This window comes from Medicago sativa, chromosome 3, assembly GCF_051527215.1.
Source record: "Medicago sativa cultivar Bolivia chromosome 3, Bolivia_mono, whole genome shotgun sequence".
NCBI lineage: Eukaryota > Viridiplantae > Streptophyta > Magnoliopsida > Fabales > Fabaceae > Medicago > Medicago sativa.
Window position 1 is genome coordinate 98950175 of NC_140751.1, and position 114028 is coordinate 99064202.

Genomic DNA, 114028 nt, shown 5'->3' on the forward strand with positions numbered 1-114028 from the left:
GAACCCACATCAGAAGCTCAAGATGAAGCTGCTTCTGATGAAGCACAAGATGGCTCAGATCAAACAGATCCTCCCAGAAACACATTCAAGCACAAGTCTTCACGTCCTGAGGAGCTAATCATTGGAAACAAAGATAGTCCAAGAAGAACAAGATCATACTTCAGACAAGGAGAGTCTATGATTGGACTGATATCAATGATTGAACCTACAACATTTGATGAAGCACTTTCAGATGATGGATGGATCTTAGCTATGCAAGAAGAGTTAAATCAATTTCAAAGAAATGATGTGTGGGATCTGGTACCCAAACCTCAGCACAAGAACATTATTGGAACAAAATGGGTATTCAGAAACAAGTTGAATGAGCAAGGAGAAGTAACAAGAAACAAAGCAAGACTTGTTGCACAAGATTACAGTCAACAAGAAGGCATTGATTATAGTGAAACATTTGCTCCAGTTGCAAGATTGGAAGCAATCAGGTTACTTCTGTCCTATGCAGTTAATCATGGCATAATATTATATCAAATGGATGTCAAGAGTGCATTTCTTAATGGTGTCATAGAAGAAGAGGTGTATGTCAAACAACCTCCTGGGTTTGAGGATCTTAAGTATCCTGATCATGTTTTTAAACTGAAGAAATCACTATATGGCTTGAAACAAGCTCCTAGAGCTTGGTATGATAGACTAAGTAATTTCTTAATCAAAAATGATTTTAAAAGAGAATAGGTTGACACAACACTCTTTAGAAGGACCCTTGGGAAAGATATTCTTGTTGTGCAAATATATGTTGATGATATAATATTTGGTTCTATTAATGCATCTCTTTGGAAGAATTTTCTAAGTTAATGCAGGATGAATTTGAAATGAGCATGATGGGAGAGCTGAAGTTCTTCCTGGGCATTCAAATCAATCAATGTAAAGATGGAGTCTATGTTCATCAATCAAAATACACAAAGGAGCTTCTGAAGAAGTTCAAGCTTGAAGATTGTAAAGTGATGAACACTCCAATGCATCCTACGTGCACCTTAAGCAAAGAAGATGAATGAGCTAAAGTAGATCAGAAGCTGTACAGAGGTATGATTGGTTCTTTGTTATACCTCACTGCATCTAGGCCAGATATTTTATTCAGTGTATGCTTGTGTGCAAGATTCCAATCAGATCCTAGAGAATCTCATTTGACTGCAGTCAAGAGAATCTTCAGGTATTTGAAAGGAACAACTAATCTTGGACTCCTTTATAGGAAATCCTTAGATTATAAGCTAATTGGATTCTGTGATGCTGACTATGCTGGTGATAGGATTGAAAGAAAGTCAACTAGTGGCAATTGTCAATTTCTGGGTGATAATCTTATATCCTGGGCTAGCGAAAGACAAACAACTATTGCTATGTCTATAGCAGAAGCAGAATACATTTCAGCTGCAAGTTGTTGTAGTTGAAAGACTATCAGATTATTGCTAACAGTATTCCCATTTATTGTGATAATACTGCTGCTATTTGTTTGTCTAAAAATCCAATTTTGCATTCAAGAGCTAAGCATATTGAAATCAAACACCATTTTATCAGAGACCATGTTCAAAAAGGAATTTTAGATATACAATTCATTGATACTGAAAATCAATGGGCTGATATATTTACTAAGCCTTTAACTGTTGAAAGATTTGATTTTATAAAGAAAAATTTGAACATGCACTTTGTGTCTGATTAAAAGCTTGCCTGCTCCTGAATAGGATTTTAGGTTTTGAAGTCAGTTCAGAAGCCATGGTCCATCAGAAGCTCTTTATTGAGGTTCTGAGGAAAATGTGCTTCTGATGACGACGTTAGCATCTGAAGTCCAGAAGCTGGATTTTATGCTTCTGAATAGTAGAGTTAGTGGAAATGCTGGAAGTTACTTTTTGTAGTAACACTGGACCACTAACTTGGCAGTTACTCTGAGAACTTCTGACGTGGCTTATCTGTATTGGTGTGTAACTTAAAAGGGCAATGATGATTTAAAAGCTTTGAAAGTACTTTCACGCGCCCCCAATGTCATTAATGTTATGTTTGTTTGTCTCTTTTGAATTGCAATCGTTTTTACTCTTAACACTTTGTCAATTCACACACTACTCACTTCACAACAAACACTCTTCTTTCAAGCCTATTCTTGCGAAGTAAGCGCAATTCTCAACCCTAGAACCCAAAATCATCATCATCATCATCAAATGGCATCATCAAGCTCGAACCAACAAGACGTTCCAGAATATACTTCAAGCATGCAGCAACAACAACAAAGTGCTTCAGAACCAGGGTTTGTCATCAAACTAAAACCATGACCATACCGATGGAATCTCTAAAGGTTCAAATAAAGAGCCCAGTGGACTTCACCTCTCTTGAGAGATACAAAATGAACATGAAAGCCTATGTCAAACCTCAAAAGCTATATGGTTACTTTCGTATGTTGAATGGACCAACATATGTGAATCTGGTAAAAGACTTCTGGTTGAGGGCTGAAGTGTATGATTGGGAAGCTGCTAAGTTGGAAGAAGAACGGACTGTAAAGAGAGATCCTAGTCTGAAAGGGAAGACTAGAGAAGAGATGGGTTTGGTACCTTTTGAAGACATGGAGATAAGATCAGTTGTGATGGGTATTCCAGTTACCATCACTGAAAAAGCAATTTCAAAAGCATGCAGAGTGTCTGCTAAAGGCAAATTTCGGTAGGAGGTCAAGGATGATATCCTGTTGGAAAGCTATGTGAGATTGTTTTGCAAAGGAAACCCAAAGGCTAATACTACTGAAATGGAGGATTGTCACAGGTTGCTCCTGAAGTTTTGCGCTAATTGCTTCTTTCAAAGAGGAGGAGGGGCTGATCAACCTAATCAAGATCATAAACTGGCTCTGTACTTCATGGCCACTTTTGATAGGATAAACATTCCTAGATACCTCATGCATCATCTGTGCTGGGCTATCAAGGAAGGAATTAGCAAAGGAAGGAAGCAAGTACCTTGTGCAAGGCTTCTGTCTGATATTTTTCTTCAAGGAGGTTTGTTGGAGGTCCTGAGGAAAATCAAGCCTGCATCTGACAGCTGCTTCAAGGTCACAACTTCTATAAGATCCTAAACAGCAAGTCCTTGTATGCTATGAGGATCATTGACCTACCTCATGCCAACGAGAATTGGATTGAAAAGACCACAGCTGAATCAGAACCTGTTAAGAACTTTCCTTCCATTCTTCGAGAGAACAATCCTGTAATCTTGGCTGGTCTGGTAGTTGCTCACTCCAGAGAATCAGGAGCCATCACTCTAGTGGAAGCTATTCCTGATGCTCCTGATGGAACCAATAGAAAAAGGGGCAGAACCAGTACCAAGTCTGAAGCTGCTGATGCAAAGGCCAAGAAGAAGAAAGTTGCAGCTGCCTCTATTCCCAAGAAAAGGAGAGGAAAAGGAGAAAATGTAATCACCAAGGAACATTTGGAACGAGTCCTTAATGAGATAGTAGAAGAAGAGCATGAGCCCAAGAAGAAGAAGGCTCATCTTCAGATTGAAAGTTCTATGTTTGAGGTGACTCCTGCAATGAAGAGAATGGCTGATGAGCGAGCTGAGAATATGAGAGCAGTAAATCAGGACTTAAAAGCTCAGTACGAGCTGGAAAGAGATGAAAAGCTCAAGGCTCTGGGCTTAGAAAGCTGTGATGAGTACTACAAGAGGAAAATTGCTGAAGTCAGGGAAATTTCTGGTAAAGCTGCTGAAAGTGATTCAGAGGAAGGTATGATGATTTTTGTGGAGAATGCTCCAGAAGCAGAGGCGTCAGAAGCAGTTCAGGTAACTCAGATTCCAGTAACCTCTATCCCTGTCTCACCCTCTTCATCACAACCACTTGTTCCTGAATCAACTCAAGACAATTCTGTCTTAGATAATCTGGTTAGTCACTGTTCAGGTGAACTACCAGAGTTTAACCTTAACTCAGAGAAAGCCTCTGAAAAAGCTTCTTAAGCAGTTGCTTCTGAGAAAGTTGTTTCAGAAAGCCCCCAACAACAAACTCCTGAACCACAAAAGACTTCATCACCCCAACAACAATCACCCAACACTCATATTGACCCACAAATTAACCCACAACCAGAGCAAACATTACCCCAACCTACAGATGTCATCAAACCAACAACACCAAACAACACTACAGTCACTTCCATGGATGTTGACACTGAAGTCAATCCTCAAGCTACAACTCCGACTGTTAACCCTGACCAACCATCCTCATCTACCCAACCTGATCAACATTTCACCATTCCAGAGTCTGATCCTATTCAAGACCTATCCCTTAGTGCTTCTGACCAACCTTCAGACCTAGAAATTCTTGAACAACCACCCCAAGACATCCTGGAATCTGACTACATTAAATCTGAGCTACTCAAGATCAACTCAGAGATGCAAGATTTGGTTCATCTCAGAACAATGATTGACTTGCCAATTGCTTATGAGGAACAATGGTCATATTTGAAGAAGAAAGCTTCTGATCTGATAGAAGCTGTGAGCAGAAAGTGCATTAAGATTAAAGCTGCTACTGTTAGAATATTTTTGGAGAATCTGACATCAGCTGAGCAAGCTAAAACTCCAATGTTGCTTCTGGCAAATATGCCCTTCTACTCAGAATCTGAATACATTTCAAGGGAAGAAAAGATCTTCAAGAAGCTGAAACAGAAGCTGGCAAGGCAACAGGAGGAATCCAAGGCAAGAGAAGATGCTCTTCTTCAGAGGCAACTGGCTCTTGAAGAATTGGTGAAGAAGCAAGCTAAACAGATGGAGAAAATGATGGCTATGATTCAACAACAACAACCCAAACCTTAAAGAGTTTTGATGATAACAAGGTATTAAAAATTGTAAATTGGACTAGCTAATATTTGTTCAAGTGTACATGACCATAGTTAAAAATTTACATCATATAAAGGTTCTGAAGGACAAAAGGAGAGCTAAAGAATAAAGAAAAGGAAGCTTTAAAGCGTCTGAAGAAAAGTTCTCCTGAAGACAAAGTGCTCCTGAAGAATGATGACGTCATCAGATGCTGAAAGTCATCAGAAGCAGAAGTTCATCAGAAGCGGATAGTTCAGAAGCGACTTCATCAGAAGCTGAAGCTCATCAGAAGCTGATCATCACCACAAGCTGAAGATTCAAGGATCAATACTTCAAAAGCTGTCTATTGGATTCGAAAACACTGCAGAAGACTAGTGGAACTTTGCAACGGTCATTTTGGTGAAGATTTGAAGGCTTTGGAAGCTTATCTTCAAAAACGTTGACATTGTATTATGTACGAACTGTACAACCACCTTCTCCACTATTTTGTTTTATGTCCACGCTACAAGACAAGAAAACAGCTCCAGAATACAGCTTCGCCTGCAAATATGTTCCTTCACAATGGGAATGGATTTCAAATTGGTTCTTCATAGGACAACAACCAAATCAGGCAAAAGATCATTGATGAAAGATCAAACTTCAACAACGACTCTTTTGATGTGCTGGCAATTTCACAACGTCTCTTTCACACCTCTATATAAAGGAGTGAAGACTTAGAGATTGGCATACGACTCTACTACAATTTACAAGCGCCAAACCTCTGCTGAAATTGTTCTGCTTTCAAAGTCACTTAGAATTTCTGTTTCTCAAGTTCTTATCTTAGACATTTTCTTCTTAAGTCTTAGAGTCTGTATCTGATTTGTTTTGTGAGCACCTCTGATTTTATATCAAGGGTTCAATCTCAAACAATTTTCAGTGTAATTTTGTTTGTTTAGAAGTCTCTTGCAGTTGTGCTTGAGCATAGAAGTATCTTGATTGTGTCCTTGTGCATAGGAAGACTCTTGCAAAGTGTGCTTGAGCAAAGGAAGTCTCTTGCTGTGTGCTTGAGCAATTGTAATCAGATATTACATTCTAGGGAAATCTCCTTGGTTTGTTTAGAAGTCTCTTGCAGTTGTGCTTGAGCATAGAAGTATCTTGATTGTGTCCTTGTGCATAGGAAGACTCTTGCAAAGTGTGCTTGAGCAAAGGAAGTCTCTTGCTGTGTGCTTGAGCAATTGTAATCAGATATTACATTCTAGGGAAATCTCCTTGGAAGTGCAAGGGGGACTGGACTACTTCAGAAGCTGTCTCACTTAGCTTCTGACCAGTGTGTTCAGTTTAGGAGGCTTCTGACCAGTGTGTTCAGTTTAGGAGAATTGAAGAATTTTTCAAAACACAATTCAACCCCCCTTCTTGTGTTTTTCTCACCTTCAGTTTATGGGTCCTCTTACTTATAAGGTGTTAAACCTTTACTTTTCTATCCGATGTGGGACATATAACTCACACTTGCACACAACACTCCCCCTCAAGTATGAGTCCATCAATTCATCATGCCACCCCCTCAAGCGGAAGCTCTTACTTGCTTGTATCATCGTTGCTGCTTTCTCCGCAACGGACTGACACGCTTGTACCACCGTTGCTGCTTTCTGCGCAACGGATCGGCTGCCTCGGTCATACTCTTTGTTGAACCGGGGCTCTGATACCACTGTTGGGTCACTGAGGGGATCCAGGGGGACCATCCACATCGAGGCTAGAGCAACCACACAAGTGAGAGAGACGCCACACTCTTACTCAAAACCTTGTTGCAATGAGTTTATGGGTCCTCTTACTTATAAGGGGTTCAACCTTTACTTTTCTATCTGATGTGGGATATATAACTCACACTTGCACACAACATGAGTCCATCACTTTATCGTGCTCCCCGCTCTGCGTTTACTTGCTTGTATCACCGTTGCTTCTTTCTCCGCAACGGATCAGAGCCCCGGTTTGACAAAGGGTACGACCAAGGCATCCGGTCCGTTGCGCAGACTCGATGTGGACGGTCCCCCAAGCTCCCCTCATGACCCATGGCGCAACGGATCAGAGCCCCGGTTTGACAAAGGGTACGACCAAGGCATCCGGTCCGTTGCGCAGACTCGATGTGGACGGTCCCCCAAGCTCCCCTCATGACCCATGGTATCAGAGCCCCGGTTCGACACGAAAGGATTGTTGGGTCATGAGGGGAGCTTGGGGGGCCGTCCACATCGAGGCTAGAACAACAACACAAGTGAGAGATACACCACACTCTTACTCAAAACCTTAAGGCAATGGGTGTATGGGTCCTCTTACTTATAAAGTGTTCAACTTTTACTTTTCTATCCGATGTGGGACATATAACTCACACTTACACACATGAGAGAGGAACATGTTCATCTCCTCTTGTTGGGGTTTAGTTTATTTACCACTCGTAAATATAATAAAAAATAAAACTAATACAAAACTTCCACATTCAACAAACTTCTATAAAACAAACAGTGAAAAAGTAATATTAAGAAGTGACGGTAAAAGTAATTCAAAATTTCAATGGTTATGGACAACTTTATTTTAATGACTCGTGATTTTGCATTCAATTTTTTTTTTTTTTTTAAAAAAAACTTTCATTAAGAGTATTAAAAAGTAGACTTCGAAGTTAAGACTAGTTTTATAATCTATATTATTAACAGATATTTCAAAAAAAAAAATTGAGAAGATATTTCAAATATATATTGTTTTTTTTTGTTACATTATTTCAAATATATATTGTTGTTTGCTAGAAGAAAAAAACATAAAAATAAATAGATTTTTTTAGGGAATAAAAATAAATAGATTGTTAATTGTAGGATGCAACGGATCAATTTGGTTTGTTTTTCTTTTTTGTTGATAAAAACCCAAACAAGTTTAAAATTGTTTGGTTTGGTTGTATTTTGTAATATTTTCTCATCAAATTTGAACAACCAAAATCCATGAATAATATGTTGGTTTGGTTCTTTTTTTGACGAATATATTGGTTTGGTTAGATTCAATCAAATTGAAATTTTAAAAAAAAAGATGAAACTTATTTTATAAAACTAAAAGAAATCAATTTTTTTTTAAAATAATATAGATTTGTATACGGTATCAATTAAGACATAAATTTCTATGAAAAATTTAATATATAATAATTAGAAAAATACAGAAGTACAACATAGCTTCAAAATAGTGCTACAATATAGTGTAAAATAAATAATTGATTCACGTTAGTTTTGATTAGAAAGAAAAAATAATAATTAGTTTTGATTAGATTTATCGAATTTAGTAGCTAAGTTTAAGTTCTTGCGCCTATAGTTAATTGTTGATTTTTTTTTTAGTATCGGGATTTGAGCCTCAGACCTTGCATATATTATGCATTTTCTCTGCTAACTGAGTTAAACTTACGGTGACCGTTGATTTTTATTTAACAAACTCTATTATGTTCAATCACAGTATACTTTCATAAAATAAAATAAAAATATACATACTCCATATTAGTTTTTCCGTGATTCTTGATTATTTATTTTTTTTAAAAAAAATGAGATGCTTGCTGAGATTAATCAATCATTTAAAGATTTGAAAGTATAAGGCCCCCATAAAAAACAAACGGTGTCTCGTAGTGGAAAAGGTTTCCACCAATCCAAGATTCCCACAAAGCAAAGCATACATATATAGCTCAAAGGATGTCACGGAATTACAATTTTCAGCCGTTCGATCTAAATCAACGGACGAAATCATTTAATTGCATGAAATTGTTTGTTTGATTTAGATCGTCCAATCTCAAATTGATGGGTGGGATCGATTAGTACATTAAACTCTCTCAACTTGGGACTTTAGGAAATCCTAGTTCGCTGCCCAAGACCTTCCTATATATAAGTGCATCATTCATACTCATTCTACTCACTAAGAAAATTCTACTTCTATTTTCCTCTTAACATATTTAGGCTCTTGTTTCTCCAATCAGTCTTAACTTCATTTCCATGGCTTTCACAGCCTCACCATCTATAATACGAAACCCCATTTCAAAGCAAAATATGGTTATTTGTTACATGCTTGATAACACTTGTAGGAACAAGTTTTCATTTCGAAACAAGGGCATCTATAAAGGCAAACAAAATCCTCAAGATCACTTGACCGTTACAAATGTTGTGAGTCCATCGCGTGTGATTGCTCCACCTCCACCACCGGAGAAAAGTTTAGAGACCACCGGCGACCATCAACACCATGTTGCATGGACTAGTATCTCTCAAGAGAAATGGGAAGGAGAACTGCTTGTTCAAGGACATATTCCACTCTGGCTGGTGAGTGGGTTATTTTTTTCTTTCTTTCCCTAACACTCATAGTTTTTATCAAATAATGCCAATTTTATATTTTTATTGCCGAAAAAATACATTATTAATTTCAACATGAAAACTATACGTTAAAAAGAAAAAGAACATCGTTTAGTTTGTTGTGAAATCTAACATTTCTTAAAAGAAAGAGGACAGTAATAATTGAACTCTAAACCACTACTCCATTTAAAGATTTATAGTATCATATAACGAATAAATTATTGTAAAAGTTTAGATTTTATACATTTCCTTTCAAAAAATAAATAAATAAATAAATAAAGATACATGGATAATTTTATATTATATCTATCGCTGTAGCTTGTAACCTCTACTTGAAGTGAATGTTACCACCATTATAGTCGAGTTCTACTTGATTTTTTTATCGAACCAACAAAATTTAAAACATACTAAGCGGAAAGGAACAGAAATATTCTTGTTACAAGAACTACATAGCTTCCATATATTATTAAAAATATAAAAAAGCTGCTGATCCTACACGTAATATTGGTTTGTCCAGTAACGTGTCAGCAAATGGGTACCCACCAGGTATATTACGGGAATCAAGAATTTAATTACAATTAAGTTAAATAATCAATTATACTTTTAAGGGATCTACGGGGATCCATTGATTCGTACATGATATTTACTTTTTCCACCCTACTGCTTTTTCGCGCGCCCTGTAATATTTTCAAAAATACCCCTAGTCTGGATTATATAATCTGGACCATATTGTTAGTGATTTCGGGAAAATTAAATTCGGACCAGATGTTGTGCGCTTTTTTGGGTCTTTCTTTGATGTCATGGGTCTCTGTTGACCGTTATATGAACCCCACACAAGCTGAAATGCTATTGCAGGGTTCATATGAACGGTCAACAATGACCATGACACCACTAAAAAACTAAAAACATTTGAAGAAAATTGAAGAAAAGATGTGAAGTGAAGAATAGAGGTATTTATTGAAGATGGAAACCTATTTATAGCCTTAAACAAGTCCTAGGTCATTAATACAGTCAATGAAAATGTGTTAGTGGTTGTAACCGTCCAAACCCACATTAATGACTCTCTTTCAAAAGAATCCAATGCTGAATATTTCCGGATTTTACATTCCGGAATGTCCTTAGCCCTACAGGAAGTGCCAACTTTTCCCTCGTTCACCATTATCGCATTAATCCGGAAAGTATAGTTCGGAAACCAAAGGTGTATTCCGGATTGTATATTCCGGAATGCATCAGTGTCATGGCCAGTGGTCTGCACCACACGTTTTTGTCAGTGGTCAAGTCAAAAAAACGTGTTTTACCACGTTTTTTGACTGAATTTATTGCCTCCCAACCATTTTTGACCCACCCCTCCCTATAAATAGCCTTCCAAACCCCACCATTTCTCACACCATCCTCTCCCACCCTCTCCTCCTCTTCTTCCTTCTACAACCATGATTTTCCATCGTTGGCCTTTCATAGATAAGGGTCTCGTTGAAAACTTTTAGGGTTTGTATGAACGGTCAATGAGGATGGAACCGCGCTGCAACGAAGGACGGTTCATCTGAGGGTCATGTGGGTCGGTGTGGTTCTTAGCTTCGCCTGTCTGGGCGTAAGTCTGAGCACCCCCCACCTCCCTCAGGGCATTTGTTTCTTCTTCCTGCCCTCCTCTTCCCTCCTCCTTCGGTTTTCCTCCAATAGCAAACTACTGCTATGTCCTATCACATACCAGTGGTTAGGCTCTTAGGAGATTAGAATTAGGCTCTTAGGAGATTAGAAATAGATTTAGGATCTTATGTAATAAGTTTAAAATGAGCTTGAAAATTATTGTAATGTATTGTTCATATATTAATAAAATGAGTTGTTTTTATGTTTGTGTCTTTTTATTTCTGTTTTTTATTTTATTCGCATTTTATTTTACGAATTGTAGAGCTTAAAATTGCAAAAGTTCTGCTAAAATACTGTTCCGGATTTTAAAATCCGGAATCATCTGAAAAATACTAATAATTCATTCCGGAATACGAAATCCGGACCAGGGGTAAAATTGGAAAAAAAATAGGGCGCGCGAGGAAATGCATAGGGTGGAAAAAGTAATACTCTTGGTACATTATACACAAATGCCATCATGTCGTTAGCTATAAACGGTACAGCAAGAAAAATCAATTATATATGAATAAAAATACCCACTAGTTTTTTTGAATTTGGTAATACAAGAAAAATCAATTATATATGAATAAAATACCCACTAGTTTTTTTGAATTTGGTAATACATATATATGAGATAATTTATAGTAAGAACTTACATGGTACACATATGCATAAATAACTAATAACTTCCTTTTCTTGAGGAGAAATAATTATTATTAACTTGTGACATAAAAAGGTTATTATTGGAAAAATTGATAAATGCAAACCTAAGGAAGAGTTGATAATTTTACATGCAGAAAGGAACGTACATAAGGAATGGCCCAGGTATGTGGAACATAGGGGACTACAACTTCAGGCATCTCTTTGACGGGTACGCCACCTTGGTCGGCCTTCACTTCGAGGACGGGCGGTTAGTAGCCGGCCATCGGCAAGTTGAATCTCAGGCTTATCAAGCAGCAAAGAAAAATTTGAAGATATGTTATCGTGAGTTTTCTGAAGTCCCTAAGGCTGAAAATTTCTTAGCCTACGTAGGGGAGCTAGCAAGCCTTTTCTCTGGTTCCTCACTTACCGACAATGCCAACACAGGCGTGGTGAAGCTCGGCGATGGGAGGGTGGTTTGTCTGACGGAGACACAAAAAGGGTCCATAGTGATAGACCCCGACACATTGGAGACAATTGGAAAATTTGAGTACAGTGATTCTTTGGGAGGTCTTATTCACTCTGCACATCCCATTGTCACGGATAGCGAGTTTTTAACGTTAATCCCCGACCTTATAAAACCAGGGTACTTCGTGGCGAGGATGGAAACTGGCTCTAATGAGAGGAAGGTTATTGGACGGGTCGATTGTAGGGGCGGTACATCACCCGGTTGGGTCCATTCCTTTCCCGTTACTGAACACTATGTTATTGTGCCTGAAATGCCATTGAGGTATTGTGCTCAGAATTTGCTCAGGGCTGAACCAACTCCATTGTACAAATTTCAGTGGCATCCTGAGTCCAAAGCTTTTATGCATGTTATGTGCAAGACTAGTGGAAAGATTGTAAGTGCATATACTTAAATCTCTAACATAATATGATGTGTTGTATTTGTGTTTCACTGATTAATTTTGTTTTTAATTTTGGTATGTGATTTTGAAGGTGGCAAGTGTGGAAGTGCCTTTGTTCGTTACTTTCCATTTCATAAATGCATATGAAGAGGAAGATGAAGATGGGAGGGTGACTGCTGTTATTGCGGATTGCTGTGAGCACAATTCAAACACTGACATTCTTGACAAGCTTAGATTACAGAACCTTCGCTCATTTAATGGCAAAGATGTTCTACCAGATGCTAGGTAGGTATTTTGACATCTTAATTATTTTACATTGGCCCTTCCTGTAAGGTCATAATTGAATACGTATATTAAATGAAATTAATCTAAAATCATTGTTTATTGAAATAATAGGGTTGGTCGGTTTAGAATACCACTGGATGGAAGTCCATATGGAACATTAGAAGCAGCATTAGACCCAAATGAACATGGGAAAGGCATGGACATGTGCAGCATAAACCCTAATTATCTAGGGTTGAAGTACAGATATGCCTATGCTTGTGGAGCACAGCGCCCTTGTAACTTCCCCAACACCCTTACCAAGGTCTTTGTATGTCAATTCTTATCATTTCTGTCGAATATAACCCACCAACATACATTTAGTTGAACGTGCTTTAACATGTATATGTAGATCGATCTACAATCAGAAAGGGCTAAGAACTGGTATGAAGAAGGTGTTGTACCCTCCGAACCATTTTTTGTGCCTCGACCAGGAGCAACAGAGGAAGATGATGGTTAGAACTCGTCAGTAATTAATTCATGTTTGTGCAAAATTAGCCCCTCCTTGTTCTAACTTTTTTTTACCCTCATATGACAGGTGTGGTAATCTCCATCATCAGTGAGAAAAATGGAGAAGGATATGCTTTGGTTTTAGATGGTTCCACTTTTGAAGAGATTGCCAGAGCTAAGTTCCCTTATGGACTTCCATATGGATTGCATGGATGCTGGGTTCCAAAACAGTAAAAGTGTGACTAAAGACTGTTGTCATTATCGTATTGGAAAATCTGCTCAGAGAAAACAATGCAGCTACTTTTTTGAAGAAAATGCAGCTACTTTGCAAGCATCATATCTGTACAGTATATATTCTACATCTATAAGTGCAAGCTGATAGCAATCCATAACGGAATATGATAAATTAGCATTTATACGAATTTCATATTCGTCGCAGCATATTAAAATTATTCATGTAAAATACACAGATATACATGTAAAATTAGCGATTATATGGATTCCCTAGTGGTTGTTCGCATATACTGAAACGCATAGAAAGTCATATGTATTGACTTGCATATATGAATATTAATCATGAAAGAGTTGTCTTGACTAGCAATATCATACGTAATCTACTTATTAAAGGCCAATTACATAAGATAATATAGACAGAAATCAAAGGAGACAGTTGCTAAGAAATCTCTCCGGAATCAACAAACCCAGCCAGAAGGAAACAATTTTAACTTGTTTTGTTACTATTGGATTTTTTTTTTCTTCCAATTTTATTTTTATTGAAGCGTTCAATTCCTAGTATCATTAAGACAACATATGATTTCCTCTAAAAAAAAAAAAGACAACAAATGACTTAAATAACCTCGATTATGAATCAAAAATTCAAACTGAAATTCCCTTCCCAGGAAACATGCTTCTGGCTACCCTGGCAAAGGAAAAAAAAAACAGATTAGACACTAAACGAGCCGGATCTGCATATCTGGTAAATAACTGTTTGATGGAGGAATCCCTGATAATATTTTGAACTGACTTTGCATCTTGCAAATGGACCAGATAAATAATGTGATATGGATTCCAAGTATCAGAATAAACTAGATTTGTCAGCTGACCAGCTTCTTAAAGATATCAAAATGACTATTTCTGGTCTGTATAAACAGCATCAACATCATCGAGCTCAAGTAATTTGCTCATAAGTTCCTTGTTCAAGTCCATAGCCTCGTCATCTACCTGAAAAAACACCAGCAAATGACTCAAGTTTTATACCGATAAACCCTTTTTTAAATAAAAAATTACTTTCCAAAGTAGAATGCAGACAATAAATTAAATACCATGATAATCATCATTAATTACATAAGACATGCTAAACCAATTGATGAGATGAAAGGTCTCGTCCTTTCAAGTATGAAGTGGGTTTATTTTTTATTTTATTTTTGTCACAAGAAGAAAGGAAAACAAAGCGGTGGACTACAATTAATCATATAGTCAGGCCAATAACATCAGCAAGGACAATATGAGATAAATGTGAGTTGATGGACAAGATCCCATATCTTCAAACACGACACTGAGGAATAACACCACTTAGCTAGGTATTCTGCACTTTCAATTCCTTCCCTCGAAGTATGTTCATGAGAAATAGACCAAGGTCTTGAAAGGAATAATGAAGTGGGTTTGAGGCCAAACAATAGTATAGAACTGAAACTACTTCCCTTAATTTTTTTGAAGGAAAAACTACTTCCCTTAATTGTTTAGGTCCACTAACCATGTAGTTTATACATTTGTAAAAAATTCAAAGGCAGAGTCAATTATATGGACTGATGGCGTTATAAATAAGTGGTCCTTCTCAGGGCATCCAAACAGTTTACTATTTCCAATTAAAATCAGATTTCCGCAGAACATGAAACTTCGGTAACCTTTTGACCAATAATTTCAAATTCAATGTGATTCACCATTTCTCCATTTTGACCGACGGAGATAAGACAAACGGAAAGGACTTACTGAAAAATCGTACATTCTCAGTTGGATGTTGGGACTGAAAAAATGGGAGGTGGGCTGATTGTGGGGAAAAATTCCTCCCCACTTCTTGCTTCCCTCTCAAAATTTTCTCTCCCTCTATCCCTAGAAATTGAAAATGTAGACCCAGGATTAGAATAATGGGTAGTTTATGCATGTAAACGTAATAAAGCAATGTTGGAACGTTAATTATACTCTCATTCACTATCCACTAAGCAAATTAATCCTTGAGTCACGATGAAATCATGGGTGCTGTACTGTGTTGTTGTTGCCACCGCCTCACTATTCACTGAGAAAATTTTGCCTCTCCACCAATTCGAAACAGTGCTACGAAGTCGAGTCAGACGAAAATAAACATAGCAGTGGCATTTTGCCGTCTTTGCGTGGTGGTTGTAGTGTTAGTAACCACGGTGACGGATAGCCGCAATTTATAGACGGAAGATTGTTGCAAGGACGGATATCAACGGCGGAGACACGGTGCTTGACAGCGGCGACGAAACAAACATGTTGCAAAAAGGCTATATGTGGTGGCTGTCTGGCAGCTACTATCCAAAAACTGCCGTGCAAAGAGGCTGTTATCGGAAAATGAATCTTTATTAGCAATCCCATAATGGGGTTATTATATTTTAAACATTTTTTTTTTATTTATAAAATGTAACATTAATAATGAGTTTGCAGTTAAGTACTTGTTTGCATGTTATGTGCGAAAAAAACCTTTGCACCATTTAGCACTGCTCTATAAATAAAGATGCGAAGGAAAAGAAGGGCATTCAGGGATTGGGATAAAGGATAGGTAGGGAGAGACCAAGCTCTCAAATTCTTGGAGGGGGGAGAACCAAGACTCTCGGATTTCTTGGGATTATATTGTAATATTACTATTAATCTATACATTTTTGATATCAGTATCTATCAATCTTATGATGAAATTGCATATTGCCACATCACAGATTAAACTTACACTGTCACCATTGTTTGCTTGCCAACTTTCATAGGGTCTATAACACCAACAGGAGAAGCAAGAAAAGAAAAATGAAACTCCAATAAATGAAATAGTACATGCAATAGCCAAAACAAACCTCAATTGTAGTATTTGGAAGAAGCTCAGAACCATTATCAGGCTCAAACTCTATGCCCTCCTCTCGCAACTTCGATAGTATAGACGAATAGTTCTCTGAAGAACCAACAATTTTATAATACCTGGCAAAAAGTACTAAAATCAATTATTAGGTTTAGGTCTATTTCTAAAAATTTGAATCTCCATGTTATGATGGAGTAATCAAATAGAAAAGCAAATAACTTATTTTAGCCGTTATTACAGCTATCAAAGTTACCCAGTAAGCAGAAAATCAATTGACCGCACTACAGATGATGCAGAGGTCGTGAGAAATGTTTGCCCTGTCTATAGAGCATATCTGGGTGGTAGATTAATTTGAAGCTAATGTAAGATCTGATGCACTTATACCATGCACTAACTCCTCAAAGAAAGTAAAATTCATAAATCTGAATGTCAAATTGTAGTACTATTTTAGCTATATCTAGTGTTGTTTTGGTAACCAAATCCTAGAAAATTTGAAAAACAAAGTATGTATTCAAATTGTTGACACTTTCAGTTAATTTACAAACATTATTTAAATATGACAGACAAGAATTTCCTCTAAAGGCCAAACCAGCCCTCGTTATAGCTATAAGATGAAGTGAAATGCCTGCAGATGGCAGTTGGGAATTGACCACAGTCCACATCTACTAGAAAAGTTTTCACTTTAATGCAGCTAAACAAATTTTGCCTCTATCCACGAAGTTCATTACTCAAGACTCAGATCAAGAATGTATTCTAAAGTTGGGTTGGCATTGGGGCACTTAGTTGTAGATAATGTGTTCCATTGATGTTGATTGATTGTCGACTACACATATGAAACAAATCTAAGATTGTACTACAGACTTCTCAAAGTCAGCAACATTATGCAAAGTGGTGCTCTCATTGAGACTGAGAAATGTTTTCTTCCATAAAGAGAAAAAACTGAGGTAATTGGGGGAGGGTAACTTTTCATGTTAATTAAGTTTTGACGAGTCAAAAGCATAAATAAATTCATCATAGCTGGTTAAAGTTTTCCTCCACCAAGAATTCTTACCCCATAGACAGACAAGAGAGACAGGAATTGTGGGTGGGGGAGCTTCATTAGAGATATGATGACGAGGTCGTAAAATTTAATCTTATGAAAACCAGAAATTTGATTATTACTGAGAAACACAATGATAACAAAAATGAGAGCATTACCTTTCTGACCTATCCTCTTCAGTATCATCTTCATAAGTTGGAGGATCAATTACATCCTCCGCGCCAGCGTCTAAAGCAATGCCAAGCAGATGATCTTTGTCAGCATTAGTGACTTTAATACTTACTACCCGAGCACGTCTAAACTTAAATAACACAGACCCAGAATCTGCCATCTTTCCTCCATAGTCCTTTATCACTTCTCTAATCTTTGCCACAGAACGAGTTATCTTATCAGTTGATACCTCAACTACCATACTAACTCCTCCATAGCCATAAACCTGAGGGTAAAGGCAGAATGTTATGAGCTAAACTAATTAATATTCCAGAATCAATATTTCAAAAGATAGGATACTGCAGAACCCAAGGCAATGCCCAAACAAAAAACCGACCCCTTCTGGGGTGGCTGGGCCAGTCCCATACCCTATCTTGCAACCTAGTACATTTACCAAACAAAGCTAATTGACCTGCACCCAAACTTGTTTACATTATTTCTGTTTAAAAATTATACTTAAGAACAAAACAAATAATAACAGCAAACAAAGATAACTGTTGAACATCTCAAACTGTCAAACATAATTTGTGTTTGGATAACTGGCATGAACCAATTGCTAGGGAATTGTATTTTTGAAATAATGAATACTGAAATTATTAATCTTAGAATAATAACTATTATGCTAAGGAAGGTTTGAAGGTAAAAAATTACATTTTAGTTGCTAAGTAAAAAAGAAAATAAAAGACAAAGCAGATTTCTTCTATTATCTTTTTAAATTTAAAAAGTGAACATGGAATTGTAACCCAGTCATCCATTGGAGAAAAGCAACAGTGTTACTTCTAAACAAACAGATATCTGAGATGTTCAAGGCACCAGAATTTATTATGGCAAAGGCAACGAAACATCATGTGCAATCTCCATTTGTCAGTGACAGATTTGATTTCTTTTTTATAGGACTTCAACTAAAAAACATGACATTGTCACCTCGCAAGAGACGAAAACAAACTGCTGTTGTTTATAATTAGTGGACTCTAAGGTCTGTTTGATTATCTCCGGTGTCAATTTCAGTGGGCTAGTTTGGCTTCTTCAAAAAAAAAAAAAAAAAAAAAATTAGTGGACTCCTCTTAATTTTGTGTAACTACTACATGAGAAAATTTATGTTTTCCGATCTTAAAACACGACGACAGTATCATTTCTTAAGAAAACAGAGATAATCCAAATGTGTAAACAATTATGTTATACTAACCTCATAAATTTTCTCAATGTAATCCTCTTGCCCCTTCTCGGTTGCTTTCTTGATGTTGCGCTCAACGATATCTTTTGGCACATCAAGCTCCTTTACTTTTTCTAGTACAGCAGCCAAGGCTGAATTTGATGTTACATTAGGACCGCCTTTCTTTACTCTGTCGTTTTTAGCAGCATGAAAGTTGTGCATAAGATGGTTACTCGATCCAAAAAGGGAAACAAGACACTAACAAAATCCTAAAGCCGGAACCAATATGAATTACAGAATAGACCAGATTTAAATTAGGGAAAATAAGCGCATCAATCCAGCCACAAACACGGGGAAGAGGAATCTAAATAAAATAAAATAAAATAAAAGGATGACCGAATAATCTATTTCATTTAATGCGAATAAGTGTGATTACTATGCATTGACATCATAAAAACATGTTACACAAACATTCAGCCATATATCATTGGCTTATAAAAAAAATCATATATAATTATATCATTGCGGTGTCGTGTTGTAACTTGCAACATTATCTCCTAAAATATATGCACATATATGTAATTTTTTTTACACTGTTGATACATTAATAATAACACTCTAAAATTAAAGATTACTAGGGATTGGAATTGTGCTTTGATGAATAACATGGGAATGGAATCAATAATAAAAAATAAAAAAAACAGTGATATAACGAATGCAACATAAACTTGGAGAAGGACTTACGCAGACACGACTTCCTTTCCAATCCTTGAGTATAGTTTCATCTTCTTTGCATTGTTGGCTTCCTGCAGTTGTGGCAAATAAGAAAACTTGGAAGAAGACTTCAAGAAATGTCTTCATCTTCATAGAAGTAGGAACCATAAAAATGAAAAAATCAAAATGCAAATCAACTTAAGGCTGTTAGAAATGACTTATTTGAGCTTATCTAATAGCATAAGCATTTTTGAATTGTGAGACTGATTAGGAGACCTTAAGTAAACAACTTATGAAATGTCTATCAATTGTTTTCAGCTTATTTTGGTTTAAGCTTTCCAAGATAACTTAAATGAAAACAATTTGACTTTATTTAATATTTTGTTATAGAAATAGCTTATACATTAGCAATTATATGATAAATGCTTATATTATAAACGTTTAATTAAACTGTTTATCCAAACAAGTCAAACAAGGTCTAATATGGGTCAAGATCATCTTCATTTCTCAATAAATAGAGAGCTTTGTTTTTAAAAGAGATGGACACAGAGGATATTGGTGGGTCTCATGTGTCCCACCAACCTTCTCTATGTGTCTCTATCTTTATAAATGGAGTCATCCTCATCCCAACCCCTTAATATCATCGTCAATCGGTGGTGCACGTTTAGGAGTGCGAACACATGAACATATTGTCAGGTGCACCTAATTGTTGAATTGAACTCTACCGTTCAAATATATCTATATATAATTGTCTGTACACGTGGTGGAGTGTGTGATGTAAGAACAGAGGATTTTGATCAAACAGGTGATATGCATTATAGAAAAAACAGGAAAAGGAAGATAGTGAGGGAGGTATGGTACCTTTCGACCGGCGATTTTGCAGGAACGTCTTCCCATACAAAGAGGAGTGGAAGTCCATATGGTTCTTCTTCTAACTTGAACTCGACAGTTGTTGTTGTTATGGTAATTGGTAAAGCTTATTACATTTGCATCCAGCAGCGACGGTGAAATAATATGCATATTCCCTGAGAAGAGATAGGATCAATCTGATTCATTCATTCATTCATTCTGGAAAATCATAATCGTGTAATTATAAATAACTGCGAAAATGAAAATGCAAAGATGAGAGAGGGAGAGTAGTAGCACAGCACTCACTGTGAAGGAGGAAGAGTGAGGAGGAACTGAGGTGCGTGGAGAAAACGCCGCGAGTTGAGAACGCGTGAAGGTTAAGCGCCACTCGCAACATCCTGTAATTGTCACCGGTAATGGCATACGGGGGAGAAGCTGCTCAACTCAACAACGATATGCTCCTCTACTGGATATCACGTAATTTTTAAAGGATTGAATATATTTTTCTTATCTTCTACTCAAAATTCTTGTTGATCTTTTAATTTTATCTATCTTTATTTTTTTTTTTTTGCATGCCGGATTTGAATCCAAACCTTACATATTTTATACATTGTACAAATGCTAAGATCATGAGGACGTTTTTTATCTTTTAAATCAATTTAATCTTTTTTAATAGAATGAAATTTTAGTCCTTATTTTTTAAACTTAAAACTAAAAAAAGTTTAAATATCTACGTTAAACTAACAACTTAAAAGACATACTTGACAATTAAAAAACTTAAAGAATCAATTTAAAACTTAAAATATTTAAAAGACTAACTCGTTATTTTTCTCAAACTTAAACGACAAAAGACGTATTATGCCTAAAAAAATATAGCATATACGAGTCGAATCGAAAAGAGAATCACGGTTAAATACTGTTTATAACTTGATACGACTTTAATTGAACAAAGTTTAAGCCAAATGTATATTTAAATTCAATATATGATACCGTTAACATATGTTAAGAACAATCTTTCAACAACAAAAAAAAACATATGTTAACAACATTTTTATAACAACATTCAAAATGTGAGGAGGTGCAAACATTTTGATAATTATTGGTGAATATTTACTAGTAAGTTTAGTGGGTTCATGGACAACCGGTCATGTCAATGTGGCTCTGCCATTGATTCACACCTTGAATTGAATTATCTACATCTCCTTTAAATTTTTACAACCTTGTCTTACCATTATATTTTTTAAAAATGAAAAACGTAGTCACACCATCTAAAATAAATAATAAATGCACGTCCAATGATTGTTTTTGTTATTGTTAATTTGTTATGCAAAATAGATTATAAAAATCTGATTTACTATGATCTATGGGAATCAAAGAGTGATACTATCGCAAAAGCTCCGCAAATCTTCAGAAAAATCATCGTATATTACTTTTAGAAGAGCTCTTTATTTATATATTTTCTTCATTACAAATGAGTCGTTTCTTCGTTACAAATCGGTTATCCTTTATTTTTACCAACAAAGTCATAATGTATATAAATAAATATTCTGTTCATAATCATATTTTTTTGTGGTGACTGAGATTTGAATTCTGAAACTTATATATATTATGTAGTGTCTCTACCAACAGAGTTAAACTCACGAGAAGTCGAGAACCGTTCATAATCATATCATAGACCACCGAGAAATACCAAAGACTAAGGGTGTTTGAAATAGTTTTTGTTATCAGTTTTTGAAATATACAAGTCCTCTTTTCACAATGGTTATCCTTTTACATGTTTTAGTCCCCAAAACTAAAAAATTCAAAACAGTTTTCAAAACTGTAATTTTAAAAAACTGTAATTTTAAAAATAGTTTAGCAAACAAGTTTTTAATTTTCAAGTTTTTTAAAAACTAAAAAAGAGTTTTTGGAAAGTGTTTCAAACATGCTCTAATTATTATTAATTGTAAAATGGTGGAATGGCAGCTGGTGGTTGGCAATTGGCATGATTGAAGGAAACAATGATGCAGTGGTTAAAAATACCAACGTAATTGTGTGCTAGTTATGTGATAATTGTATATTTATCTACTTCTGTTAACTATTGCCCACCAAACGAAACAGCACATCTTTGTCTTTCAGTGCAACTTCCAACTTTGACATTTTATTAGTTTTCACACATTTGATCAAAAACATGTGATGCTTTGCTGTCTGTATTTGTAACAGTATATTACGCGTCTTCTTCTACTTCTCTTCTTTTTTATAATGCTCACATCTTTGAGTTATCTGTAACTTGTTTTCTTGTTTAATTCCAAAGCACAAACAACAAAATTATGTTTTATATCCTTTTGCTGCTTACATTAATCATTTTAGCGTTCTCGTTTCTTTTACATATTTTATTCATTTTTCACCCAAACGAATGGCATGGAAAGAGGCAATATTTTATCCCTTAAAATATCTTATTTGAAGAATATCTCCATCCTTAAACCCACATGATTTTTGTCATTACTATAATAAGTAAATCAAAATATTCAATGTACTACTTAAGCCATGAAGTTTTTCCACTTAATAGACTAATCTTTTAGGTTAAACTCTTTATATAAGCTTAAGTTCTAACAATTGATGTTTTTATTGAGAATTAAATTACGGAAATGACTACATATATGTTGAATAAGGTATTTAGTTGAATGAAGCCGCCAACAGAAACCAAGTGTAACAACTTTGAGTAGTTGAACTTAACGTGCATGTTGTTGATGAACTCAGACGCCGTAGGAAGGATGTGAGTGTATAAAGTATGAATATGAGGATCATTGATGGAGAACGCATCTTTAACTTTCTGGTGGAAGTCGTGGATGTGTATGTAGGGAGCTAACGACCCTAAGAGCCCAGGGGAGCTCCAATGGCAAGACCAAAAAGAAGATCTTCTCAATCTTGCACGTCGAGAGAATCCGTCTTTGAGGGCATCTTTAGCATGAATGATGAAAGATCAGGTGGGTGAATCGTTGAAGTGAGTAGTAGTATGTAATATATCTGGACAACCGACATACATACATTTTATTAGATTTCAATTTTTATATTTTATAGAGATAAGTAACTTATTTTCCTATCATATATTGTTGATTTCTAACCAAACTCGTATTCAACGCAACTATTTTAACTTGAGATGCAAGAAAAGTTTCACAACTAATTTATCATATATAACTATTTTGGTCAAGTAGCCACTAGGCTATAAATTAATTTTTTTAAGGTGAATAAGTGAGGTGTCCATGGTTTGAACCCTGACCACTTAATATATAATGCAATGTACATACCAACTGAGTTAAGCTCGTATGGACAATTTATCATATTGTATGTTTTTTTTATGAACGGGTCAAATTATATAGTCTTATTGAACACTAAATTAAGACAAGATATAATACAATTATCATATCCTGTCTTCTATCCTGACCACCAAATAAGTCATTATGTAAATATATCTTCTTTTCGAACTTTAGTTTCTATGTTATGAATATCAAACTCACTCCAAGATTGTGTTTAGAAAAACATAAAGTCATGTTCAAAATGTGCGGGCCAAACTCTCAAACTACTAGCTTCTCAAAAACCACATTAAAAGTGTTTAGCGACACGATATTAGCTTCTTGTCGCCAACCCAAACACGCAATAAGAACACACGAGTCACATAATGTAAGTTCTTTCTCACCTCTCAATCTAGATTGAATTGGTGACCACTAGACTCAAATCCCTTACTATTTGAACAAATTCATTGTTGATATATATACACTACAATACTATATATAAAGAAAATATGTCATTTTAGGCTAATTTTTTCTTCAACCAGTCATACCCTTAAGCAAATTTGAATATAAAAGTGTTATTATTTTTGGGGAGGAATGTTATTTGTTGGCGTCATTATAAAAAATTACATAATATTTGTAATATATTTTGAAAAAATGATATATTTGTAATAATATAGTTTGTTATGATATAAAAGCGTAAAATATCTATTATCTATGTCTATAATTTTAATCAAAATTAAAATAATTTGAATAAAAATTTCATAAAATAAAAATGAATGTTCGTAATTTATACGTATACGCAGTAAGAAGATTGGTACACAGAATGTTATTGTTCGACTAAATGCTAGTTTATAATTTGAAAGAAATATTTTTTCAGGGAAGGAAATAATTTTATTATTATTATTATTTTTTTGGTAGAAGAAATAATTTTATTATTAGATACCGAAATTTGGAAATGAATTAAAAATCTGAGTTATTTTGTAATGCGACCGGATAGATTTGAAATTTGAATGTATGTTTAAGTCAAAGATGGATCAATAATTAACAATTAATAATCAAAATTCACAGGCAGATTGAAAGAAATATAGTATTTAGGATATTTTAATAATGAAGAAAAAAGAAAGTTGAAAAAGTAAAAGAGGGATAATAAAGAAAGGAGAATAAGCAGTGTCTCTATCTGTATTGTATCTGTATCCGATCGATGTTATGGTAGCAGCAACTATAGCTAGCTACTAGTCCATCCATCCAACTCTTCTTGACTCTTTCTTCTTCTTTTCTTCAATGGCTGCTCAACTCTTTAGAGACCTTTCCTTAGGCCATTCCAAGAGAAGAGATTCAACAACACCATCACCACCTTCGTTAAAGATAATGCCACCACCGCCTACCGCCGACGATCTTCCCTCCCCACTCGGTCAACTTTCCACCAATCTCTCCGATGAATACCTCACCTTAACTGCCTACGAGATCTTCGTCGCCGCATGTCGAACCTCTTCTGGTAAGCCTCTCAGTTCATCAATTGCTAACTCCTCTTCCAACAACAATAATAGTCATTCTGACTCACCGAGTCAGAACTCGCCGCTTGGTATTCAGAGATCGTTAACTTCTACGGCTGCTAGTAAGGTTAAGAAGGCTTTTGGTTTGAAATCTCCTGGTTCTGGTTCTAAGAAGAGTCCTGGTTCTGGTTCTGCTTCCGGTTCCGGTCAGGGGAAATTGAAACGACCGTTAACGGTTGGGGAGCTTATGAGGAATCAGATGAGGGTTTCTGAAGCCATGGATTCGCGTGTGAGACGTGCGTTGCTCAGAATTTCTGCTGGACAGGTCGCTTAAAAATCACTTTTTTTTTCTTATTCCAATGCATGTACAGTGTGGTGTTTGATCCAGATTTTGTTGATGATTTTTCGTTTTTATTTGGTTTTAGTTTGAAAATTCAACATTCAATTATTGGATTCAGATGACTGCTTTTGGATTCTTTCAATTTTGTGAGCTGAATAGTGTATACCACTTTAATCCAATGCTAGTGTTTGTTGAAATGTAATTGACTAGATTCATTCCATAAGGTGTTCGTTAATTTGTGTGTAAGTAACTTAAAGTAAGTGTATGTTTGGTTCCACTTTTTGAGTAGCCAAAATTAATTAGAGCTTTTGATTCTAGAATTGATTTTTCCATTCAAATTTGTTGTTTAACTCGCTTTTACATGAATGTATCCAAGCATGAATTACTTTACATTCAACTCACCTTTAGCCTTAATCAATTCACTCAAAATCAATTTTTGTCACCGTAAAGCCAAACACACGCTTAATTATTCCTTGTCTGTGTAAATGTTTATTAGTAGATGCTGACTGACTACACTAGATTCGCATTGGAATTGAAAAGGGAAAGAAATCGTTCAAGTTTTTACTTTTTAGTTGAACATGGCTATGCTTTTTGTTAACTTGTGAACTTCATTGCAGGTTGGAAGAAGGATTGAGTCTGTGGTTGTTCCACTTGAGCTAATGCAGCAACTCAAGGCTTCGGATTTTACTGATCAACAAGAATACAGTGAATGGCAGAAGAGGACTCTCAAGGTTCTGGAGGCTGGTCTAATTTTGCATCCTTACATACCTTTGGATAAGTCCAACTCTGCTGCGCAGCGGCTGCGGCAGATTATTCATGCTGCTTTGGATAGGCCCATCGAAACCGGGAAGAATAACGAGTCCATGCAGGTTCTTCGTAGTTCTGTCATGTCTCTTGCAAATAGGTCGTATGATGGATCTCTCACTGATTCATGTCACTGGGCAGATGGGATTCCTCTGAATCTCCGGATTTATGAAATGCTTCTACAATCTTGCTTTGATGTTAATGATGAATCGTCAATTATTGAAGATTTTGATGAGCTAATGGAACAAATCAAGAAGACCTGGGGAATACTTGGATTGAACCAGACGTATCATAATCTCTGTTTTACTTGGGTTTTATTTCATCGATTTGTTGCCACTGGCCAGATGGATTTGGAGCTTCTGTCTGATGCTGATGGCCAGCTAGCTGAAGTTGCAAAAGACGCAAAGACAACCAAAGATTCCGAGTATTCCAAAATTTTGAGTTCTACATTGACTTCGATATTGGGATGGGCAGAGAAAAGGCTTCTTGCATACCATGAAACTTTTGATCGTGGAAACGTTGAAACTATGGAGGGCATTGTCTCTTTAGGGGTAGCAGCGGCTAAGATATTGCTTGAGGATATATCTAATGAATATCGTCGGAGGAGAAGAAATGAAGTCAATGTTGCCCGAGAAAGAATTGAAACGTACATCAGGTCATCTCTACGTACTGCTTTTGCCCAGGCAAGTTTATATAGTCTGTCATTGCTTTAATTATTCTTTAGTAAAAGGTGACAAACTCGAGGTTTATCATCTCCTGCGATGGTAATAGTGCTTAATGTGAGAGAATTGGAATTTGCTTTTAACTTTGGCCTTTAAACATCTCTTGGCATTCTGATTAGCTGTTCGCAATATGATGCATGCATAGATTTTACTTATAAAGGCTGTGTGAAATTATTTTGCTTTACAAACTAGAATTTTGGGTGACTAAGCAAGTGGGAAAACTAGCATTCCATATTTACATGCCAATTAAATTTTTTGGTTTACAAGGCAAACAAGCTTTATCAGGTTGTTGAGTTGTGCAAGTAACGGGTAGTTTGATCATGAACAAACCTAGGTGCATCCGTGCAATAGCATGTTATTTATGGGTAATATATTGTGATCTCAATTACATTTATGACTAGCTTTTGTGTTGAATTCTTCATCTATTTGTCTCTCTAGATATCTTCTATAAGTTGCATGTGTTGAAATATGCTTGTTTTGCTGCTGCATAGATAATGGAGAAAGCAGACTCAAGCAGGAGGGCATCAAGAAACCAGCCAAATGCTCTCCCCCTCCTTGCCATTCTTGCAAAGGATGTAGGCAGCCTGGCAGTTAATGAAAAGCTAGTGTTCAGTCCAATACTCAAGAGATGGCATCCTTTGGCAGCAGGTCTTGCTGTGGCTACCCTCCATGCATGCTATGGAAACGAGTTGAAGCAATTCATTTCAGGTATCACAGAATTGACCCCTGATGCTGTTCAAGTTTTAAGAGCTGCAGACCAGTTGGAGAAAGACCTTGTGCAGATAGCTGTTGAGGATTCAGTGGACAGTGACGATGGTGGCAAAGCAATAATTCGCGAGATGCCTCCTTACGAAGCAGAAGGTGCAATTGCGAATCTCGTGAAAATATGGACCAAGACTAGAATAGACAGACTGAAAGACTGGGTTGATAGAAATCTGCAGCAAGAGGTGTGCATTCATCATCTTCTCTTCTGTTGCCCATTGATGATATTCATTGTGACTTTGTTACTTGAAAAAAATGTTAGGGATATATATTATAATAGAACCAAACTCAAGAGAACATAAGACTACAAACAGACATTAAGTCATTGCAAACTGTGGGTTAGTGAGTTGTGTGTTGTCTTTACATCTCAATATTCTTTTAGTTGATTAGGGATAATATGTTTATGGCTGTGCAAGTGATTAATTTCTGTGTATTCTGGTCATTCACGTCAATTGATTGCCTTTATGTGGAACTAACATAGTTTACTGTGATATCCTAGCTTTGGAGTCCACAAGCAAATCAGGAAGGATACGCTCCATCTTCTGTTGAAGTTCTGCGAATCATAAATGAAACCCTGGATGCATTCTTTCAGCTTCCAATACCAATGCATCCTGCATTGCTTCCTGAAGTGATGCATGGCGTAGATAGATGCCTTCAATATTACGTGGCCAAAGCTAAATCTGGCTGTGGTAAATGATGTTGAAATTGAATAGTTTAGCTCTTATATATGGTATCTTTAATAACTGTATATGTGGTGTCTTTAGTAACTACTGTTTTTTATTCCAATATTCAGGATCTCGAAATACATTTATTCCAACAATGCCGGCACTGACGAGATGCACTATTGGCTCAAAATTTCAAGGCTTTGGGAAGAAAAAAGATAAATCTCCAAATTCTCAGAAGAGAAACTCGCAGGTTGCAACAAATGGGGATAGCTCTTTTGGGATACCACAACTCTGTGTTCGCATAAATACTTTGCAGTGGATCCTGGGTGAATTTGATGTTCTGGAAAAAAGAATAATTACTCTTTTACGGAACTCAGAATCTGCCAGAGAAGAAGATTTTTCAAACGGATTAGCTAGTAAGTTTGAACTATCTCCAGCCGCGTGTCTTGAAGGAATTCAGCAGCTATGTGAGGCTGCAGCATATAGAATTGTCTTCCATGATCTAAGCCATGTTTTATGGGATAGTTTGTATGTTGGAGATCCCTCATCTTCCAGGATTGATCCGTTTCTTCAGGAACTTGAGCGAAACTTAATGTTCATTTCAGACAATGTTCATGAAAAAATTCGCACACGCATTATTACTGAAATAATGAGAGCTTCCTTTGATGGATTCTTGTTTGTATTGCTTGCTGGAGGCCCCTCTCGGGCTTTTTCCCGGAAGGATTCACAAATCATAGAGGATGATTTCAAAGTTCTAAAGGAGCTGTTTTGGGCAAATGGGGACGGCTTGCCTTCTGAAATAATAGACAGGTTTGCAACTACCCTGAGGTCTATCCTTCCCCTTTTCAGGACCGACACAGAGAGCCTCATTGAGCAGTTTAGACGGATAACAGTTGAGACATATAAATCTTCTGCCAGGTCTAGAATTCCATTACCTCCAACTTCCGGACAGTGGGGTCCATCTGATCCAAATACATTATTACGTGTTTTATGCTATAGAAATGATGAAGCAGCTTCAAAGTTTCTTAAAAAGACATATGATCTCCCTAAGAAACTTTAACAACATTGAGAACCAGTTATTGGAATGGCAAGCTGGGAGATGCATTCTGCTCAAATGTCTGGTTCTTCCTGTATTTAGTACGACCTTGCCCAGCAGGTAATTTATCTGCATTGTCGATCAAGCTTTACTACTGGACATGGCTGTTTTTCACTACACTGAGAACATTGGCCAAGGGCTTGGTGCTACTGGCATTTTCTTTCGAGTCCGAAGTGAGGCAAGAATAAATGTTGGGCATGAGTATAACACAAGCCTATTTGAAAAAAGGTGGTTAACTATTATTTTCGATTCATTAATTTTTGGAAGATTAGAGATGTCTCTGTGGCTTATTCTATGTTTAGCTTCTCTTTTTCATCCTTTTACCTTTTGAGATTTTTTTATTTTATTTTTATATATAGTATATGAAAATGATATCTATGTTATCATTATTCTTTTGATGAATTCCTCTGGATTGTGTTGTCCCTTATTTATCACTAGTATGAACTGCAGTTATACAGGCATTGTATAGCCTATTTGTTGATTGAAAAAGTATATATATATCCTTATTTGTTTATTAGTATACATGCAAAACCCGGGATTTTAACATTTGTGTATATGCCAATTCAGTACTCTTGTCATGATAGTGTTATATTATTATTATGTTATACACATATACATATCTTTAGTCTTAAGTGAAGTGTTTGGACATTTAATAATGAAGTTTCTCGTTGCGAATGATGAGAGTGACGTTTGGGTGGGGAGTGGTGAGATGTGCCATGTGTGTACAGCTTGGACCACCTTTGGCTGCTTGGTTTGATGGAAAGCGCCAAGCCAACCACTAATTATCTAGCCTGGCCATAGCAAGCAACTTCTCTTTTACGCCATTGATTGATTAATCATAGTTTAATAGGAAATGTGATTTGCAAATGTAAAACTTACACTTTAGTTACCTTCGTGTTTTGCCGACTGTGGTGTTGTCTCCTTGAATGAAGGGGAAAAAGATATATTTTTCCTTTTTTCAACATATGGAAATCTTAGCCTAGATTTCGCTATTGACTCTATGGTATGTACTAGCTATTTCTGGAGGCAACATAATTTAACTTCTTGAAGATTTTTTACCGTGTTTAAAAACGTCCTTTGATCTAGCGAAATTAAATGGTTGTAGTATATAAAAAGGGAAGAGAATGAAAATCTTGAATTATTATTGCAGTTTAATATATATTTTGATGACATATAAGAACGTAATGCAATTAGAACAATCATTATATTTAGCTAACCCTCCTGCCCCTCGGGGAAAAGAGCATGATTATTGAGTTTGAGGTGAGGTAAGTAATATTTCTCTGAACTTAGGTAAGTAATTTTTATTTTTTGACAAAATCCAAACTATTAGACCTTTGTGTAGATTATTATTAAATCACTACCAAAAAAAGATTATTATACTCCCTCCGTTTCAAAATGAGTGTCGTTTTAGGTGTTTACACACATATTAAGAAATGCAATGATTAAGAGAAAGAGAATGGTTATTTTACCAAATTATCCTTATTAACTATTGGTTAGTTTTAAAAGTAATACTTTGGAAGTAGTGTGCAGAGTATTAATTGGAGGGTACAATTGAAAAGAAAAAGTTATTATTGCATTGGAAACTGAAAGCGACGCTCATTTTGAAACAAATTTTTTTTGCTAAAGCGACACTCATTTTGAAACGGAGGGAGTATTAAATAACGATGAGCTTAATCAATTGCATAACAGCCATCATGGTTTATAATAATATTGCAATGTTGTAACCACCTGAAAGCCTAATAATATCATCATGGTTTATAATAATAATATAGGAAATGTTAACTTGAGCCGAAAGGGCAAAAAAGTTTAAAAATTAAACATAGAAACTTTTTCTTGGAAATTGTACATTCATTGTATTAAAAGTTTAAAATTTTATATTTTCAATGCAAAAATTATCTTTTAATTCTATTTTTAGTTTTTAACTTGTGCTCTTAGGGCACAAGTTAACATGACCCTAATAATATTACTCCCTCCATTTCAAAATGAATTTTGTTTTAGCTAAAAAAAATTGTTTCAAAATGAATGTCACTTTCAATTTCCAATGCACTATTAATTATTTTTTTCCCAATAGTACCCCTTAATTATTACTATGCACACTACTTCCAAAGTACCACATTTTACTTTAATTTGTAATGATGGGAAATGCACCAATAGTTAACAAGACTATTTTAGTAAAAGTGTCATGTCTATAGACAACATTATTGCATTTCTTAATACGTGTGTAACAACCTTAAACGACACTCATTTTGAAACGGATGGAGTACATTTTTTTTTCAAAAAAATAATAATATTGCAATGTTGCAAAAGAAGAAAAAAGTCCCTATCTTTATTTATAATAATACTGGTCTCCAGGGATGGATCCAGGATTACGCTTTTTATGTAACTCTAACAATTTGTTAATTAATTGAAATAAAATAAGGTGCCAACCTCTTTTAACATTTTATTCTTCCTATTTCTGTGAAAAAATGTCCATCCTTCACTTGTTCGGATAGACATCCTTCATAAATTTATGAAGAAAAAAAATCTGGTATGGCTATATCCTCACCATGCTTTATAGTGGATCTGTCAATGGGCTCTTAATTCTAACCTATTATGGACGTAAAGTGTTATAATAACTGAAAAAAAAAATAATGTTAGAAAATAATCAAATATATATTTTTTAAGGATAAAAGGTCAATACATTTCCTCCAAAATCCACCAGAAAATATAAAGTGTAGATAAAAAAATAATTGGCATTAACGGTAAATGTTGTCGCCCTTGCTAAAGAGTGAGCAACACCTTTCGCTGATAACACAAATGAAAAACAAATCCTTGTTTAGATTAATTCTGAACTCCTGATTAATCAAATACAAAAACAAATTCTGCGATAATTTAGAAATATGACTACTAATCCTACTGGAGTCTGTCATAGTTAACTTCTAAAGATATTATAAATATTTTCTTAAATCATCCAAGAAGAACTTACCCTTTTTTATCTTTGAAAATGACAGTAATGAATGAAGCAAAAGAATATCTCATAATCCAACGAGTCATAAGAGTGTAATACATAGTACTCAGAAAGATTGGTCAAGTGAAGGGACAGATGAGCAGACCATCTAAGCAAAATGGAACGATCAAATAACTTCACTGCTTTGTATGTGAAATCTTATACTCATAAGATGTGTTTTGTTTCTATCATACTAAATTATTTATTTACCAAGATTGGAGACACTCCTTTATAATTTCTTTGATCTTTCTCTTCATTAATTTATCTTTCACACCAGTTAGCATGTCACGGTAAAACATTTCCATCCTAACTAGCTTCCTATCATCTGCTGCCTCTAACATGTTCTCCCATTCTTTTGCAATATCCATTGAACCCGAATTCTGCATTGAAACAGGGATATCTTGCTCATTAAAAGGTTTTCCAAAAATTGAACCATGAAGTATACTAGCATATTTCTCCATTATAGATAGCTTTGTTTGAAGCAGCTTCAGCTCATTCAACGCCGTGGATAATTTCTCATCTGTTTCTGCTATTATTTCGGGGTTTTTTTCTCTGACCTTATCTTGCTCATCAGAGCTATTTAATTCCTCTTCTTTGAGACCCTCAATTGTTGGAGGCCACAGAACAATGGTGGGAGTGTAACTATCCATTTCTTTTCCATTCCCAAGGACTCCACTCCTTCCCCTACCCCAAGACCACACCTTATGTCCCTCCTGAGCAACAACAACAGTATGTGCCGCCCCACACACAACTTTAACGGGACCCGGAAAAATGGGTTGATGAAAATTGCATGAGATGAGAAGAGGAGAGAGGGCGTCACCACCAGAATTTGTTTCAGCACGATTAGCATCAGGACATAAGCCAAGACCCTTCTCCATTCCCCATGACCACACGTCCCCAGTTGAGGACACAACACTTGTATGAAACAAGCCACAGTCAACAGAAATAAGATATATGCATTGTGGCAATTCTTTAATAGGAGTGGGAAATAAAGTGCTTTGCGTTGTTCCGTGTCCAAGTTGGCCATTCTCACCAAGGCCAAAGGTCCAGCACATGCTTTCTAATGTGCCATCAGGTTTCTTTTTGTGAGCAAGCAGAGCAGTGTGAAAGGCACCACATGCTACCTCATAAATTGTCCAAGGAGACTCCTCGTCAAGTATTTTTACAACTTCTGGACGCAGCCTGCTCTGCCTATCCCCCAAACCTAATTGGCCATGGCTGTTATAACCCCAAGAGTAGCATAGTAGATTTTCATCCTCGTGTGAGTCTATAGCACTAACCAGAGCTACGACATGCTCGTTTCCACATGAAACCTTGACAACAGTTCGACCGTGAAAATCCCAGACTGGTGTTGGTGTGAAACTGCTTACAAGAGATATCCCACCTTCTTTGCTTTCTTGTGGGATGTTTCCCCACATCCATAGGGTCCCGCAATTATCAATAGCCAGAGACATCATTCCTCCTGCTTTGACAGCACACATCTGAGAATATTGAACAGATGAAAATACCTTAACAACGCAGTCACCTTGGCATATAAGTTTTAAAACAAAACAAGTGCGAGTCATGTTATACCTTTATTGATGCTTTGTCTTCTGCTTCAGATGGGTCTGTTGAAGAATTGGGCGGTTGCAACTCATGAAACCTGCTAAGTAAGCAAGGAACTAGGGAATCATGCGAGTCCTCCTCTCCACTAAGACCAAGTTGACCATCCATAAAGTAGTCAAGGACACAGATACTAGTATATATAATATACATTCAACAAATTGATAGAAGTGAAAACAATCAGTAGTTGAACTCAATCAAAAGACTCCAAGCATATTAAGGATACATATATTGTAACCCCAGCACCAAACAGATCCATCTTCTGTAAAAACACAAATAGAATTAGATGGGGTTACCAAATAAATGAACCAACATATTGATCATAATGAGGTTAATAAATATGGTTATCAAGAATTACACAACTTCGGCTTGAGTTACCATCAAGGGAAAATGACATTCAAATCCCTCTCTCTGGTTATCAAAGTCTTGTTACGAGACTAAAACGAATCATTAGTAAAAATCTGAACATACGTCTCCATTCACTTCATTGCACTTGTGCTGTAATTGAGAAATTGTAGAAAATTTGTTTAATAGTTGCATAACAATATTATCCCCTTTATCTTATTTTCATAGAATTGACTTAACCACCATTCCTGCTCCAAAAGTATCCTTAGAAGCATTTCAGGGCCTGTTTGTCTGGGATTTTTTAACCAAAATTTTTTATTTTTTTATTTTTGTAGTTTCAGATTTTAAAAAATAATCCATTTTGTTAAAAAAAAATACATTTATAGCCTCAAAATGAAAAGCTGTTCCAAGTAGCTTTTCTAAAAACAAGAAACTCTAGATCCTTTTAACCCAAAATCTCTTAAAAAACAGAAATAGGTTTTAACCAAACAGAAATAGCTTCTGATTTTTTTTAAAATCTCTAAAAAAAATCTCTAGATCCTTTTAACCCAAAATCTATTTTTTTTTAAAGTTGAAACAAACAGACCCTCAGTTAGTTGTTAAAATATAACCAATAATAATAAGCTGGGGTCTGCCAATACTTGATAAAAAAGGTTATAGGTTATGTTAATATTAAGGGAAATGGTAACGAGTGCCCTTAGGCACTCTTTAAGAGTTTAAAATAGTAAGATTTTATGGAAATGTGTGCATTCAATGCATTGAAAATTGAAATGTTTGACTTTTTAAATAAATAACATGCGAGTAATTTCTTTTTTTGGAATCCTTAAAGAGTGCCCTAAGGGAACTCGTTAGCAAGACCCTAATATTAAAGCATATGGGCTCTATCATAGGTCAAATGTCACATTGACTCATGAGATTTAAGCAATAACAGAGAACGTGTTTCTAGTATTCCTTGTCTGTTGAGAAGCATGATAGAGCCCAACAAAGTTTGATTATTCGAAATTTATAGAATGAGAAAAGTTGATTATAATCAGTGTAGGAGTAGAACATACTTTATATAGTGATCATAACTAAACTAACATCTTAAATTACATGCAACTAATACTAGAAAACTTGTAACTACCTTTAACACAATTAAACAACGTTATTAAATATCGGCCATAGCGGCGCCATAGCGCTATAGGCCTATAGCATATCAGAATTTGATCAAATAGCTATTGTTCTAGTTAGTACAAAATGTTGTCAAGCAATGGTAATAGTTGCATATCGTAATTTGAAAAAACTACTATATTCCGCAATCTGCGCTTGACAGCGCTAATATAACAAATTTCCAACTATATCTAATAAATTGGATGGAATTAGCTGTATCGTTTATGCAACAAGAATGAAAATAAAAATTACAGCTGGATGAGGTCATGCAAGCAGTTGTAAATTGAAAGAGAAAATTAGGAAGGTATGAAGTGTTACTGAACCTGCAAGAGCAAGACTATGATAAGAACCAGCAGCAATACCCACTATTTTAACACTGTGTTTAGTTCCATTAGGATTTCCAAAGTTGAGTTTTTTTGGGAAAAGTTCATCTTGTTGAGAACCATTCCCAAGCCGTCCAAACATTCCTCTACCCCAACAGTATACACTGCCATCTCCTACACAAAATTGAACCCTCAATCAATGATAAGATTCATAACAGAGATATTTACTCTGCAAATATGCAGTGTGAGGATTCAAGTAAGAAGAAAAAGGTAAATAAAATTGGGTTACCAGTAAGAAGAAGAGTGTGTGATTCACCAGCGGCGATGTCAACGATCTTGTGTGATAGCTTGTCGGGGTTCGGATAACTTCCGGCGTCTTCCATTGCCTCCCGCGAGAACACAACTCTTTTTGCCTACCAATCTCCTGAAATCAAATACTCTCTCCGTCCCTTGAAAATTGCTGTTCGCACATTAGAGAAGGCTGGGACACACATGTAAAATACGTTTTTGCCCCCTCGGCAGTTAACCGCCGAGGAATTAAAAATTCGGCTGCAGTTAACTGCCGAGGAATTCCTCGGTAGTTAACTGCCGAAGTTTTCTGAACTTAAACAAAATGAAACAGAATCAGTTCCAGTTTCGAAAATTGCTTTCAAACACATCCAAAACCACCCCAAGTGCCCATCCAATTTCGATTTTTGAGCAAAATCAAGTGCATCATCTCCATTTAATCACAAGTAAGTATCTTGACTCATTTTTAATCATAATGTTAGTTTGTGTAGTTTTTTTTTAAATAAAATTGGTAGTTTGCATGTGGTTAGGGTTGATGTTGGAATTGATATTTAGATGATTGCATGTACTTTATAATTGAATGTAGGTGTTGTGAATGTTGTTTGAATGAGTTTTAAGTACAATGTGGTTTTGAATGATGTCAAATTAACACAATTTGAGTTTGTTTGAAACTTTGCACACAAAGTGTTTGAAAAAAATGCCCAAATGAGAATTGTATTGATTTTTTAGTTAGTTATGTACTTAGAGATAAATGTAGTTGATGGAAATGATGTTTAGATTATGTTTAAGTCGAATGTGGTTTTAGAATGTGATAAGGTCAACTTTCAGTTATGTATGTATGTAATTAATTGTATTATATTTTCAATTTCAGTTATGTATGTAATTTGATTTGACTAGCTTTATGGTTTGGCATCGAAACAATGTGTTTACAATGTGTAAAAACACATGTAACAGGTTCTGCCTTCAACAGGTTCTGCAAATACTGGCTTCAGGATTACTCGGCAGTTAACTGCCGAGGAAAAGATGAAACCGGCGGTAGTTAACTGCCGAGGTTTTCCTTGGTTCTACACTGCCGAGGTTTTCCTCGGTACTAAACTACCGAAGTTTGTTTTTTAATTTTTTTTTTTTGATTTATTTTGTTTACTTAGAATTTTGTTAGAAAATTATTAGAAATTCTTTAAAAATTATTTTATGTTATTTAAAATATTGCGATAGAGTGAATTCGAATAAATATTGCGATAGCGTGAATTCGAATAAATATTACAATAAATATTGCGATACAGGTTTCGTTACATTACATAAATGGGGCATTCCAACTACAACAACTGTCTTACCTCTGAAATGGGGTAAATTCAAACTTGCCAAACGGCGAGGACTCAAGCATTTCGCTCGCTATTCATGCTTTCCTTTGAAAAGAATAAATTTTTGTCAGGCTTGATTTAGATGAAGGTATTCAAGTGCCACCGAAATGAGGTCCATTCCTTGACACCTAATACCTTCATCTAAACCATCCTAACAAGAATTTAATCTTTTCAAAGGAAAAACATGAATAGCGAGCGAAATGCTTGAGTCCTCGTTGTTTGGCAAGTTTGAATTACCCCATTTCAGAGGTGAGACAAATGTTGTAGCTTGAATGCACCTTACCCTAACTAATGACGATCTTCTGGTGGAATCAAGCTGTTGATGATATCTTCAGTTGATCTCAGCAACGTCACCCGCATATCGATCCACTGGAACTTGGTGTGCTCCCAAAACATGCTCGTCACGTTTTCGTCGTTCTTTAACTCCACCCAAGTGAATGATACGCTCCCCTCGTCGAGCTTTGGACGTTTATACAAAATATTTTGCACCCTCCTTGTGTCTCTGGGGTTGACTCCTTGGTAGAATTCATTCAGTTGATCCTTGAGACCTCTTAACGCTACATCAAGGCACCGAACCTTCAACCTATGAGTTTCTCCGCCGTTGAATGTTGCATGAACGTCGATCCATCCGGCCATTGTTTCAAATCTACACACATAGAAATTTAAAAGAATCAATGAAAAACTCATTCAAACATTGCAAATTATACATAGACTCTAAAAATCATAAATTAAAAAAAAAATTAACGTAAAATATAGCAAAATTATTCAAATTATATTTACTCTTAAAATAAATCATATAGTCTTACTAAAATAAAATAAAAAATATAAAACACCAAATTAAAAAATAACCCTAAAATTTTTAAAATATAACATAATCATCATGCAAACATTTTAACAAAATTAATCAACTAACATCTAATCTAAAAATGATTTATAACATGTAAATCTAATTAAAAACTAAAATAAAAAATTAATTTAAAACACCAAATTAAAATATAACCAATAAACTTTAAACTATAACATAAACATCATACAAACATTTTACTCTAAAAATGAATTATACTATGTAAATCTACTCAAAAACTAAAATAAAATAAATATACTCAAAAACTAAAAAATAAAAACATTTATAACAACTATAATTTAAGTTAATAGCATTATAATTACTTACTTGTGATTTTGTTGAATAAATTTGGTTGGATTTGGTTGGGTTTTTTAGAGAGATTTGTGAGAGAGATTTGAGAAAAAAAATTTGAAGATGTGATGAATAATGGAGATGAGAGAGCTTCTGCCAGACTTGTAGCAGAAAACTTCGGCAGTTAACTACCGAGGAATTCCTCGGCAGTTAACTGCAGCCGGATTTTTAATTCCTCGGCAGTTAACTGCCGAGGGGGCAAAAACGTATTTTACATGTGTGTCCCAGCCTTCTCTAATGTGTGAACAGCAATTTTCCCGTCCCTTTGCCTTTTCTACATTTCTTAGGACTACATTTCTTAGGAAATGTTGTTAGTGCAATTAATATGTCTATTTTGTGTTTAATATTACCAAATTGTCCTTTGTTTGTATGTGTATTAAATTTGACTTTACATATTTTAAGACAAGTTAGAAGTATTAATTAGGGGCATGTTTAGAAAAAAAAATAATAAATGCATCTAGTAATTTGAAAAGGAGTTTACATTTAGGGACAAATATAAAATCAAATGGGAGGTTACATATAAGGACGGAGGGAGTAAGATATAAACAAATTTATAATATTAGCAACACATGCTTTAACACATAAATTTTTGTAAACTCTTTTTTATTGGTTAAAATCTAAATTTACAACCCAAATAATTTGGTGGAAACAACTCTTTTCTATTGGTTAAAATCTAAATGGGTTAATCATGTTTCTAGTCCCTATAAAATAGCGACCTTGTAAGTTTAGTCCCTACTTAATTTTAATAGCATTTTTAGTCCCTATAAAAAAAAATTTACTTATAATTTTAGTCCCTGCTAAAACAAAGTTTGATTAATTATCCTTAAACTCTTAAATTTTTGAACGATTTTTTTGAGACAAGATTAGAACACTATGAAAGGTTCGTTTACTAAAATTTAGAATTTTCTGACATGAAATGAATTAAATATGAATTTTTTAAAACGACAAAAGTTAAAGATAAAAAGTAATAAAATTTGGATGTAGAAATCAAATTTTGCAATAATTTTTTGCGGACGAACTTTTAGTAATGTTCTAAACATGTCTGCAAAAAATTAAGAGTTTAAGCATAAATTAAACAAATTTGAATTGAGTAGGGACTAATACTCAGTGCAGAAAAACAAAATTAGGGACTAAAAATGCTATTAAAATTAAGTAGGGACTAAACTTACAAGGTCGCTATTTTATAGGGACTAGAAACATAATTAACCCAATCTAAATTTACAACCCAAATAATTTGGTGGAAACCATTTCGCTACAAGAATGCAATATACTCCATCCGTTTCAAAATGAGTGTCGCTTTAGACTTTGGCACACAGATTAAGAAATGGAATGAAATAATCATTGGATATAACGTTTTTACTAAACTGTCCTTACTTTATTAGAAAAAGACAAACTTAAAGTTGCATTGAAAATTGTGTGAGAGAAAAGTTTGAGAGGGTAAAGTTGGAAGAAAAAAATTAAATTTGTATTGGAAATGTAAAGCGACATTCATTTTGAAACAATTTTTTTTGGCTAAAGTGACACTCATTTTGAAACGGAGGGAGTAGTTTTTTGACATCAAGAATGTAATATTATTAGTGTCACTGAACTAAGATAAAAATTTGTATTATATGTGCTATATTTGTTTGTGCCATTCAAAAAGTTTAACATTTCTTATAATTTCAAAGTAATAAACATCTATATCTATAATTTTAATCAAAAAAGTCTTGTTAATGAGTGTCTCTAAAACACTCGTTAAGTTTTCTAAAACAAGCAATTATTCCTTAAAAAAGTAAAAAATTTCAATTTTCAATGCATTGATTACACATTTTTTTATAAATATTTACTGCTTATAATCTTTAAAGAGTGTCTCATGGACAATCGTTAACATTATACATAAAAATGCTCATATTTTTTGTCACTCTAATGACAAAATTCCACCCATTAAACAAGATAATCGGTAAATTATCAATTCAAATCCCGCACCCCATAACACATCAAATGATATTATAGCTACCATTTGAGTTATGCTTCCAACAAAAATAGTTTGTAATTTAAATTCAATTTTTTTCTTTCTTAAATTCAAATTTTGATTTGTATTGTAATAAAAAACATTATTCATAATGTGCAATAAAAACCCATTATTCAAAACGTGCACTCATTAGTACAATAAAAATAAAAACGGATAAGAAAATGTTCAAAAAATTGTTCCACTCAAAAATCAAACTCAAATCCTATTGAACAATTCATCTTATGGTGGAGCCATTACCCCATAGTACAAAACATTTGACTATTTGTTACACAGTTCAAACCAATCGTGACATATCTATATCTATAATATGTATTTCTTACGTAAAAAGGGCTATATGCAAATTCTTGATCTTTGGGGTAGAAATTTTCAACTCAGTTCGATTCGATAAAAAAAGTTTTAGCTGAAAATTCAATTCGAGCTCGTTCTAAACCTTTATTTTTTAGGTTAAACTCAACTCGTTTTAAGCTCACAAATAATTTAGTTAAGATCATAGCTCAATCGCAGAATTTGTTGTAGATAGTTGTTCGAAAAAAGAAAAAAAAAGTTGTAGACATTAGCTTACAAATGACATAAAAGACATCTTTAAAGCTCAATATGTGATTCTCTTTAGTATTGTTGAATATAATGTATTGTCCGCTTTTGTTTAGGACATATCTTATTAAGGGATTTGGATCCTCTGATGCTCATTCTCTCACGTCGTTCATCCTGCCATAATATCAGCCTATTCATTAACTTTTTCTCCCTCTGCTATATTATTATTCTTGCTTTCATGTATCAATCAACTGTTGGATTGAAAAATGAGAGAGGGATGAACCAAAAGGGCGGGAGAGGATACAATCCCTAATTAAGAGACATATTTTTCCAAAAAATAATAATATTATAATTAGGCCCTGATGAGATTTGTACTACAATACTAAAGATGTGGCTCGTGTATGATGTAGGCGTGTGTGTACTACAAAATTTTGTAGGCATGTATGTATTGCTCAAAGAAAAAATATGTGCGGCTCAAAGAAAAAATATGTGTGGCTCGCGTATGATCAATGATGTATCCATGGAAATTTTTTTTCTGCCCGTCACAAAAAAAAATGATATATCTGCCCCTAGTTGAAAATTATTGTTGTAAATGTCCTTGTTCTTCATTTGAAATGGCGAGCATGACATTTTTTCAACCATCCTCTGCAAGCTTGCAGGCTTTCTCAGACTTTCTCTGTACAACTCTGTGTGTTCCTAATTTCAGTTGGCGAGCATGAATATTTTAAGTTTTCTTCTTGTTCTTCATTTGAAATGGCGAGCACATTATTTTTTTTTTAAAATTAAAAATATTTATATTCAAATGAAGAGCAAGAAGGAAACTTAAAATATTCATGCTCGCCAACTTAAATTAGAAACACAAAGAGTTGTACAGAGAAAGTCTGAGAAAGCCTGCAAGCTTGCAGTGGATAGTTGAAAAAATGTCATGCTCGCCATTTCAAATGAAGAACAAGGACATTTACAGCAATAATTTTCAACATATCATTTTTTTGTTGATAGGGGCAGAAAAAAAAAAATTCTGTATCCATGACCTAAAAGCCCTGATTTGGCGTTGTGGGGCTTGAAACTCTGCATCAAACAAATAGGCAACATACCCCTCTATTGCACCAAAAGAAAAACAAATTGACAGCAAAAACAGAGACAATTTTGTGACCAGAGCTATTACATAAACATAATTGCTATATACAAATTAACATAAACTTATGAACAATCCAACAAAGCAGTGTCTCCTAAATTTAATTTGTCTTTCACATGAAACACTAAGCAATGACTTAAATAAATATGAACAATTAACAACGACAATAATGATAAACTAAATAAGAGATCAATTTGCAGTCTATGCTAACTAGTGCAAATGTCCCCATAAGGCTGTGCCAACATATCTTCCTCACTAATATAAGCAGAAAGATTAACATACTTATCTTGTTCATTTATATCCCTCCACCTTGCCCTACAAATCACACAACTAGCTGATCTTCTTCCTCTACTTCTCTTCCATCTCACCAAACACTCCTCGTGAATAACATTCTTACATGTTCCACATGCCACCAACCTCTCTTCTTTCTCCATTTCTTCAAGACAAACAGGACACGTGGTACCATCTTCCATTTCTATATTCTCCTTCTTCGACCCTCCTTCAAAGAACATCTGATGAAACCTCTGTCGTAATGTAAACCCTGCAACTGCTTCTTGCAATGTTGGCATGTTTAACAAGCGTTGAAGATGACATGGTCGAAGGTTTTTTCTACGGACACATGCGTCGTTTTGTGAAACGCCTAATACTCGAATCATAACGAAGAGGATGTGTTTGCATGGTGTTGTTCGGTCGGGGCACGTGCATGTGGGTGTGGAGGATAAGGTTACTGTGTATACGTTACCGGTTGCGCCGAATATGAAGAAGGTGGAGCCGGAACGGTGGAGGAGACGGAGACGGTGACGGAGGGCTCTTACTATTCTGTCTGAAATTGGTTGGCTGTGTTTGAAACGATAGGGACGGTGACGGTTATTATTGTTGTTGTTATTGGAACTGGAGGCAACAGACTCCATTTCCAAAAAATGAGGAACAGTTTTGTGTGAAGAATATAGAGTTTTTTGGTTTAGAAGAATATGTTGTTGGTGGTGATGTTATGTTATTATGAATCGTGGTTGGGATTCTTTGTGTGGTTTTGGGGGACACGTGAAGGGATTACAAGAATGGGTACAAGGGGAAGGGAATTTTGTAAGGTAGAGAATTCCATTAACTTAACTTGCAAACTTTGGATCCCTTTAATTTGTGGAATAGTGGTGAACCATATAGCACGCTTATTATTATATAGCAAGAGGCGCAAAACTCATACGAACAATACACACATTCTCAAATTTCATTTTTTTACCTTTCACACACGTTTTGTCCAAATTTCAATCCTCTTATATTGGAGCTTGTGCTCCACTCTTCAATTTAATTTACAGAAGACTTACATTGGAACAAGAAGACTTACAATGTAACAGGAAACGCTGGCTTTTGCTTTTGGCCCTTGGGTAATAACTAAATGATCGAAGGGAAGTCAATCAATCCTTGTGAAAGGGACTACACCTCTTTGCGGAAATCTTTTCTTCTTTTTGGAGAGAAGGGGTCAGTCAGAGAATAAAAAGGAGAGAGGGGACGTTGCAGATGAAAGTTCAAACTGCTCTTTGGTATCCACTATCCCATTATCCAAGGAGGGAGGATACGTTGAATCTGAAGTGGGGCCCGAGGTGATAGAGAAAAGGTGGAGCAAATATAAATGAGTTGAGTCGAGTCTAGACTAAATAAAAATTGATTCTATTTGGTATTAGATGTTAGTTAGATGTATGCAAACTTTTTTTTCAAACTCGGATTTTTGGAAAATTCTACGGTGAAGTTATGAGAATGATTTTTTTGGTGAAATCATAAGAATGACATCAAAAATGTAATGAGTAACACCCCATTGTTTGTACAATGGCATCAAAAGTTCAGTCCTCATAGTATCATCAATTCTTCGGATTAACAAGACTACACTTAATTTAATTTTATCCTACCTTGTTATAAGCGTAACACCCCACAAAGTGTAACACTTAAGACTATCAGATAATATCATCAACTCTGTTTGCATGTTAAATATTCCAACGATAAAATAGTACATGTAAGTTCAAGATGTTGCAAGCATTACTAGATGAATTACTATCGATCATTAATCAGTAATAAAAATGAATCAAATATTAAAATCAAAATTAACTTTTTCAAAAAAATCAGTTTTCTGACTGCACCGTAGAAGCTCCCTGCATTTATTTGAAGTTCATGAAATTTTTTTTCCGGTTCATTAATTTAGACATTTTGTTCAATTCGTTGACTCGATTAAGATAATTTAAAAGTCTTTTTTTTTTAAATAATCAAAATTTAAGGCTTCCTTTTTTCCCCCACTTTCTAGGTTTTTGTTTTTTTTATTAAAAGGAATAAGAATCGTTTAATAAGGTGAATGAATTTAATTATCATCTCAAGTTCAACTTATTAGGTTCATAAACTATATTCAACAGATTAATTGTCGAGTCAAATTTGAAACTATATTCAGATTGATTCGATTCATTGTTACTCGTATCTGGCCATAAAAACCAAATATTTAGAAGACAAGGTGGGGCGTACACACAAAATTTTACCTTATCCATTTACATTTAAATCCGACTATTCTAAAATGAGTAATTAACTTTAGAATGTAAAGCAAAAGATATCAAATGTTAATAAAATAAAAGTTAGATACCATAGGTACATCATCATAAATTATGAGTCTGTTTCATTAACAACCCTCGATTTTTTTTTTCTCATTATATTGCCCCTTACATTTATACATTCATTAGTCATTACCTATTCTACCCTATGTCATTTAGGAGAGCGGCTATGAAGATTCATATCGGAAACACAACAGTTAAGGCTCTGTTTGGTAAAAATAGCGGATAGCTGATAAGCTACCTGATAGCTTTTAGCTGATAAGCTAGCTGATGACTGATAAGATAGTTGAAGTGTTTGGTAAAATAGCGGTTGAACTAGCTGATAAATGTAAAATTACATAAAAGGACATTATTAATTCATATAAAATTTATACTAAGATATTTGATAATTTAAATATTTTAAATTTAATAAATGTTTGTATTTTATTAAATTATTGTTAAAAAAACGAAGCTAAAAGCTTCCCAGCAGCAAAACGAAGGTAAAACAAAAAAAAACTTTACCAAAAAAATAAAAATACCCAGCAGCAAGCTATACATACATGGGTTTTAGATAAAGTGCTAAGGGTAAAAATGGAAGAAAAAATGAGAAGCTAAAAGCTATAAGCTCAAACGCTACTTGAAGTAGCTTCTGAAAAATAGCTTATAAGCTCCTGAAATAAGCTATAAGCTCGTTGTAAAAAAGTGTTACCAAACAGAGCTTTTTTTGTCAAACGAGCTTATAAGCTAAAAGCTAAAAGCTATAAGCTCATTTTAATGGCTTACCAAACATACCCTAAGTTTTTTGGTTTACTTGAATCAATCAGAAATATTTTTATATATTTTCAGTTTTCTTTAATTTATTTTGGTGATTTCATTGCCTACGTTTTTGTTTATTTTGATTTTTCGTCTTTATGCAGTGTGTTTTTTATTTTTTGTCTTAGTGTGACGTTTATTTGATTAAAGTTGAAAGATTAGTTTTCATCAAGTGCAAATTCAACAAATAAATCTTGCGTCGTTGCAAGCACTTTAATCAAGTCATATTTGTAGGCATATGCACTCTGCCGTTTTATATTATTAACATAGATGTTGTTTGTTCGCAAATTTATCCTTTTTAATTTTTAACGATTTTGGATTTGTATTGTATAGATATAGGAGAAAATTACACTTCCCTCCACTCAAAGATGTTTGAATTACACTCCCCCATCTTATGTTAAAATATACACTCCCCTCCCTTGCAAAGTAAAATGTATACTCCCCTCCCTTATAAGATACTTGAAATACAACTCTCTCCCTTAAAAATTAAATATGCTCTACACTTTAATCTATTTAACATAAATAAATATTTTTATGATATATTTTAATTTTGAACCACCATTTAAGATAAAATAATTCATTTTTTTATAATTTAAATGTCAATGATAATTAAATTTAAATATTTTGCTATTGATTTTATAATTTAGAGTATAAAATTAACTTTTAAATAACCCTATTTTATTGTCATTAGTAATTTTTTACATATTTTAATTTTATTTTGTGTTATTTCATATTTTATAATAGAGTTTAAAACTACATGTTAATGAAATTGTGAATGAAAAATAGCGAAAAATATGTATTCAATTTTTTATTATATTAAAATAGACCTGTAATACAATTTTTTTCGAAGTGAGTTAGATTGTTATTATTTTTGCTAGATTATTAGAAATAAAAAAAATATTAAGGGAGTAAAATGTAGATTTTAACGTAAGAGGGGTAGGGGAATGTAATTCAAGTTTCTCTTAGGGGTGATAGATGGAAAGTTTTGTAATATGTTTAGAATAAGAGGGGATGAGATTATATATTTTAACATAAGCGGGGAGGGCAATGTAATTCAAGCATCTTAGAAGAGAGGAGAGGAGGGAAGTGTAATTTACTATAGATATAATCTATCAATTTGATTTTTTTTTTTTCCGGTTTTACTAGATCAATTTGTATGAATATAGTTTATTGTGTAAAAAAAAAAAAAAATCTTCTTAAAAAATATAAATAGTAAAAAGTCAGTGAAAAATTCAGTTCAAAAAATATATAAAAATTACACAGCGAAAGCATGTAGAATGTCGAGTTTATGAATCCTCAATTTGTTTGTTTTGCGGGCATGCTTCAGTGACCAAACCGGATAAGAGCATAGCAGTTGAGTTCAAGTTCAAAATTAATTTCAACGCAAGGCAATGTTCTCCAACCTAAAATCCACCGAACAGGTATTCTTCAATAACAAACATGTTCCAAATCCAAATGGGTATTATTATTAGCCTTTCTGCTTAATTCTGAAAATCATAATTCAATTCAATGTTTAGGGAATCCAACCCAATTATTTTAATGAATAGTATTTGATTTGAGAATTTGCAGAAACAACAAGAAAAGCAAAAGGGAGAATGGTTATCAGGAAGTTTCAAGGCAGAGAATTTCATTCCAGGTCTTGTCATTGGTTTCATTTGTGGTTTGTTGATTGATTTATCTAAGCCAACTAGAAATCACTTATCCAACAAAATATTCTCATCCACCAAGCTTCAAAACCAACTCTCTGTCTCAACTAACGGTGCTGATCAAGAACTTAAAATGGTTTGTTCATTTCATCACTTTCTCATACTATGGCCGGCTTTAATTAAATGCAAAGATACTTACTTATTCATTGCCTGTTATTCTGTTGTAAACTATGAAGCCAACACAACACCTACACGGCTACACCCGTAACAATTTTATAAAATACAAGTAATTCAAGTTTCTGCCAATCTGTTATTGGCTCATTTAGAAGGAAAATTGTATAATCGTCTAATTTCATGTATTGAGTTCATATGGTTTAATTTTCAACAAACAGACCTTTGAATAAACATTTGTTGTTGATCCTATTAGAGCTAAAACTACTGAACAAAGCACAAGAATAGTTTTAAAATCTTCTTTTGATGTTTTTCTTTTTACCATTTTTTTTAAATAAGTTGAAAATAATACTTTTTGTATCTGTGCATGTTGTTCAATAGCTAGTTTAATTGAACTAATGTTCTATTTTACAAATGTTATGAGGAGGGGGGGTTAAATATGTGTAACATGCATTCCCTACGAACTTCTTTTATTGGATGTTGAGAAATTTCTGATTTCAAATGTAAAATGTTTGTATCAGGTTCTGGTTGTTAGGCAAGACCTAAAGATGAAATCTGGAAAGATTGCATCTCAATGTGCTCGTAAGATATGAATGAAACTATTGTTCAGTTTCTAGATCTGTTCTTTATCTCAATTGTCTATTACAAACTCTATTAGGACTTTCCATCTTTTTAGTATACTAGCCTGTGCCTTTACATGGATATATGTTTTTTGTATGGCAGATGCTGCCACCGGCATGTATGCTGAATTAACGCGAAGGTACTTACCAATCCACCTACCAACATCGGTTTCATGATAAAACAAGAACATATACTTTAACGTAACCGTTAAAAAGATTGTGTTATAGTGTGAGCTTTCAAAAAACATTTGTAAGCACTGTGTGATAACGGTTTTGCTTATGAGTCATGACCATTCATATAATCCCTTTTTTCTGTACAAAATTTGCTATAGTGAAGGAAAGAATTTCCTTTACATCTAAAGCAAAGGCAAATGAGAAGATTGAATGTTTAGTTTTGAAGTTTTATATCGCACATGAAATGATGATGATTCTTCAACACGATTCATTTTGCTATTCTTCACAGTCATGCTTATGTATCATTAAAAAATAATATCGAATTTCATTCAGGCAACATATTTTTTGGTTGTTATCCTTATTGGCTATAATAAGCTCCATTGCTGAATACTTTTGCAGTAACCGGTCTCTTTTAAGACATTGGGAACAGTGCGGCCAGCCCAAAATTGTTGTGACTTGCAAGAACCAACAGGAAATGTAAGCAGATGATTTTAGCTCAGCAGTATTGTAAATATACTTTTGGTTCAGAGACATGAATCCTGACCTGGATTTTGATCAGGAATAAGCTCAAGGAAGCAGCTGAGGGTATTGGGCTCCCTACTTTTGTTGTCTCCGATGCAGGACGAACACAGGTAATAATGCTTTGATATATGGCTAGGAATATAGAACAGTACTTCCTTAAAAACTCTTATCACATAGAATATAGCAATAAACTCTGTATGAAACTGCTAATCGCAACTTCTTAGGAATGCATGTTGAAGGGCCGAATTTCATCTCCTCACACTCTTTAGAGACTATTTTTGTCTTCTGTTAGGAACATGCCTTAACTAGGAAAGCTTACATCAAATAGGCCAAGCAATCAAGTGGGGTTAGCTAGCTGCTGTTATTTACGCACCGTTGGTTAATTTGCTGCAAATAGAGGGGCAGCGAAAGAAAGGGAAATTAGTTGGTTAGTTTTGGGTGGGCGAGACCAAGCTGTTGAACTCATGGGAGAAGACACCAATGTTCCATTGATCCAGATTTTTAACAGGATATTCAATAAAATCTACTTATTTTCTTTTTGATAATATATCTATTCTCTGACCCAGTATCTGTCATCTTCAGGTTTCAGCAGGATCAAAGACTGTTCTTGCTGTTGGACCTGGTTAGCTTTGTGTTGCTTTGTTCTTGACTTGCTTTATGTTGGTTTGTGTTGCTTTGTATAACCAATAGCATGTGCATGAACATCAAAATACTTATGTATGACAGGATTTGAATGTTGCTCTCTTGGATTTGTTTCAGGGCCAAAAGCAATTCTGGATTCGGTGACTGGAAGGTTGGCTCTGCTTTGACAGCAGCATTCAAGAAACAAGCCATAGCGTGATAAATCAGCCAGGCTTTATTAACCTATGGTCTGTCTTCGGGCACGCTATTCAGATTGTATTAATTTTAGTATCTGCTAACTAGGGGTCAATAGAGCACTCTATTTTTGGATCTGTTGTATGAAACATGTTGTTACTTATACAAGGCAGTGATTAGTCAATGCAAGTAAAGTATAAGTTCTTTTGAAAGTTTAAGTTTTGAGATAACTTGATAAAATGATGAGACAATATTGCACGATTAAGCGGGAAAATCCTCTTGACCGAGACAGCACAACAACTTTGAACAATAACTAATTTCATTGACATCATTATTACATTACATAATTCTATGTTTCTCTCTAATTAAGTTACAAGATATCTCATATTCTTGAAGCTGCGTGTCTGTCATGCCAGTGGTATCCTTGAAGAGAATCTTCAAATCAAGCTCTTTCTCCTTTATCTTTAACTCTTCCTCCTTCAACTTCTTCATCCTCAACTCAAACTTTTTCTTCATCTTCAACTGATTCTCTTTCAACTTGCTTAATTTCAACTTGAACTCAGTCTCCTTCATGATCAACTCTTTTGCCTTCACTTTGGTTTGTTCATCGATTTCTTGCGTTGAAGCTATCTCTTTAGAAGATGCTTCATTTGCTTTTGATTTTCTTTTTCTTTTACTTCTATGCGCAGTGGAATTGTTACCTTGTTGCATCAACCACATGTGAAGTAGTTCTTCTTCGTAGTCATCATTTATGATATCTGCAATGATTTCCCAATCGAGGTTTGAATCGCTGTCTGAACCACTAGAATCCATTTGAAGAATCTTCGGAGTGTTGAAGTTTAGAGAGAATTTGATGAGAAGATGAGACAATATAATATTGCACAATTGATGGGTATGGAAAGCTTCTTATATATTAAGATCATATAGAGTCAAAATAACGGCTAGTTTGACCCGTAACTAATTTGAATAACGACTAGTTTGACCAATAATTAGTTTGAATAACATCATTACATTACATTACATATATGATTCAATTATTTTCTCTAATTAAACTAGTACTATTACATAAATGATAGAAATAAATTTAATTTAGAAAATCAAATAAATCCTAAGATTTTTTTGAACAAAATGTATAAAATGTTTATGAAAAAAAAATGAAAAATATCATACCATACAATATAGGTTGGTAACGTGCTCATCACTCATGTATATTTTTAATCGTTTGAATAAAACTGAATTTGAATCTTTAAACAAGTAACGGTGATATTTCATTTATATTTTTGTAAGACCACTATTATCCATCCTTTCTGAGAAATCGAAGGTTAAGATAACAAAGAAAAATACGATGAAGAGTTTAATTTATATGCACTGACAAAAAACTTTATAATCACAGCCATTCATTTGCGTGACTTTAAAGATCGTTAAAGTATGAAATTATGAATTAAACCCTCATGAAAAGGACAAAAATAAAATAAAAATTAAAACCTCGGGAAAACCCTTTTGTATCTATTGTGTAGTAAGTATAAACCCTAGGTGTGCGATAATTTGGGGGGTGGCGCCGATTTGTTCTTCAATGGCTTCTCGTTACAGATCATTTTCGCAACCAGCATTCTCTCTAATCAAATCCACCATCACCAAACCCAAATCCTCCTTCTCACCCTTTCTCCTCAAAACTCGCACTTCCGTCACCGTCAGGTAACTCATCCTCTTCCACCTTTTTCTTCCATTTTAATGTAACGTTAATTCTTACTCTTCTCTTCTCCACCGTACAGGTCTGTCGCGGAGCTTGGTTGCGTGCAGTCACTCCTTCCCTTGCACTCGGCCGTTTCATCAGCGCGTCTTACTTCTTGCCTCGGAATCGATTCAACAAGTTCGAGATCTTTGTCTCAGGGTATGCTTTGCAGTGCCAACCCTGGTGTTTGATTCATTTATCTCCTTTTCTATCCGTAAGCATATTGCAACTTTCCACTCATTAATGCATAATTCATTAAAAAAATATTCATCATTCATTCTCATGTTTTTTTGCATTTTAATTTATTTTGGTAGTCTTAGCTATATTTGTGCGATTAGGTTAATCAAATCTAGATTAAAGTAATTATGTTTCTGTACTCATGGATGACATCCATTGTTTATTGGTGATTAAAAAAGGGATCACTTTCCCTGATAGTGTATTAAATCCTAACAAAATGACGCTTTGAGCTCATTGTCATCTTGTGCAGTTAAATTTATTAGTAACTTGTTAGAGTTCGATGCAGTATACATTTTTATAAGGTTACAGTTTAGGTCAGGGGTGGGTGTGGTAATCCATGATTTAGTCTGTTAGTCAAAAGAGAGTAAAGATGGAGTTCCCCTGCGTGTGTGAATTACTGGCATCAATGAAATTTGTATTGAGAAGACAGGACCCAAATGAGAAGGTCAGTTCAAAGGGGCAGTAAGTACATCAGTTGCCCGAACCCATAGTGTGGAGAGTTTATGTTATTAAAAATAGAGGTCATAATGGCAATATCCACATGGCTGAGAGTGAAAGGATAGAAACGGGATAGGCATCGTGTAACGGAAATTCTGTTATAAATATGCTGGTGGAAAGAGAAAAGCATCAAGGCGAATCATACAGTTTGTCAGGTGGAGAGAGCTGTGGACAATAGGATCTTCATCCTATTGCAGAAATAATACACTCTTTAATTTCTATTAATGCTCTGTTTTCTTCCATTTTTTGTTTATGTAACTTGGCTTTGCATGAGAAATTGAATGGTTTCTTCTGTGTCGTATAGGTCCTTCTAATTCTGTAATTTTGGGCGTAAAAAGTTCTAACAATATGATTGAAGAATAATCCTAAATCCTAATGAATTAGTGCTCTGTGTTTATTATTTTGAATGTCTTTCATTTTTTAAGGCCTTGCATAGGAAATAGGGAAGACTTGATTTCATAAAGAATTTTACCATTTTTTTTCCTGAACTACAAGAACTCTATTATAAAACTTTAAAGTTATATAAACGTAATTTGAAGTTCAATAAATCTAGAAGAACTTAAATATTAAATATAACGTATCTTGATTATATGTGATCTTCATAACAACAACAAAGAGATCTAATTGAGAGTATGTTTTTAGATAAATATTACTAGACCTGTAAGTAGATAAAGGTTATTTTTGTTATATTTTATATTTATATTTTTACCTAAATATGGAGAATTTAGAATACGGATGTCAAACAAGGGTTTGATGAAGCTTCAAAAGAATTGAAATAGATTGTGAAACGTAGAGTGGAAAAGCAGAGCAATGTTAAGGATTTTAAGGAAAGGAAACATACATATTTTCTCCTATTTATTATTTAGATAGCCTTAGTAGACGATTCCTAAAGCTTTTTTTTAGGGGCACAATCCCTAAAATTTTGAATAATTTGATTAGATATTACAAAATTTGAATTACGCTAATTTGATGAATGGTTAGTTTGACCAACGATTACTTTTACCAAAGACTAATTTCACAAACATCATTACAATACATAATTTCATACTTTAACTAATTAAGTTACATTTCATAAGAAATATTTTTTTTTATACAGAAGTCTGATATTTTTCTGATGAAAAAAATACTGAAATGATCTATGGCTTGTTCTGATTGGTGCACACATGCAGATGTGCTTGCTCATCCTTCGAGCTTAACCAAAAAGCAATAACCGAGGTTTCATATGAACATGATATGTACCTAGATGGTACCATTAAATTTGAAAATAGATGCAATAGACCACTTGTGGAGCGTAATAAACTACTGTTTTTTAGACATCTATGGATATCATTGCATTTAAAGTTTCCTATATATGTAAGAGTTGTAAATCATTATGTATGAGTAGTCTGTATTATAGGATAAAGATTTGTAAAAGTTGTATAAACTTTGATCAATGTTTGTTTTTTTTTATCATGGGCACTAAAGAATCACTCTAATCAGTTTACTTTGTGTATTATTATGGTGCTTATTTAGACTTGTTATACACGACATTTGATGCAGAAAAGAATTGATTCAATAACTGTTTTTTCAATCTATGTGGATAGGGGAAGTAGTGATCTACTTTTCATATTTTAAACCCTGAGTATATAATATTAGTGCACACATTACCTATCCATTCTTCGTATGTTCTTCTAGATGATGATTTCTATGTTTTGCTTTGTAATTCATTTGTTTCATCTAAGTGGTTAAGCAAATGATATGTGGTTCTTTTCAATTTCCTACTAAAAACCAAAAGACAGAACACTACATTTTATATATTCCCGCTCAATTCACTGCGACTTCATGCTTGGTGGTAAATGTTTTTGTTTTCTATACATTCAATCTTTTTACATGTTCATTTGAAATACCATGTTGTGACTATATATAATCATTGTCACGATTTCACTTTGTAGTCAGTCTTGTTGCGCCATGTATTATTGTCTATGTTAACCATGTCATGTGCCTTGCTTAATGTTTATCTTTTTAAAATTTCCTCAGAAATGGGTCTTGGCACACCGCGATAACAGATTTGAAAGGCTGGTGATTGATGGACTAGAGTCATTGCTTTGTCAGGATGCACTTCTGTTAATTATTTCGAATTTTCTTTGACAGACCATCATAATGGGTATATAATTGGAAGAATATTTCCATCTTCTAGCTACAGTGTAATCATTTCCCGATCATTTCATTGTTAATTGTTTCAAAATTCAAACATCATCAGCATGACTTGATGAATGAAATCAATTTTCACTGATTCAAGTTTCTGAAAAGCAGATTGGTTATTTCACAACCTCGCTACGATTTTCCCAGAATACAATCTAATACATGATTTGAGCTTGTGGAGTAATCGTAGATATGAGATTGTGAAAGAAACAAACATCTCTAAAAGAAATGAGGGAAAAAATAATGAGAAAATGTCCTGAGAATGTGACCACACAGTTTTCTAAAACCGTGCCCAGTTCAATGTTCATATGATTTCAAAGATTTTCTTCTTCTCGTGTCTACTGATTCAACTGGCCGGTTTGGTCCAGTTTTTAAAACATTTATTTGATGTTGATTTAAAGCGTTGTCATGTAAATTTTCGGTCGTTCTCCATTTATTTTTAAATCTCTCTCGCCAGCTTTACACTTTAGCCTTCTGGATTGTTTGCCTCTTTTTTTTTTTTTTTTTTTTTTTTTTTTTTTTTTTTCTCTTTCTTCTGAATGAAGTTAAAATTGATTAAATACTACTTCTCTGATTTTTTTAACCGTTGGTTTGGAAATGTAAAATGAAATTAAAGAAGTGGAATTTTGGAGTCTTCTTTATATTATATCCTCATTTTAATCCATTAATAAATTTATACTATTTTGAGACACAATCTCTTTTTTGAATTAAATTTGATTATGCACATTTTTTTTTTATTCCATGTCTATTTTCAATAACATATTGAAATACTCTCTCTCCTATAGACTCTTTTTTTTTTCACACTCTTTCTCTCTCATAACAAACATTTTTAAAAAAAATAATAATAATTGTATAACAAAATTAATATGTTCTTCAACTTTCATACAACTCCTTTAGTTAAACTTTAGGTTTTAAACATAGCTTCGACCAATACACCAATACTAGATTCAAATTGTGTGACGCTGTTATAGGTAACAATGTTGCAATTTTTTAAAATACTGCACAATTTTCTTTAAAAAGAACAACTTTGTAAAAAAAAAAAAAACTTATTGATCATGCGGTTATTGATGTTGAGGTCTCCATTGAGCAGTCGATGATGTATTTATTTATGTTGAGGTCTCCCCTTAGTAAAAGACCAGACATGTGGTTATTGATGATGGGGTCTCCGCTGGGCAAAAGGCCGAAGGTGTGGTTATCAATGTCCATTGAACAAAAGATCAAATATGAGAAAAAGGCTAGAGATTAGGGTGTTTGAACTAATTAGGGTTCCATAAGTTTCAATTTAGGGAATAAAAGATCAAGAAAGATTAAGTGAATAAGAGGTTTTATAGAGAGATTGAATACACAAGAAAACGATGAGAATCAAAATTATTAACAAAGGTAATGAATACAATATACATAGAGTGAACTTATATACTATGTTACTTGTTTGATAAGCAAGTAACATAACAAACATAACAAGTCACGTAACTAATTAACTAACTATTAATTTATTAAGCAAGTAACTACTTCTAATAATGAATTACATCTCAACACTCCACCTAATTCACGTTAACATGCGACTCCATTAATATAAGCTTCTTAAACTCATCAAATCTAACTTTCTTCAAAGGTTTTGTTAAAGGTTTTGTTAGTATGCCTGTCAATTGAATTTCATTGTTGCAATACTCAAGTTGCAACTTTTGCATATTCACTTGATCACGAAGGAAATGAAAATTTCCTCTCAATGTGCTTGCTTTTGCCATGGCTCAACGTGTGATAGGAAAAATCAATAACTACTTCCTTATCAACAAATAATTTCATATTTGCAGTTTTCTGTCTTCAACACTACGACCAACATTCTAATCCTTGCAGCTTGCTCTATTTTCAACTCTTTGAGCAACATTCTAATCATCAATGCTTGGCATGATGCAAATGGAAATGCCACATACTCTGCTTCACAAGATGATAAAGCAACAATCCCTTGCTTCTTTAAATACCGTGAGATCAAAGCTTCAACTATCATGAGCAAACATCCAGTTTTACTCTTTTTATCATTTTGATCTTCTCCAAAGTCAGGATATGAATAGCTAAATGCAATGCTACTGTGCCTTTCCTTTTATTCTTTGATTTGGCATTAGAATACCACGATCCATCATACCTTTCACATATCATACAACCCCCTTAACGGCTGTTAAATAAAATATATTTTGGTTGCTCCATAAACATGCTAACCAAACCAATCCAACACTCTGACAGAGATTATGCCTTGTGTTGAACAAGTATCTTAGTGATCCTATGAACTACTAGTATAAAGTTGCACGAACTAGCTCTCACTGGTCTGCCTACTAGATTTAAATGAACTTCTTCAACACATCTCCAAGATACTTCTTTCGATGCAGGAACACTCCTTTCGGTAAGTATAGTAGTATCATTTCACAAACTCTTCGTGATTAATCTATAAGAAACAAATAAAAGTATGCATCAAGATTAAAATAAAATTAGAGTACAACAACATAAATTAAAATCCAATCAACAATTTAAGAAAACAAAAACAATTTTGAAAGTAAATTGAAGCCCCTGATCCTAAAGTCCCTAAATCAAAGAAGATGTATCCTTTGTAAAGTAGAAAATGCAAAAAAAAATTCAAACTTTAGAGTTGTACACACCATCAAGATGGTATTTTTTTTTTTAATAAAAATTGGATGTAACTTGTGCTTATCAAGTGAAATAACACTGAAATTGTATATTAATGATACAATCTTTTCCCTTTCAAATTTACACATTCCTCTATCAGTAAAATTCGCTTGGTGCCAAAATTTACCACTTATGCTGCAATCTTTACCTTGTAAAATTTGCCCTAATTAGCAAGTAATAAGTTAAAAGATTTGAGAGCGTGTTATTAAATTTATGGTTTGCCGGATTTTTTTTTTTTTGCTAGATTAATTTGTTTAAACTATTTTTAACATTTGGGAATAATTTTATGTTGGAATGAAAATGAATAAGTAAATATAAAATTGTTATAGATAAACTTTACAGAAGGGTAAACTATGGATAATTGTTGACGATTTTGAGGTGTGTAACAATCTCGACATATTCACAATGAATTCCTAACCTTACAGACGGTTTAGTCGTGTGGTAAACCGTCGATACTTTCAAAATTATCCATTACCATGAGGTTGGTAATGAGAGAATTTATTGTAGTGAAATTGCATAATCAACGATTGCATCCAATTTAAGTGGGTTGTGATGATCTTGCCGGTTGTATAGTGAATGACTAATGAAAATAAAATTGCTAGCTAAGGGCGTACAAAAGGATGAGAGATTAAGGAGGATGGTAGTAAATTAATAGATAAAAAAGAAAAGATATTACAATAATAAAAAATATTGGTTAATGAGATTCGATTAAAACTTAAATGAATATTGTACAGAATGCCAAGGCCCGTTAAAGTACACTAAACATCCAAATCAATTCAAGTACGACATACAAATTGGCTCAACAAACGTTAGAGGAGCCGGTTATACTGTTTTGAGTGACATTGTCGTTTATATATTGATTGTTGAGTTGATTATTTCAAGACAACGAATGTTGTTCCCACTTAGCTACCTGTAATGTACTTAATACTAGTTCTGCGATATATGGAAGAATTCCTATTCGAAACCAATGAGCCAAAAGTTATTCATGACAAAAAGAAGGATATTATAGACTATTAGAATATGTTGAATTCAACAGCATGGTAACCGCAATACATGGACTTATGGATTATAAGAACCATAGTAAATATATTCTTTTGGAGTTGATGTAATGCATATACTATGTCACCAGATTCTGGATTTCTATTTGAAGATATGAAAATTATCGGCACACAGTTGTACATCGGCTCATACTCAAATCACTTGCGTGCCAAACTTTGTGTGTATGATCTACTCTACAAAACCTGAAGTGATCCCTTTTCCTCCTGGGCGCTACGGGGCTTTTTTCTTGCAAAAGATGAAACGTTGTATGATTTATACCTCATTTACATGTTAGAATCACAATTAAGAGAAAATATTGACACGCTGATAGGAGAATTCCTAGTTTTCTTTTTTATGGTACATTTAGTATCATAAAATTTAATGGAGATGTATATGATTCAATTTAAGATATGAATCACTATAATTGTTTTTCGATTAACTAATTAAAAATTATATGTTTGCTGGATGAAAGTAATGAGAGAGATGAGATTCAATCAATCAACATTAAACAAACTTCGTTTTGAGTTCTTTTATTGATGCATTTGTTAATATCCTAACATATGAATGAAAATAGAATATGATTTATGCAAAAAAGATTATATTTTTTATTTTGATCACATGATTATTTTTTGTAAATTGTTACTTTTATGATTATATAGTATTAAAGAGAAATCAATGTTTATTTTTTTTTCAAGTATTTTACATGCATGTAAATTCTAATATAAATATTTTGTTAACGTATCTTAGCCGTATCGTATCCTATTTTAAAAAATTTTGCGTATCCGCGTACTCGTATCGTATCGTACCCACACCCATACTACGTATCCGGGCTTCATAGGTAAAGACTAATAGTGAATGTGGGATAAAGACTAAGATACGATCAAAAAAAAAAAAGAAATTAATTCCATTTTATACAAAAAGTAAGCCATAAGATGAATTCCTAGAGATGTAGAAAGAAGTCTAGTAAGAAGTATAAGTAGACAACACAACCTCTACAAATCTTTCTCGTATTCGATATTAAATTCAATGATTTGTTTTTCTATCTTTTTAATTAATAGCATTTCAAATATATATATCTTTTTTAAAAAAAAAGAACTATTCTTCTATAAAACTAGTGCTAAATAATCAATTTGATGTTATTAATGTGTCAGTCCTAGTCTCCAAAGAAAGTAAAAAAATATTATTTTCTTGAAAACAGAGACACTAGAGCATTTTTCTATATAAAAAATTAATATTATTTTCAAATTGAAATAGATTTTGATTTAATTTAATTTCAATTTTTTAATTAATAGCATTTCAAATATATATATATATATATATATATATATATATCTTTTTAAAAAAAAGAACTATTCTTCTATAAAACTAGTGCTAAATAATCAATTTGATGTTATTAATGTGTCAGTCCTAGTCTCCAAAGAAAGTAAAAAAAAATTATTTTCTTGAAAACAGAGACACTAAAGCATTTTTCTATATAAAAAATTAATATTATTTTCAAATTGAAATAGATTTTGATTTAATTTAATTTCAATAGTAGAACAACATATACAAACAAGCTTTTTTGAGCAATGTTTTGCCTTCACTTTAAAGGCCAAAGCTTACATTCGATATTAAAATCACAATAGAAATAGCATTGTTGTGAACTTGAAATGCTAGTTCGATTGCATTTTCGCCAATTGCTTAAAACTACTATCAAATGCATTAATCATCTATTGCATTGTCTAGAACTATCATCAAATGCATTTTTCTTGTGAGTAGAACCTTGATGCAGTTGGAGTGCTTAGTTAACATGAAAGTTGGATTTGCTGTGGGCCTAAATTCAGGTACCTACCTGCATGCCCTACCCACTTGCATTTGCATAGCATTTTTCAGTCCCGTAAAGAGGAGCACTTAAACTTTTCATGAACATGGAAAACACTTGAATGCCATATGGACATTAGTTCATTCAATTGTCATATTATAAGGCAATGGAAAATGATATATGAATACCAAACGAGACAACTTACACTGAATTTGTATACTGTAGGTCCTTCATTTTGGCTTTTTAATAATTTTTTACTTGCTTTGATTCCCTACCAACATCCACACTGTGGTGTATATCTTGGTTGTTGAATATTCTTATCGTAAAATGGTTGTTCAAATATCATACTATTAACCTAATATTGGTTTTTTTTTTACTAACATAATATCGGTTAGTGCTTGGTATATCGTAGAGTTGTAACCAAGTTAAATTCTTATTCATAAAAAAGAAAATATATATATATCATTTGTCATAGACGTGGAGTATTATAATCTATGTAGACAGTGCTGTTTACTTATATCAAAATTAGCTGACTTTATTAGTTAATTTTTCACAGAAATGCGTTGTAAAGAATCTTTATCTGAGTAAGCTATTATCTTATTATACGTAGAAATCCCAATTTTCATATGTACTCTCTCTTATCCCAATGGCAAGTTGCATTTCGTCTATGTTTAATTTGAAAATACTTCACGATCCAAGAGAAATCATGTGAATATTTCACAAGGGAAAAAGACAAAAAAATAAGCACCCTCAATTTCAAGCCCGGGAGTGAAGGAATACAAAAGAATTTTGGTGATTTTGCCCTTAAAACTAATAACTATAGGGCGGTGGTCTAATAACTATAGTATACTAATAACTAATAACTATAAATATCTGATTTCATCGAATTAAAATATGTCTAGAGAGAGAGAGAGAGCGTGGTCTAGAGAGAGAGCGTGGTGGTTTCCCTCGTCTTCGTCGAGGTCACCCGCGACGGTACTCACCTTCACCGGAAGTAAGGTACTACAGGGGGGGAAGGGGGCCAAGCAGGGTGCCACAAACGGGGGGGATTAGGGGAGAATGGTCCGACGCGAGATCGAGAAAGAGGAAAGCGCAGGAACAGGTCGACGGACATCGGGACAGACTTAGGGAGGATCAGCGACATCGACAGTCAAGGGTTCGGCGACAACGGCAGTCTAGGGTTAGGGCTCGGTATGATGATGCTGATTGGTATGATTCAGAGGAAGACAGTGATTTTGGCTACCAAGATTTGTCAAATGATGGGAGAGTTACAGTCAAGTATATGCGGCCTTCTAGGGCTACGGCACGAGATGTTTTGAGCTATGAGGACGTTCATGTGCTGGAACGTCGTAATTTAAATTCAAAGAAGCACGGCAATGCTCTGATTGACGTGAATGAAGCAGTACCTGATCAGATGTACAAGCAGCAGCAGCGTACAGATGTGTGTAATCAGGTTCAGACAGACAAAAGTCAGGTGCATCAGCAGCGTACAGGTGGGAATAAACAGGCTCAGACAGATATAAGTCAGGTGCATCAGAATGTTGTTTCATTTTACTTTACTAATATACCGCATGATATATCATATGTTGCGTTGAGACAAGGGTTTGAGGTGTGTGGAATCCTAGAGGATGTTTATTTGGCACGTAAACGTAATGTTAATGGTGGGGCGTTTGGTTTCGTGCGGTACGGTAAGGTGAAGGATGTAGAGAAGCTTTTGAAGGCTTTGAACAACGTGTGGTTTGGAGATTGGAAAGTGGTGGCTAAGGTGGCGAGTTTTGATAGAGCTAATAACAATAGGAAGGAAGGCAGGGAGTGGAGAGAGGGAGAAAAAAGAAACGAGGGAGGTGAAAAACTTGAGGGAGAAAAAAGTCAGGTTGTGAAAGGAAAGGGTGTCGAGGGAGTGGAACCAGGAGCATGGGGAAGGAAGGGGAATGAGGGAGTTTCGGGTAGGAAAGGAGGGGAGGGTCCTGCTGGAGGAGGTGAGGAGGTAGGGGCTGAGAAGAGGGGGAATGGGAAAGAACTTGTAAACGCAAAGGTGGATGTGGTGGATGATACGAAGGTGCACATTCCAAAGTACACTTCTACGGCACAAGATGTATTATGGGCCAGTAGGGGAATGGTCGCTACGGTGTCGAACGGTGAAGCCATTCCGGTTGTGCAACGACGTATTTTTGATGCGGGGTTTGAAAGCTTAGACATAATTCCCTTTGGAGCGGACAAGGTTTTGTTGAGAACGGATGATGATAGTGATGTTAATATTATCTTGTCAGTTGCATCAGAATTCTTTGCAAAGTTCTTTACCAATATTGTTAAATGGAAAATAGACGTTGTGGGTCGAGAAAGAGGAGCTTGGGTGAGGATTTACGGGGTCCCATTACACGCATGGAATTTGGATTTCTTCAAATTATGTGTTTATGATTGTGGTCGGTTGTTGAAGGTGGATGAATCCACGTCGGAAAAAATTCGTTTCGATTATGCACGTGTTCTTTTATCGACATCTTCAATGGAGTTAATTATGGCTGAGGCAAAGGTGATGGTAGATGGGGAAATACTTGACTTTAAGATTGTGGAGGAAGGAGGGTTTTCGTTGGGGGAAGATGCGTGTTTGTCGGATGATGGAGTGGTGCAAGAAGATGATGAAGTGGGGGATGAGAGAAATGTTGGAGATTTAAATGTTAATGGGGATGTTGATAATTTGATACAACATTTATCGGAGGAGTGGCAGAAAGAACATAATGATGCTCAGATTCATCACTACAAAAAAACTGGAGAATTCTGGCAGTTTTATTACGGCGGTCATGTTTAACCGCCACTATATACGTTTATTGTGGCAGTTTTAAGAGCCGCCACTATTGACTGTGTATTGCGGCAGTTTTAACTGCCATTATTGACATATTTTGTTTAACAAATTTAGTTTGCCAATTACGGCAGTTTTAGCCGCCGGTATTCACAATTTCGTTTTTCAGTATTTCGCGCACTTACAGATTTAAGTTCTCCCCTTTATTTTGTACCCCCAAAAAATATCTCTTTATCGTTTTTTCCATTAATTATTTTATTTTTACTACCTCTCATTCTCTGCCTTTCCTCCAACCCTAACCTTCTTTCTTGAAGATCTGAGGAGAGAAGAACACCACTCTGCTCCGTTCGCTGTACGCACATCACCGCCGCAAAACACCATCCTCGTTCTACCACAGCCACGTTCCTCGCAATCCTTCACTCACACAAACTTCCACCGAACCAAACTCTGAATCAGCTTTCAACTTCTCCACCATCTCCTTCGGCAAAGAACCAATTTCACTATAAGGTATGAACCTCTTGTCTCGTTTTCCCTTTTCCCTCTCCCAATTTTAAGCTTTTCTCTTTACCCTATCCCAAATTCAAGGTTTTCCCTTCCAATTCTGATTTTTCCTCTTTTCTTCTATTCCAATTTAGTACCCTAAACTTTTCCCTCTCCCAATTCTAATTTCCGCTCAACTTTCCCGATCCTATTTTATCACAGATCTGCTATGCAAGAAGGTTGCTCACAGCCTCACACCCTTTGTCGACAACATCAAGTAAGTTCACAGTCTGACAATCTTTCTATATCATCCAATATTTTTTGTTTATCACTTCTAAATCTTATTTCACTTTGTTTGATGTGAGTTAGGGTTTGGTATTGGTGTTTCTCATTTTCTCTGTTTCGTGCATTTGGAAGTAAATTTGATGCTGATTTTGTTTCAAAAATTTCTTGTTAACATGTGTATGTATGTGTGTTGTAATACTGTTAGTTTTTTTAATATGTATTTGTATACATTTTGATTTTACAATAAACTGTTTTGGTATTAAACAATGGTTACTCAATAATGACTACAGTTGTTAGTTGTTAGTTGTTTTGATTCACCTTGTATTTTTATTTGCAATATTGAAGAAGGGACTTGAAGCACTCTGGGACTAAATTATGTGGCACTAAATGGTCCTTAATTGCATTCTGTAAGTTTATTTAGGCTGTAATTGTTTAGATAGCTAGATAAAAGAGGGTTTGGTTAATTGGAGCTCACAGTACTTTTTTTGGCTTAGTTTACTCATTATGTGTTTGTGTAAATTTGCAAAAGCCTCTACGACTATTCTCTCTTTTGGATCAAGACAATTGATGTAACACTACTCGTTTCATTGTTTATCATTATGCAGGGGAGGTTAGTAGCTTCTCGATATTTATGAAGCTTTGTAATTTAGTTGCTTTAACACTGAATCTTCTTGATGTCGCCGTATTGATTCTTGAACAAGACATGTACTATTATTCCTAGATTTAAGTTTATGCTTTTGGAGGCTAATGGATTCAATCGTGTGTTTTGTTTTTCAGTTGGAAGTGATGCAACTACAAGGAGACGAATTGTTGGTGTGCACGAAACTTGAAATTCAAGCAGACATTATTTAAGCCAAACATAAAGGTCTTCTTGTTTCTTTGGATTTGGCCAGTTTTGAGGTATTTTGTGCAACTTGAAATTCCCCTAAGCAAACCCTTTATAATCTCCTAAACTAAGAGTCAAGACACCTTGAGTATTTGATTATGCTACTTTTGAGTATAGTGAATGGACTGATGTGTTGATGGTTAGGTTCCATTAATTGGTGATATTCCTCCTTTGTGTGATTTGATTCATAGAAATATAGGATTAACTTAACTAAATATTCTATTTGTAATTGTGAGTTTTTTCTAAAATATTAAGTTACAAAACACCAGCTGTGGTTTTTTAAACTAATTTAGTAGTCTATCACATTGTTCAATTCACACTTTACTTGGCCTATAATATTCATGATCCTATTGTAGTGTATGACTATTAATTAAAAGGTTTCTTGTGGTGCTAAATGTTTGAGGTTGCTACTGCAATGTAAAATACATGTTTGTTATTTATTTGCAGAGATCAAGTGATGAACAATTTAAAAGCAACTCAAAGTTGGTAGATGGTCAAGGTTATGAGGAGGAGGAAGACTAGTGAAACCCTTTGTGTGAAGTTGACACAACAGTGGATGAATTATCCATCTTTATTTACAACCTTATTTGGCTTAATTTTGCTCAGAAAGTTAATGTTATTGTTAGTGTTATGAAATCAACGTTAAATTGTTTGGCAATTAAGAGTTACTTAAAATTCTTTATTGGTATAGGATTTTTTACTTTTGTAGAGCTGTACTAGTTTTTTTTTTTATTGTGCAAGTTGTGGCATTTATAAATGCCATAATTCACTACATTTTTTTTTTATCTCAATGGTGGAAATAGTGGCGGTTATGCCTGCCACCATTCACTATTTTTTTTGTCAAATTGGTGGATATAGTGGCGGTTCAAAACGCCATTATTTGAAAAACAAAAACCGCCATTTTAAACTTGGAATATAACGGCAGTTTTCATGGCGGTTAACTTGGAACCGCCAGTTTACACTTTGTGGCAGGAAAAATTACGGCAGTTTTCGAAACCGCCACTTTGGTTGATTGCGGCGGTTAAAACCGCCAGAACATCCAATTTTTGACCGCCGCAATTCTCTTGATTTTTTGTAGTGCATGGGGATACTTCAGCACATGTTGCTCCTTCGGATGTGGATGGTTCAGCAGCGGGTTTACACAGTTCAGAAGCAGCAGTACCTGCGGGTGTGGTGAATGCAGAAGCGGGTTTAGATGCTGGTCCGAGGGCTTCAGTTGAGGCACAGGCACAGAAACAAAATAATCATCAAACAGTTTCGGTTCAGCAAGCTTTTAAAACCGTCACAGCAGATGGGGAGGCCGAGGGGGCTCATTCAAAGCGCCATTCTCTTTGTGGTGTTAAGAGAAACTTGCAGCGCACTTCATCCTGTCCCCCTGGTAGAGTGCATTCCGTATCGGCGGGACCGTGGAGTTTGGAGTGGGCACAGAGACATTCAGATGTCGTGATTGGTAAAGAAATGCAACCAGCTCCTTCAAGGAATAAAAAACAAACTTCAGGTGGTTCAAAAGTTCTTAGAAGGAAAGGAAGTGGATACCTCCGTCATTGTGCATCAAATTTGAAGCGTATTGCGCGGCTATCTGCGGATGATCGAAAGGAAGTTTTGCGTGCTTTGCGTAAGACACATAGGAGACATAAGGAGGTTCCGGCTGCATCTAAAGATAAGGTAACGTTGTCTGATAACTCTTCTGTTAATGGGTCACAGTCATCTGTTAATAATGACTGGACGAATTGGCTGGTTCTTCATGGGAGTAGTAAGGTGATGTCAGAGGATGTGAGGGATTTGGGGAAGGTAGTGGGGTTGAATTTTAAAGGGGATAATAACAATAGGTTCGATGTGTTGTCAGGTGTGGGTAGAAAAAAGAAAGAGGGTGAAGGGGAAGGAAAGTGAGTCCGAGGGTTGTTGGGAGGAAGGGAGGGAGTTGGTGTGGGGGTGTGAGTGGGAGTGATGAAGATTATTTCTTGGAATGTAAGGGGATTGGGTGGTGGTGAAAAAAGAAGGGAAGTGAGTCAATTGGTGAGGGAGTTTAATCCTTTTATTTTGTGCTTACAAGAATCTAAATTGGCCGTTGTAAATGATTTGGTGTGTAAAGCTTTGTGGAATGATAATCATGTTGATTTCTCTTATCAACCTTCAAATGGAGCTTCGGGAGGTATAATTACTCTTTGGAATTGTGATGAGGTCGAGGTGTGGTCTTCTTTTAATTTGGAGCATGTGTTAGGTATTCAAGGTAAATTTGTGAAGTCGGGTGAGAAGTTCACTATTTTAAATGTGTATGCACCGTGTGATAATAATCGTCAACAAATTCTTTGGCAAAATATTTCAGCTCGACTCGGAACGATGTCGGATGAAAATGTTTGTGTTTGTGGTGACTTTAATGTTGTTCGTTGTTCGGAGGAAAGATTAAGTGTGGGCAACGCTATTGTTAATGCAAGTAGCGCAAGTTTCAATGCAATGATAGATGATAATTGTTTTGTAGACTTACCTCTTCGGGGTCGTAGGTTCACTTGGTACCGAGGGGATGGAAGATCGATGAGTCGGATTGATCGGTTTTTGTTGTCAGAAATGTGGTGCTTGACATGGCCTAATTGTTTTCAGTTAGCTTCGTCCCGAGGGTTGTCAGATCATTGTCCTATCCAGTTGTGTATTGATGAGGCAAATTGGGGACCTAAACCGGTCCGTATGTTGAAATGCTGGGAGAACTTTACAGGGTATCATTCTTTTGTCCGTGAAACTTGGCAGTCTTATCATTTGGAGGGCTGGGGTGGTTTTGTTTTGAGAGAAAAATTAAAGTTGATCAAATTAGCTTTAAAGGAGTGGCATAGGAAACACTCTAGTAATTTACCAGCAAGAATTACTGCTTTGAAGGATCGTATTGAGGCTATTGAGATAAAGGCCGAGACTTCAGCCTTGGTGGAGGAGGAGATAGAAGAAATGCATGGGTTTTCGGAGGAATTGTTTTCCTTGTCTCGTATATCGGCTAGTATTTGTTGGCAACAGTCACGTTTGCAATGGTTACGTGAAGGGGATGCAAACTCTAAGTTCTTTCACAAAATAATGTCTCATAAGAGTCGTCGGAATGCTATCCCATTTTTTCTTGTAAACGGTGTGTTGGTGGAAGGGGTAGAAAATATACGGGCAGCGGTATATGATCATTTTTCTTCCCATTATCAAGCTCACAGAGTGAATCGGCCAAGTATGGATGGTTTGACTTTTCGATCCTTAAATGTTCGTGAAGGGATAGATTTGATTAAACCTTTTACCGAGGAGGAGGTCAGGAATGCAGTGTGGGATTGTGATAGTTATAAAAGTCCTGGTCCTGATGGTATTACTTTTGGGTTTCTAAAAGATTTTTGGGATATGCTGAAGACTGATGTGATGCGTTTTTTGGTGGAATTCCATAGGAACGGAAAGTTGGCCAAAGGAATAAATAGCACGTTTATTGCTCTTATTCCTAAGGTTGACAGCCCTCAAAGTCTGAATGATTTTAGGCCCATTTCGCTGGTTGGTAGCATTTATAAAATTTTGGCGAAAGTTCTTGCTAATCGTCTTCGTTCAGTAATTGGTCCTGTGGTTTCGGATACTCAGTCAGCTTTTATTAAAGGTCGCCAGATTTTAGATGGGATATTGGTGGCGAATGAGGTTGTTGATGATGCTCGTAAACGCAAAAAGGATCTTTTAATTTTCAAGGTTGATTTCGAGAAAGCTTATGACTCCATAGATTGGAGGTATTTGGAGGAAGTGATGGTGAAAATGGGTTTTCCTACTCTTTGGCGTAAATGGATCAAAGAGTGTGTGGGGACGGCCACAGCTTCGGTGTTAGTCAATGGCTCTCCAACAAATGAGTTCCCTTTGGGTAGGGGGTTGAGGCAAGGGGATCCTCTATCTCCGTTCTTGTTTCTCTTGGCGGCGGAAGGGTTTCATGTGCTTATGGAGGCTATGGTTGCAAGTAATCTCTTTACTAGTTACTTTGTGGGTAGCCAGGATCCGGTGGCGGTGTCGCATCTTCAATTTGCGGACGACACTATTATTTTATGTGACAAATCTTGGGCTAATATCAGGGCATTGCGCACCATTTTATTACTTTTTGAAGAACTTTCTGGTCTTAAGGTGAATTTCTCTAAGAGCCTTTTGGTAGGGGTAAATGTTCTTGGATCTTGGTTGTCAGAAGCAGCAATGGTTTTAAATTGCAAGGTTGGCTCCATTCCCTTTTTATATCTCGGATTGCCAATTGGAGGGAATGCAAATCGGTTGGTGTTTTGGGATCCTCTCATTAAACGTATTAATTCTAGACTGTCTAGTTGGAAGTCGAAACACTTGTCTTTGGGTGGCCGCTTGGTTTTACTGAAGTCTGTCCTATCGTCCTTGCCTGTTTATGCTCTTTCTTTTTTCAAGGCTCCGTCAGGTATTGTTTCCTCTATCGAATCTATTTTTAATAATTTTTTATGGGGGGGGAGTGTTGACCACAGGAAAATAATTTGGGTTGATTGGAAATCTGTTTGTCGGAGTCAGGAGGTTGGAGGTTTGGGGGTAAGGAGATTGAAAGAATTTAATTTAGCGTTATTAGGGAAGTGGTGTTGGCGGGTGCTGGTGGATAGGGATAGTTTATGGTTTAGGGTGTTAGTGGCGAGGAATGGGTTGGAGGATGGTTTTTTGAGAGCTGGAGGGAGGGAGTGTTCCGCGTGGTGGCGGAATATAGCGGCTATGCGTTCGGAGGGTTGGTTTCATAATAACGTTAGTCGGTCTCTGGGGGATGGTACTAATATTCTGTTTTGGTCGGATGTTTGGGTGGGAGAGTTGTCGTTACGTGATAGATTTAGGAGGCTGTATGAACTGTCATTATTAAAGGGGGAGACGGTAGCTTCGATGCGAGCTTTAGGGTGGGGTGAAGAGGGTGACGCGTGGAGGTGGAGGCGTAGACTGTTTGCGTGGGAAGAGGAGTCGGTAGGGGAGCTTAGACTTTTACTTCACAATGTTTCTTTACAGGTTTCTCGGAGGGATATGTGGAAGTGGAATGTGGATCCTTCTTCTTGTTACACAGTTCGAAGTGCATACAATTCACTCATCGCGCAGGTTCAAGTTGATAATGTGATGCCAACGTATACCATTTGGCATAAGGATGTTCCGTTGAAGGTGGTGCTTTTTGTGTGGCGGTTGTTTCGTGATCGGCTTTCTACAAAAGATAATCTTCACCGGCGTCGTGTTTTAAATTTTGATGCTCAAAATTGTGTTGGTGGGTGTGGTCTTATTGAAACATCCAATCATCTTTTTTTACATTGTAATCTTTTTGGTTCGGTTTGGAATTTTATTTTCCAATGGCTAGATGTAGTTTCGGTCTTGCCTAACGATGTTAAAGGGCATTTTAATCAGTTTAGTTTTTTATGCGGTGCCTCTAAGTCGAGGCAATCTATTCTTCAGGTGATTTGGTTTGCAACAATGTGGGAAATTTGGAAGGAAAGGAACAATAGAATTTTTAATGCAAAGGAAAGCTCTATTATGCAAGTGGTGGACAAGATTAAGCTATTAACTTTCAAGTGGTTGAAGGTGAAGTTTGTCACTCTTCCCTTTAATTATCATGGTTGGTGGCTTAGTCCGTTTACTTTACTAGGAATAGGCTAATTGTTGTTTCTGTTTCCGGGATGTACTATGGTGTTAGGATCTTCTTTGTAAATTTGTTACCTTGTATCGCCTTTGAGGTTATTATTCCTGGGCACATCTTGTGCTAGGAAGGCCTTTGTTGAGTTAATATATTTCATTTTAGCTTCTTCAAAAAAACTATAGGGCGGTGGTAATAACATATGTAGCATTTATTAATTCATAAAAAAAAAAAAAAAATCATAGTCCAGTAATAATACCCACTACACTGTCCAGTGACTAGTGACTACTGCACGAGGTCATGGAAGAGTGTCATGTGACCACCGCAATCCTAGCCTCCTCTCACTCTAATAATGTATCATTTACATCAATTTAATAATATACTTCTGCATTTTTTTTTATATTTTTTACACTATTAAATAACTCACTTACCTTTTCTTTTTCCTTTATTCTCTGTATGTCCTTTTGTGTCTTTATATAATGTATAGACTGAGTGAGTAAGACACGCTATAATATATAATTTCCAGCTAAAGAAAAAGGAAAAAGAGGGAAGATTCATATTTGGATGCTTATATTTAATTTCACAATTATGATAAAATTAACTTGGTATAACGTTAATATTCGTTAAATAGTGATATATTAATCCTCTGGATTTGTGTTAGCCTGACATCGTACACACACTAAATATAATAAAATGTATCAATGAAATCAAATTGAAATCCCCTATTTCTCCCTTTGCGGGATAGTCACTCAATTCAATCACCTAATTAGTTAGGAATACTACAATCACGTGGGGGGTTGAGAAATGGTTGTTTGTGATCAAGTTTCCTTTTTATATCACTTGTCACATGCATTCTTAGCTTCATCGGGGAAAAGCAATAACAAATTCTTTCGTATGCATAAAAAAGTAGGATATGTAAGTGCTATCACTAAGTCATTTTTTTGGTACAAACACTTTTTCTAGAGCTATCACTAATACCAGTGAGTCTTATGTATTGTGTAAAAGAACTATTTCTCATTTTTTTTAAAGACCAAAGAACTATGTCTTATTTGTTTTTCAGTTGGGTATGGTCATTTTCTCTTAATATATTTAAACTGTTGATCTTTTGAAACTAGAACTAAATTATCCAAAATATTCAATATGTATACCTTGGATATCAATCTTACAATTAAGGAAAATTTATTGTTAGTTACATTATTATGCATTGGTTTCATAATAAATATTCAAAAAATTGTGAAATAATCAGTAAATACTCACGAAAATAATTGCAACTTGATGCATAAGGGTAGTGTCTTTTAAAGAATACAGATAAGATCAGAAAGGAACATATACCTATAAAACTTAAAAATTTATGCTGACTACTCAGGAACATAACTATATATATGTAGATTTGGTACCAATTCTCCGGCAGGCAACATGAATTGATGCATGAATCCCATTGCATCATGCTTATGCTTGTATGTGGTTTTTATGTTTTATAAATATCTTCTATCTCATCTCATTATTCCAATACATATCCACTTCTCTGCAGCAATATGAAAATAGAATATATTATTCTGAAAAATTAATTTTCATGTTCAATCGACAAATATATTTCATTAATAAGATTAGGAAAAAAAAAATGTCATATTTTTTTGGAGTGATATATAGCATTTTTGGACGACTTTAATACTATGTCAGTCAATTCTTTGAGCAACATGTGCAATATTATTCGCTAATAAGCTCGTAAGAAAAATAAAAGTATTCTTGAAAAATTGAAAAAACATTATTAATTAACCTGTCGTCATAAACTAAAAATGGTAGGAGAGAAATAAGTAAAATTAATTGTAGCTACAAAATTAATATTCAAAGCTGCGTTGGAGGTTTAATTCTCTACCAAAGCACCGTACTACATGAGGTGCGTGAAATCAGGTCCCACGTGTTGATGAATCAAGTAATCATCACCGTTGGATGGTCCTTCAAACATAATGCTGTGATGATGTTGTAGTTGCAACAATTGGTGTTGTTGGGCCCTCATCATCTCCTTCTGGCGTCGGAGCTCTTGCACCTTTCGATGTGAGTTGGAGTGCTTAGTCAACACAAATGTTGGGCTTGCTGCAGGCCTATACTCAGGTACGAGTCGACCTGACTTGTATCTGACTCCACACGCATTGCATAGTGTCTTTGGACCTAATGGCCCGGTGCGCCACTGTGGAGTCTTATCAGTGGCGCAATGAAGACACTTGCGACCCTCTCCTCCATCACCGAGGTCTCTTTTTCTTGGAGAGGGCTTTTTTGGTGGAGCCATGGTGTCAGAGTGAGAAGATGTGGTGGTGGTGGTCATGGTTGGAGAGAGAACTAGAAGGCGCGAAGTCCAGTTGCATGGAGGCACACGTGACCGTTTACTACGGGCTTTTGCCGGGACAGACACTTGAGGGTGTATTGTTGGGTTGCGTTCTTCATGAGTTTTTGATTCAACGTTATTTGGTGCCTTTAATCCAGATATCAACTGTAGCTTATGAAGGTCCTCACTTGAAAATGATTCCTCAGCAAATTTGGACATCCATTCTAGCTGCGCAAGATCATCATATTGCTTCACAAATAAAAAATTTAAAATATGTCAATTAACAAGAAAATATTAACATATGTTTTTTTTTTCTTTTTTCTTTTTATACTCCATATTAGGTTATGTATTTTCTAAGGAATAAACTATAAATAAAAATATCTTATGTTCGCCGTGTAGGTGTGTATCATAAGGAAAAAAATTTAACTAATTCTTACATTCTTTTTTTTTTTGTCTCCATTAGAATTCTTACTTTATATAATACTATCATTTTTAAGATACTATATCGGTTCCTTTTTAATTGTTGTCTTAAGATATACTTTTTTTAGGAAAAGTGTTATCTTAAGATTATTTACACATAATGAGAATAAAAATAAATTTTATTATATTTGATGGAGCGTTTTATTTTTATTTTTCTAGAGTATTTTCTTAACTATTTATTAGCTTATTGCACTTATTATTATTTTTGTTTAGAGAAGGGAATATTGCACTTATTTATATTTGTAATAAAAGCTAAGGGTTTCTTAATTGAAATAGATTTGACTATAGTTAAAAAAAAAATATAGGGGGAGTATCATTTAAAAAAATAAATATAAATGTGACATTTAGAGAGAGTACTATTTTAAAAGAATAAAATAAAATGATAATTTAAAAAAATGTACATTTATTTTTGTATGATAAATAAATAATTAAAATTTTCATTTCGTGTGCATTTAATCATTGTAATATATTTTCTAACTAATTAATTAGATTAAAATTAAAATATTTACAAGTAAACTGTTTACTCATTGACTTTACATTCAACCCTTGAAATTCAAAATTCACTCCCTCTATCCCATATACCTCACATTTTCTTATTTCCCACGACTAAATAAAAGACTATAAATATATGATAAAAAAAGGATAATAATTCATTATATCAACGTTATCGAATATGTGACAAAATTAAAAATAGAGCCCCGGGGCACTTGTTAAGAATCCAAAAGTAGAAAAAATGTCTTGGAAATATAAACTGATACTTTTGACTAACTAATTATTACACAACTTTTTAATAAAATCTTACATCTTTTAGCTGCTTAACCAATGCCCCGGGGCACCGGTTAACATTCTCCTTAAAAATAATATTCATTTTAGACAAAATTTCATAAGTATGACAATTATGGATGAGTGAGTAATAATATCACTCAATTTCAAAATAACTATCACGTTTTTTAGTTTCACACATATTAAAGAAAAGCAGGTATCGATTTTACTAAATTAAATTTATTAACTGTTTGCTCTTATCAATTTTTTTGAACAATTGTTTTTACAAATGTGACAGATATTGTGAAATAAAGAGAGAGTATTATTTAGGTTTCCCTCAAATTCAATGGAACAGATAAAATTGTAGGATAGTAAAAACAAGCCAATTGTTGTATATAAATAATATCAATAAGCTACCTAACTACACATGTTGAGTCAAAAAGAAAACTAACTACATATGTACAATAATTACTATATATATAATGGCACGTACCGGAACGGAGAGTTCGCCGGAGAAAGGGCCGTCGGCAGAATTCTGGCACGAATTGACGTCGGTGAAAAAATTGGAAGTGGGATTGGTTTCAAGAGGAGGAGAATCATTAGAGTTGGTAGGAGGAGATTCTTCGAAAGTGGGGTCTTCAATGGCAACATCCTCATTAGAGAAATCAAAGAGATCTTCAACGATGAAGTGGTCGGAAGCAGCAGTGTTTACATTGTTTGTGGTGGAATTGTTGTCGGATTGTGGACAGAAGCTGGTTTGGAAAAACTCTTGAGCTTCCATGGGTTAGGAGGGTTGTTAGGTTTGGAAGTTGAAGCAAAAAAAATAATGAAGTGAGTAAGTATAGGAAGAAGTTGTAGAAACAAAGTGTGACAAAGTTTGTGGTTTGGAGTTGTGAGAGAGAAAAGCATAAGAGGTTTTGTTTGCGTTTAAAAGGGACAATCAGACACATCTATATTGAACTTCTTTTTCTCTCTCTTTTTTTTGGCTAAGGTGAAAGAAAAAAATAAGTCTCTTATTCCTATTTCCACCAAAATACTAAATATTAAAGTGTAAAAAAAATATAGTATAGTATTGATTTTATGTTTTTGAGTAAAAGTGTAAACTATTGATAGTGACGCTTTAATTGAGTTAAAAGAAACAAAAAGAGTTTTTGTGATTGAAGTTTTACGTTGTTGCCCTTTTTCTTTTTTCTTATATACTTGAATTGTACTTGGTCAAATCTTCTCTTCGCTTTCGTAATGTACGGTAACATTTTGAAGCTACTTTATAATACTATTACGTATAGTGACTTACTGTACATCTAACATACATAAAACCTTTTTTCTAATATAAAATAATGGGTTAATTATGTTTCTAGTCCCTATAAAATAGCGACCTTGTAAGTTTAGTCCTTACTTAATTTTAATAGCATTTTTAGTCCCTATAAAAAAAAATTACTTATAATTTTAGTCCCTGCTAAAACAAAGTTTGATTAATTATCCTTAAACTCTTAAATTTTTGAACGATTTTTTTGAGACAAGATTAGAACACTATGAAAGGTTCGTTTACTAAAATTTAGAATTTTCAGACATGAAATGAATTAAATATGAATTTTTTAAAACGACAAAAGTTAAAGATAAAAAGTAATAAAATCTGGATGTAGAAATCAAATTTTGCGATAATTTTTTGCGGAGGAACTTTTAGTAATGTTCTAAACATGTCTGCAAAAAATTGTTCAAAAATTTAAGAGTTTAAGCATAAATTAAACAAATTTGAATTGAGTAGGGACTAATACTCAGGGCAAAAAAAACAAAATTAGGGACTAAAAATGCTATTAAAATTAAGTAAGGACTAAACTTACAAGGTCGCTATTTTATAGGGACTACAAACATAATTAACCCTAAAATAATTTTTTTGATATCCATGATTTGAACATACTCACAAAAATAAAAAATAGATAAAAAGAAAATAATCAAATAATATGTATTTTTTAAATAATTAAATAAAAATGCATTTGTATGTGTGTTCAAATTTTGTGTCCAAAATCTTGTGACCAATCAAGTATTTTCTAATATAAACCCTTTAAAGAATATACTATTAATGAGTTTAATTTTTGGGTTAATTATGTTTTTGGTCCCTACAAAATTGCGACCTTGTAAGTTTAGTCCTTACTTAATTTTAATAGCATTTTTAATCCCTACAAAAAATTTCTGCACTCAATATTAGTCCTTACTCAATCCAAATTTGTTTAATTTATGCTTAAACTCTTAAGTTTTTCAACAATTTTTTACAGGCGTGTTAAGAACGTTATTAAAAGGTCCTCCGAAAAAAATATCGCAAAAATTTGATTTCTACGTCCATATTTTTGTTACTTATATCTTAAACTTTTGTCGTTTTAAAAAATTCATATTTAATTTATTTCATGTTAAAAAATTATAGGTTTTAGTAAATGAACCTTTCATAGTGTTCTAAACTTGTATAAAAAGAATCGTTAAAAAATTTAAGAGTTTAAGGATAATTAAACAAAATTTATTTTAGCAGGGACTAAAATTATAAGTAAATTTTTTTTTGTAGGGATTAAAAATGCTATTAAAATTAAGTAAGGACTAAACTTACAAGGTCGCAATTTTGTAGGGACCAAAAACATAATTAACCCTTAATTTTTTATGAGACCTAGATTATCTTTAAAGAATTATGGTTAATCAACAACCAATGAAAATTAGTCATATTAATAACTTTATAAGTGGTATCCACAAACTATTTTTTATTCCACTTATAATTTTATTTCAACACAATTAGAATTTTATCAATAACTTCCAAACCCATCATCATTGTGAGAAGACTGTACTCATCTTCTATATATGAATTAGCTCAAACATTGGGCTAAAATATCAGATACAAATTCTTTATTACATACTCCAATGGAGCTACACCCATCCATCCAAGTACACCAATCACAAAATCAACACTTCACAATACATGACACACCCTTGACATAATACAACTCAAGAGAGGTTAATAAGCTGTTTTGGCACCTACAACTAGCAGTGATGCAACAAATTGTATAGCATGCCAAAACCGAATAATTTTCGCTTCCATAAACCCTAAACATCACTTTTATTTAGCCTTTCTCTTGCAAATTTATTCATGTAATTATTTTTTTTTAACGATCGTATAATTAATTTTTATTGGTTGTCTGGTAAATTACTCACAGTTTTTCAAGAATAACCTAAAAAGAACCATAATTTTTATATACCTATTGTGTAAAATACTCCCTCCGGTCCTATTTATAAGAGAAACTTAGGTCAACAAAAGTTGATGTATCTAGTTAAAAATTCAGTCTCAATACATTAACTTTTGTTGACCTAAGTTTATCTTATAAATAAGACCGGAGGGAGTAGTTTTTATACAAAAAGTTCAATCATTTGTTTATTTACATATATTATTCTTTTCTAATAGATATAGTATAATAAATTGTAGTATATTGTATTTTCTTTTATACTAGGGTAAAATTTTAAAGTCTTGTGCTGTGAAGCTCAGATACTTCAAAATGGATGACGTATCGTATCCCCTGCGTATCATGCACCGATATCTGTCTGATACTTCCCGATACGTATCAGGAGAGTATCCGAAGATTACATTTTATTTTATTTTTAAATAGTTATCCGATACTTCCTGATACGTATCAGGAGAGTATCCGATGATTATCATGCACTGATACCTGCCCCAATATTTCCCAATTAATGTTAACTAAAATAATTTAACTCTTGAGTATTGATGTGTTCTTTTTTTTGGATATAGTGCTTCTTTTTTGGATCGATAAAGTATAGCACTAACGAATATAGTATAGCACTGATGGTGCTCTTTTTTGGATATATTGTGTATGTAATTGTCTAATCACCACTCTCTTAATCGTCAATATTATTTATATTTATGTTGATGTGCTACAAGCCTATGATTGATTTCTTTTGTTTGTTAATATATTTGCATATTAAAAAAAATGTTTATAATTATATTGTACATTTAATTATATAATTTTTTTTATTAACGTATCTCAGCCGTATCGTATCTTGATTTTTGAAATTTTTACGTATCGGTGTATCGGTGCAGTATCATATCCATATCGTATCTCGTATTCGGGCTTCACTCTTAACAAGCAGCTTGTAATTTTGTTAAACACGTGACATAATCCAAAAAAAAAAAGTAATTTACACTCTCATTCTCTTAGAGAAGTTTAAATTACGTTACTCTCTTCTCTTATGTTATGTATAGACACGCATGCACATTCCTCTCTTAAGAGGTAAAAATCTAGATTAATAAATTATATTAATTAAGAGAAATAATCTAAAATAAATTATATTAAAATGGACCTCCAACTCCACTTTTACGCACAATATGTTATATACCTTGTTTGTTGGGAAGAGGCTGCTGCACTTGAAACCTGAAATGTTTAATGATTATGCATGTAAAACTCAAAGCGTATGGGGTTGCCACACTAACCTTTAGGTTCGATTCGCCCCCACCAATAACTGTAACTGGATGCAATAAGGAATGACCGGCGAATCCCCTTCAGGATACTATGAGTTCCTTGACGTGTATTGCACAACCACACCAAGCGTATCTCCTAACAGTATTTTACAGATTTATGGTTCCAGCAATTCACTCATGCATTAGAGAATTGATGGATGATTTAGAGTAAGAGAATGATGAAGAATTATGTTGTTAGTGCAACAAAATTCTGTCCAAAATTGTGTGTCAAATTAATGCCCAAATGCCAAGTATTTATAGTGCATTATATGACCCTTTACATGAGAGAAAACACCCCTTTAACTTGAATCAATGTTATGGTTCATTAAGCACCATTTTGCCAAAGGTTATGATCATTCACACTTGAACCAATGCTAAGGTTCATTAAGCACCATTTTGCCAAAGGTTATGATCATTCAGATTTGAACCAATGCTAAGGTTCATTAAGCACCCCTTTGCCAAAGGTTCTAATGTATATGAAAGCTTCTCATGAAGATTTACAACTCTTGATCTAAAGTGATTCCATTATTTTGGAAATCACCAACAATCCCCCACCATTTTCAAAATACTAAATCTCATAAATCCGGAAATTCCATGCCTTCAGATAATGGTATCTCACGATTTGAACCATTACTTAGTAAGTTAAGTTTTCGCTCATTCCCAAATAGTATGGTAGGCAAGCTTTGAACCAACTATTCATTAGAACAAGTGTGCATAACTTACACATAGAATCTCGGTACCGTTGATAAAGAGACTTGTAAAATGACACATTAAGAAGGCCTTGTGTCATATATCCCTTTTCATGAGAATTTAAGAGTCAAGCCCTTGAACTCCGTGAAGCGGCCAAACTTCATTCTCACATAGGTAGACTATATCGGGAATGCCCCATAAGTATGCATTCCAGCAAATATATGCTATATGTCCATTAAGAGGAAAACCTCATCCTACCTTTTTTCTTCTTATGGTCCAAGTACTTTTACCCTTGGGATGTATCTATTGTCAAGTACTACAATTACTCTAATAGTATACTTTCACCATTGAACCCAAGACTTGATGCTACTCAAGTGTGGGTTGAGTTTCCACTATTGGTAATCAATTAGATATGGGCTTGAGTCCCATCCCCAATGATGTCTTCAACACCATATCCTTTGTCAGACCTTTCGTCAAAGGATCTGCAAGATTCTTCTCTGTTCTTACGAACATGATGGAAATTACTCCATTAGAAATCAAGTCTCTTACATAGCTATGTCTTAAACCAATATGCCTTGATTTCCCATTATAAACTTGGCTATAAGCTTTTGATAGTGTGGATTGACTATCACAATGTATGGATACTGGCGCCATTGGCTTTTGCCAAACTGGTATGTCATACAATAAATTTCTTAGCCATTCTGCCTCTTTACTCCCTGCAGCCAATGCAATAAATTCTGCAGCCATGGTGGAGTCGGCAATGCATGTTTGTTTCTTTGAACCCCAAGAAACTGCACCTCCACCAAGGTTGAAGATCCATCCACTTGTGGAAGCATGATCTTCAACATATGTTACCCAACTAGCATCTGTGTATCCTTCCAAAACAGAAGGCTCTCCACTATATGTTAAACAATAATTCTTTGTTCCCTTTAAGTATTTTAATACTCTTTTCACAGCGTGCCAGTGTTCTTTACTTGGATTGCTAGTATACCGACTTAACCTTCCAACAGCATATGCTATGTCAGGTCTAGTACAAGTCATAGCATACATCAAGCATCCGATTACTTTAGAATATTCAAGTTGTGCCACCGGACAACCTTTGTTTGGTTGCAAACTGACAGTTTGGTCAAATGGGGTAGATATCGGTTTACAATCTAAATGATTGAATTTCTGAAGCACCTTTTCTATGTAATGAGATTGGGATAAACCAATATGGTTACCATCTCTTATGATTTTAATTCCTAAAATCACATCAGCTTCTCCTAAATCTTTCATATCAAAATTTTTGGATAAGAAAGCTTTAGTTTCTTCTACCTCATTTATACTTGTACCAAAGATCAACATGTCATCTACATATAAGCAAATCATGACCCCTTTTCCATTTTGGAATTTACTGTAAATACACTTGTCAGATTCATTTATGATGTATCCGTTGGCTAACACAACTTGGTCAAACTTTTGGTGCCATTGTTTGGGTGCTTGTTTCAACCCATATAAAGACTTAGTTAATTTACACACTTTATCTTCTTGACCTTTGATCACAAACCCTTCCGGTTGTTTCATATATACCTCTTCATCCAACTCTCCATTTAGGAAAGTAGTTTTAACATCCATTTGATAGATTACAAACTTATGGATGGATGCCAGTGCAATTAGCATTCTGATTGATGCTATTCTTGCAACAGGTGCATATGTATCAAAATAATCAATGCCTTCTTTTTGTGTAAACCCTTTAGCAACTAGTCTAGCCTTGAATTTATCAATGGTACCATCCACTTTCATTTTCCTTTTAAAGATCCATTTACAACCTATCGGTTTGGATCCGGGTGGGAGATCTACCACTTTCCAAGTTTTATTACCCATAATTGAATCCATTTCTTCTTGAATAGCTTCTTTCCAAAAGGCTGAATCTTGAGATTTTATAGCCTCTTCATATGTTACCGGATCATTCTCAAGGTTAAAGCAAATTGGTCCATAACTATTTATGGATTTACCTGTTCCTTCTACAAGAAACATGAAGAAATCAGATCCAAAATCTTTCTCTTTCCGGATCCTTTTACTTCTTCTAAGTTCTGAACCATCCAATGTATCTACATTAGATTCATTGTTTTCTAAATTTTGTACATTAGAATGAACAATATCCTTGGGATAAGAAATTGAGTTAAATCTATCTTCTTGAAAAATTGCATCTCTTGACTCAATTACTGTATTAACAGAATATGAGTCATTCGATTCAATAGTCAAGAATCTGTATGCTTTGCTATTTTCTGCATAGCCTAAAAATACACATTCAATTCCTCTTTCACCGAATTTCTTTCTTTTTGGTTCAGGCACTTTCACAATTGCTCTACAACCCCAAACTTTTAAATAATTAAGAGTCGGCTTCCTTTGTTTCCAAAGTTCATATGGGGTTATTTTGTTCCTTTTGTTTGGAACCCTATTGAGGATGTAACATGCTGTTAGCATTGCTTCACCCCAATATCCTTTAGATAATCCAGAATAGGACAACATGGCATTAACCATTTCTACCAAAGTCTTATTCTTCCTTTCTGCTATTCCATTTTGTTGTGGGGTGTATGGTGCAGTTACTTGATGCACAATACCAGTGGACTCAAAATAACTCGGATGATAGAACTCTCCTCCCCTATCACTTCTAAAGCATTTAATGAAAGTTTCATGCTGAAGTTCTACTTGTGCTTTAAATATTTTGAATTTATCTAAGACTTCATCTTTTGAATGCATTAAATAAACATAACAAAATCGAGTGCAATCATCAATGAAAGTAACAAAATACTTTTTACCACCAATGGTGGGCCAACCATGTAAATCACATACATCTGAATGAATTAAATCTAGCACCCTAGAACTTCTTTTAACACTTTTAAAAGGTTGTCTTGTAATTTTAGTCAACATGCAAGTAGTACATGAATCAAAGTTTTTATCAAAATTAGGAATTAGATTTGATTTCATCATATCCTCCAATTTTCTAAAATTAACATGTCCTAATCGCATATGCCATAAATCACAAGACTCAACAATATAAGCAGAAATCATATTATTATTATTAATATTTGCAACATTACATTTGAACATATTCTCACACAAATATCCCTTACCTACAAACACACCCCCCTTTGAGAGGATAAATTTATCTCCCTCAAATACAGATTTGAACCCATTCTTATTAAGTAATGGTACAGAAATCAAGTTCTTCCTAACTTCAGGAACATAAAATACATCTTTAAGAGTAAGTGTTTTTCCAGAAGTGAATTCAATCTCAATGGTCCCTTTTCCTTGGACTTGCACAGTTGAAGCATTTCCCATGTACAAAACACTCCCATCTTCATTGATGGTCTTGAACATTTTCTTGTTTTTGCACACATGGCGAGTAGCACCAGAGTCTATCCACCAAGAATCAACATCTTCAATCATGTTGATTTCAGAAATGACCGCAACAAAATCATCATTTGTTGCTCTTGAATTCTTTTCTTTGTTCTTCTTTTTAAAGAACCTGCACTCATTCTTGAAGTGTCCTTCTTTCCCACAAAAGTAACATTCACCTTTCCTTTTCTTTTTGTTGTTATTACCATTGTGGTTTTGATGAGACTTATCATTTTCATGATTTCTCTTTTTGGAAGATTTGCTTGAATTTCCTTCTTCCATAACATGAACCTTCTCTTGAGTGACATGATTCTTAATACCTTCTTGTTTTCGGTATTCTTCTTCTAAACGAAGGTGATTGCCAAGTTGCTCAAGAGAAATGTCTTCCTTCTTATGCTTCATGGTTCGTTTGAAATCTTTCCATGAAGGAGGAAGTTTGTCAATTATGGATGATACAATAATTGTTTCATCCATATTCATGTTATGTTGTTTGTAGTTGTTAAGAATACGTTCAATCTCATATAATTGTTCCATAACAGACTTATTATCTACCATTTTGTAATTATTAAAATGAGATACAAGGAATTTCTTACTTGTTGCGTCTTCACGCATGTATCTGGTTTCCAATTTGTCCCACAAGTCTTTTGCAGAAGGGCTGCTCTGGTAGATATCGAATAGAGAGTCAGACATACCATTCAGGATATGTCCCAAGCAGATGTAATCATCGTTATCCCATTTCTGTCTATCTCTTGTCTCAGCAACAGTTTCATCATCCTTCTCTTCAGGCCTTGCCATGTTCAGAACGTATGCCACTTTCAATGTTGTAAGAAGAAACTTCATCTTCTTCTGCCAGCGGATGAAATTTCCCCCATCAAACTTTTCCAACTTAACAAAGTCAGAAGTCATTTCTTTCAATGAAGCAGCCATAGAAATCGAACCTAAAGATTGTTATATACCTTGTTTGTTGGGAAGAGGCTGCTGCACTTGAAACCTGAAATGTTTAATGATTATGCATGTAAAACTCAAAGCGTATGGGGTTGCCACACTAACCTTTAGGTTCGATTCGCCCCCACCAATAACTGTAACTGGATGCAATAAGGAATGACCGGCGAATCCCCTTCAGGATACTATGAGTTCCTTGACGTGTATTGCACAACCACACCAAGCGTATCTCCTAACAGTATTTTACAGATTTATGGTTCCAGCAATTCACTCATGCATTAGAGAATTGATGGATGATTTAGAGTAAGAGAATGATGAAGAATTATGTTGTTAGTGCAACAAAATTCTGTCCAAAATTGTGTGTCAAATTAATGCCCAAATGCCAAGTATTTATAGTGCATTATATGACCCTTTACATGAGAGAAAACACCCCTTTAACTTGAATCAATGTTATGGTTCATTAAGCACCATTTTGCCAAAGGTTATGATCATTCACACTTGAACCAATGCTAAGGTTCATTAAGCACCATTTTGCCAAAGGTTATGATCATTCAGATTTGAACCAATGCTAAGGTTCATTAAGCACCCCTTTGCCAAAGGTTCTAATGTATATGAAAGCTTCTCATGAAGATTTACAACTCTTGATCTAAAGTGATTCCATTATTTTGGAAATCACCAACACAATATTTGTTAGACTTTTGTTGCCAGCTAGAATATTAAAAATAGAAAGAAAAAAAATATTGAGAGAAGGAAGTGATTTTAAAATAGAAGGGGAAGATAATGTAATTTAAGTTTCTCTTAGAAAAGAATAATGTAAATTTTTTAATATATTTTACATAAGTGGGGAAGGGGTGTGTATTTTAACATAAGAAATAATAGTAGTATAATTTAAGGATTTTCAGATCGGGTGATTATAATTTAATCAAAAAAATTTATAAACACAACAAGGAGAAAAAGTTATAAAGAAAAAACATATGATATGATTCTTCGTGACATATGCTTTGTTAATTAAAAAAAACATAGCATCAAACACTAACACAAGTTGCTACAGTTGATAACAAGGCCATGCCTCATAAGGGTGGTAAAACGGGTTCGACGTGTCGGACTGACCTATTTAACCTACAATTTTAGGTGTATAGAGATTTTGAGTCTATCCTCTCTAGTTGGCCGTCATGTTTAGCCCACTAAAAATGCTGGTTGTGGTGAGGCAGAACGGGTTGACCCGATTTTTAAAAGATTTTTTTTCCTAAAAACAGTTGAATCATTCTTTAAGGAACGAAACAATTGGACCTTTTTCTTTTATTGGAAAATTGTTTTTGTTTTAAAAGTAGTTGGAGGATCCTTCTTTTATTCATACGAGAAAATTTAAGGCACGAAACGGATTTGTTCAATTATGTTTCTTTAGTCTGTAGTCAAACATTTAGTTATTTCATGTAAAAAAAACTAAGAATGTAGAGATTTCATTCTTCGACATAAATTCTAACTCATTTCAGAAATTCTAGCTTAATTATAGTACGAAAGAACATATCAACATAATATTGACAATGCATTTAGATTTATTTTGGAATAAAGGTGTACCTTTAAAGTGTCTCCCTTTGTGTAGAAAACAATTCTCAAGAGGATTTCGACTAAAGACAATTTACTTATGTTAAGAAACGATCAATCATCTTTTCATGGAGTGCGGTTTCCATAACAATACCTTGAACCTAGTTCTTCGTTAGTTGGTTGTATATATTGTTCTTCCAGATGATATTAGTTCTCATGCCCTTCAGTTTGGTGGCACACATGCCTTCAGAAAGGATATTCGATTCTGTTTTTAAGCGATCTGGTTGACATGTATTTGAGTCATTTTAAAAGAGAGCAATTCAAGAATTTTCAGCAATAAGCAAAACACTCAAGATCAGTTACTGGAACACATCAAACTTCATTGTAGGTGGTGGCTGAATACTTACAAACCTAATTTTTATTTTTATTTTCACTCTTGTCGGGTAAATATGTCAATCTGTATTGGTTATGCTGCTTTGTAACAACATATTTTGGCTGGTTTTATTTTGTAACTTGATACTTTGCTCTACTTTATGTTAGACACACCTTGTGCTTGATAGGAATTCGTACATTTTCTTGAGAAAATTAATTCATATTTTGTCGTGTTTATAATGTAATGTCACTTAATTTATTGAAATAGAGACAAAAATTATCAATGAAAAATTGGGGATTAAAAAGGGAGAGTAACTTGCAAGTTAGGCTACTAATCTATCTATGAGTATTTATTATTTTAATCATTCTTTACCGAGTTGTGTTAACATTTTATGGTAGGAAATATCTGATGTTTTTTTTAGTCGTCATATTTTTTTTTCTTTCCGTAATTCGGCATCATAACAACCTCTCTTTTTTTAAAAAAAAAGGAAAGATAATATAGGGAATTAAAATCGGTATTTGAATAAAATAAAGGAAATAAAAAAATTACATTTTAATTTTTAAATAAAAAAATCTGAAAATCAAATCAATATGTGATATAAGTGGGGAAATACTTGTGTGACATTAATGTCACGGTGACATTAAATCTGGGCCACACATTAGGTGACATTAGATGTGTTGTGTGATCCAGATGCAATGGTAATGGCAATGTGTGGTCCAGATGCAATGGCACGGTGACATTAATGTCACCAAAGTGCCACCCATATAAGTGTGGGCAAACGCATCAATGCATCGTGTTTTCTATTCCACGTGTCATCACCGACAAGTCGAAGAGTGAAAATTGGGTCATGGTCTTTGTGACATGAAACAGATTTCTTTGCAAGCAAGCCTAGTAATATGAATTTTATCCTTTTTTTTTTTTGAGAGAGAATTTTATCCTTTGTTGAAATGTAAAACGGTTAACGTGTTAAGAGTATTTGAACCATAAAAAAAGTGTTGAGTAATATATTTTTCAATTGGATATTTTTTGTGCGCATTAAAAATGATAAATTGATTGAGCCGACTAAAACTGCAATAAGGGGCAAAACAATGTTCGAGCAATCTAAGTTGGACCTTACATATATTAATATTATGCATCGCTCCTAACAACTGAGTTAAGATAACGAGAATCATATATCTAATTTTTCTTTCTTCAAAAAAAAAATCTAGTTTTTCTTTATAGATATAAATCTAAATTATTTAGTCGCAAACACTTTCAAAGTATGTGTATTTGAGAATTGAGACCATATATCTAATTTCTTTTTATAGATATAAATCTAAATTATTTAGTCGCAAACACTTTTTTTTTAAGCAAAATAAAGGGTGCAGAGGGATCTCCAGCTACAACACCTTGAAATATATAGATAGAAAAAAATACAAAAGATGGGGGATATAAACCAAAACCCTGGAGGATAAAGAAAAGAAAGAAAAAAAGAAAAAAAAAACAAAGCAGAACAGAACAGAACAGATGAAACAACCAGAATTTAGAGGAGCAACATTAAACCCAATTACTAGCAAGACGAGCGACTGGAAGCCCCAACCTTAGGGTTTGTTTGGATGATCAAAGAAAGTAAAAGGAAAGAAAGAGTAAGGAAAGATTATATGAGGAAAGAAAGAGAATAGAAAGTGAGAGGATTGTTTTGGTTGTTTGGTATAAAAGAAAGTGGTATAGAAAGATGAAGGAAAGAAAGATTTATATATAGTAATTGACATAAATACCCTTGACCTCTTGAATATATATATATATATATATAAACATGTGTCTGGAAAAAATTGTGGCTATTTGTGTGAGTAGTTTAATTTCACGCCATACAAATAGAGACCGGACAAAAAATATTAGGAAATGGATAGAGAAAATATAAAGAGAGAGATTACCAATGAACAATGAAAAAAAAAATTATTAAAAAAAGTGAAATAAAGAAAAGTACCTAGAGCTGGGGTCTATTGGACTTTTTATACAACATAGTGTGTTTTCCAACCTTTCCACAACCTTTCCGTGCATACATGAGGAGAAAGATTTTTGATATGGGTCCCACAAAATTCTTTCTTTCCTTGGTCTTTTAAGTGAGTTCCAAACCAAGGAAAGGCTTTCTTTCCCTAACCTTTCTCTCCTCATCACTTTCTTTCCCTTGAACCAAACACACCCTTAAACCCTTTGCTAGTCTCGGAGTGTCGCTATAATTTACTTTTCTTTTTCTTTGGAATCACCAACTGAAATTGTTGATTTGAGTCTGAACTAACAGAATCTTCCTTCAAAGTATGTGTATTTCAAGTTTTTTTTTAAGGCTAAATTGATCTGCCGGTCCCTTAACTTAATTCTTTTGTTCAATTTGGTCCCACAAGTTTAAAGTCTGTCAAACAAGTCCCTTAACTTATTTCTTTTATTCAATTTAGTCTAATTTTGATAATTTTAATCCCCTAAAAAAAGAGACCGTTGGATTACGAAGGTCTATCAGATTTTATGGTGTATCACCAACACCTAATTTATTTACTTTCTTCTTCCTCTTCCCTTATCTTCTTCTACATTCATCCTTCATCAATATTCAAGAAATCAACAATTACAGAAAAATCAAATCAAACACAAAAAATCGAATCATCATCATTTTGTATACACAGTGGAGTATACAAGAATCAACAATTACAGAAAACAATCTTTTAACGGTGATTGAATTGAATCAAACAAGCATTTCACAAAAACAGTAGCAATAACTCCTTAACTTCAACAACCATGGCAGCATCTTCTCTAACATCCTCATTCTACTCCTTCCCATTCACAACATCCCCCAAATCTTCCTATTCTATTTTCATTTTCTTGTTCACAAACGAACCCAGCTTCTACAATAACTACAGGGAACCAAAAAAAATAAAAAAGATTTTTTTTTTTCTGACAATAGATTAACCTAGATAATAATAAAAGAGAGAAACCCAATTTACATTACAAAACCCTAATTGGATCCGTTCATAGCCGATAACAACCCATTAAATTTAACGATTATTCACACACCCCTTTCACTCCTTCCGCTTCATCCCATACCCTCATTTGTCGCTCTGCAGTCAACGTCGCCGCTAGATTCATTCCAGAACCGGACGAACCAACTGGAGCTTCACATTCCGGTTCAACTGGATTTAAATCTTGATCTTGAACTTGTATATGTTGTTGTTGCTCTACCGTACCTTTACCTTTTCGTTTTATTGTTGTTGTTTGTTATTGATGATGTTCGTGGCGGATAATTGGACGGAAAACTCAGGTGGCGGAAAAGGATGAAACGAATTAGAGAGCAGCGAGATCCGGTGAGGCGTTGTATGGTATGATTCATGGGAGAACAGAAGAAAAAAAAAAAAGACATAAGTGTCCAAATGAATGAAATTTAGAAGAAGAGATTGAGATTTGTGAGAGAGAGAGAGAGTGAGAGAAAGAGAGACAACAAAGAAAGGATGAGGAAACGGTGCAGAGTGTTTTATTTATGATTGTTAATTTTATTTTTGGAGTAAAAAATTTCAGAGTTTTTTTTTAGTTTTGTGATGAATATGATGAATTTTTCTGCGTTTATTGTTGAAATTGAATATGGGTTTTTTTATTTTATTTTATGAAGATGATTGAAGGATGAATGAAAATGGAGATGATGGAAGAAGAAGAAGAAAGTAAATAAATTAGGTGTTGGTGATACACTGTAAAATTTGATAGACTTTTGTAATCCAATGGTCTGTTTTTTTAGGGGATTAAAATTATCACAATTGGACCAAATTGAATAAAAGAAATAAGTTAAGGGACTTGTTTGACAGACTTTAAACTTATGGGACCAAATTGAATAAAAGAATTAAGTTAAGGGACCGGCAGATCAATTTAGCCTTTTTTTAATAACAAATTGTATGTATTTATAGTTTATACCATATTTCATTACCCTCACTTTCAAATATGTGTGCTTTACTGTACAAAAAAAAGTGTGCTTTGTACCTCAAAACTATATATTTGTGAGCTAAAATTTATGTATTAACATCATTGTGCTAAAAAGCAAAACAATAAAAGTTTAATAAATATGATCTCGTTGTATTTCATTATCATGAAAAAATTAATGTGAAATTATATGAGCAAAATAATTTAGGGTTGAATAGCTCAACTAATTTGATTTAATGGATTAAATAAGTTGAGGATTTAAAAGTTATAGTTCAAGGTCCTAGCAAGAAGAAAATTACTAAAATACTAGACTAGCATTTGTCATTCAAAAATAATAAAACAATCTCCAAAAAAATTTGCTTGCAAAATACAATAATGTTGACCAAATTTTTTTTGAAATATTTGCATGTATATTCGTCTTTTGAAAAAATATAATACAACTGTGGAGGTTTTTCAAATATATTTTCTTAACAAAGTTTCGAAAAAAGTAAATACAAAATAAATGTATAAAACAATATGATTTGCATATTTGTTAAACAAATGTATCAATAAATATCCTTCAAAAAAATGTATCAATAAAGTAATAGCACACATGAACAGCACTAAAGACTTTAATTTATATATATTGTGTTCGTAAAAAAGTTATACACATAAATCAAATGATTTTTTTAATCAAAAAATAAATCAAATGATTTGTCAAAAAAAAATTAAATGATATATTGTTGCATCAATTAATGAGGTATGACAAATAATGTATTTTAACTCATCAAATAAAAACTTATTTGGGTTGGTCTGGTGGTGCTGGCTTAAGACTTTGAAGTGTGCTCCTCCTTAAAGTGTCAGGTTCGATCTCATCGGTGTCAATATGAGTGGGTTAATGGTTAATATAAATCAAACTAGTAAGTAAAAGTGTTTTTAAATAAAAGAAATATTATTTGAAGAATCATTTTTTAATAACTTATATGGCAATCAAGACATTATAGTTTTTTAATCATTTTTGTTTACTTTGATTTTTGTGTCAATACTTATATTCTTTTTTTCTACGTTAATACTCATATTATTTTGTACGACTATAAATGAGTTTCGTTTTTAAAAAAGTGTGAATATTTAAGAATCCAGTGATGGATTCCAAATTTTTTAGAGAAAGGGAATTTGAGAATTTTGATCATCGCGTTAACTTGACTATACAACACAATACAAGAGAATTGATCTAGCTGACTAATTATTACAGTTGTACTAAACAAACCATAGTTATCAAATTAACTATTAATAATCAACCAAAAAAACTAACTATTAATAAGCTATAGTTAATAGATAATACCCCTGGAGACTTGATGGTATGTGAACATCACAAAGGCCCAATTTGGATATAAAAATATGAGAATTTCTTTTCCCATCTTTTTGGTTTCTCATGCGCCATTGCAATATTCTAAATTATATAATTCGAACAATAAATAAACACGTTAAAAATACTCTAAAATATTTCAAATTTCAGAATTCAAACGAGATGATAATAGTGAAAAAAGAAATTTATGTTGTAAGTTGTAAGAGTTGCAATGCTGCAAATGAAAGTGTAATTTATGTTATTAGAGCATCTACAATGGATACATCAATTTTTGGGTACTTAAATGAGTTTCATGTATACACATCATTTATTTATAATTTTTTTAATAGTACTCCATCCGTTTTAAAATGAGTGTCACTTTAACTAAAAAAAAAAATTTCAAAATGAATTTCACTTTACATTTCAAATACAACTTTAATTTTTTTCTTCCAACTTTACCCTCAATAAATACTCCAATTTTTCTCTCTCACACAATGTTCAATGCAACTTTAAGTTTGTCTTATTCTTATAAAGTAAGGTTATTTTAGTAAAATTGTTATGACATTTGACTGCTTTATTCCATTCCTTAATCTGTATGCAATTGTCTAAAGTGACACTCATTTTGAAACGAAGTAGTACCTAATAAGAATTCAATCCCTCAAACCCAACATCTCACAAAAATTTCTTAAATATGACCCACTAATCAACTATCAAAAACTTTATATCATCACATTTCACTTTTTTAATATTAAAATAGTGACGGTCCCACTTAAAAGTAAGGGTCTTAGGTAAGACATTGAATCTTATAAGACCCTGAAAAAGATTCTCTCCAATGGGGGTACATAATAGGTATCAGGTCTTAAATGGTTAAGACCCCTCCCATTGGATATGGTCTTAGATACTACTCCCCCGTTTCACAATACTTGTCGCTTTTGAGGAATTCACACATACCAAGAAATCAAATAAATTTTGTTATTCTTGATGAAATTTTGTGTGTTTTTTCTATAATACCATTAACCATTTATTATTTTATTCTATAAATAGGTAAGGGTATTATTGACAAGTCAATAATTTATGTTGCATTGAAACTTAAAAGTGACAATTTGAAACAAAATTATTCTTCAAAAACGACATGTATTGTGAAACGTAAGGATTATTATTTTTTTTTTTTTTATGTATGGACTCATCTTTAGAGGACCTACATTGATCATTAGTCATGACTTCAAATTAGTGGGGATATTGTTGATTGGTTGGATCGGTACTTGAGTAAATACGAGGATCTATTTTGTTTTTCGTTGCTATTTATAAGCTGTGGGTTATGAATAACATGACTTTTGAAGCCAAACACCGTTCTCTTGTTCGGGTTGCGATCTAGGTTTGCATGTTCAACTGCAATATAATCAAGTTGTAGAACAAAGATTTTTTTTTAAAGGAGAACCTCTAGTTCCGATGATGTATCATCCAAGGTTTTAAATAACGGCCGCACAACCTGTATTAAATATTTTACGATTCGGCTGTTTTAAAAGTTGCACTACGAATTGTGGTTGTCGCGATGTAAATTAATCACAATATTGTACAAATCTTATTAAAGGACTTATATTGTCTTATAATGTATAGCTTAATTTCTCAATCTTTCTTCATAATTTCATAATGTAATTATTTTCAAAAAATTTAATGAATCTGTTTCTTATAAAAATCAAATTAACCATTACTAAATTCAGATTTTAATTAATGGTTTTAGAAGAGGCAAGAGCATAAAATAACCCAATGATATAAGTTTTTAAATACGGTCAATTTCTCGAATTTGAGTTTAATTTATGTGCTCATTTAATTTCAATCCCTAAAAATTACGAAACAATATATTTTTAGTTCCTCATTAGGGATTGAAAATATATAATTTTGTATTTTTTGGGACTAAAAAATGCATACATTGATTGAAAACATACTTTAACCTTTTTTTATATAAAGTAACGAATTTTCTTCTTTTTTGGACTATTTTTATAAATTAGTAAGTTTTGGAATAAATTGTAAATATATAATACAAAGTAGTTTCCAAAATGAGAATATTAAAAGATTTAGGTAAACAAGTTGGAAAAGTTGAGGAACCAATTTCTAAATATGAAAAACAGAGAGCAATTTGCAAATGTTAAATTTTAGGGATCAAAAAATGAAAATTTATAGGACTATTTTACAATTTTGTTTTTAAATTTATATGGACCAGTTAAAAAAATATAGGGACCGATTATAAATTTGAAAAATAAACAGAAACTTAATCGTAAATTTTGAAACATATAGCATACAATTTACCTGAATGAAAGAGTTATAAGAATCAATTTGAGATTTATTATATAGAATAAAAAGAAATTTTATGTTCATAGTTTTTATGTGTATTTGGAATTTCTTAAATTTTGCTTTGACAAAATATTTTTTAATTTATTATTCAAAAATTGAAATTTGGTGAGAAGAATTTAAATTTACCTTTAAAATTACATCAATTTGAAAATCGTCCTCACCCAAATGTTATCTGATTAAGATGGTCGGTTACATATATTACGTTACACTATAATATTATATCATAAATTGGATTTTGATCCAATTCATCGATTTATAAGTTTTTTTGGTATAAAAACCATGTCTAGGCATATCTTTGATATGAATAGCCGGTGGCATGCGATTGAAATAAAAAAGGGTCTTCCTAATAAGTGTTTTAAGGACATTGTTTAAGGAACTCACAAAAAGAAATTCTGTTTTGAAAATACAATCAAACACTTATTAAAGTCATAATTGTACAATTTCAAATGCAAAAATTACTACTTTTAGATGCTTAAATAATACCTTTAGGACACTTGTTAACATTTTCCAATAAGAAATCATATTAGATCTCAATAACTGACGTAAAACTTTATCAAATTTGTATGACATAAATTATACTCCCTCCGGCCTCAAATGTAAGAAACTTTTCACTTTTTTGGTTCATTCAATAAATGATGTATGTGGTCTATAATAAAGACCACATACATCATTTATTGAATGAATCTAAAAAGTGAAAAGTTTCTTACATTTGAGATCGGAGGGAGTATACGCCTAGACTAATAATGTTAATTAAACAATACTAATAGAAGAGAAATATATTTTGACAACCACTTTTTGATAACTTTCTCTCTCATACTCACATGATGTTGTTATCCTCTCTCTTCCTTTTTCTCTTTCCATTGTTTTTGACCAATAAGAAGTGAGAAAAACAAGATTGTCAACAAAGTTGTCATCAAATGGATGTCAAAATATTATTACTGCTAATAGAATTATTGTCATTTTCATTGTAACCTTATTTTAGTGGCGGAGGCACAAGGGGCACGTGATTGTGAAGGGAAGGAAAGGATATAGTGTCAGCATGCATGTGTCACGTGTGTGAGTGAGTGTTACCCTCGTGTCAAAAGCCTAAACGACGGTGGTCAATAACACGTGTTGAGAATCAATGCTTGTTCATTTTCTTTCATTGTTTTTTCGGACATATCGGCTCTGTTTGATAAAATTAGCTGATAGCTGATAAGTTAGCTGATAGCTTTTAGCTTTTAGCTGATAAGCTAGTTGAAGTGTTTGGTAAAATTAGCTGATAGCTTTTGCTTTGAATAATAAGGGTAAATATGAAAGAAAAAATGAGAAGCTAAAAGCTATAAGCTCAAAAGCTACTTGAAGTAGCTTCTGAAAAATAGCTTATAAGCTCCTGAAATAAGCTATAAGCTCGTTGTACCAAACAGAGCTTTTTTTTGCCAAATGAGCTTATAAGCTAAAAGCTAAGAGCTAAAAGCTCTTTTTTTGGGTTTACTAAGGGTGTGTTTGGTAAAATTAAGCTATAAGCTAGCTTATAGCTGATAAGCTAGCTGATAGCTGAAAAGCTAGCTTATAGCTGATGGCTGATAGCTGAAAGCTTATAGCTGAAAAGCTTGCTGATTTAAATTAAAGTGTTTGGCAAAATTAGCTTTTGAAGTTACTAATAAATATAAAATGACTTAAAAGTACATATATGTTTAATATATTATAAATTTAATTTATAAAAAATTTAACTTTTTTTTTTACCCAAAAATATTTTAGCTAAGAGTTTATCTTAATAATTTTAATTTATTTCAAAATATTTTTATGGAAAATTATTTCTTTTGATTTTATTCGTAAATATGTTCAACGAAAATAATAATGATAAATATTTATATAATTTTTTTGAAGGAATAAATAAATATTTAAATATGAATTTAATAGAAAGAGACCGTATAAAACAATTAAATTTACAACAATATTTCAACCAACAGGAACAAAGTAACCAAAAAGAACCAACAGGAACAGAAAAAAAAAAAAATCAAATAGAAACTAGCGTAAGGCAAACAGTACAAAAAAATGAAGCACTACGTGGGGAAGTTTCTTTCTTTTACGTGGGCAGTTTTTTTAATAAAAAATAATACTAAAGGTTAAAAATGGAATAAAATATGAAAAGCTACAAGCTATAAGCTCAAAAGCTACTTGGATTAGCTTCTTAAAAAACACTATAAGCTAGTGAAAAAAGCTTTTTACCAAACGCATCTCATTCTATCAAAACAAGCTTATAAGCTAATTCAACAAGCTATAAGCTAGCTTATTTACGTTACCAAACACAGCCTAAACAGAGCCATCGTATCCTAATCCTAGAATCCCATACTAAGAAAGAAAGAAGGCTACTAAGAATAATAACGTGCCTAACTATCACGTGACCTGCGGGGTTTCTTGCTTTCAATAGAGGATTTCCTCATCTCCGCAACTAATTTGAAACCAGTCAAAGACACAAAAATTATTGATTTTATTGGTTTATTATTCTTATACTATAAATATTTATTATACAAATATGGGAAATGTTAACCAGTGCTCCGGAGCACTGGTTAAGGAGTTAAATATAATAGTATCTTGCATTGAAAGTTGTGTTGTCATTGCATTAAAAACTTAAAAGGTGTTCTTTTTGACTTAAAATTTCCACTTTCGACTTCCTTAACCAGTGCCCCCGGGGCACTGGTTAACATGACCCTACAAATATATATTTTTATTTTGAAAAATGAAGAATTATTGATACCAAATGCATACAACAAGAATATTGGAAGAAAAAACAAGGGCGTAGTTTTTGATAACATTAAGGATTTTTGGATTTGTCAAAAAAAAAAATTAAGGATTATTGGAAGTTTTGCATTGATTATGGCGGGAGAGTTAGATTTGAAATAAGAAAACAATATATACATAAGAGCAAAAACGGCTTAGAACCTTCTTACAAGTTTGTTTGTTGCAAAGAAGGCTTATGAAAATCAAATGAACAAGATTATAAAACAATCAAGCCAAAGAACAGAAGTCGGAACTAAATGTCCATCATGATAAAAATTTTAGGGTTTAACCATGAATCACTAGATACAAATTATAGCATATCATCAACAACAAAAAAGGAACAAGAGATTGTGTACCTTTGAATTAGGTTGATGAAGGATAACCGTAGACAACGCCGACAACTATGAGAGGGGTAACTACCCTCATTCCGTCTAGCTCTAGGTTTTCTCACCAATCTTCAGAATAATTAACCGTCTAATGGGATGACGTTTAAATAGCTAAACGGCTGAGGGCAGGGACCTCTCATTGGGCTTATCTAAATGGTCCAACCCATCACGGTCCATTTAGTTACAAAAGCCCAATCACTCAAATTCATCATATAATTAGTGCTTAACACAATAGACCATAATTTATATTATGACACCGACTTATAATAATTGATTATTGTCAATCCATAATTGATTAATTAAATAATTAATCCAACAATCTCCCACTTGGATGACAATACTCAATTACTGAAAGAATAAAAAATTCACTTGTCATAAAGAATTTAAAATTTAAAATTACATGTATGGTCAAAGCACTAATCATTCAAAAGAGAAGTAAGCTTTAATGCTGCAGAAATTGAATCCGATAGGGAAAACAAATCATACAGATCAAAGACTCACTTTTCTAACAAATGATGAATCTATAGTGAACGTTTGAATTAAAAAGAATATGTCACTAAATAGCCCAAGCATTTTAAAAAATGCTGTAACAAACTCCCACTAACCCAAAATAACATAGACTTAATCAAATCATTATGAGTTACAATACTCATATATATAAGTCTGTGGTTAGTGGTTCTGCCAATGAGTTTTCAATATTACAGAAGTCATATATCCACATAGGTACACGAATAGTAATTACTTATAGGGATAGCCTATTAAGAGAGTGTAATTACATATAGTCAAAATCAATAAATGTTCTACGACATTCAATTAATCCAAGTTTTATAAAAAAAACGTGACTATGAAAATCCATAAAAGCAAAATAGGAAATTCAATAATCCCCAAATTGGATTAACATAGACACTTAGTTTAAAGAAAAAAATGTGGATTAATGTGGCCACTAGAATGTCAAAAACAAAAGAACATTTATGATTATCTCAAATTATAAGTACCACAAAAACACAATATCATACTCGATAGGAGTATTGATATTATACATTGTACTTACTATTTATGACCTCATAAAATGTGGAATGTTGGTAAAACAGAAGCACAATGTATATTTGCATGCCAAGAAATTATTGTGCATATTCCAACAAAATTGACTTAAGCATCCAATTATGATGCTCATTGAGATCGATAGAATTTTAACATATATCTCAATATAATAGAATGAGACTAAAGTTTAAAGTCTCTTAAGCTATGCCATATTTTATAGTGTGCACTAGAGTATATGGCAATAACAACAATAATATTGTGTACACATTTCTCTTGATCTCACATATATATATAAACAAGAGTGAGATTTCTCATTTGAGCTCATAATATATAATATTGTGTACACACTCCCACTGATCCCACATATATATAAACAAGAGTAAGTGGAATTCTCATTAGTGATCACTGATACAAAATATTATAATAATGTAATATTCAACAGTGGGATACTCAATTACTAGTGCAAGATCATCAACATAAGTGGTTATATAATTTTAGTCAATAGAGTTTCATGAACTCAACCACATATTTTGCACATGAGCATAGCAGAATTATTAACACAAGTGGTAACTCAAGGATAATATAAAACCCCTTAAATACATATTTTATCAATGGCAGATATCATCAAGAATTGGGTTTCATAGTTAACCACATATTCTGCATTTACAATTAAGGAGAACGTAAATTTTCATTTAAGAATTTTATAACATAAGATCTCCTTTTCACAATTAAAATTCCACAGAATTTTATAAACAAAGTAACCGTTATATGACAGAGTATGATGATTATATAAAAATTTATCATCATATGAGTGAGATGAGTCTCTAAAAATAGGATATAAGACTCTGTTCACAATTTTAATAACTCACTCAAAACTCAAACGCTACAATTATACTTACACAAATTTGAGAAACAATTAGGTTAAAAGCAGCGGAAATACACAAGACTTATATTTTATTATTATTGAGGATATAAGAGAAAATAGTCATAAACTTCCATAAGTATTAAAGAATAGCAATAACATAATTAATATCCTCAATATAAGTCTCTATTTCATATCTAAAATATGAAAACAAATAAATATATTTGTTTATGAGATATAGTTAGTTGACATGTAGAATTTTTCTCACTTGTTGAAGAATGATAGTTAAACTATCTTACCCACAAAAGGATGATTATGTTAAGTAATGTCATACCGATAGGGTATGTCCATCACGTTACACAATACATAGCAATGATTCTCCCACTTGATAGAGAATAGACAATGATAGTTGAATTAAAAAGGTTTGAAAGATATTTTATTTAAAATATTCAACTATTTCTCTATCACAAAATGATATGTTAAGTAACGTCACACCGATAGGGTATATCCGTCACTCACATAACAAAGGGATAGTAGCAATCCGATATATTTATATATATATAAAAATCACATTTAGGTAGAAATTTAATTCAAAATGTAATAATATTGGATTGCAAAATTTATACAATTTTCTACATGTCTTTTAACAAAGTAACTTACTTATATTAATCTCATTCAAGGATCTTAACGATAATAAGTAAGAACTATATCATCACAATGTACCATTCTTATGTCGTACAAAATTTAAACATTGATTGAGTATTCTAATTATAATTGACATAAGTATAAACATTTTAGGTACATTGAATAATAACAATTATATTAATAACAACACACCGATAGGGTGTGACTGTTACCAATATAATGTTAATCTATTTAACAAAATTTGCATAATTGTACCCACGATAGGTGAGATTACAATTATACAAATAAATAATGTTTATGCTTAAGAGAATATGATACAATAATATCATGCATAAACAATTATACTTAAATTTACTCATCTTCGGTCATATTCAAATGATAGAAAAATGCGCTTAACAATATTTTAAATTAGCACATCATAAATATGACTTTAGAATTTCTTTTATATGAAGTAGTATAATAACAAAAATTGTTATTTGGAATAGAAGTGTGTCAAATAGTTTTCTAATTTATCCAGAAAAGAACTCTTAGAATAAAATTTTTCAATACTCCCACTATAAATTAAAAAAAAAACACAAATACAAAACGGAGCATTATAGTAAGAAAATAGTATATAACAACAGAGTTCTGTTTAGAATATTCTGAAAAAGGATTTCACTTCTATATAGGATATCATAATTGCACAACAAAAGAGAAGAAGAACTAAATTTCTTCATATGTGCAATAATAAGCAATAAGTCACAAGAGGATAAAATAATTAAATAACAACTTACCTCGCAGAGTGTGACGTTCATCCTTATACTTAGAGCCACTGAATTTTGATGACTTAACGAGAATATCTTATAATATAGTCATCTCAAAATATTCATCAATAGAGAATAAGCAATTATAAATAAGCATATGTGAGACTCTAATTATAAATCAATATGATTTATATAAGAATTCAGATGTAAGGATGATACATATTTCAAAAAATTGCCTCCATTCTTCATAAGTTGTTTTGATAATAGTTAACAGATAAACAACAAAGAGGCTTACAAATTTTAATTCATCATTATGATTTTAGCATAAAAAAATGCAACAATGCATTATTTACTATATACAAAAATACATAGTTTAACATAATTGTGATCCAAATAATTAATTGCGACAAGACACACTAATAGTATTTATCACAAATTTAGAGTAATAAATTACGGGTTTAGATTAGGGAGTATAGCAGGAAGCATAATGTATATTAAAGAGAAATATGTCAATATTATATTCAATTAATATAAATGACACATATATACAACTCACTATACTCATTTTGAAAACAAAATATTATGAGGACCCTTCAAAACAATTTGTGACAAGAATCAAAGACAAGTGTCTTAGTTTTAAATATGTCGCCAAAAGAATGATCAATTAGTGAACTTTGGATCTTTATGCTAAGACAATATGAATTCAAGAATATCTTACATTAGAATATTTATAATGCCAAGAATATTTAAAATCGTAAAATATAAATTAATTATACTTGGCATTAAAATTAACAAAATTGAGCCTTCTATAAATTCACAATAGTAAATATAAGAGAGAATTTTCAAAAACAGTTTAAGCTCAAATATTGAGAATACATGATTTGAAATAAATTATTCTCAATTTAATCGATATATGAACTTTTCAAGATTTGACAAAATTTTGAAATCCATGCATCAAAAAATACAATATCAACAATTCTCAAAAAAATATATTAGTTTATACAAGATATTTGAGACAAGAATATAAGACTGAGTCTAAAGATTCTTCACAATACTAACACTTTAAAAGAATAATTTACATAAGTGTTATATTTTAAACTCAAATCTAAAGAATGCATGATTTAAAAGAACATATGATTCTTATATTAGTATACATCAAATATTTAAAGATCTCAAAAGTTATTTAAATCCCAAATTTTAAGGGTATAAAATAAATCAAATCTTCCGAATATTTTGGGAACAAGAGAAATTATATTTTTATCCCAAAATAATATAATATTTTTGGCATAAAATAAAATTTTGGAATTTTTATAGCCGTACGTGGCCTGTTTTATTTATTTATGATAAAATGCCCCAAGTTTAAGCAAAAATATTGGCCATAGTCATCAGAAAGTAAACGGGTTTAACCCGGTTGTTTGGTTACATGACCCGACGGGTTTCATTCAATATACGGCGGCGGCGGATAACGATTTTGCCTGGGTTGGGATCGTTATGCTTTCGAATGAAAGAAGCCCTTGATTAATTTCAGGAATCACCGATCAAAATAGATTTGACACAGATCGAAGGGAATGGGGTTTTATGGCATAACAGAATTGTAGAACACCGGTTTTCATACTGATTGAATTAATTTGTTGTGGCAATCGGTGCAATAATCATGATAAATAAGCAAGGAAGCCTCACAAAAGGGGTGTAGAAATACAGTGGCCATAGAAGTTTTAATCACCAAAGGAATCGCAAAATATAATAAAATAAGGCATATGCTTTTGCAATTCCATGAACTTATTTATCTATTCAATAAAACAAAGTATGATTGCCATGTTACAGTACGATGGATAATTCAGTGCATCGATATTCAAATATGGTTCAATCTAACAATAGCCATAAATTGTATCTATTTGGCTCTGATACCAATTGATAAAAATTTTAGGGTTTAACCATGAATCACTAGATACAAATTATAGCATATCATCAACAACAAAAAAGGAACAAGAGATTGTGTACCTTTGAATTAGGTTGATGAAGGATAACCGTAGACAACGCCGACAACTATGAGAGGGGTAACTACCCTCATTCCGTCTAGCTCTAGGTTTTCTCACCAATCTTCAGAATAATTAACCGTCTAATGGGATGACGTTTAAATAGCTAAACAGCTGAGGGCAGGGACCTCTCATTGGGCTTATCTAAATGGTCCAACCCATCACGGTCCATTTAGTTACAAAAGCCCAATCACTCAAATTCATCATATAATTAGTGCTTAACACAATAGACCATAATTTATATTATGACACCGACTTATAATAATTGATTATTGTCAATCCATAATTGATTAATTAAATAATTAATCCAACACATCAGGGATAAGACTTATAAATATGGGTAAAGTTTGGATAGTGCGTGAAATAAACAACCATATATTGATATCTCCATGAAAATTATAAAAAAAATAAAATGCCAACAAATTGAGTAAACTTGAAATGTGATAATTTAAACTTAAAAACTATAAGATTTTGGATGGTGTAAGAGTAGTTTAGGGCAAACACAGAAAAGTGCTAGCATGGATGAGGGTTTTTAGTTTTGCTTACATACATGTCTTGGTGGAATTTGTTTTCTTGATTAAGATTATACTAGATCGCGCGACCCGTGCTATCGCACGGGTCAATATTTATGAAGAAACTGTAAAAAATCATAAAATAAAACCATAAACATCTTTGAAATAAATTGTAAATCAAAAAATGGTGACACACGAAACCGCACTTACCATTAGTAATGCGAGACAAAGGAGTTCTCTCAACATCTTCCAAAAAGTTCAAACGCACTTACAATCATCATTTTCGGATGTTCGGATCCTTTTTGGAGCCTTCTTAATAATAGTGTTAAATCAAATGGATGAAAAAGAGGTGCATCAAACATGGGAATGGTAGTAGCATATGAAGTTAATAGCTTTAGTATAATAAAACATGTGAGAAGGAGAGAAATAAACTGGGTAGTAGCAATCAAAAGCCTGAAGATTTATAAAGTCATGTGGAGTGAAACACCAAACTTCTGACATAGTAGTATATGATGGAGTGCATGACTAAGACCAAAGACTTTCTGCTATAGATTTTCTGCCAAGAGATACACCAAAGATATAAACTTATGTGTAGAGTGTAATCAGGACATTGACAGCAAATATAGTTGCTTGTAAACATGGTTTTCCATAAATCAAGAATTATTACCAAAATAATTTTCTTTGATCTTGATCCAATAGCATGCTAAAATGACATATGTCTGGATATTATAATCATTAGAATCCTAGCAAATCTTATTGCTTGCAAGCATGGTTTTCCTCTAACTTATGGCCAAATGTAGCAAAATCTATAGATTTTCTTCCATAAAACACACAAACTATAAATTTCGTTTATGGCAGAGTGCACACAAAGGAAAACAAAAAGATTTGCAAAATCACTATCCTCTTATGGGATCCATAAAATTAACAGTGTTATGCAGACAATATGATAATCCTTAACATTAAAATCCTGATACAATTATTAAAAGTCTAGCAAAAGGGAGGGTGATAGAATGTTATTGCTTGCAAAGCATGAAAGTACGATGACAAATGACATTCTAGAGCCAAAGCTACAGATCTTATTGTAGAAGAAACACCAATGCCATATACTTGTGTGCAGACAATGTAATGAGGACATTGACAGCAATTTTAATTCCCTGCAAACTTGGTTTGTATAAACATGATCAAATAAAAAAAAAAAAACCAACATTACAAATTCCGTGCAAATACACTTATGTGTATCACAGCAATATGCAAGTTCTGGAGGAAATAAAATAAAATAAAAAAACCAACATTACAAATTTTCCTGACTATAACAGTACATACCTCTTTTGTAGACCAGGGTGATAGGCTTACTTTCCTTTCTGTACGTATTCAATATGTCCAGAAATGACTTGTAAACATGAACATTGCCCTGAAACCGAGTCTGCATAAAAGGAACCATTCTGCTCAAAACTAAAACTATTAATTCTACATTGCAAACAAATCTGCGTGAAGAGAATCCATTAAACTCGCAAACATTCTAACCTTTATCGTGTTCACCTAACTCATAGCTTCATAAAATTCAACCTTCTTTTTTGGTTGAGGTTGCTCATCCTCAGACGAAAGGGTAATCTCATGGCCCTTTGGCAGAAAGGTGTTAAATCCCAAGATCAAGTCTCTATGACCTCTAAAAAGTTCCTTCACTCATTCAATGACACCATCAGTATCAACTCTACAAATGCACCAAAAGGATAAACAAATCAATTACAACTAACAAATTCATAATCCCTCTCCCAATATATATACAAAAACAACGTGGTACAAAATACCTTTGTGCTTTAAAATCTTTCATAACCTCCAAAAAGTCCTCATACTTTTCCTTCTTGTCTTGAAAAATATCCTTGATCGCCTTGAGATATGCTACAACATCATTAGTAGTCAGTTTTTGACCATCTCGATTCGGCGGTTGCCCGGACCTTGAAACTTGATCTTAGAGAATATACACCACAATCATGTTGAGTGTGATCTTATCATATGGTTTCTGAATTATGTTTTCATTTCTTTATTGCTCCTTCGGCTCTAGGCACTAAGTATTTATCTTAATCAAACCTGAGATTGTTGGCACGTTAATGTCTTCACAATTCATTGAACAATTTAGATTCTCACACTCCACATTAGAATCAATCCCTGAAACATATATAAAGTCCAAGCTTTAATAAAATCACTAAGAGTACCTTCAAATATCAAAAATTTATGATATTAATTAAGTAAATAAGAACAACTACATTAGGTTCTTCGCGGAAAAATGATGAAAATAATAAGAAAATGCTAGCATGAATTTGAACATAAACTTTGGTAATTTTAAATCTTATAGCGGTTGTCTCTAGTCTTATCTCATAGATATTGCTTTCATGTATTATAGGTATACATTATAGATATTTTAATTCCTTTCCCCTAAGATATACGCACGTTTCTAATCTTATCTCAATAGCATTTCAAGTAAGGAACTGCTGTCATGATAATATTTCAGTCTACATTTTTTGCTCAAAGTTACTGCCTAACAATCACATGATTTGTGTTTTTAACCTGTTGACACACGCATAATAACCATATAGCTAATATTTGCTCTTTTGCCCCCCTTTACATGTGAACACAAAGAATATTATGTTTTCATATCCTGATGCAGATTAAGTAAACAATACCTTCAAATAAGAAGGCACATTCAATAGCCAAAGTCCACAGCTCCATCAGCAAAAATCTGTAAATTGTAAAATAAAGCTACAAATCAGTTGTAAAGCTACAAATACAGAATTCAATAAAAATTACTGGAATTTCCTGCCTAAAACTGTTATAGCTAAACTAAACACATCTACTAAGCCATGATAGTCCTACAACTTCCTGCCCAAATATGCACCAAACTATATATAGTTAACATTAAAACAATTATAGTTAAACATTAAACATTACTTTCAAACACATCTCAACCAAGAAAATAAAGTACTGAATTAGTAATTAATTAACTACCTGCACGAAGATATCATTTTTGAGAGATTTAAATTCAACATTGTAGATACGAACACTATTGCTGAAAATTTAAAGTTAAAATCTTAATTATTTAAAGCAACAAACAAATTAAATCGAGAAACCTTGCTTTCACAAACCCAAGTGCGAGCATTAGAACACCTCCTATCAGGTCTACATATAGAAAAGATAGAGTGAAGTTTGCAAAAATGTTGTTAATTAGTTTTCTTCTAATGCGTATGTTATCATTGTTCACACACTTGACTTGTAATATGTCATTGTTCCAAAAAAGAAAAAATAGAAGAAAAAAAAATCAAACAAAAGGAAAAGGGTAAGACTGATGATAGGACTTCATACATGGAACATATATAATGTTCTATGCTACCCTGCATTATTTAAAACCCAATAATATTGATATATGTCTAAAAGAAAACTTTTTTTTGCTGAGAGCTAAAATTATTAACAAACCATTGAAGTGCAGATTGAAGAGAGAATAGGTAATGAGGAACGAACCTTTATTGATCTTTCTTGTAGCAGATGTTACATATTTCGTGTGTAATTTTGTAGATAAAGACACCATGATGTATATCGACATGTTAATGAGACGGACATGATGAAATAGCAAGTTCACCAATCAAAATCTACTACAATCTATGAGCCACCACTGCTGCACTTGCTAACTGTAAAATTCATCCAAAAAAACAATCATACTGCTAAAAAAAATGTTACAAAAAAAAGGATTAGTTTTACACTATCAGGTGAGTTTAACAAAATTGTGTCATAAATTATTATTCTTCATATCAAATGGTTATAGAGGAACTGGCTTGGACTTATAAACAGAAATGTTGAATCCATTTTTTCTATGGTGTTGGAGAGGTTGTCCTTAAATTGTTCAATAATAACTATTTTACTTATAAAATTTAGTTGAATAAGTATGTTAGGAAAACATTGAAATAGGTAAAAAAAAACAAAACATCCATTCTTGTTGACTATTAACCATTGCCTTGATTTTTAGCCAATAACCAAGATCAACCCATCAACACAACTTACGAAGGACTTTCTTAGTATTCATTTTTCTTCACATGCTTCTAACTTTTGAAAACTCAATTCATCAAGCTATGAATTTCTTATTGTTGTAACTATTAAATCATTAAAAGTAGTTGTATGAAAAAATGTAGAACCAATAAGAAACCTCAAAGCATTTCTAAAGAGCAATACATAATACTATATTTGACGGGAAAAAAAAGACAATATTAGTGTGACAATATTATAGTCCTGGTCACAGGGAAAAAGAACATGAATCAGAATAAAAACTTCAAGTGAATCAGATATATATAGCATGAATATTGAATATTTTTTTAATCAAAATAAAAAACCTAAAACTACCCAAGAATTACGGTGCAAACAAATACCTTGAGATGGACCATTTAACAGCGAATAATAGTATTTCATTCTTCAGCTTTGAACCTGCAGGAAGAGATGTGAATACGGCCACCGCAAGACAAAAACAAAACAACCCTAATTAGAAACCTCAAAAACATAAGTTGATTAATAAAAATCCGATGCAACTAAAAGATCCCAAACTAAGTGGCAGCAGATGAAATTGGTCATGGCGAGAAGGAATTCTCTATTTGGCGCTGAATTGACATGTATACGCATACAAATCATAAAAATCAAAACGATAAAAAAATGCGCATCTAAATGCAGTTTATATAAATCAGACTAAACAATATAAAACCATTCAATATAGAATGCAGTTTCTCTTATCCCAATTAGATTTAAATGATTCAAACTCATAAGAATAGTGTTTCTTATTCCAGACAGATTCTTAAATGATTCTAACTCATAAGAATAGTGTTTCTACCTCAAAAACACAGTTCTGTGATATATCCTTACTCCAGCACCAGCACGGTAACATTGAGTTGCACTGATGTCTCTATAAGGGATGACCCTTTTATTCACAAACCAATCATGCTTCCCTTGTTTCTGCATATGCCATTCATTCATCAACACAAACCACATTCAATTTTAGGTCCATATAAAATTAAGGTTATTGCATTAGTTAGAATATATCATACACAATAGAATGCATATATTCAAATGAGCATATAATCAAACAGTTAGAATGCAAAGTATCAAATGAGCATAGAATCAATTGAATCAAGGTTCCAACACAACCAACAACTAAACAAAACTCACCATGATGTTCACAATTCAATATTCTACTCTCTACCTTAGATTAGAACACACAGAAGCACCTGTTAAAAACACATTTACGATTATAAATCACACTAACACAATCAAAATCAAGACTTTTAACCCAAAAATACACAAATCAAGATCAGGACCACCTCTTGAAAACATAAATCAAATAATTTTTTTATCTATTCCTTGAATCTTACAACCTGCACAATCGGATTCAGCAAGATTAAGCAATTTGCACATAATCAGAACTAAAATTAGAAGAGATTGAAACCTAAAATTGCTTAAGAACTGATTGGTAAAATGAAAAAACTAATTGCAATGATGCTGTTTGTTTGTGACATGAAATTTGAATCCAAAACTGTATGGGAGAGGGAGAGAGAGAGAGAGAGAGAGAGAGAGAGAGAGAGAGAGAGAGAGAGAGAGAGAGAGAGAGAGAGAGAGAGAGAGAGTGTTTGGGTTTGTGAAAGGAAAATTGAAAATGAGTTTGGAGAAGAGGAAGCTGTCGTATGGGGGAGAGAGGGGGAGAAAAATGAAAATGGATTGAGAGAAGAGGAAGAAGAAGTTGTTGTTATGTTCTTTTTTGAAACCGACCTTATGCTCCAATTGCTCAATTTTCTGTTGTTTCACGTGAAGATGTTGTTCTGTTCTTTTCTTTTCTCAAACCTACCTTATGCTTCTATTGGCTAATTGTGTTGCTGTTATCTTGCAGTGTTGAATTGGTCATTTAAGAACTCAAAGTCAAACCCACCCCTCTTTTCAAAGGGCAATACTGTCATTTTCACATTTTCAAAAGTTAGGGTTTTGGAGCCAAAAGGGGTTTGCAGTTTAAAATTTTCTAGGGTTTGCAAGCAGTTTTGTGTTCCCTTTAATATAGTAAGATAATCGGAACAAAGGTAAAATGATAAATACGGAAGACACATGAGAAGGCTAGAGGGTGGGAAAAGAATTTTCTATTATCCTATTTTATGATTGGTTTGGAACTTAAATATATGTTGAATCTCTTTATTCAAATGGTTTCGCTCATTCCCAAAGTAAATGTCCAAAATGTCCTTACGTAACTTAAGCTACGCTAGTGCAAAAGCAACGTGAGTCAACCCACGTAGCGTGACTTAAAACTAGCGCAAGTTAACACTAGTGCAAGTTAAGTCACGCTAGTGTTAACACTAGCGCAAGTTAACTCAAGCTGGTTCTGTACGCACCAGAACAGACAGCAGTAGCTACTGCCTAGTTCCCTGAACTCAAAAATTAAAACCATACATAGATACAACCATTCATTCATTCAACCAAAACTCATAAAACATAGAACATGCATTCATTCATTCATTCATAATTTAGAAACGCAATTTTAACGAAAATTAACGCAAATGTCATAAAGAGGTGCAACCGCGCAAATGTAAATGTATTACATCCAAATCAACAAAATGTCATAAAAATACTACAAATATAAAAACAAGTCCTAAAATAAGACACTACTGCTGCTCCTGTGGACTCCTAGACCTCCTACTCGGAACCGGCTGCTGCTCAAACACGCTATAATCGGTACAGAGACCTTCCAAAATGCCGAAGAAGAGTGAATTTGAAACCACCTCTAGAATCTGTATCGCATGATCCACTTTGCCTCGCATGCTGGTAATGACCTGCAATGGATCGGGAGGATGTTTGGCCCACTCCTGGTCAACAAGAATATCCTAGTAGACACGTCTCGGCATGATAATATCCGGCTCTGGAGCAGGGTTGACGATGAGAGGATGGGATACACTGTAGAACCACCTAACATACCTATCTGAATGCTTTCAAGGCTAGTCATCTAGGACCTGGGCACCCCTATGCTGCTGGGGAACGACATGCAGAGCAAACTCCAAGAAGGCAGCATCCACATCTGGTGGGGCAAGAGGCATAATCGTAGTAGGCGCTCGGGGAACGGTCTGAACATAATCGTACTGCCTCAGAACTCGCTCGGGCAAGTGACACACTATATTTTATTTGCCGGCCATGATCCATCCGGAGTACCAGCACACGTCCTGAAAAGGCGTCACGTCTCGTCGGTGCTCGTAAACACGTGTCATCTTTAACAATACAATTACAACACAATAATGTCGACAATGTCATTTGAATCCATAAACTACCACATTGCAATCAAATTAACTATAATCAACATTAACAAACTTAATTCTAACTAATTACATCCTTAACAATAAAAAACAAAAAAAATATCATTGAGACATTTTACCGAACACGTAGTGTGCAATTTTCAAACAACTATGTAATCTAGCAATTTCTAAACCCTAAACTACCACGTTGTACCCTAAACAACATCTTCCCAAATTAATTTGTCACTAACAATCATCAAAACTAACATGCAAGCAAAATTTAAAAAAACCTAAAAATGTTCAATTTCTACACAAATTCGAAAATTTCAACCAAAATAATGCAAAGAATTAGGATAATCATCACTTACTTGATGTTGTGGATGAAATTTGATTTGAATGGCGCAAGATTGATGAAATTCGAATTTTGGGGTGCAATTTTCGTGTTTGGGGAAGTTGGAAAATGGAGGTTCTGTGTTGCTGTGTTGCTCTTAACTGACTTAAGTAACGTAGCGTGACTTAAGTCACCCTACTTCTATAATACGCTACGTGAGTTAACGTGTGTAAGGGTAAATATGAAATTTCACTTGGGAATGGGCGAAACAATTTGGGTAATGAGCAGAATTCATATATGTTTGTATTGGGCTTCACTTGGCCCATTTGTTTTTTTAGGGTTTTAATCAAAAGAATTCTGCTCTTCTCCCAACACATTTTGCTCGCGCCTAACTGAACTTCCCAAAATACCCCTGCGTGAGTTAACTCACGCAAGTGTTAATTTTCAGCGTGCGTTAACTCACGCAAGTTGTTAATTTCAGCGCATGTTAAGATGCGCATATTTTTAACATTTACGTTACTTAACTAACACATGGATATTTTCGGTATTTTAGTTGGGCGCGACCAAAATGTGTTGGGAGAAAAGCAGAATTCTAATCAAAATTCGGGCCTCGATAAGTTCAGTTTCAAACTTCATCACCTCTTCTCCGACAAATCATCAACATTAGAACTAGTAGGTTTTTTTTTTTTTTTTTTTTTAAGAAGAACATTAGGACTAGTAATATTTAAACAATTTAAAACTTGATGATTCCATTAAAAAAAAATTAAATTACAAGTCGTTGGCGGGGGGAGAATATTATTATTATATATAAATTTATACATACTAACGAGAGCAATTCCAATAGATATACTAGTAATTGTCAAAAAATGAGCAACTTTTGTCGGGACTCGTTCCTAAAGTTTTATGGGCCTTAGGCATAATACGAGAAAATGACCCTTTATATAATACGTCATAATTTTTTTTAGCTCATTGTTGTGATTTTATTAACTCTTCATTTTGTTTTTTCCCACCTTTCACTACCAAATAATTTTTTTAGGCAACATCTGAAATAAATCAAATACTTTATAGACACCAAAACAAAATAGAATACTGTAGAAGAGAACAATAGCATCTGCGAAATCTCGCATGATCTTGCAACATCAAATTCAATTTTGCAATACTTTCAACCAATTCAAGAAATTTGGCATTACAATATTGATATAACTTATTTTTTTGGAACCTTAGAAAGACAAGATTAAGATTAATTTCGTAGCCCCATTTTCAACTAAAATATAATTTGTTTTGTTATGAAAATTATCTCAATTATTAGTGAGGCACCATTATTAGGAACAAAAGCCCCAAAAAATATCAACAATTTCTTCGATAATTTTTTTTTTTGGCACATTATTAAGAAAATCCAATTTTTTTATACGGAGGGTGCATATAGAAATTTTTGTGTTATACAAGGGTATATACAGCAAATATGACCAAAAGGGCCTAAAAGATTAACAGATTTTAGCCCATTCCTCCATCATATCGATATTCCATGCCTTTTTTTAATGAACTTTGCTATATAATCCCCCATAAATCAAATATTTCTCTATACTCCCTCTCCATCGATTTTTTTAGGGACCCCTAATGGCATGGGCCCTAGGCCGTCGCACCCCGGCCTATACCTAGGGCCGGCCCTGACTTTCGTCTATAAATACTAAATTCTTGCAGCCGAATGCGTTCTTACATGCCTGCAAGCGTTAACACTTTCTTACCTCCTAAGTACAAGCCCCTTGAAGACCTTTTCTTTTTGGGGAATAAAAGGGCTGCAATTTAATTGGCTTTCTGATAGGTGTGAGTCTACGTAATGGTATTTAAATCATCATTGATATTATTAAATGTTCTCTTACTAGTTTGAAACCCGTGCCATGCACAGGAAAATTTGTGCTTATTTTTTTTTTTTTAATTTATGTTGATAATATTTGTTAAAAAAAAGTAAAATATATATCAAAATGTATGTATATTAAGGGAATACACATATCTTTGAAGTGATTTTTTTATTCCATTGTTTTCATTCATTCAAATTATCTTATCATTTTATGTTTTAGAGGTTTATCAGGGTTAGAGTAGGGCTCAAGATCACTACATGAACGTTAGTAGAGGTACTTACATGTCACACATCAAAAGAGATCATCACATTCGTAGATGGACTTAAACACCCGACCTTGCGGCTAAGTTATCTCCGTACCAAGTGTGTCAACCTTCATAAGCTATTTTTTATAACATTATTTAAACTATTTTATTATTTTTATGACTTTTTTTTATCTTATTTTCGCAAAATTATTCTTTTTATATTTGAGTGCAATAAAAAATCTCTAGTTTGATTAATATAGATTGAAGTGGGCTCTATTTAAACATGATTTTTTTTTTTAAAAAAAAAACAAACTAACATTTTTGTTCACAATTAGAAATGGAAGATATTTGATCCAAAACCAATGTGATATACATGCAAAGGAATCTATTAAAAAAAACACCTACGTGTAACCACCTAAATCAATTCAAACTTGAAAAACAAAACCCGTGTTAAAAAAAAAACTTATGTTTCTTTGTAGAACTAACTTAAGAACGAATTAATAAACTTTTATATATATATATATATATATATATATATATATATATAGAGAGAGAGAGAGAGAGAGAGAGAGAGAGAGAGAGAGAACACCCTTTTTCATATTCTCTTCTATGCAACCTTTTGATTTTTCAACACAGTTTTGTGGGAAAATCTTCAATTAGCGAACCCTAGCAACATTTATGAATCGACTATGTTGATGGACCATTTCACTAATAAAAAGTGCTTACCTATTATCGTCTAACTCTATGACAATAATTTTTGCCTAGAAGTTATTTCTAACATTTTTTTTTTCTTTTTTTCCAATAGTAGTTAGTAAACCAAAAACATCTTTATAGAATAAACAATACCATCGTAGTGTGATAGTTTATATTATTACGATGAAGTTGCATAATTTTTTAATTTATAAACAAATTCACCAAACAAAAAATCTATGTCAAAATCATCTTCGTCTTGGAAGATACCATCCCGTGGTGTGAAATGATACAAATTTGATGGTAAGTCATTATTGCCAACCCTTGTAAATTTAGTGTCATACACTTTGTCTATCTTGAAGTTGTCTCAAATATCCCGACATTCTCACGTGTTCTCGACAACATGGAACAAATTGATAGTATAGGCAACACATTCTCTCAATTGTTTTACAAACATCTATATGATCCTCTTTTTGGCTATTGCATGAATTTGGCTTCCCTAAACATCAAAAATCAAGATCCAAAATTTCATTTACAAAGAAAATCTTTTAGTTTAGTAAAAGAACACTAAAAACAACAAATTAATGATAACCTCAACATTCATTATGACCATTTCAAATGAATGTGACTCAAGAGATTTTGACTTTTCAGTCACAAGAAACATTTTCTAACAATCCTTGGCATCAAAAAATAATCCCAAGTAGACTCTATGACGTTAGAAATCATGAAAATATTTGGGTTAGCTATCATGTTAAAAGACTGACAAAACAAATATTTAGAAAAAACCATGGTTGCAAATCATGAACATAATAGAAAAAAAATATAATTCATGAACAAATAAATTGCTTAGGAAAAAATAAATAGTTCTTGTAAAAAAAAAATAGATAAAAATCTGAAAACAATTGCTATTGTTTAACCCGTTGGCATACATGGTTGCAAAATCATGATCATGATAAAAAATATGAGTGAAAAAAGCATAAAAGAATAATAGTTTAGGAAAAATAAATACAGTAAAAGAACACATCGTGATAGTAATCAAAAGACAAAGAAATCACTTTTTGTTTTTATTAAGATGAGTTTGCCCAAACATCATGTCTTCTCACCTTTGTTTCTTACATATTTATAGGATGTAAATACCCCTCTTAGAACCCAAAGAAAATTCAAAACTGATTAGCAATAATACACCAATTAAATGGAATTTAAGGTACCAATCAAAAACGATAAAATAATAATTTGGATTAAATATAAAAGATTATCTATTTATGAAATTTTCAGTTATTATTTCTAATTCAAGAAATATTGTTTTTATTCTTTTAGGTGTATATTCTATTTTTTTGTAGCCCCTTGAATGCATACGAAGTGGGGGGTCATATTAATCTTGAGTTCGACCAGAAAGTATATCTTGTCTGAAAATTATACCACCAAATAATCGAATTTAGGCTCTATTGACCAATTCGCCATTTGATGGAATCCACTAACCACTTGATAATTGTTCTATATTTTTTTGACACAAATCATTCTATTTATTAAGATCTTATACTTGAGTTCATAAAATAAATAACGTATTATAATTTAAGGGTAGTGTTAACTTGTGCCCTTAGGGCACATGTTATGAAACCTAAAAGAAGAAACTTCTTATAAAATTTTGTGCATTTAAATGATTAAAAAGTTAAATATTAAACGCAATGCACACATTCCGATAAGTTTTTTCTATATTTGAATCATTAACTTGTGCTTTGAGGGCACAAGTTAACATTTCCCATAATTTAATTGGCTTTCTGATAGGTGTGAGTCTACGTAATGGTATTTAAATCATCATTGATATTATTAAATGTTCTCTTATAAGTATGAGTGGAAGAGTATCCTTGACCGAGAAAATTAATCGCTAGGTTGGGACATACTTGAATTGAAGTTTTATTGTATGCTTTTTTTAATGAAAATGATTTAACTGTTTCTTTTATTTTAATTGTGTTAGTATTTATCTTAGACTATGTGTAACCAACTTTTTTTTTTTTTTATCTTAGACTATGTACACAAAGAGAACACTTTCAAGATATTTTTTACAAGTTCCCTCAAAAAGATAACTTTTACAAGTGTCAAACAACAAAGATATTGTTACCACAGCATCTTAAAATATGCTATGTACACCCTCCGGTCACAATTATAAGCAAAAATTTATTTTTTAAGTTCATTTAATAAATGATGTATGTGGTCTATTAAATAGACCACATACATCATTTATTGAATGAA

At 33.5% G+C, this 114028-nt stretch overlaps 7 protein-coding genes, 2 long non-coding RNA genes and 1 pseudogene across 30 annotated transcripts; 5 read left to right on the top strand and 5 right to left on the bottom strand.

Annotated features, from left to right (window-relative positions):
• Positions 1-8729: 8729 nt before the first annotated feature.
• CCD8 (carotenoid cleavage dioxygenase 8) lies at positions 8730-13700 on the top strand. 2 transcript variants are annotated; one of them, XM_085756803.1, is made up of 6 exons: positions 8730-9128; positions 11579-12322; positions 12420-12613; positions 12725-12920; positions 13002-13104; positions 13188-13700. In XM_085756803.1, exons 1-6 carry the CDS (start codon positions 8808-8810, stop codon positions 13331-13333), a joined length of 1704 nt encoding a protein of 567 aa, XP_085612929.1. In that variant the 5' UTR covers positions 8730-8807; the 3' UTR covers positions 13334-13700. The 2 variants fall into 2 exon arrangements, with proteins under 2 accessions (XP_085612929.1, XP_085612930.1); XM_085756804.1 differs by having other exon boundaries at positions 12725-12914.
• LOC146942740 (YebC-like protein) lies at positions 13625-20603 on the bottom strand. 7 transcript variants are annotated; one of them, XM_085756808.1, is made up of 8 exons: positions 20453-20603; positions 20159-20322; positions 19328-19389; positions 18617-18773; positions 17388-17656; positions 16180-16300; positions 14203-14320; positions 13625-14018 (listed from the first exon to the last, which is right to left on the bottom strand). In XM_085756808.1, exons 1-7 carry the CDS (start codon positions 20541-20543, stop codon positions 14228-14230), a joined length of 957 nt encoding a protein of 318 aa, XP_085612934.1. In that variant the 5' UTR covers positions 20544-20603; the 3' UTR covers positions 13625-14018; positions 14203-14227. The 7 variants fall into 7 exon arrangements, 6 of the variants coding, with proteins under 6 accessions (XP_085612934.1, XP_085612932.1, XP_085612933.1 ...); XM_085756806.1 differs by having other exon boundaries at positions 17379-17656; XR_015032853.1 differs by having other exon boundaries at positions 13625-14320; positions 16180-16313; positions 17379-17656.
• Positions 20604-24597: 3994 nt separating this feature from the next.
• LOC146942741 (elongation factor Ts (DUF810)) lies at positions 24598-29820 on the top strand. Its single transcript, XM_085756802.1, has 5 exons — positions 24598-25236; positions 25869-26738; positions 27269-27724; positions 28039-28228; positions 28333-29820. Exons 1-5 carry the CDS (start codon positions 24700-24702, stop codon positions 29262-29264), a joined length of 2985 nt encoding a protein of 994 aa, XP_085612928.1. The 5' UTR covers positions 24598-24699; the 3' UTR covers positions 29265-29820.
• Positions 29821-32772: 2952 nt separating this feature from the next.
• On the bottom strand, positions 32773-36137 carry LOC146942742 (ultraviolet-B receptor UVR8-like; annotated as a pseudogene). The gene is made up of 5 exons (XR_015032855.1): positions 35995-36137; positions 35706-35879; positions 34115-34150; positions 33859-33995; positions 32773-33767 (listed from the first exon to the last, which is right to left on the bottom strand). The product of XR_015032855.1 is annotated as an ultraviolet-B receptor UVR8-like (transcript).
• Positions 36138-42252: 6115 nt separating this feature from the next.
• LOC146942743 (SWIM zinc finger family protein / mitogen-activated protein kinase kinase kinase (MAPKKK)-like protein) lies at positions 42253-43653 on the bottom strand. Its single transcript, XM_085756800.1, has one exon. The coding sequence runs from the start codon at positions 43135-43137 to the stop codon at positions 42433-42435; it is 705 nt and encodes a 234-aa protein (XP_085612926.1). The 5' UTR covers positions 43138-43653; the 3' UTR covers positions 42253-42432.
• Positions 43654-46882: 3229 nt separating this feature from the next.
• LOC146942744 (Peptidyl-tRNA hydrolase II (PTH2) family protein) lies at positions 46883-49764 on the top strand. 3 transcript variants are annotated; one of them, XR_015032856.1, is made up of 8 exons: positions 46883-47024; positions 47173-47385; positions 47942-48002; positions 48144-48180; positions 48614-48691; positions 48774-48846; positions 49029-49358; positions 49496-49764. XR_015032856.1 is itself a non-coding variant. In XM_085756812.1 (8 exons), exons 1-7 carry the CDS (start codon positions 46995-46997, stop codon positions 49361-49363), a joined length of 537 nt encoding a protein of 178 aa, XP_085612938.1. In that variant the 5' UTR covers positions 46883-46994; the 3' UTR covers positions 49364-49399; positions 49496-49764. The 3 variants fall into 3 exon arrangements, 2 of the variants coding, with proteins under 2 accessions (XP_085612938.1, XP_085612937.1); XM_085756812.1 differs by having other exon boundaries at positions 49319-49399; XM_085756811.1 differs by having other exon boundaries at positions 49319-49358.
• A 1259-nt stretch (positions 49765-51023) lies between these two features.
• Positions 51024-54307, top strand: LOC146942745 (protein NONRESPONDING TO OXYLIPINS 2, mitochondrial). Of its 4 annotated transcripts, none has more exons than XM_085756814.1 (3): positions 51024-51247; positions 51325-51498; positions 54036-54307. In XM_085756814.1, the coding sequence occupies exons 1-2, from the start codon at positions 51126-51128 to the stop codon at positions 51473-51475; spliced, it is 273 nt and encodes a 90-aa protein (XP_085612940.1). In that variant the 5' UTR covers positions 51024-51125; the 3' UTR covers positions 51476-51498; positions 54036-54307. The 4 variants fall into 4 exon arrangements, with proteins under 4 accessions (XP_085612940.1, XP_085612942.1, XP_085612941.1 ...); XM_085756816.1 differs by having other exon boundaries at positions 51325-51443; XM_085756815.1 differs by lacking the exon at positions 54036-54307 and adding an exon at positions 53189-53526.
• Positions 54308-62582: 8275 nt separating this feature from the next.
• Positions 62583-65103, top strand: LOC146942746 (uncharacterized). Its single transcript, XR_015033566.1, has 5 exons — positions 62583-63019; positions 63215-63269; positions 63623-63887; positions 64055-64177; positions 64611-65103. It is a non-coding gene; the product is annotated as an uncharacterized LOC146942746 (long non-coding RNA).
• Positions 65104-71485: 6382 nt separating this feature from the next.
• On the bottom strand, positions 71486-74384 carry LOC146942747 (GATA transcription factor 9-like). The gene is made up of 2 exons (XM_085756801.1): positions 73818-74384; positions 71486-72331 (listed from the first exon to the last, which is right to left on the bottom strand). The coding sequence occupies exons 1-2, from the start codon at positions 74103-74105 to the stop codon at positions 71648-71650; spliced, it is 972 nt and encodes a 323-aa protein (XP_085612927.1). The 5' UTR covers positions 74106-74384; the 3' UTR covers positions 71486-71647.
• Positions 74385-101462: 27078 nt separating this feature from the next.
• Positions 101463-107254, bottom strand: LOC146942748 (uncharacterized). Of its 9 annotated transcripts, none has more exons than XR_015032846.1 (11): positions 106711-107149; positions 106559-106617; positions 106224-106345; positions 105772-105826; positions 104873-105039; positions 104363-104423; positions 104041-104096; positions 103168-103525; positions 102884-103070; positions 102683-102782; positions 101463-101915 (listed from the first exon to the last, which is right to left on the bottom strand). It is a non-coding gene; the product is annotated as an uncharacterized LOC146942748 (long non-coding RNA). The 9 variants fall into 9 exon arrangements; XR_015032847.1 differs by having other exon boundaries at positions 101475-101668; XR_015032844.1 differs by lacking the exon at positions 101463-101915 and adding an exon at positions 107156-107254 and having other exon boundaries at positions 102061-102782; positions 106711-106764.
• Between the last annotated feature and the right edge of the window lie 6774 nt (positions 107255-114028).

Excerpts from the sequence above, each read along its gene's own strand:
- LOC146942740 (XM_085756806.1), bottom strand. The coding sequence starts at position 20,543 with ATGTTGCGAGTGGCGCTTAACCTTCACGCGTTCTCAACTCGCGGCGTT. Across the intron at positions 16,301-17,378 it reads GAAGAGGATAGGTCAGAAAG|GTATTATAAAATTGTTGGTT; the intron begins GTAATGCTCTCA and ends ACTTTTTGCCAG. Across the intron at positions 14,321-16,179 it reads TTCCAAATACTACAATTGAG|GTAGATGACGAGGCTATGGA; the intron begins GTTTGTTTTGGC and ends GTGTTTTTTCAG.
- LOC146942743 (XM_085756800.1), bottom strand. The coding sequence starts at position 43,137 with ATGGAGTCTGTTGCCTCCAGTTCCAATAACAACAACAATAATAACCGT.
- LOC146942747 (XM_085756801.1), bottom strand. The coding sequence starts at position 74,105 with ATGGAAGCTCAAGAGTTTTTCCAAACCAGCTTCTGTCCACAATCCGAC. Across the intron at positions 72,332-73,817 it reads CCGGCGAACTCTCCGTTCCG|CAATATGATGATCTTGCGCA; the intron begins GTACGTGCCATT and ends TTATTTGTGAAG.
- CCD8 (XM_085756803.1), top strand. The coding sequence starts at position 8,808 with ATGGCTTTCACAGCCTCACCATCTATAATACGAAACCCCATTTCAAAG. Across the intron at positions 12,614-12,724 it reads GATGTTCTACCAGATGCTAG|GGTTGGTCGGTTTAGAATAC; the intron begins GTAGGTATTTTG and ends TTGAAATAATAG. Across the intron at positions 13,105-13,187 it reads AGCAACAGAGGAAGATGATG|GTGTGGTAATCTCCATCATC; the intron begins GTTAGAACTCGT and ends CTCATATGACAG.
- LOC146942744 (XM_085756811.1), top strand. The coding sequence starts at position 46,995 with ATGTTCTCCAACCTAAAATCCACCGAACAG. Across the intron at positions 47,025-47,172 it reads ACCTAAAATCCACCGAACAG|AAACAACAAGAAAAGCAAAA; the intron begins GTATTCTTCAAT and ends GAGAATTTGCAG. Across the intron at positions 49,359-49,495 it reads TGTTCTTGCTGTTGGACCTG|GGCCAAAAGCAATTCTGGAT; the intron begins GTTAGCTTTGTG and ends GATTTGTTTCAG.
- LOC146942745 (XM_085756813.1), top strand. The coding sequence starts at position 51,126 with ATGGCTTCTCGTTACAGATCATTTTCGCAACCAGCATTCTCTCTAATC. Across the intron at positions 51,248-51,324 it reads CGCACTTCCGTCACCGTCAG|GTCTGTCGCGGAGCTTGGTT; the intron begins GTAACTCATCCT and ends TCCACCGTACAG. Across the intron at positions 51,444-53,188 it reads TTCGAGATCTTTGTCTCAGG|ATGTGCTTGCTCATCCTTCG; the intron begins GTATGCTTTGCA and ends GCACACATGCAG.
- LOC146942741 (XM_085756802.1), top strand. The coding sequence starts at position 24,700 with ATGGCTGCTCAACTCTTTAGAGACCTTTCCTTAGGCCATTCCAAGAGA. Across the intron at positions 26,739-27,268 it reads TACGTACTGCTTTTGCCCAG|ATAATGGAGAAAGCAGACTC; the intron begins GCAAGTTTATAT and ends GCTGCTGCATAG. Across the intron at positions 28,229-28,332 it reads CAAAGCTAAATCTGGCTGTG|GATCTCGAAATACATTTATT; the intron begins GTAAATGATGTT and ends TCCAATATTCAG.